The sequence below is a fragment of the Saccopteryx leptura genome, chromosome 1 (assembly GCF_036850995.1).
Source record: "Saccopteryx leptura isolate mSacLep1 chromosome 1, mSacLep1_pri_phased_curated, whole genome shotgun sequence".
Classification (NCBI taxonomy): domain Eukaryota; kingdom Metazoa; phylum Chordata; class Mammalia; order Chiroptera; family Emballonuridae; genus Saccopteryx; species Saccopteryx leptura.
The window spans coordinates 391,958,277-392,075,496 of NC_089503.1; the positions used below are offsets into that span (position 1 = coordinate 391,958,277).

The 117,220-nt window shown below is 53.7% G+C and overlaps 4 protein-coding genes across 6 annotated transcripts; 3 read left to right on the top strand and 1 right to left on the bottom strand.

Moving 5' to 3' along the window:
* Positions 1-13,150: 13,150 nt before the first annotated feature.
* On the top strand, positions 13,151-22,522 carry ZFP57 (ZFP57 zinc finger protein). Its single transcript, XM_066359946.1, has 5 exons — positions 13,151-13,196; positions 16,545-16,748; positions 17,893-18,028; positions 18,443-18,511; positions 21,274-22,522. The coding sequence occupies exons 2-5, from the start codon at positions 16,623-16,625 to the stop codon at positions 22,488-22,490; spliced, it is 1,548 nt and encodes a 515-aa protein (XP_066216043.1). The 5' UTR covers positions 13,151-13,196; positions 16,545-16,622; the 3' UTR covers positions 22,491-22,522.
* A 79-nt stretch (positions 22,523-22,601) lies between these two features.
* Positions 22,602-38,763, bottom strand: MOG (myelin oligodendrocyte glycoprotein). 2 transcript variants are annotated; one of them, XM_066359966.1, is made up of 8 exons: positions 38,639-38,763; positions 36,312-36,659; positions 29,052-29,165; positions 25,995-26,015; positions 25,000-25,020; positions 24,114-24,230; positions 23,842-23,862; positions 22,602-23,312 (listed from the first exon to the last, which is right to left on the bottom strand). In XM_066359966.1, exons 1-8 carry the CDS (start codon positions 38,724-38,726, stop codon positions 23,299-23,301), a joined length of 744 nt encoding a protein of 247 aa, XP_066216063.1. In that variant the 5' UTR covers positions 38,727-38,763; the 3' UTR covers positions 22,602-23,298. The 2 variants fall into 2 exon arrangements, with proteins under 2 accessions (XP_066216063.1, XP_066216062.1); XM_066359965.1 differs by having other exon boundaries at positions 22,602-23,329.
* A 21,941-nt stretch (positions 38,764-60,704) lies between these two features.
* On the top strand, positions 60,705-96,367 carry GABBR1 (gamma-aminobutyric acid type B receptor subunit 1). Of its 2 annotated transcripts, XM_066359979.1 has the most exons (23): positions 60,705-60,817; positions 61,229-61,322; positions 61,991-62,194; positions 62,934-63,119; positions 64,415-64,435; positions 65,845-66,005; positions 69,367-69,501; positions 70,299-70,469; positions 71,885-71,986; positions 72,387-72,452; positions 72,947-73,138; positions 82,128-82,370; positions 82,968-83,031; positions 85,164-85,241; positions 87,097-87,247; positions 88,089-88,221; positions 91,504-91,620; positions 91,705-91,812; positions 92,233-92,326; positions 93,699-93,826; positions 94,653-94,781; positions 94,955-95,098; positions 95,629-96,367. In XM_066359979.1, the coding sequence occupies exons 2-23, from the start codon at positions 61,229-61,231 to the stop codon at positions 95,800-95,802; spliced, it is 2,895 nt and encodes a 964-aa protein (XP_066216076.1). In that variant the 5' UTR covers positions 60,705-60,817; the 3' UTR covers positions 95,803-96,367. The 2 variants fall into 2 exon arrangements, with proteins under 2 accessions (XP_066216076.1, XP_066216077.1); XM_066359980.1 differs by lacking the exon at positions 62,934-63,119.
* Positions 96,368-109,015: 12,648 nt separating this feature from the next.
* UBD (ubiquitin D) lies at positions 109,016-112,131 on the top strand. The gene is made up of 2 exons (XM_066361482.1): positions 109,016-109,362; positions 111,382-112,131. The coding sequence occupies exons 1-2, from the start codon at positions 109,180-109,182 to the stop codon at positions 111,850-111,852; spliced, it is 654 nt and encodes a 217-aa protein (XP_066217579.1). The 5' UTR covers positions 109,016-109,179; the 3' UTR covers positions 111,853-112,131.
* The last annotated feature ends 5,089 nt before the right edge of the window (positions 112,132-117,220 follow it).

Here is a 117,220-nt window from a genome sequence, read left to right on the forward strand (position 1 = left end):
GGGGCAGAAGTGGTGAGGGTGGCGAGGGTGAAGGTGGAGGAGGGATGCTTAGTGCCAGGGAATGGAAGGAAGCCGGGATGAGGCTCAGGACTTGGTAGGTGATGGGACAGAAGAGGTTAGCGCACCTCTCGAGAAGGTCGGTCCTGGGTAGGATTCCACTAAGACTTAGTCCATTTGGCGTTCATTTGCACTCCTTACCTCCATTGTCCTCGTCCCGCACCTCCCGCCCAACCAGCATTAAGTCATCATCCATTAGGTCGGACAAGTGACACTTCCCAAGTCTTCTAAAACACGAGGACAAATCTCTAGAAATCATGGTCCTTTCAGTCATCCGTAAGTACAGTCTAAAGTAGAAATTTGTCCTGAAGGGAGAACTTCTAGATGAGTTTTCCTAGTTTCCACCCAGCTGGATGGCTGTGCTATAAAACTCTCGAGCCGTCCCTCTTTTCTCCCCTGGAAGAGACAAGATTGTGGTCTCTCCTTGAAAAAGGGCTCTAGCCTGCCTGACCAGGCGGTGGTGCAGTGGATAGAGCGTCAGACTGGGATGTGGAAGACCCAGGTTCGAGACCCCGAGGTTGCCAGTTTGAGCTTGGGCTCATCTGGCTTGAGCAAAAAAAAAAAAAGCTCGCCAGCTTGGACCCAAGGTCACTGGCTCGAGCAAGGGGTTATTCGGTCTGCTGAAGGCCCGCGGTCAAGGCACATATGAGAAAGCAATCAATGAACAACTAAAGTGTCGCAATGCACAAAGAAAAACTAATGATTGATGCTTCTCATCTCTCCATTCCTGTCTGTCTATCCCTCACTCTGACTCTCTGTCTCTGTAAAAAAAAAAAAAAAAAAAAAAAAAAAAAGAAAAAGGGCTCTAGCCTTTCTTTCTCTGCAATAATGGAAAGACACACAATAGTGGCATGGCTAAAACTCTGAGCAAGTCCCATAATTTCACTTACCTGGGTGTCACGTTGTCTGTCTGACAAAGGAAGGTCTGTCTGTTGCTGAGCCCACAACAATAGGCGGGTTTTTTTGTTTGTTTGTTTGTTGTATCTTTCTGAAGCTGGAAACAGGGAGGCAGTCAGACAGACTACCGCATGCGCCCAACCGGGATCCACCCGGCACGCCCACCAGAGGACGATGCTCTGCCCATCTGGGGCTTCGCTCTGCCACAATCAGAGCCATTCTAGCGCCTGAGGCAGAGGCCATGGAGCCATCCCCAGTGCCCGGGCCAACTTTGCTCCAATGGAGCCTTGGCTGCGGGAGGGGAAGAGAGAGACAGAGAGGAAGGAGGGGGGGAGGGGTGGAGAAGCAGATGGGCGCTTCTCCTGTGTGCCCTGGCCGGGAATCAAACCCGGGACTCCTGCACGCCAGGCCAACGCTCTACCACTGAGCCAACCGGCCAGGGCAGTAGGTGGTTTTTATTCTCACATCTCTGGGGGTCTGTCTCCTTTAAAATGGAAATTGAAATCAGTGCTCTTCCCTTACCAACTTTTCCTTTTTATTGAAGGACCACCATCAATGGAACACTGTCCTAGTGCAGTAAAGGAACACAAGCATTATATAAGATGTGCCCCCTTTTTAGTGAAAGCTTACAATCTGTTCAGTTAGTATTTATTGAGCGCCTGTGCCACTCTGTACTGAGGCTGGGACAGCAAAGTTGAAAACTCTGTTCTCTGACCTTAAAAATGTACAAAATAATAATTAGAATACAGTAAAATGTATACTAGTAGGACGAAATGTGAGGACCCAGGACAGGCATATAAAACAAATATGCCTGGATACTTTGAGGAAGACTGGTAAATGTTTTAATAAAAATAGGCACCATGCACCTGACCTGTGGTGGCGCAGTGGATAAAGCATCGACCTGGAAATGCTGAGGTCGCCGGTTCGAAACCCTGGGCTTACCTGGTCAAGGCACATATGGGAGTTGATGCTTCCTGCTCCTCCCTACCTTCTCTACCTGTCTCTCTCTCCTCTCTCTCTCCCTCTCTGTCTCTCTCTCCCCATTTCTCTCTCCTCTCTAAAATGAATAAATTTTAAAAAAAAATTAAAAAACAAACAAACAAAAAATAGGCACCATGTTATGGGGAACCTGAGAGAGAGGTTCAGAGAGGATGTGATAAGGATAATCACCAGCCCACAGATAATTAGTTATGAGAATGTGAAGGTCACAGACTCTGATATTAAAGTACTGTGATAGATGCTGTGTACTGAGAAATGAAAGTAAAATGGTCATTTTTAAAATCTCAAAATAGATGTACGTAGGAAGGGAAATAAGAGCATACCTAAGAGGTCAGTGCGATCCAACGTTTGGTTTCAGATCCTTTCTGATAATACAGACACATCAGTGCAGTTATAGATATAAATTATCTGTATTCCCACCCTTTATGCGTCTAATAGTATCCGAATTTTAAAAAGTGATATATGAATACAGATATCACAACATAAACCATGACTGACTTTGGAATGAGCTGTAGAAGTAAAACTGTTAAGTGTTCAGAAGAAAGCAAATCACTGTTGCATTGGGAAACGAGAAGACTTGATAGCGAGTTAGAGGCTTGACCTGTGGAGGATAGACAACTGGCATGAACTGAGAACTTACCGTACGTCCAGCATTATGCCGAGCTCTTTAATCTTGTTTGCATCTGTCTTTTCTTATCCCAAGAGGAAGACTTTTGTCCTGTATCTCCATTTTATAGATGTGGAAACGGATGTAAAGACAAACTAAGCTGCTTGCCCTGGGTCACACACCGAGGAGGTGGTGGCCTTAGGATCCAAATGTAGCCCTGTCAGGCTTCAAACCACATGCTCTTAACCATAAAGAGAATTAAAAAAACAACAACATACAAATGAAAAGCCAGGCATCTAGGGTGGCTTAAATGTGCCTCACAGTAAGCTCAGAGTAGACCAGAGGTGACGTAAAAGAGTTGGTGGCCTTCACTTGGGCTGCCGTTCGCCTGTCCTTCAGACCAACCCAGAGTGAGCACAGGTTCCCCTCACAGGGGGTTCAACAGGGAATGGTGTCATAATGGACGTCAGGTGCAGGGTGGAGGGCCCCATGAGGAAGAGCAGGACTTCAGGACAAAAGACTCGCGGGCAGAGATGCTCTATGTGCTGATCGAGGCAGAGAGGGCCCGGCTCGAGAAACTGAACAACGAGAAGGAACTCGGAACAATCCAGTCTAGAACGTTCTCAGAGGGCAGAGGAGGCTGGGGCACCGGGCAGTCGGGCACAGGTGTGCTTGGGCAGCACTTCACCAAGGAACCCGTTTCTCCTCTCTCCCGACAAGATCCAGAATGGTTCGCGTTAAGTCCCCAAGAAAAGTATGCTTTTAATTTATATGAAGGGATGCTAGGCTCTTTTTTTTTTTTTTTTTTTTTAATCTTTCTGAAGCTGGAAACGGGGAGAGACAGTCAGACAGACTCCCGCATGCGCCTGACCGGGATCCACCTGGCACGCCCACCAGGGGCGACGCTCTGCCCCTCCGTCACTCGCTCTGCCGAGACCAGAGCCACTCTAGCGCCTGGGGCAGAGGCCAAGGAGCCATCCCCAGGGCCCGGGCCATCTTTGCTCCAATGGAGCCTTGGCTGCCTTGGCTGTGGGAGGGGAAGAGAGAGACAGAGAGGAAGGAGGGGGGGGTGGTGGAGAAGCAGATGGGTGCTTCTCCTATGTGCCCTGGCCGGGAATCGAACCCAGGTCCCCCGCACGCCAGGCCGACGCTCTACTGCTGAGCCAACCGGCCAGGGCCACTAGGCTCTTATTGAAAGAGCATTCATGTCTGACCTGTGGTGGCACAGTGGATAAAGCGTCGACCTGGAAACACTGAGGTCGCTGGTTTGAAACCCTGAGCTCACCTGGTCAAGGCACATATGGGAGTTGATGCTCCCTGCTCCTCCCTTCCTTCTCTTTCTCTCTCTCTCTCTCTCTCTCTCTCTCTCTCTCTCTCTCTCTCCTCTCTAAAATGAATGAATAAAATAAAATAATAAAAGAGCATTCGTTTTATTATTGGCCGCCATGGAAATGCAGTGATTTCCATGGGGTAATCTTGCCTAATTAACAGGTTTTCTCTTTCTAAGTGAAAATATCCTTCGCAGTGGCCAACACAACTGGGTTGTAGTTTCTCGTTTGTTTTTGGTTCAGTCAGTATATGAGACACGTTCTGACATCTCCCGGGGTCTGACCTACCTTTGCTTTCCTCTTTCAGACTGGCCTGGGCGAACACATCTAGAGACCCTAGGATTGCTTCCGGTCAGCAGTCCCCACTGGAGAAGAAAATATTGGTAAAGAAATCATACAGTTTGGAACTACTAAGAGAAAGAACCTTAGGTTTGAACATCTTTCTGCCAGAGTGACACCCTCGGGCAGTGTGTCCACACGGGCATGTTTTCTAGCTGTTATCTGTATTTGTAAGACAGAGGAATATTCTGAAAAGTCCCAACACTGTATATTTTTAAAAACTAGTTATTGATTTGGGTGGTAGATACTCACAGGAATGATGGGAGCACCAAAGTAAAACCACTCATCTTTTCTTAGTGTCCGTAGTCAGAGTAAGCTCCTGTTTAAATGTGTTCCGCGTAAAAAAAAAAAAAAAAAAAAAAAAAAAAAAGATGATCACACTAAAATTCTGTCCCTGCCTCTGATAGCATCTAGGTGGTGTCCATTCAAAAGCAGCCAGGCAGCTGATAACTAAAAAAAATCAAGAAGAGTATGAGACGCTGTGCAGGGAGCAAGACCTGTCCCTGGACTACTGGCTGGCCCAGGCGGAGTCGTATTATAACAGAAGATGGGTGCGTGTGCTGCAGGCACAGACGACCGGCAGCGACATCCAGACGCAGCCAGAGGGGAAACCAGCCCCACGCAGCCAGAGAGCAGCCCAGTGCCTGGTGCCTGAGCGGGAGATGAGGCAGATCGAGAGGCACGTACGTGCTCGTCGAGCAGGACGGGCCCAAGGACGGGAGAAGAGCGCGGTCAGCCCCCCCGTCCCCTCCCCCGGCCAGACCGCAGTCCCCAAAACTGCGCCGGACGAGCGTGGCGCCCGGGACGCGCAGACGAGGAGACGGGTCCGCGAGCGGGAGGAGACTCGCCGCAGGGCGCACCGGGACCGCATGGTTCGAGCGAGAGAACTGACCGAGCGCGAAGAGCTCCAGGAGAGGTTCTTGCGAACCAGCCGGGACCGGCCGCCCGCCGCGGAGCGGGGCCAGAGGACCGGGAAGGCGGCCGAAGCCTTCGAGAGCGTGGCTGCCTACCCGCTGCTCCAGCCCGGCGGGCGGCCGATTCTAGTGGCCGTCCGCGTGGAGAAGTCTCGGGAGAGAGACGAGGAGAACGCGCCTTTGGAACCTCACGGGAGAACATTTTTAGCTATCCCACCCTTTCTGAGAAGTCAAATAAGAAAAGGAAGAGATTGACCAAGTCTCAGTGCGTTTCTGATAAAAACCGTGTTTTAGGTAAAACAACTCTTTTTTCTTTTTCTTTTTTTTTTTTTTTTTTTTTCTTTTCCGAAGCTGGAAACAGAGAGAGACAGTCAGACAGACTCCCGCATGCGCCCGACCGGGATCCACCCGGCACGCCCACCAGGGAGCGATGCTCTGTCGCGACCAGAGCCACTCGAGCGCCTGGGGCAGAGGCCAAGGAGCCATCCCCAGCGCCCGGGCCATCGTTTTGCTCCAATGGAGCCTCGGCTGCGGGAGGGGAAGAGAGAGACAGAGAGGAAGGAGGGAGGGGTGGAGAAGCAAATGGGCGCTTCTCCTGTGTGCCCTGGCCGGGAATCGAACCCGGGTTCCCCGCACGCCAGGCCAACGCTCTACAGCTGAGCCAACCGGCCAGGGCTCTTTCTTTTTTTAAAAAAATATTTTATTTATTGATTTTTAGAGAGAAGGGAGAGAGAGAGAGAGAGAGAAGAGGGAGGAGCAAGAAGCATCAACTCCCATATGTGCCTTGACCAGGAAAGCCCAAGGTTTCAAACGGGCAACTTCAGTGTTCCAGGTCGACACTTTATCCCACTGCACCACCACAGGTCAGGCCAACTCTTTTTTCTTTAATGTTCTCATCCCTCTCCAGAGTTCAGTGAATAATCCCGTTTGTATCAGACATAGAAATACCTGGCCTGACCTGTGGTAGCACACTAGATAAAGCGTTGACCTGCAACGCTGAGGTCCCCGGTTCAAAACCCTGGGTTTGCTGGGTCAAGGCACATATGGCAGTTGATGCGCCCTGCTCCTCCCCCTTCTCTCTTTTTCTCTGTCTCTCTCATCTCTAAAATGAATAAATAGCCTGACCTGTGGTGGCGCAGTGGATAAAGCGTCAACCTGGAAATGCTGAGGTCGCCGGTTTGAAACCCTGGGCTTGCCTGGTCAAGGCACATATGGGAGTTGATGCTTCCAGCTCCTCCCCCCTTCTCTCTCTGTCTCTCTCTCTCTCTCCCTTTCTCTCTCCTCTCTAAAATGAATAAATAAAATTAAAAATGAATAAATAAAATCTTTAAAAAATATTTTGATAACTTTAGCTCAAGCAGCAAACTTGGTGGCTGTACACACGCACGCACGCACGCGCACACACACACAATGTAGCTGTAGCCCTAGCTGGATAGCTTCCTTGGTTAGAGCACTGTCCTGAAGCAGAGATTGCTGGTTCGATCCCCGGTCAGAGCACATACAGGAACAGATCTATGTTCCTGTCTCTCTCTTTTTCTCCTTTCCTCACTTAAATCAACAAAATAAATATATATTTTTTAGCCTGAACAAGCGGTGGTGCAGTGGATAGAGCCTCGGACTGGGATGCGGAGGACCCAGGTTCGAGACCCCGAGGTCACCAGCTTGAGCGTGGGCTCATCTGGTTTGAGCAAAGCTCACCAGTTTGCACCCAAGGTCGCTGGCTTGAGCAAGGGGTTACTCGGTCTGCTGTAGCCCCATGGTCAAGGCACATATGAGAAAGCAATCAATGAACAACTAAGGTGTCGCAACGAGAAACTACCGATTGATGCTTCTCATCTTTCTCCATTCCTGTCTGTCCCTATCTGTCCCTCTCTGACTCTCTCTCTGTCTCTGTAAAAATAAATAAATAAATAAATAATAAAATAAAAATATTTTTTTTATATGTAGTTGCAAACTACTGAGATTTTCCTTTTTTCTTTCCTTTTTTGACAGAGACAGAGAGAGTCAGAGAGAGGGACAGATACAGACAGACAGACAGGAAGGGAGAGAGATGAGAAGCATCAATTCTTTGGTTTGGCACCTTAGTTGTTTGTTGATTGCTTGTTCATTGATTGCTTTATCATATGTGCCTTGAGGGGGGGCTGTAGCAGAGCAAGTGACCCCTTGCTCAAGCCAGTGACCTTGGGCTCAAGCCAGAGACCTTGGGCTTCAAGCCAGTGACCTTGGGCTCAAGCCAGAGACCTTGGGCTTCAAGCCAGTGACCTTTGGGCTCAAGCCAGCGACCATGGGGTCATGTCTGTGACCCCACGCTCAAGCTGGCTACCTCAGAGTTTCGAACGTGGGTCCTCCGTGTCCCAGTCCGACGCTCTATCCACTGCGCCACCGCCTGGTTACGTGGGACTTTCAATTTGAATGTTTTGACAGTAATGACCCCTATCCAAAATGAACAGTGCCTTACAAACTCTGAAGTGGATTGCTAGGTTATAACTTCAGAAGATTTAGAAAACCAGGAAATACGTTTTTCGAGGAGCACACCCAGCTGATAGTGCCTCAGCTCTTCCACGTGAATGTACCGGAAATCCCCAGGAGGTAAGGTACCAGGTGGGGGGAGGGTAGATATATATTTTTACCTTTTTTTTTTTATTCTTTTTTTTTTTTAGAGAGAGGACAGAGAGAGACAGAGAGGAGAGAGAGACAGGGGGGAGGAGCTGGAAGCATCAACTCCCATATGTGCCTTGATCAGGCAAGCCGAGGGTTTTGAACCGGCGACCTCAGCATTTCCAGGTCAATGCTTTATCCACTGCGCCACCACAGGTCAGGCGGGTAGATATATATTTTGAAGGAAGGAGTTTCCTTCATGTGGCTTCTTTTTGTCTCTGTAAAGCAGGAGGCGGGGCCATCAGTTTCGAGATAAACAGTCTTGAGTAGTCAGTTCCAAATATACCAGAGATGCTGGAACCTCCTATACTCGAGCCTGCCTTTTACAAACACTGCTCACAAAAACGAGGGGATCAGGGACCGTGCAGATGCTCCAGTACTTCCATGCACTTTTGTGGAGTGCATTTTCACCCATGAAATAAAAGTTGGTTTTGCATCTCATTTGCATATAACCCAACTTTCTTTGACTTGTCCTCTGCTTTTCTGATGTTCCTGTTTAATAATAATTTTTTTTTTAAATCCAATGCTTCTTTTTTTTATTGCTTCATATTCATTTTGAAATCTCCCCTAATTATTTTGTGAGCAGTATAAAAGTTTGATGAGTTGAAATTTACAGTAGCATCATGGTTAAGATTTCTTGTCTGCAAGCCTTAGAAACTTGCTCGGGCTAGTGTAAAGAAAAGGGGAAATTGGCAGGCGCTATCTTAGGATGTTTCATGTGACTGAGCCTCACAGGAAGTTGGAACCCAGGCAGTAAGCACTCCTGCCGGCTCTTGTCTCTGCATCTCTGTCGTCTGTCCTTCCATCTGCTCACTCTCCTTTTCTGCTCACCCCTTTCACTCTCTGTCCTCATCAGGAAGGTGTCTTAGAACTTATGCTGTTGACTCTTCTTTCTCTCCTTCTATCCAACTGCTCCCTCTCAGTGGATCATTCGTATTGACCTATAAATATGCTCAAGTGTTTCCCATTTAAATAAGCCACACTGTGCCTGGCCGGTGGTGGCTCAGTGGATCGAGCGCTGTTGACCTGGGACACTGAGGTCACCAGTTGGAAACCCTGGGCTTGCCCGGTCAAGGCACAAGTAATCAATGAACAGCTAAAGTGAGCTGATACTTCTCATTCCCCTCTGTCTCCTCTCTGCAGAATCAGTAAATACAATCTGTAACTAAGCTACACTGCTATTTCTTTTTGTGTGTGTGTGACAGAGTCAGACAGAGGGACAGATAGGCGCAGAAAGACAGGAAGGGAGATGAGAAACATCAATTTTTCATTGCGGTTCCTTAGTTGTTCATTGATTGATTTCTCATGTGTGCCTTGACCAGGGGGCTATAGCAGAGTGAGTGACTCCTTGCTCAAGCCAGTGACCTTGAGCTCAAGCTGGCGACCTCGGAGTTTCGAACCTGGGTCCTCTGCATCCCAGTCCGATGCTCTATCCACTGCGCCACCGCCTGGTCAGGCTACTACATTGCTATTTCTTTGCCTTCCTTAAAAGTCAAGTATCTTAGTCTGTACCAGCCGCCCACATTCTGGCTTCAGGGCCCATCAACCCACCAGTCCCCTTTCACGGAGTCCTCAGAAAACTCCCTGTAGCTAAAGCCTAAGGACAGTGAGGGTGGCTGGGAAAGAAGGACAGGCGGAAAACCTGACAACCTGACAGGCGTTCGGCAGCACAGGAGACAGATGAACAATTCAAGTAGGAAGCCAGGACTTAAGAAAGAGGAGAGCGCCGGCCAGTGGTGGCAGAGTGGATAGGGCGCCAAGGTTGCCAGTTCAAACTCCAAGGCAGCTTGCTCAAGCCCAGGGTCCCTGGTTCAATTCCCCCATCAAGGCAGACAGAAGAAGCAATCAATCAGTGCACAGCTGAAGTGGAGCAAGGAGTTCCTGCTTCTCTCTTAACTCTCTCCATCTCTCTAAAAAAAAAAGGAAACAAAACAAAAAGGCAAGGAAATCAATGACCCTGAGGAGCTGGAGATCAGGCAGGGGACCATGGGACCCATTTTAGGAACTAGAATAGGAACCCAGGGAACAAGGGAAGCAGCCAGTCGTAGGACCCAGGATGACAGACCGCAGAGCAGGAACAGAAATGCTAACAAGTCCGGCCATGGACCATGGAATTGGCTTCCACCAGGGTTGGGAACAAGTCATCTTAAGCCCATGATGGCAAACCTTATTATAAAAACCGTCCACTTTTGCAGTGTTGGTCAACCTGGTCCCTCCTGCCCACTAGTGGGCGGTCCAACTTTCATGGTGGGCGGTAGAGGAGCAACCAAACGGCGCCGTGATTGGCCCACCGCGAAAGCTGGAACGCCCACTAGTGGGCGGGAGGGACCAGGTTGACCAGCCCTGCAAAAGTGGGCGGTTTTTATAAAAAGGTTTGCCATCACGGTTTTAGGCTGAGCTGAACCTACAGTTGAGAACTAAGAAGGCCGAAGATAGGAACATTATCAGGTTCCAGGGACAGGAGGCAAAAGATAATAAGGATATAACCCTTATACTGAACCAGGTACGGGAGATAAGAGTGAACTCATTAAAACGTGTCTGATACTATCTTTAACCACAAAGGTCAAAGTACTTGAAAACTGAGCCTTAAGATGTCAGGGGTATAAGATCAGTGTTTCGTTTTAAATAGATCTAATCATAAAGTATTTTATTGGATTAGCATCACCAATTAGAATAAGGCTGAACAAGAATACATTTTATCCCCAAAGTGAGGTGGTAAGCACGTCTGCAACGCCAGGATAGCATTCCTATAATGTCCCTGTTACCGACCGTCAATTTAAATAGTGAATAAACCGGCCTGGCCTGTGGGGGCGCAGTGGATAAATCATCGACCTGGAACGCTGAGGTCGCTGGTTTAAAACCCCAGGCTTGCAGGGTCGAGGCACATATAGGAGTTGATGCTTCCTGCTCCTCCCCCCATTCTCTCTCTCTCTCTTCTCCCTAATAATAAACTCGTAAAAAAAAATTTTTAAATAGTGAATAAACTGTACCTCATCTGTCATGACTCATATTTTTGTTGATAACCCAGTAGCAGCAAGGAGAGTCGTATTGAGGAAGAAAATAAAAGGTAACCGTCTGTCCTGTGTCAGAACACCATTATCTTCTCGTTTAACCATCAACACGGGGAACTGATAAACCCTGACTCGGTTGAGAATGAGAAGCCAGGCGTGGCACGTAGCCACGTCCTAGGTCGGGGTCTTGCCGGACAAAGGTCACTCTTTACCTTCCCTGAGCCGGTCCGTTGGCTTTTTTGCATCTAGATCACATTCCTTTTGCACGTCAGGATCATTTCCTGTTTCCCAGACCCCTTGCTGCCCAGAACAGAGACCACAAACCCGACATTGTTAGTGTTATCCTGTTCATTGTTAACTGCTAACTATCCCATACCCACCGAAGTGCAAAGAAAAAAAAGTTTGTTTCTTTTACTTTCTATCCAATCCGAGATTTCCCCGCCTCGCTTTCTCCCGCCCCCCTAATTGTTACCAGTGCATTCCGTGTAAAACCCCCTCACACCTCCACATAAGATGCAAAACTGCCACTTTCCGACCATTTTCTCAATCCGTTGAGATTTTTGCTCCCTGGCCATGGTCGTCCATTAGGCTCAAATCCACTCCTAAAAATTCTCTACAGGTTTAGACGTTTCTCACCGCGACAGGGTAAACAAATGAAGGGATCGGGGCAGGCTGGTTTAGCTTCCTCACGGTTCACGGTAAGCGTGTCTGGCCTCCCCTCCGCCAGCGGTGTTCACGGTCTGAAGGGGGTGGTCACACACAGGACCGCTTCAACCGCATGTTTTTCCTGCCATGTTCCCCGCCAGCCAACTATCTGGGAGACCCCTGGGTCCACAAACATAAATGGCCCATGAAGCAGGGCACTGTCACAGGCCCTGGGGACACTGAGAGATCCACAACCAGCGCCTGCCAGCCAGCCAGCCGGTACCAACCATGGAACCCGGACACCAGAGTGGTGACCTGAAGGCACAGGGTCTGGCTCAGGCCCTGGAGCATCAGGAGGCGGGCTTTGGCGAGGTTCAATGCGGGTGGGCCTGTTTCCTCACCCCTAAAGATGGGATAACAACTCCTACCTCCCAGGGTGTTGGTGCGGATTTAACGGAGGCTCTGTTTACAGAAGCGTTTTTAGAATTGTAAAACCCGTGCCAATGTGAAATATCTCCATTGGGCTGATTAAAAAATAGAAAGATAACGTCCTACCCTGGCCAGATGGCTCGGGCGGTTGGAGCATCCGTCCTGAAGTGCAGAGGATACCGGTTCGATCCCCGGTCAGGGCACGTAGAGGGGTAGATGGATGTTCCTGTCTCTCTAACTAAAATCAATCAATAAATTACCCCCAAAAAATGAAAGAAAAATGTCCTGAGAGAGGTTGGATTCGGTTCGGCCACGGGGCGGAGGGAAGTAGAACCCTACCCCACGGGCCTGGTCCTCCCTGCCCCCCCCCCCTCCCGCCTGCCTGTCCGCTGTCCGCAGGTGGCTGGAGGCAGGCTCCGCTGCCTGCCCAAGGAAGCCGAACGCGGGGAGACAAGGGTCGGTGCGAAAGGAAAGAGATTTATACAGCTGCCTGGCCTTGGCTCTTACAGGGACAGGGAGGTGAGGGCCTCGGCCCCCCCCCCCTCCATCTAATTTTCTTGCTAGCTTTTGGGGAGGTCGGACCCAAAATTCATCTTTCTAACCTTTGGCTGCTCAGTGTCAGAACCAACCCCTGCGCCATCTTGGCCACCGCGGGACACCCCGTGGCGCTCCCGGACTGCCCTCTTGGTATCAGAATCAGTGTGTGTGGGGGGGGACAGGGGGCACAGGAGGACGCACGGTCAGGACGCCTGCGGACGCCACAGCGCTCAACCCCGCTCGGGACGCTGGGCACCGAGCGCGCAAACCCAGGGGAGCTGGCCGGACCCACCCCCCCCGGGGGCCCGCCACCCGTCTACGTAACAGTCATGGAAGTCACCGTAGTGTGCTAGCCTTTGCCTTTGATCTTTCTAGGATGCTGTGTTCCTGTGCGTCTCTTCTGAGGGCCTGGGAGGGTCTCGTTTTTGTCTTTGGGGCTCTAGGTGATGGTGGTTGGTGGGTTGCTTTCATCAGAGGTTTCCATTTAAAATTTAAGCCTTTTTCCCCCCCAAGAGTAAACTAAGGCTGGGGCTAAGGAAAGATCTCAGCGCTAGGTGGCACCCGCGGTCACACCTGGTGGATGGGCGGGCTCCTGGGGCGGGGCGGGGCGCGGCGCTTCATTTCGAACTTCTTAGACTTCTGACCTGGACACGCCGAGGGGCGCACGGCCCCAGCCGGGTCGCGGGGCAGGGGACGCGGTGGACCCGGAGAGATCGTGGGGGGGCCTGTCGCCGTTCTCCCGGGACAGAGGGCCCGGCTGAATTCTTGGCGTCGGGTGAGTAGGCAGAGCTGCGCTGGGCTCCCATGGGTCGGGCCAGCGGAGGGTGCCTGTCCCGCGCGTCTCTGCCCCGGGAGCTGGGCTAGGGGTTAGCGGAGCGCTGCCGCAGACGAGCACGGCTCCTAATTCTGGGTCTTGAGTGAGAACCGTGCGGAATTAAGAAAACAGACTCATTAAGAAAAAAGGATGGGATCAGGAGGCCTCTTGAATGCTGATGGCAATATCCGAGCGCCCCATAGCCCCAGTTTGCTTTATTATATAGCCATATGCAAATCAAGGAAGTCCTTGATACAAAGTTACACATCTGAGGCAAAAAACAGGAACTCTCCCAAGGCATAAAGAGCAATCCCCCCACCATGCATAAGTGAAATCAACCAACATCTGAACAAACAGAGAGTAAGAGGAAGGGCATGTAAATCGCTTCCAGCAACTTAAGGAAGCAAGTGAACTGAGTGCAAATACTCAGCATCATAGCCAATATGGAGGTGGAGAGGGGAGGACTCAGCCTTTTGCTAAACCTGGAATCTACAAAGGCTCTTTGCAAGCACTTGCAGTCTACCACAGTGCGCCTCTCTTCCTGGAGGAGCTCCCGACCCTTGGGCGACTTGAGGGCGACCCGGGGAGTCAGGGGCGTAACCAGTGCGCTCCCACTCCCGGCGCGTAGGACCGGTCCTGGCACGTGCTGGGGAAGGGGAGGTCCCAGAAAGGAGGTTTTTTTTTTTAGGGGGGGTTGCGGGCCCGGGCGCACTGGGAGAACGGGTTGGGGGCGCGCCGCAGCCTTCAGGAGCCAAGAATTAGCCGGCGGGGCTGGGCTGTGGCTGGAAAGGGCCCTCGAGGCGACTGAGCAGAGGTCCGAGGGCCATTTTTTTTTTTTTCGGCCGAGGGACAGGAAAAACTCAAAGTAGCTGGAACATCGCGTGGGAGGCAGGACGGCGAGTCCCACGGCTGTGGTCAGATGTGCCGTGCGAAACTGTTGACCAGTTTTCGCGTTCGAGTCTTGGGTGGGCTCAGAACTGGAGACTAGCGACACATTCCCGCGGGGACTTTCTGGAACGGCGGGACAGGCAGGGAACGGTCTCCGGGGCTGGCGCATCCTCCCTTGCCCCGGGAGCCGTGGGTGCGGTGGGTGCACACGCGCCGCGGGAGGCGGAAGCGCGGGCGGGCAGCCAGCTCCACAGCCGCTGCCCCCAGCCAGTGCGGTTTGGGGACCAGCGACAGGAGTGGGTTTTTCTGCAGGAGAACAGAAAGCCAGGGCCTTGCCGATCATGTTACTGAAACTGTTTCCAAATGTTACCTTCACTGCGTTCCGCGAGAGAGGAAGAGAGATTTTCAACCTTTCCCACGGCACACATACACGAATTACTTACATTCTGTGGCACACCAAAAAAAAAATTTTTTTTTTTTGCCAATATGACCCCCCCCCAAAAATAGATATAATTTTAGTTCATTCACATCGGCCAGCTATATGTGGGTTTTTTTTTCTTGAAATCTAAAGGAAAAGAGGTCTCCCTAAGTAGTCAAATAGTGCCTGTTTTAAGAATTCTTGCGGCACGCGGTGGAAAACCGCTGGAGTAGGAGATTAACCCACACCTGCACTCCTGATAGAACGACTGTGGAGTCTGGAAGGGAAGGAAGGGTGCAGGGAGGGACTCCACTTCACATCCCAGAAACGCACCTTTGCTGTCAGACTTCTTCTCACCGATCCACTGCGCTCCGTTGTCCAATGCCCTTCTCTCTGCTGGGATTTTCATTCCAAAAGAAAAAGGAGGGGGAAAAAAACAGTCATCCGGTTGCGGTGTCTTGATTCTTCCTGTCCCCTCTTCAAGCGGGAGAGGAACATGGAGTGAGTGGCGGACCACAGGCGCCGGGCTCTCTCTGCCAAGAGCAGCTCCATCCAGGGCGCAGCTGGGCGCTGCTTGAGCCCCGAAGAAATGCTTTACAGAGATCTGTATGTATTAGAAATCCAAAGAATCGTGTTGTTGTTGTTCCCAGATGGGACCTTAGAGAGTTGCTCCTTTAATCTTATTTTGCCATGAAACCAGAGCAGAGTTTTGTTTTCTGTGTGTGGGGAGAGACAGTCAGAGAGAGAGACAGATAGGGATGGACAGACAGGAAGGGAGAGATCTCTGATGAGAAACATCAATTCTTTGTTGCAACCCCTTAGTTGTTCATTGATTGCTTTCTCATATGTGCCTTGACCAGGGGCTCCAGCAGACCGAGTGACTGACCCCTTGCTCAGCCAACGACCTTGGGTTCAAGCTGGCGACCTTGGGGTCTCAAACCTGGGTCCTCCGCATCCCAGTCCGATGCTCTATCCACTGCGCCACCGCTTGGTCAGGCCAGAGCAGAGTCTTGAAGAGACTTGTCCCCGGTGTGGATGTGACCACGGCCCAGGTCTGGTTACCTGAGGGGTGTGCTGCTCTTGCTTTGGGACAGCAGAAATCGTGTCCTTCGTGGTGGAGTCTAGGCTTGGCACACTGGTTCTGCTGAGGACCAGGAGCATCCTTGAGCAGCTTAGCATCTCTGCACTTCGGGTTAAAGGGTTCACGGGTACCCCACAGGACAGTGACATTCCATGGCACAGAGCGGGAGCTGGGTCACTTGTGGAGTTCCCTGACCAAAAAAGGAAGCTGTTTCCCATCCCCACCCTCTTGCTGGTGTGTTTTATTTCTCTCTGCTGACCTCAGGCTTCTAGAGCTGAGCACCAGCTGGTGGGTTAGAAGCAGGGTGAAACTCACAGGGGGGTCACTGTCCAAGTTACAGATAAGGAAATTCCTCACCTCTTATTCCCTCCATTTTCCCTTCACTCATTCAGCAGCAGCCACACCAGCCTCTTTGCTACTTTTCAAACATACCAAGCAGGCTCCCACCTCAGGGCCTTTGCACTTGCTATGCTCTCCATTTGGCTGCTCTGCCTCCCTAGCCCTAATCTGGCATTCTGGACAATGGCAGCTGAGTCAGGAGTGACCAGGTCCCTGAACTCTGTCGCTTAGGCTTTTTATATATATATATATTATAATCCTTTTATAATTTATTTATTTTTTACATTTTATTTATTCATTTTTTTAGAGAGAGGCCACACAGAGAGAGAAAGAGACAGAGAAAACAGAGGGAGGAGCAGGAAGCATCAACTCCCATATGTGCCTTGACCAGGCAAGCCTGGTGTTTCGAACCAACGCGACCTCAGCGTTCCAGGTCGAGGCTTTTACCCACTGCGCCACCTTAGGCTTTGAGGAAACCCAAAGGAAGACGACCCTTAGAGCAGATAGATACCTTTGTCACAGGAAACCACATCAAAGCCTGGGGTCTTTGTAAAGCCTCTCTCTCTGCTCCCTGTGACCTCAGGGCCGTATGTAGCCCAGGAAGGTGTCCGGTCAGCCCTGGGAGCAAGGCAGGAGTGGATAAAGCCGGGGAGAGATAACGATGGAAGAGGAGGCAGTTGGCCAGCTGAAGCGGATGGAACCGGTGCAGAAGCTGCTCCCCGGCCCCGGCAAGGGGGCCCTGCAGGCAGCCGTGAAGAGGAAATCCTGGTGGAAGTCCTGGGCAAAGGTGAGGACACCACGCTGGAGAGAGGGCCCGGGTCCTGCACGCCGGCGGCTCTTTTATCCGTTCTGTTCCCCCCACTCCGCTCCACCCCACCCTGAGTGTGCAAGTCAAATGAAGTCTCCAGTTGTTGCAAGCCGAACAACCCCCAGGAAAGGGGGCTCCTACAAGGCCTTTCTCGGCCCCCTGGGCCAGCCTGGCATGCTTCATGGAGTGCTTCCTGAAACTGGTCAGAGTGGTAGCCCTTTTCCTCCGCTTCCCTTGTTTATTTCCAGTATATCTCCTTCCTTTTCATTCATATATATATATATATATATTTCTTTTTAAATCAGCGAGAGAAAGCAAGGCAAACTCCTGTATGCATTCCAACTGGGATCCACCTAGCACGCCCACGAGGGGGTGATGCTCTGCTTATCGAGGTGTTGCTTCCAACCAAGCTGAGGTGGAGGCCATGGAGCCGTTCTCAGCGCCCGGGCCATCTTTGCTCCAATGGAGCCTTGGCTGCGGGAGGGGAAGAGAGAGACAGAGAGGAAGGAGAGGGGGAGGGGTGGAGAAGCAGATGGGCGCTTCTCCTATGTGCCCTGGCCGGGAATCAAACCCGGGTCCCCTGCATGCCAGGCCGACGCTCTACCGCTGAGCCAACCGGCCAGGGCTCCTTTTCTTTTCTATACATCACAGTTATGATGGCTTTGTGCCTGTTTTTTCATGTCTCCCTTACTTCTATGGTTTTGTTTTTCTCTTAGGGTTTTTTTTTTGTTTTTGTTTTTTTGTATTTTTCTGAAGTGAAAAGCAGGGAGGCAGACTCCCGCATGCGCCCGACTGGGATCCACCTGGCATGCCCACCAGGGGGCAATGCTCTGCTACAACCCGAGCCATTCTAGCACCTGAGGCGGAGGCCATGGAGCCATCCTCAGCGCCCGGGCCAACTTTGCTCCAATGGAGCCTTGGCTGCAAGAGGGAAAGAGAGAGACAGAGAGGAAGGAGAGGGGGAGGGGTGGAGAAGCAGATGGGCGCTTCTCCTGTGTGCCCTGGCTGGGAATCGAACCTGGGACTTCCACATGCCAGGCCCATGCTCTACCACTGAGCCAACCAGCCAGGGCCTCTTAGTTTTCTGAACCTTGACACCAGATGTCTGTCTCCACGTGTACAGACTCTTCCAGAAGCGGTTACCTTTGAGGACGTGGCGGTGAACTTCACCCAGGAAGAGTGGGAATGTCTAGATGCCGGTCAGAGGGCCCTCTACCAACAGGTTATGTCGGAGACCTTCAAAAACCTGGTGTCTGTGGGTAAGAAACCATGTTCTCTCAGCAAGTCCCCTGTCCCGGGACCACGTGACATTGTTTCCCCTGGGCGGGCCGACCAGCGCACAAGGCCCTTCCCTGACCCTTGGTTCTCGGTGTGAGAGGAATGAAGGCAGAGCTGACACTTGCAGCGTAAGAACAGTGTTCTCAAACTAGACACCCTGACCTGTTCACCCAGCCGGCACTCCCGGAGCCACTGTTGTGATGACCAGCCGCCAAGTCAGGAGCTGGCCTTCTGAGTGGCTTCCGCCTGCCTCGGTGTATCCCAGAGGACGGCTCTTAAACCAGGGACGCAAAACGAAGTAGCCAGCCATCCCCATGTCACGTGCAGGGGCCAGGCCTGGGACCTCCGTCCTCCTCTCCTCCCCACTCCAGCCAGAATTTTTCTGTCCGATCCAGATCTGATCACCAAGCTCGAACAAGAAGAGAACCAGTGGCGAACAGAGCTCCGCCCCTCAGCTGGAGGAGGTAAGAATCGCAAAGGACAGAGGAGGAGTGGACGCCGGCCTGAGGGGTCTGGGGCTCTGGGTGCTGTCTCCCAGCCTGCAGCCTCCCAGCACGGTCAGGCCTGAGGTCATCTGCTCGAGTCCCTGGCCTGAGGTCACCTGCTCGAGTCCCTGGCCGCGAGAAGGTGAAGCCATAAGCATTCAGGGCAAATGAATGTCTCCAGTTTCTAGGGACTGAGAGACAACATGGAGGTTGCTTACATCAGTGATAATCCTTTGGTGAAAGTTCTTTCCAAGAGAAGGGAAGGAAGGTGGGGGGGCGCACGTGATGTTAAGATGGAGTTGGGGAGACGTGTTCTGCAGAGTCCAGTGAGGACTGGAGAGAAACCAAAAGCCAGGCTGACCACACCCCCTGGTTGCCCAGACGTCCTGGTTTAGACGTCTCATCTTTAAGATTGTATTTATTGATTTTATTTTATTTTTTATCTTTATTTGTAATAAGCCTAGAATAATATACAATACTAATGCAGTAAAATTCATCTCAAAATTATACGAAAGCTAGCCACTTCTGGCCGTTATGCTGAACAACCAAGCCCTGTTTAAATTTCTAAGCATATTGGTAATAAAAGAAAAAATCAGTTAAAATGAAGGGAGAAAAAAAAAGAGAGAGAGAGGAAAAAAAAATGAAGGGAGAGGGATGAGCAAAAACTGAAGAAAATCACAACTTTGGGGTCAGAATCAGCTTCTAGACTCCAGAGCAATAAAATAATCCACATATTGAAATTTGAGAACTTCATTGCCCCAACTAGTCCAACCTGGCTGTAAATTTCAAGCAAACAATTCCAAACATTCTCCATCTGGCTTGATACAGTGTATTAAAACCTCAGCAAGAGGCGGCTCATGTGAGTGAAGAGTACAGGGCACACTGACAAGTAGCTTGTGATCTGGAATGGGAACCACATTCCGTAATGGTAAAGCAGTTTTTTCTTGAACTCTCCCCAATGTAAGACCTTCCTAAGGCTTTTTGTGTGGAGAATCTAATGGGAACACAAACTCTCCTGACTTGGTGATCTTTAACCAGTGCCGTTCAGCAACTATCTCCACAGAGGGATAAAGTTCTTCCTTTACAAAACGTAGATGCTTCTGTCTATTAGTCACCCAAGTAATAACAAGACAGTTTGTCTTCCAGTCTTTTTTTTTGTTGTTGTTCATTTTTTAGAGAGGAGAGGGAGAGACAGAGAGAGACAGAGACAGAGAGAAGAGACAGAGAGAGAGAAGGGGGGAGGAGCTGGAAGCATCAACTCCCTTATGTGCCTTGACCAGGCAAGCCCAGGGTTTCGAACTGGCAACCTCAGCATTTCCAGGTCAACGCTTTATCCACTGCGCCACCACAGGTCAGTAACAAGACAGTTTGGAGCAGCCAGTTTAGGGATAGGTATTTGCTTTATTTGCAGTGGTGATAAATAACTGTACCTGTTACTTCTTTTAACTGATTTGTTCTGCCAGGGTGGATCTATCACAATTACATCATATGTTTTCCCATAATTTAGTGGTGGGTACATACAAGAAATGTCAGACAAAAGAAAACTGCTTTTCGGTGGCACCAGGTATTTCTGTCCCATTAAGGTAGTCACTTTTGTAAATCTAGAGTTGTTTTAAACAATCCTTGAAAATAAATCTTGCTAGTGGCAGACAAGCAATCCATCATCCAGAATCTCGCATCTCACTCTATTTACTGATTTTATCTTTTTTTAATTTTTTTATCTATTTATTTATTGATTTTAGAGAGGAAAGGGAGAGACAGAGAGAGAGAGAGAGGAGAGACAGAGAGAGAGAAGGGGGGGAGGAGCTGAAAGCATCAACTCCCATATGTGCCTTGACCAGGCAAGCCCAGGGTTTCGAACCGGTGACCTCAGCATTTCCAGGTCAAAGCTTTATCCACTGTGCCACCACAGGTCAGGCTTATTTACTGATTTTAGAGAGAGGAGAAGGAGGGAGAGGAGCAGGAAGCATCAACTCGTAGTAGTTGCTTCTATGTGCCTGGATCAGGCAAGCCCAGAGTCTCCAACCAGTGACCTCAGCATTTCAGGTCGATGCTTTATCCACTGCGCCACCACAGGCCAGGCATTAGCTTGATTTTTAAATAGCCTCTCCTTTCATTTGTGTTCAAATATGCATGATGTGTTAGGAATATGTGAGGAAATGTCCTGGCCTGTGTGGCGCGCTGGATAGAACATCGACCTGGATCACTGAGGTCCCTGGTTGGAAACCCTGGGCCTGCCCGGTCAGGACACACAGGACAAGCAACAGGCAAGCAGTGAGCAGCCCAAGTGAAGCAACTATGGCTGATACTTCTCACTCTCCGCCCCTCTGTAAAATCAGGAAATAAAGTCTTAAAAAAGAGGACAGAGCATCGCCCCCTGGTGGGCATGCTGGGTGGATCCCAGTCGGGGCGCATGCGGGAGTCTGACCGCCTCCCCATTTCCAACTTCAGAAAAATACAAATAATAATAATAATAATAATAATAATAAAAGAGGAAAATGGACTTCAAAAAATGTGGTTGTGGGTTAGTTTTAATTTAGTGCTGTTGAAAGATTCCAGTTAAGTTTTTTGCTTTTAATCTGAAAAACTCTAAAGGTTGTTGTAAACTCGAGCCCATGAAGTCCAAGAGGGAGGGTGGGTGTGTGGGCCCCGGGGTGAGGGCAGAGACGGGGGCTTGGGCTGGACGGCGTGTTGGGGCTCTCGGGGTGAAGCCTGTGTTGTTCTTCCTCATTCGTTCGCAGGAAGCAAGAAGGAGGAGCCTGAAGAACGCCCTCAGCCTCTGAGAGCCGAGGGAGCTGGACGCAGAGGGTCAGGCCCGTCCTCTGCCCCAGCGGGGTCCACGGGCAGGACCCACGCGGCCTGGGCTGGGCCTCCCTTCCCCTGCCACGTCTGCGGCAAGTCATTCAGCAAGCGCTCCAACCTGCACAACCACCAGTTCGTCCACAACTTCAAGGGGGAGCATGTCTGCAGCCAGTGCGGGAAGTCGTTCCGCAACCCCAAGGCGCTGGGCTACCACCGGCGCATCCACCTCGGGGAGAGGCCCTTCCGCTGCTCGCTCTGCGACAAGACCTACTGCGACGCGTCCGGCCTGAGCCGGCACCGCCGCGTCCACCTCGGCTACCGGCCTCACTCCTGCGCCTTCTGTGGGAAGAGCTTCCGGGACCGCTCTGAGCTCAAACGCCACCAGAAGATCCACCGGAACCAGGAGCCGGTGGCCAGAAACCAGAAGCGTCCTGTGACACGTCTGGACCCCGCGGGGGGACTCCAGCAGCCCGTGGTCAGGGGTCGGCGGCTCGTGGCCAGGACCCAGGAGCCCCGGTTCAGAACCAAGGGTCCTGTCGCGCACACCCAGCTCTCTCCAGGCAGGAGCCAGGACCCTGCCGCCGAGACCCAGCTGACCGCTGGGAGGACTCAGACACCGGTTCCCACAGCCCCAGGGCCTGTGACCAGGACTCAGGCCGCCACCCGCCGCGTCCACTGCCTGAACGCCAGGTCCGGGTCTCGCCTACCAAAGCCCTCGAGACTCAAGGCCCACTCCTGCCCGTACTGTCCCCTGACTTTCAGTAAGAAGACGTCTCTGACCAGGCACCAGAGGGCGCACCCCAGGGAGCAGCCCCACCGCTGCTTCTGCTGCGGCGAGTCCTTCGGCTCCGCGTCCGGGCTGGTCAGGCACCAGCGGACGCACTGGAAGCAGAGCGTCTACCGCTGCCCCGTCTGCGACGTCTGCTTTGGGGAGAGGGAGGACCTTGTGGGCCACTGGGGGGGCGACCAAGGCAAGGGGCCGCGTCTGGGCAGCCCCCCGACGTGCTGGGCTGTGCTGGCCCAGCGGCTCGGCCTCCTGCACGACGCCACCCCCGCGGCAGGGAGGAAAAGGGGTCTCCCGGGGTCCGCACCCCCGGGGGCGGGGGCAGGGAAGAGAGGGAGACGGGATTCCGAGGAAAAACGGACGAGGCCCTGAGGGTTTTCAATCGCAAATAAATGGCCTTTCTGACGGAGGCCTTTCTTCGTGTGCGCGTCTTCCTGAGGATGGGAATGCAGGCAGGAAAAGGGACGCCGCGCGGCACACGGAAACCGGTATTAATATTTATTCATGAGCACCTAGCTTGTTCCCTGGTGTCGCCCAACCACCGGGCGTCCTTGCTGGATAGAAGGGTGGAGACTGATAGGCGAGACAACGGGGGAGGAAGAGGGAAGAGTCCGAGGGACCCGTCGTCTGTACACGCGGACGGGAATGGGAAGCCGCCTAAAGCAGGTTGAGCGCCCGGTTTTCATCCCCGTTCCCGAGCCCCCGGGGCGGTTTTGTGTGGATTTCTCCCCACGCGCTCCTTCCGGTCCATGCTCCACTTGGCCCATCGGGGCTGAGGTCTTGCGCAAGGTGACCGCCGTTTGCCAAGCTGGCGTGCTGGCGCTGGCACTGAGGAGGCCCCTGGTCTCCGGTTTGTGGCAGGGACCCTCCTCCTGGACAGGAGTCCCCAGCGCAGGCGGGCCCTGATGGGGGGGGGGGGGGGCGCCCGGCTTCCAGACGGAAGACAGGAGCCGGAGCGGGGCAGGCAGGGAGCATGCGGAGAGGGAGCAGCTGGGCAGAGGGAGACGACCGGGGGTGGGGGTGGGGTGAGTAATCAATCCTATGTGAAATTCAGAGCATTCCTGGAAGTGCGTCTGGTTGGAACGTCCCCACAGCGCAGAGGCCGGCGAGGGTGTAACTTGATCGATGCAGCTCCCCAAGGACCGATCAATCCCCCGCTCCTGCCAGGAGGCAACGCCCCTCAGAAGGGGTTTCCTAGAAGGAGAAGATAACTTGGAAAAAAAAAAAGGCTGTGCGTAATTTGTGTCATGAAGCCAGGGAGAGGAAAAGCCCTTTCTGGGGTCCTGTCTCCTTGCCCGCCTCCGTGGGCGGGTCCTGCGCCCTCGCCCGCCCCCGTGGGGGGGGTCCTGTCTCCTTGCCCGGCCTCCGTGGGCGGGTCCTGCGCCCTTGTCCGCCCCCGCGGGCGGGTCCTGCGCCCTTGTCCGTCCCCGTGGGCGGTCTGGGAGCTGAGGAGGGGCCCCTGGCCGCCCTAGGGAATCGGGGAGGAGGGGTGTTGCCCAGGGGCACGGAAGGTGAAACAAGTCCGGCGGCAGGTGGCCGTGCCCTGGCTTCCTTCCCGCCCCCTGTAGAGCGGCCACGGGTGGGCCCTGCCTCCGCGGACCCCTCCTCCACCCAGGCAGCCCGGCCCCTCCCTGTAATCTGGATTTCCATCCCTCGGTGGCCCCCTCTTCCTTGCTTTTCCTGTTCTTGGGTTTTTTCAGCGTATAAGAAAAAGGAAACTTACTTAGCTCTTCAAGAAATTGCCCTGAAAACAGAAAGAAAGCGGTGAATTAGTGGAAGTGGCTGGCTGTTGCCCCACAACCTCCCTGTGTGGGTCGCAGGGACCCCCGTCCCTTTTCCCTAAGGGGCCCCGGGTTCTCCCAGAGCCTGCAGTTGGCCCTGAGGACAGAGGAAGGAAGCCGGGTATTGGGAGCCCCGGTGCATCTTTCTGTCTCCCCCTGAGGCGCCCCCGTTCCCCGCTGCTCGGCGGCCCTGCCGGCTGCCCCGTGGCGGCACCTGCTAGTCTTCGGTGTAGCCAGTTGTAGCAGATGATCAAGGCGACCAGAGGACCGAGCACTGGCACGAGGACGAACAGGGTTACCTTCCAGCAGGGCACCCTCAGGAAGTGGGGGTCTGGGCCGTCGGGGCGGAGACAAACAATGAACCGCGCTCTTCCCTGTTTGTATGTCCGCGCCCCTCCCCCGCCCGCCCCCGCAGCCGGTATCGGGTTTCTTAACGCGTTGGCAGGAGTCTCAGAACACTGCTCATGTTTATCAATAGTTTGAAAATGACAAGTTATTAGCCCTGAACAACATCCTGGTGGGGTTTGGGGCCTTCATTCTTCCTCCGAGAAGCATTCCCTGATTGGTCATGTACGGTTTACCCCTGTATTCATCTGAAAATGTCACCACCTGAGGTCGGTTGCTGACGAGTGTGTATTTTTCCTCTCCAATTAATTCATGGGTGTGTACCTATCACCTCCCCAGCTGGACATCAGGTGGATTTCTGCAGAGGACCTGTGCACCTCCTCTTGTGTTTCCTACCATCCCTACACCGCGCGTGCACAGGTGAAGCGGTTAGTTCCGTGCCTGGAACGCCTGGAAGGGTAGGCACAGGGTTGGGCCAAAGCGGGCTTGCCATTGTCCATATGGAGGAAGACACGCAGGTTGTGACGATCACAAGAGCTGCATCAACTCAGAAGAACGACACGGTGGCACAGCAAACCTGCCTGCCCGCCCCTGTGTCTGCTGTTACCCCAGCCCTCCTAGACGCAGGTGTCTGCTTCAAAGAAGAAGGAAGAGGGAGAGACCAACCAGGAGCCCGGGGCCCTCATTTCCCCAGGTGACTGGCGCCGGCGGAGTGACGCGGCTGACCCAGGAGGGCCAGGGGCCCCAACACTTACCAAAAGTCCTGTGAAGATTCTCTGAAAAGGAAAAAAAAAAATGAGGGGGACTTAGAAGGCACTCGAAAGCCATATACTCTTCCTTCTCTGAGCCTTTTTTAATTTTTTAAAAATATTGTTTAAAGGTTTTATTTATGCATTTAGGAGAGAGAGAAAAAGGGGGGAGGAGCAGGAAGCATCAACTCCCCTATGTGCCTTGACCAGACAAGCCCAGGGTATCGAACCGGTGACCTCAGCGTCGATGCCCTATCCGCTGTGCCACCACAGGTCAGGCCCTTTCTTTTTAAATCACTTAAAATTGTTTATAGCTGAGGGTTGGGGGGAGAAGGAGGGACACAAAGTGAAACTAATATAAGGTGCCGGAGGGTGATCTGACTCTGGGTGATGGGTCTACAGCATGGCCTCCTGTCCAAATGATGTGGAGGTGTGTTCTCTAAATCTATGTGCTCTACTGGGCCAATGCCACCCTGCTAAATTTAATTGTCTGGATAAAAATAAATTTTAGCCTGGCCTGTGGTGGTGCAGTGGATAAACCTTCGGCCCGGAATGCCAAGGTTGCTGGTTCGAAGCCCAGGGCTTCCCTGGTCAAAGCACATACAGCAAGCAAGCAATGAACAACTAACATGAAGCAGCTGTGAGTTGATACTTCCCATTCCACGCTCCCTTCTCTCTCCTGTCTCTGTAAAATCAATAAATAAAGTATTTTTTAAAAATAAATAAACTTTAACGACTGTTTGTAGCTGACACAGGGACACAGGACAGGCAGTGAGGGGAGCAGTGGGGTCCTGCGTCTATCCTGGGTGACTGCAGGGGAGAGGAAGGGTATTTTTCTATCATTTCTTGGCTGCTTTGGGAGTTTTAAATAGTGAACTTCCTGCCTGAAGGGAACGCAGGGTATTGGGACAGAGGCAGGGATGGCCTGAGAAAAACGACCATTTCAGTTAATGCCCCAAACCAGAAGGGAGCAACGGAGAAAGGACGGTGCCCGGACTCACCTATCTCTGCGCGAAGTTTTCCTAAAATAGAAAGAGGCAACGTTTTTAGTTCCTGCTCCAGCGGGAGATGCGCCCTTCCACACCCAGCACCCGGGGCCTTGGTGCCAGCTTCCTGCCCAGCCCGGGAGCACTGGGCTCGGAGCTGAGAGTTCAGGCTCTTTTCCTGGCTAATGACTGGATTAAATATTGGGATCAAGAAGGTGGAGAGGAGGCCCTGGCCGGTTGGCTCAGTGGTAGAGTGTTGGTCTGGCGTGCAGGAGTCCCGGGTTTGATTCCCGGCCAGGGCACAAAGGAGAAGCGCCCATCTGCTTCTCCACCCCTCCCCCTCTCCTTCCTCTCTGTCTCTCTCTTCCCCTCCCACAGCCGAGGCTCCATTGGAGCAAAGTTGGCCCGGACGCTGGGGATGGCTCCTTGGCCTCTGCCCCAGGCACTAGAGTGGCTCTGGTCACGACAGAGCGGCGCCTCAGATGGGCAGAGCATCGCCCCCTGGTGGGCATGCCGGGTGGATCCCGGTCGGGCGCATGTGGGAGTCTGTCTGACTGCCTCCCTGTTTCTGGCTTTGGGAAATAATAAATAAATAAATAAATAAATAAATAAATAAATAAATAAATAAATAAAAAAGAAGGTGGAGAGGCTGGGGGGGGGGGCACAGCAAAGCCCCAGAACCACGGAGGGTTTTATCACCTTCCCACGGCTTCCGCTCCTTTTCCTGGTCTTAGTCCACTTTGCAGCTCCACCCCGCTGGGCAGGCACTTTGTAAAGGTGAAGCCACTTCCATCTGAACGAGGAAGGGAGGGACTAGACACTTAGTGAGCAGCTGCTTTGTGACTGGCTCTGTCCTGTCCAGTACCGGGCACTTTACATAACAGGATCCCCTTTTTAACCCTCCCTTGTGATTGAGGAGGGAGGCTTGACAGATGGTTCTGCTCCACAGATGGGGTGACTGAGACTGGGAGAGTCAAGAAACTGGAGCTGGGACTCAAACCCAGGCCGCTCAGCTCATTGATCCGGTCCCTTCTGCTCATTCTGCCAACCGAGGGCCTTTTCCGTGGGGGATGAATTCAAGGGGAGGAAAAAGACCCCCACCTTTTTTTAGGTGAAAAGAGGGGACCTAGTGAGGCAGACTCCCACATGCACCCCAAATGGGATTCATCCAGCAACCCTGTCTGGGGCCAATGCTGGAGAACCAAACTATTTTTAGTGCCTGAGGCTGAGGTGCTCAGACCAACTGAGCTATCGATCCTCAGTGCCAGAAAAAAGTCCCCATTTTTTATGTCACCGACACCCCACCTAATCCAAGCCCCTTCCTGCTGCTTCATCCTCTTAGGATGGGAGGGGAAAGAGGAGAATTCAAGGTCCCGCGTGCTTTGGCTTTGAGAACGCTTGGGAGGCAGGGCTTGACAACTGAACACAGAAGAGTCCTTAGTTTTGAAAGGAAAACGGGGAACCTGTTTTTGAATATTTTGTAGTAGGAACTTCTACTCACAGTATTTTTATTTAATCCCCTAATAGTCTAGACCAGTGGTTCTCCAAGTGTGTGCCAGGGCACACTGGTGCACCCTAGAAGATTTCCAGGTGCACCCTATGGTATTCCAGAGAAATATGTGCCTGTTGGGACCAAAAAACCAACAGGGTTTTTGGAGTTTAGATTTTTGGGGGCCAGAGGTGTGCGGAATTGTCTGTAAGCTGATAGTCTGCCCAACCCCCCACCTCACTTGCCTGATTAGGTTGCAAAAGGCTGTTAAGCTGTGGTGCTGGATTGTTTACACTACCCCCCATGTTCCCCAGAAAGACTGGAGGCAAGTTTCTTCTATCCTTTGTTTGATGTAAAGTTATGATGATATGTATGGTGGGCATTTTGGATTGATGATTAAACATAAGGAATTGTCTCTTGAAGCCTTTTGGATTTCTATAAAAGAAGAATATGTGGCAATATCTAAAAAAGCTTTAAACATTTTACTACAATTTTCAACATCCTATTTATGTGAATTAGGATTTTCTACCCTCAACACAATGATGAGTAAAAAAAGAGGAATTCTTCAACATACTGACGAGGAAATGTGAGTTTGCCTTTCAAATATCTGCCCAGACATTGAAGAAATTGCTAGGACACATCAGGCTCATGTTTCTCATAAACACAAGAATGAAAAAACTTAACACATTCGTGTCAGGACCTGTCGAATTTACTAAATCTTACTAAGAATGTATCTATATATATAAATAGATAACTTTTGTCATTTTTTTTATTTTTAACACCCCCCCCCCCTCCATTTTTTTTGTATTTTTTTCTGAAGCTGGAAACAGGGAGCCAGTCAGACAGACTCCCACATGCCCACCAGGGGGCGATGCTTTGCCCATCTGGGGGGGTCGCTCTGTCCCAACCAGAGCCATTCTAGCGCCTGAGGCAGAGGCCATGGAGCCATCCTCAGTGCCCGGGCCATCTTTGCTCCAATGGAGCCTCGGCTGCGGGAGGGGAAGAGAGAGACAGAGAGGAAGGAGAGGGGGAGGGGTGGAGAAGCAGATGGGCGCTTCTCCTATGTGCCCTGGCCGGGAATCGAACCCGGGACTCCTGCACGCCAGGCCGATGCTCTACCACTGAGCCAACCGGCCAGGGCCATATTTGACATAATTTTTATAACATATTTCTCAGAAACTTGTATATAGGGCGCCTACAATTATTTGTAGGATTTTAAATGCGCCCCAACTTCAAAAAGGTTGAGAACCACTGGGCTAGACCCACCCGACCCTTCACCTCAGTCTCCCCTGATGAGCGAAAGTGCCCCATGGGGCGCGGGGGCCGGGAGATGGGGCTCAGGCCTGAGCTCTGCGACTCAACAAGCGGTCAGGCTGAGGGTGAATCACGGAGCCACTCCAGCCCTCAGGGTGACGTGTCACCCTACCTCCCGCGGAGAGGCACGTGTCTATTATCCACAGCAGAGCGCTCCGTGCCTTGTCAATCCTGCATGATGGAATTCTGGACCCAGAAGTCATTAAAAAGGAATGTCCACCAGGTTCTCAGGGGGCTGGATCCCAAGCCGCCCACCGGCCAGCCAGTACCTCTCAGTCTGCGCTGCAGGTAGAGGAAGGCCAGGCCGACGGCCAGCTGCAGGAGGAGCACGGGCAGGACCGCGATGACCACCAGCACCGCAGGGCTGATCCAGTAGAAGGGATCTGAAAGGCAGAACCGGCAGCGCGCACGGCTGTACCGGACACGCCCGGCGGAGCGCGCGCCCGGGGCTCCGCGGACAGAGCAGGTGCCCAAGGGAACGCGTGTCACCAAGACTCAGAGAGGGCGCAGAATGGGGACCCGAGGTTGGTCTTGAAGGAAAGTGGGCTTCTGAGAGGGTCTGGAGGTTGGAACTGCAGCACTAGAGGTTACATTGTGGCTAAATTGGAAGAGGTTTTGAGAACCGGCTAAAGGGACTTGGACCGATCTCATCGTCAAGGGGACAGGGTATGCTGACAGGTTCCAAGCTGAGGAGCCACAGGACTTGATTACTGACTGCAGGAGTAGGGGAGACCCCGGGGAGGCCAGTTTAGAGGCCAGGGGCGTGATGACAGTAAAAACAGGAGAGTGGACAAGGCCAGGGGCAGAGCTGGAGGAAGTCAAGGGGTCTGTGAACTTAAATAGGAAAAAATAATAATAATACATATATTCAGTAATGTTCAAACGGAAATTTAGGTTTTCCCCCCAATTATGTTTGTAACCAACACACTACAACAATATAAACAGAACCTGGGACTTTGTCATTAATAAAAAAACCACAGATGTTTTTATATCACATTGAATTGTTGCACAAATCTCAAAACATCATCTAACGTTCATCATTATTTTGAAATTACAATAATTATTAGAGTTAGCTCATCTTGTTATTTTAATATTTTGTTAACTATTTCAGTACAAACGTATATATATACATATATACTTTAAAATTTTTTTAATTCATTTTAGAGAAGAGAAAGAGAGTGAGAGAGAGAAAGAGAGAGAGAGAGAAAGTGGGGGAGGAGCAGGAAGCATCAACTCCCATATGTGCCTTAGACCAGACAAGTGCAGGGTTTTGAACCAGTGACCTCAGAGTTCCAGGGTGACGCTTTATCCACTGTGCCACCACAGGTCAGGCATATATATACTTTTTTTTTAAAGTGAGAGGAGGGGAGACAGAGAGACAGACTTCCACATGCAAACCTACTGAGATCCAAGGGGCAAGTCCCCTACCCAACAATGATCTGCACGTCATAGACTAATGCTTGGTGACCAAGCTATTTTTAGCACCTGAGTCAGAGGCTCCAAGGAGCTATCCTCAGCTCAGGAGGGCCAACTTCCTGGAATCAGTTGAGCCATGGCTGCAAGAGGGGAGGAGAAAAGAGGAGAGGAAAGGTGGAGAAGCAGATGGTCACTTCTTCTGTATGCCCTGACCGGGAATCAAACCTGGGACATCCATACGCCAGATGGATGCTCTACCACTGAGCAAACTGGCCAGGGCCAAATGTGTCATATTTTCTGTATTTAAAACACTCTTTTGAGAAAGGGTCCATCACCTCCACGATCTGCCAAAGAGGAGCAATGCACACACACAAGGGTTCTGGAGCTTTTGAGAAGGGAGGATCCGTGGAGCCGGGTAACCCAGCAAATGAGGAGTGGGGCGGGTGATGAGGGGGAGTCAGCTTCCGCTTCCACCTCATTCAGATTCTATAGTCTGCTTGGGGGTGCCCAGAGCTCGGCCTGTCCAGTCTCACCGTGCCGTGTTGCAGCCCAAACCTTCTCACCTTGTTCTCTGTCTTGGGGGGGTGGGGGGAGCTGGATGGAGACACTGCCCTCGGAGTTAGGAATGAAGTCACAGCGAGTGACACCAAATGGGTCTGGAAGGTCCCTGAGGTATAACTGCAATCATAGAAAATGCAGTGCCCTGGCCGGTTGGCTCAGCGGTAGAGCATCGGCCTAGCGTGTGGAGGACCCGGGTTCGATTCCCGGCCAGGGCACACAGGAGAAGCGCCCATCTGCTTCTCCACCCCTCCGCCACGCTTTCCTCTCTGTCTCTCTCTTCCCCTCCCGCAGCCAAGGCTCCATTGGAGCAAGGATGGCCCGGGCGCTGGGGATGGCTCCTTGGCCTCTGCCCCAGGCACTAGAGTGGCTCTGGTCGCAACATGGCGACGCCCAGGATGGGCAGAGCATCGCCCCCTGGTGGGCAGAGCGTCGCCTCTGGTGGGCGTGCCGGGTGGATCCCGGTCGGGCGCATGCGGGAGTCTGTCTGACTGTCTCTCCCTGTTTCTAGCTTCAGAAAAATGAAAAGAAAAAAAAAAAAAAAGAAAGAAAGAAAAGAAAATGCAGCAAAGTCTCCTTTCAAGTTCTCATCAGGAGTTAAGTGTGGCAACGTGACCCGGCAAGCACATACTTGAGCTCTTTGGGGGCACACCTTCTGCACGTATTCAAAAGGTTAGAATCACAAAACAAGACAACAAAAGACATTGTGAACCTTCTGATGTAAAGCGGTTGGTATGCAGTATCCCCTAGGAAGTGTGCTTGACGGAGTAAATCAAACCTGCATGTGGAGGTGCACGCCTCTATCCACTCCAGCTGACAGGAAGGACGGGGTAGGGCGCACCGAGTTAAACAGCCGAGAATGAAATCAGCAGAATCTAGAGCGTGGGAAACACTGCAGGCCACACACCAGCGTGTGGATCTTGTCTGCACGTCATTCAAACACACCAACAGTAAAAATGTACTCACGAAACGATCAGGAAAACTTCAACTCTGACTGGGTGTTGATGACACGAAGGAATTTTTGTTAATTTTAAAAAAATGTGATGATAGGATTGTGGTAATAATATTTTTAAATACTTTTCCATTTTACTCTGTTATTATTATATTATTATTATTAAATGTACTGTGGTGACAGCCCTGTATCGTCCTGAATACAGAGGTGACCAGTTCAGTACCCGGTCAGGGCACATACAGGAGCAGATTGATGTTCCTGTCTCTCTCTCTCTCTTTCTTATCCTCTCACTAAAATCAATAAATAAACTTTTTTTAAAAAAGACTTTATTGGGGTGATATCATTTAATAAAATTATACAGGTTTCAAGCATACATTTTTAAAAAGATTTTACTTATTCATTTTAGAGAAGAGAGAGAGAGAAGAGGGAGGAGCGGGAAGCATCAACTCCCATATGTGCCTCAACCAGGGAAGCCCAGGGTTTTGAACCTGTGAAGTCAGCATTCCAGGTCTACGCTTTATCCACTGCGCCACCACAGGTCAGGCAAATTTTATTTTAAGAGAGAAAACGAGAGATGAGAAGCATCAAGTCATGTATTTTACTTACAAAGGAAAACTTTCTTCCCTGAGGCAAAGTTTTAAGATTACTTTTTTTTAATCGGTATGCTGTGGGTGGGGCATACTGTGTGTGCTGTGGGTGGGGCATACTGTGTGTGTAGTCATTGAACTAGGAAGTTAATACATAAGAAGGAGGAAATCCTGCAAATTGGAGAGGTCTCCAGTAGCATAATTCTAGCAGGTAAAAATCACCCTCCCCCCCAAAAAAACCCCCAAAACTGCTGTAAGAAGAACATTCTGTGACACACAAAGCTATTTTCACACCCTGCCATCCTAGAAATGGCTCTTTGTTACGCTGCGTACAATGCCAGCCTCTGGCTCCAGCCTGTAGCCGCGCCTGAGACACAACAGTGATCTATTGTCTGTTGCAGCCTGGGGTGTTTTGCTACAGGTGGGGAGGAGGGGAGGGGAGAAGGGGACAAGGCCCTGAGGCTCTGGCCCTCAGAGCACATTTGTCCTTCAATTAAACAGCAGTTAACTTTCACCCTGACTGCATAGCTCAGTTGATTAGAGCACCTTCCTGAAGCATAAAGGTTGCAGATTTGATTCCAGGTCAGGGCGCAGATAAGAGTCAACCAAAGAATGTATAAACAAGGGAAACAACAAATTGATCTCTCTCTCTCTCTCTCTCTCTCTCTCAGTCAATAAATAAAAATTTTAAAAATAGCAATTGCCCTGGCCAGTTGGCTCAGTGGTAGAGCGACAGCCCGGCATTGGAAAGTCCCGGGTTTGATTCCCGGCCAGGGCACACAGGAGAGGCGCCCATCTGCTTCTCCACCCCTCCCCCTCTCCTTCCTCTCTGTCTCTCTCTTCCCCTCCCACAGCCAAGGATCCACTGGAGCAAAGATGGCCCGGGTGCTGGGGATGGCTCTGTGGCCTCTGCCTCAGGTGCTAGAATGGCTCTGGTCATGGCAGAGCCACGCCCCCTGGTGGGCAGAGCATCGCCCCCTGGTGGGCATGCCGGGTGGATCCCAGTCGGGCACATGCGGGAGTCTCTCTGACTGCCTCCCTGTTTCTAGCTTCGGGGAAAAAAAAATAGCAATTAACTTTTTTAAGTGAGAGAGGGGAGATAGTGAGACAAACTCCTGCATGCGCCCTGACTGGGATGCACCCAGCAACCCCTGTCTGGGGCCAATGTTCGACTCAACCGAGCCACTGGCTGCAGGAGGAGATGAGAGAGAGAAGTGGGAGAGGGAGGAGGAGAGAAGCAGATGGTCGCTTCTCATGTGTGCTCCAACCGGGGATTGAACCCGGGATATTTATACGCCAGGCTGATGCCCTCTCCACTGAACAAACCGGCAATGAACTTTCAAAGCTCCCTCTTCATCCACTTCTCTTTGTCTACATTATAACCATAAACAAAACAAAACAACAACAACAAAATAATAATAAATTGCAAAGTCCCCATCACACGAAACATTACTGAATATGAAATGTAGGAGAAACAGAGGGGTGGCAGTAAAGTCTACAGGTGAGGGCCTGACCTGTGGTGGCGCAGTGGATAAAGCGTCGACCTGGAACACTGAGGTCGCTGGTTCAAAACCCTGGGTTGTCTGACCTGTGGTGGCGCAGTGGATAAAGCGTCGACCTGGAACACTGAGGTCGCTGGTTCAAAACCCTGGGCTTGTCTGACCTGTGGTGGCGCAGTGGATAAAGCGTCGACCTGGAACACTGAGGTCGCTGGTTCAAAACCCCGGGCTTGCCTGGTCAAGGCACATATGGGAGTTGATGCTTCCTGCTCCTCCCCCCTTCTTTCTCTCTGTCTCTCTTCTCTAAAATGAATAAATAAATACAGGTGACACCTCTCTCTCTCTCGCTCTCTCTCTCTGATTACACTCACGCGTTTCTCTTACTTGTTTACTCACTTCAACTATGTTTACCAGGAACACGTCTCTCAAAAACATTTCTCATCTAGTAAACTACCACAAACACCTCAGCGTTGGAATTTTGCAGTAGGAGTTGGTCAATTTGACCCTTTATTTTTGGTATTTATAACAAACAAACAAGGAGAGAGTCCAAAGAGAACACGAAGGGAAAGGTCTGCTTGTCACCTTGGTTAACCGTGAGGTCATCCATATTCCTCTTCTAGTAGCACAAGCCAATCAGACGTGCATTGTTCTGAATTTTGCTGCCTCCATTTATATTTTTATATATTTTGGTTTTTGTTTCTTTAATTTTTGTTTCTTTATTTCTTCTTTATACGTGCCCACAAATGTACATGGTATCTATGTTATATGCGTGGTTAGTTATAATCTTTTTAAAATGTTTTATTTATTCATTTTCGAGAGATGAGCAGGAGAGAGAGAGAGAGAGAGATAAAAGGGAGGAGGAGCAGGAAGCATCAACTCCCATATGTGCCTTGACCAGGCAAGCCCAAGTTTTTTTGTTTTGTTTTTTTAATTTTTTTTCAATTTTTATTTATTCATTTTAGAGAGGAGAGAGACAGAGAGAGAGAGAGAGAGAGAGAGAGAGAGAGGAGAGACAGAGAGAGAGAAAGGAGGGAGGAGCTGGAAGCATCAACTCCCATATGTGCCCTGACTAGACAAGCCTGGGGTTTCGAACCGGCAACCTCAGCATTCCAGGTCTACACTCCATCCACTGAACCACCACAGGTCAGGCTAGTTATGACCTTTTATGCTCTTTGGTTGTGGATCCTACACCACCCTCCTCCCCCCTCTTCTGCAGAGTGAACCACATTAACTTCCTTACGGATCTCCTTTCATATTTTTTTCTTCAGAAATACACATAACATAGTCACAAACATAGAGCTTTTTGTTGTTGCTGTTCCCTGCATTGTGTAGCTTGCTTTTTTTTCACTCAACAGTAATTTATGGAATGTCTCCAAAGCCATCTCCTGTAAGCCCTAAAACACTCTTTTTAATGGCTGTATAATATTCCTAGCACGGATAACTACCTTTATGCCGTCACTTCCCTACCTGACTTTGAACCCGGATCCTCTCTCCTTCTGAGTAACGAGGCCGCAGACGCTGTGAGCACACACAATGCTCCTGCGCTGATGTACATATTTATAGAATCGGTTCCCGGGAGAGAGATGCTTGGCTGGAGGCTTTCACCTCAAGTAAGAAAATGACTGAAGTCTCAGAGGGAGTTCTTTTTTTTTTTTTTTTTTTTTTTGTATTTTTCTGAAGCTGGAAACGGGGAGAGACAGTCAGACAGACTCCTGCATGCGCCCGACCGGGATGCACCTGGCACGCCCACCAGGGGGCGACGCTCTGCCCACCAGGGGACGATGCTCTGCCCCTCCGGGGCGTCGCTCTGCCTCAACCAGAGCCACTCTAGCGCCTGGGGCAGAGGCCAAGGAGCCATCCCCAGCGCCCGGGCCATCTTTGCTCCATTGGAGCCTTGGCTGCGGGAGGGGAAGAGAGAGACAGAGAGGAAGGGGGGAGTGGAGAAGCAAATGGGCGCTTCTCCTATGTGCCCTGGCCGGGAATCGAACCAGGGTCCCCTGCACGCCAGGCCGACGCTCTACCGCTGAGCCAACCGGCCAGGGCCTCAGAGGGAGTTCTTAACCACCCAACAGGTGATACCTGGTCTTTGTGTGTGTGTGTGTGTGTGTGTGTGTGTGTGTGTGTGTGTGTGATAGAGACAGAGAGACAGAGAGAGGGACAGATAGGGACAGACACACAGGAAGGGAGAGAGGTGAGAAGCATCAATTCTTTTGTTGAGGCTCCTTAGTTTCCTTAATTGTTCATTGATTGCTTTCTCATATGTGCCTTGATGGGGGTGGGGGTTGGGGGGTGGCTACAGCAGAACTAGTGACCCCTTGCTCAAGCCAGCGACCTTGGGCTCAAGCCAGCGACCATGAGGTCATGTCTATGATCCCACGCTCAAGCCAGCGACCCCACACTGAAGCCGGCAATCTCGGGGTCTCAAACGTGGGTCCTCCGCATCCCAGTCTGGCGCTCTCTCCACTGCGCCACCGCCTGGTCAGGCTGTGACACCCGGTCTGACGCGGCCCGACTCACCTTCCACTTTCAACTCCACGGCGGCCTCCTCTTGGTAAGAGTGGTCTCGGAAGAAGCAAGTGAAGCCGCCTTCGTCGGAGAACCGTACGCTCCTGATGCGCAGCGTCACCCTGCCCTCGCCCAGGGCGTCTTTCAGCAGCTCCGTCCGGCCCCGGTACTCCAGCGCCTGCTCCCCGTCCTGGTCCCTGCCGTTCCGGTAGAGGTGGACCACCCGGGAGAAGGGCGGCCGGTACCACCCCACCTCCATGCCGGTCGCGTTCCTTCCGGGAGACAAGCGGCAGGGCAGCTCCACTTCGCGCCCCACCAGAGCCCAGATGGGGCGCCCTGGGCCCACGACTCGGAACTGGCCTGTCGCAGACACCGAGGAAAAGAGACTGAGCGTCAGAGGGAACCCTGAACCACGGCCCCGAAGCAGGAGAGGCAGAGGTGCTCAGGCTTTTACATGGAGTTTCGAGTAAACCTTTGAAGTGGCATTCTAGAACCAGGAAAGAGCTGTTTTTCTTCTTGAATATTTATATAATACTATATATTATTGATAGATACCTGAATTCCAAACTGCCCTCTTGATGTTCCGCTTATCTGTCAGACCTCACCCTTACTGGACTAATGACCCTGAGACAGAGGAATTCCAAAAAAGCTGAGAAGCCGCCCCAAGGAGGGGCTCCGGACACACCAGCACTATTGATTCAACACCCACATGCTCCAAGCCCCCCAAGGAGAAGCATTCTGGACATACCGGGACTTTTGCCTCAGTATCCCCTCAGGCTCTCCCAAACACTACATAACTCGCCCCTAGTCTGTAACTGGTGCTCTTCTCCCCCAGGAGAAGTGCCCGGCAGGGTTCCTTTCTTCCTTTCAATAAAGCCTGTGACTCTGGTCTTTCGGACTCCCATGGATTCCAACAATTATATATAATGTGTACACACACACACACACACACACACACACAAAGCATCTCCGGTTACTGAGATAGGAGTGCCCTGGACAGAACATTCTGGCATGTGGTCATCCTGACAGACAGATGCTGCTCGCCTCTCTGCCGACTGTGGCCGCCTGGGATTCTCCAGCCTGGCTTTTCCGTCCCACCTTTGGAACGTGGTCTAGCTCCTGGCAGTTGGATTCTGGGCGTGCCTCCCCGTTCGGACTTGGCCACACTGACCCCTGCTCTCCTCTGCTGCTGCCTCTCTGCCGCTTCGCTGCCCTCTGCTGGTTCCCCCGCCCTGTTCCCAAACTCTTCTCCGCTGCGACCTTGCGCCTTAGCCCTGGCTACAGCCCCTGGACACACACACACACACGCACACACACCACGCCGCTCCGGTCTTTTCTGACCAGGACCAGGACCGGGACTGTTGTCTCCTCAAACTAGAAGCAACTAGAAGAGAAAGCCGGCTCCCCTGCTCACCTGCAAAGGTTTCCCAGGGAGCGCAGGCCCTGGGCCTCCCCTGGCCAGGCCTACCTAATGCTGGGAATCTGTCTTCTGTTTCTTGTATCTCTCCCCAGCGCCTGAGCACAGGGCACCTCGACAAAACGCGGTGCCTGGTCACGCAGAACAGAGCTCTCAACTAGGACAAGGCGCCACCACCCAGCAAACGTGGACTGCAGGGGGCTACGGGCACTCCCACACGTGTTATGTATGTATCTCCTCTCCCTGGGTCCTGACAGCAACCCCCAGAGGCTGGGATTTATTCTATCCCTCATTTGTGACAAACCAAAGCTAAAGAAAGGCCAGGTAAGAATGAGTTCAAGGCCTGACCAGGTGGTGGCGCAGTGGATAGAGCGTCGGACTGGGATGCAGAGGACTCAGGTTCGAGACCCCGAGGTCGCCAGCTTGAGCGCGGGCTCATCTGGTTTGAGCAAAGCTCACCAGCTTGGACCCAAGGCCCCCCTGGCTTAAGCAAGGAGTTACTCGGTCTACTGAAGGTCCACAGTCAAGGCACATATGAGAAGGCAATCAATGAACTAAGGTGTTGCAATGCGCAACAAGAAACTAATGATTGATGCTTCTCATCTCTCCGTTCCTGTCTGTCTGTCCCTGTCTATCCCTCTCTCTGACTCTCTCTCTCTCTCTCTGTCTCTGCAAAAATAAATAAACAAATAAATAAATAAAAAGAATGAGTTCAAGGAGAGCCTGGAGTTAAGGTCACGTTGAGGAGTTCGGGCTCCATTCTGAGAGCTGCAGGGAGCCACGAGGGTTTCTGAGGGGAACAAGGTCTGCACGTCTGTCTGTCTGCGCTTCTTCCTGGAGGACCAGCCGAGGGCGGTGTACCTCGGGGAACGGGGCTGTCTGCTCTCAGGGCCCCTGGGGCAGCACTAAAGACCAGTCTTACCTGCATGGCCAGGGGACATCTGCAGGAGGAGGAGGAGGAGCAGGCCCGGGAGGCCGCTGGGCAGGCAGGAGCTCAGCACACGGGCCATCTCCGCTCTCACTGGGGACAGAGCCCCCGCGGCAGGCGCAGGCCCAGCAGAGGCCCTGGGGCGTGTGCTCCCACCCCCGCCGGCGGGGAAGCCTGCGGTCGATCTGGGCGGGCAGGGCTGCGGCCTCGCCTCCCCCGCCACCCACGCCGCAGCTGTGCTCCGCGGACCAGCCGGTGTCACCCGCCCCGCGCTGACACAAAAGGGCCACAGACCTAGGCGGCCACCGGGGTCTGCCCTCCCACCCCCTCCGAGCTTCGGAGCAGAGGCTGCCTGGTACTGGGCCTTCCTCCCCCACGCCTCCCCGGCGACCAGCCTCTGAAGAAGGGGCTCCTCGGGTCTAACTAACCGGCTGGGGTCGGGGCCCCTCACTCACTGAGCCGCACGAAGAGGCTCGTCCACTCATCTGCAAGGTTCCTCAACCCCTGTCCTCCCAGCGTCCGTCTAGAGGGAGAGGGGTCATTTCTTTGTTCACAGGCATTAAAGAAGAACCTTTAGGTGAGGATTCCTCTTTCTATGGCCACATACTGCCAGGCCGTTCTTCTTCATGGCTGACTTCCCTTTTCTCCTGCAAATCCAAACCCCCTTCCTCTGCTCCGATGTACGCAGGCCCCGCGAGCTGAGTTAGCTTCTTGCTCCCAAGGATACATTTAGGAAAGTCCTGAGCTTCTCTGAGCTGCTCGAAGGTGTGAGCAGGTTAGTTAGAGAACATGGCCAGATTTAACTACACACATACCTAGGGGGCCCTGCACACATGAGTGTCAGAGACCCCACGAGCACGAGAGGTTCGGGGCCAGACAGTTAAGACGAGATAGATCAGGCGTCCTGAGCTAGGGATGAGGTCCGGTGCCCTGGGGGTTACGGCAGGATGACAAGACGTTTGCCCAACCCTGTGATAGGTGGAAAAGGTTGTCTTTGATCCTCTGTGATGACGACACCCCCCTGATTTAAATTCTTCTAGGTACTTAAGGGGAGGACAGAGTTTTTCTTGAGTCCACAGGGTCGTGGTTGCCTTCGGGGCGAAACATCCCACACACCGCAGAGGCCTCCTTCTGACCCCTCGCAAGTTGCACACGCCAGGCGTTGGTGGCCACCTGTGCTTCGAGAGGCCAGCATGGACGCTGAGCAAGGTCAGCAGCTGTCCCGTCCGTCAACATAGCCAGTGAGGGCAAAGCCAGCAACCAGACACCTCCCTCTGCCGTGACATCACTGATTTCCTCGCTGTTGTAGGGGACAGTGAGGTCTGGAGTGGATACACGATTCCTCCCCCGCCCCCACCCCACCTCCTGGGTTCAGCTGATCGGGGCAGGATGAGGTTAGCATCAGCACCGAGTTCGAGAAATATTCCCCGCCTGACCTGTGGGGGCGCAGCGGATAGAGCATCGACCTGGGACGCTGGGGTCACCGGCTGGAAACCCTGGGCTTGCCTGGTCAAGGCACATATGGGAGTTGACGTTTTCTGCTCCTCCTTCCCTCTCTCTAAAATAAATAAATAAAATCTTAAAAGAAAATTTCCCAATCCTAAAGCAAGGATGTCTCATTTAATAATAATAATAGGAAGAAGAAGAAGGATGGGTCAGACAGACTACTTAAACCATGCTGTCTAATACTGTCATTCCTAACCATAGTGTCCATTTAATTAAAATTACATAAAATTTAAAATTCACTTCCTCGATTGAACTTGCTGTGTTTCAAGTGCTCAGTAGCCCCTAGGGCTAATGGTTATCACACAGGAGAGCACAAATACAGACCATTTCCGTCATCACAGAAGAGTTACTGTATATCGGACAGTACCATTCGAGTGCTGGGAACATCGCTGGAACATCACACTCTCTGCTTCTGTCTGAAATGAGCACCAGGGGCTCGGAGGACAGACTCCGTTTGCTGAGTCTGGGAGCTGTTTATTCCTTCTGCCGGCAAGCAGCTGGAGCTTGGGCACGAGCATGTGGGACCCTCTGGAGCTGTGAGGGTGAAAGTGGAGGCCGGAGGCTGGAGGAGCCCCTGTGCACCCCTGAGTTCCTCTGAAGCAGGATTCTCTCTTTCCAGAGCATGAAACGCCCTATGGCGCCCTCCCTCCACGATGCCCCTCAGGTCCAGGTCGGGGGTTACGCCCAAGATGCTTTCCTGGGCAACGTTTGGGGGTCCTAGGGTGCTTGAAATTATTCATCACCAGTTCAGCTATCAAAAGCAAGGAGTGCCTTGCCTGACTTGTGGTGGCGCAGTGGATAAAGCGTCAACCTGGAAACGCTGAGATTGCCGGTTCAAAACCCTGGGCTTGCCTGGTCAAGGCACATATGGGAGTTGTGTCTCCCTTCTCTCTCTCAAATGAATAAATAAAATATTTAAAAAAAAAGCAAGGAGAGAAATCAGAGTGGGGTGGAGGGTTGGGGGAGCAGAGAGGGTCAGAACTTAGACAATCAAAGCCAATTTGGAGAAATCACAGCATCTCTGGGGGAAAAAATACCAAAAAAAAATCTCAGTGAATGCTTCCATGTGCCACTGCTCTGAGCTGTTTACACGTGTTGTTTTTAAAATTTTATTTATTTAAGGAAGGGGGGCAGGGCAGGAAGGAAGAGAGGCAGGGAGGAGAAAGAGTGAGAAGCATGAACTCGTAATTAAACTTTCAACAAGACAAAAGTCTTTTATTTTTTTAATTTTTATTGATTGATTTTAGCGAGAGAGGAAGGGAGAAAGAGAGGAACATCGAACTGGCAACCTCTGCACTTGGTGACAAGGCTCTACACAGCTGAGCTATCCGGCCAGGGCTCATCGAGGGAAAACACCTGCCTCCATGAAGTTACATGCCAGCTTCCCTGCAGCTTTATTCTGTGTGTGTTACCCAAGCGCATACGTCAGTGAGTGTCAGGACACCATTTTCGACCTTTCTGCTTTTACACACAGTTTGGCCATGAACCCTGGTTTACTAAGCAGGGCCAGCTACCTAAGTCTGGGGTCCCAGCACAGAATGAAACGATCGAGGCCCTTATGCAGAATGTAAGGAGCAAAAAGCCTTTTCCTTTCTTCCGCAGTCTCGCCCTCTAAATGTCGTGGTGACTTTATTTTGATCGTTTTTGCTGTTCAATGTCGCACTTCTTCAGGCACAGCTACACTTAGGGGGCGAATGCACTTCTCCACCGAGCAGGCCAGGTGTGTGTGCCTGTCTGCCCCTTCCTTCCCACCCCGTGGCCAGGTCCCTGCTGTGAGTGGGCAGCACAGAGGGCGGCAGTGATTCCTGTGGGGGGTGGGGAAGGGCGGGCAAAGCCCAGTTCTGGGCAGGCTGCAGGGTGCCAGCAGCAAAACAAAGCTCGAGCCCAGGTGCCAAGCCCCCAGCCCACGTCCTGTCGTCTCATCGGACTCACAAAGCACACCCTGGAAGACAAAAGTATTTCCCTGACCGGTGGCACAGTGGACAGAGTGTCATCAGGGAGCACCGAGGTCCCTGGCTCAATCATGAGGTCACCAGTCAGGGCATGGATGAGAAGCAGTAAATGGGTGCACAACAAGGAGTTGATGCTTCTCTCTCTCTCTCTCTCTCTCTCAAGTCAATGAGGGGGAATAAAGAAAGATTTCAAAACTATGACAAAGATCATTAAAACACCACATACAGCCTGACCAGGCGGTGGCACAGTGGATAGAGCATTGGACTGGGATGAGAAAGACCCAGGTTCGAGACCCTGAGGTCGCCAGCTTGAGCATGGACTCATCTGCTTTGAGCAAAAGCTCACCAGCTTGGACCCAAGGTCGCTGGCTCGAGCAAGGGGTTACTTGGTCTGCTGTAGCCCCACGGTCAAGGCACATATGAGAAAGCAATCAATGAACAACTGCGCAGCGAAAAACGGATGATTGATGCTTCTCATCTCTCTCCCTTCCAGTCTGTCCCTATCTATCCCTCTCTCTGACTCTCTCTCTCTGTCTCTGTTAAAAAAAAACAATGGGCCCTGGCCGGTTGGCTCAGCGGTAGAGCGTCGGCCTAGCGTGCGGAGGACCCAGGTTCGATTCCCGGCCAGGGCACACAGGAGAAGCGCCCATTTGCTTCTCCACACCTCCGCCGTGCTTTCCTCTCTGTCTCTCTCTTCCCCTCCCGCAGCCAAGGCTCCACTGGAGCAAAGATGGCCCGGGCGCTGGGGATGGCTCTGTGGCCTCTGCCTCAGGCGCTAGAGTGGCTCTGGTCGCAACATGGCGACGCCCAGGATGGGCAGAGCATCGCCCCCTGGTGGGCAGAGCGTCGCCCCCTGGTGGGCGTGCCGGGTGGATCCCGGTCGGGCGCATGCGGGAGTCTGTCTGACTGTCTCTCCCTGTTTCCAGCTTCAGAAAAAAAAAAAAAAAATGAAAAAAAAACAAAAAAACAACAACAACAACAAAAAACCCCACATACAGTGTCCCTGTCTTCTTCTAAGCATGGATCCTGTGTGACTGCCCTGGCCACATGTCCCTGAAGTTCACTCTGCCTTTGACACAGGTGGAATTATTGGCACAAAGAGCATGCGTATTTGTCATTTTAACCAATATGGATACACTGGCCTGCACAAAGTGGGACGTGTTGCACAAGGCCACTTGCTCACGGTCACACCCCTAGGGAGCCCGGCTTTCTAGCCTCAAAACTGGCACCTGTAGTGATTACACCGCTCACCTTTACACAGTGGACTTCAGCTTTCTCTACTGGAAATGGGGGAATATCAGAGGCATCTCGTTAGGCTTGTGATGAGAATGACATGACATGAGTCCGTGGGAGGTGCCAGGTTTCACAGCCCCTCCTCCAAACATGCTGTCATGAGCCCTCACGCGCAAGTGACTCGTCTTCTGCTACTCCCTCTACCCACACAAGTACCAAGAAGAATGTGGACATTTTCTTTTCCACTTTTGTGGCGTGATTCTCATCGTTTAAATTTGCCTGGATATTCCATGAAGGCTCAATGACTGACAGACTGAAAATGTGCTAAATCTATATCCAGTTATCCAGATGTTGCACAGCTAAGCTGGAGACGCGGCACCCCAGCAAGCGCGTGCTCCGGTGGGTGCGCCCGTGCTCAGGGCGGTGCACGCGTTCTCCGGATGGTGTGCGCGTGCTCGGGGCTATGAGCGCGTGCTCTGGGCGGTGCGCGCGTGCTCGGGGCTATGAACGCGTGCTCGGGGCGGTGAGCGCGTGCTCGGGGCGGTGCGCGCGTGCTCGGGGCTATGAGCGCGTGCTCCGGATGGTGTGCGCGTGCTCGGGGCTTTGAGCGCGTGCTCCGGATGGTGTGCGCGTGCTCGGGGCTATGAACGCGTGCTTGGGGCGGTGAGCGCGTGCTCGGGGCGGTGCGCGCGTGCTCGGGGCTATGAGCGCGTGCTCGGGGCGGTGCGCGCGTGCTCGGGGCTATGAGCGCGTGCAGGGGCGGCGCGCGCGTGCACGGGGCTATGAGCGCGTGCTGGGGCGATGCGCGCGTGCTCGGGGCTTTGAGCGCGTACTTGGGGCGATTCGCGCGTGCTCGGGGCTATGAGCGCGTGCAGGGGCGGCGCGCGCGTGCACGGGGCTATGAGCGCGTGCTGGGGCGATGCGCGCGTGCTCGGGGCGGCACGCTCGGGCGGGGAGCGCGTGCCTCTCTCCCTGCCGCTGCGTTCATGATCAGTAACGCAGTGTAGGAAATTGAGAAACAGAGACCACATAAAACCCATGATGCTTTGCTAAAGGTTTAACTTTTATTTTTATCATTTCCCCCTCCCCCCACTTTTGCGTCTTCTTAGTTACTATCCTAAAATTTTACCGATGTATTTACCTTTCATAAAGAAAAGCATTCAGCTTGTTAGGAACCAGGCGAATAGGGCACTTGGCTTTTCTTTTTTCTTCTTCTAGAAAAGGAAATGAACTCGCCCTGATTGTGACGCACATACTAGCTACTCTGTAGATATCCTCGTGGGGTTAACAGGTGGGCCCAGGCCTTCCGAGACCGGTTCCAGTTCAACACAAGGAAGACTCTTCCCTCCGTCAGAACGGCCCAGTGTGAGCTCCGCAGCCCTGGACGTGGTTGTCCCCGCGTGGCTGGGTGGTACAAGAAAAGGCTATGTCTTTCCCGTTTTCCCCGCTGCCTCTCGCCAACACCCGGCAAGACCTTGCAGCTAAAAGCCCAGGATGCGCCCCTAGTCCCCAGGAGAACTTCCCACCCAGGGTTTTGAGGGCAGTAGGAGACTAAATCATGCAAAAGTGAGGTAGGTGCCTGCGGAGGCGCTGCCCAACCCTTTCCTCCAGACAGGCCTGACCTGTGGTGGCGCAGTGGCAGACTCACTGCCTCAGGTCACCTGCTTTCCTCCGCTGTCCACCTCGTTTCTCTGGGCCAGTCCAGCCTAGACGACTGTAAGGCCAGTAGCCACGGCCACCATCACAGCCGCCTGACCCGTGAAGGTTCGCATTAGATTCAGACAGACGGTAATGAAACAACGGAGCCAAGCACTGGTGGGCCATTAATCCTAGCTCGCACCTGGCGGGCAAGAAATACACACAGTGGGAAAACACTTCCCTTTCCATTCAGGCTCCCAAAGCCACTGACTCATCCGAGTTTCCTAGAATCAAAGTGTTGGGCAGATAAAATGTATTATGCTCACTTTGTTAAAGATGACGTTACCCACGTGGAGGCCATTGCCCAGGTGATATTAATGTGTGTTGGGGGCAGGCAGGATTGTTGTAGCCTGAGCCTTGGTTTTGGGATTAAGCCTTTCCCACCCTTTTTGATGTGGGGCGGTACAATCCAATCATGCCTCAGAGAAGTGACTTTGTATTAGAGACTTCCCTATTTTGTATATTGGATTAAGAGTTTGGATTTCTACACTATAAAATGGGGACGGAGCGAGAGCTTGCTCTCTTGGTTCCTGGGATGATTAGCATGAGAGAGCAGAGGGAACAGAGCAGAGAGCAGAAAGAGGACATGTGGCCAGGAGAAGCAGCCAAGATGGCGGAGTGCTGAGTGAGATGCCAGTTTGTGTAGTATTTGTATCTGGGATAAGGAAGGAGATGGGGAACTGAGGAGAATAAGGCTGGTGAGCTAGAAACCTTTGATTCTAGGAAACTCGGATCAGTCAGTGGCTTTGTGAGCACTGAATGTGAGTGGGTTTTGGAGCCCAGTGTGTATTTTTACTTGCCCGCCGGGTGCAAGCTAGAATTAAAGACTATGGCCCACCAGTTTGTGGCTCCGTTGTTTCTTTACCGACTGTCCGAATCCAATGCGAACCTGCATGGGCCAGGCTGCTGTGATAGTGGTAGTGGCAGCCGTGGCTGCTGGCTTTACACAAAGGTTATTCGCGTCTGTTCCACATCTCCTTCTCTCTGCACAAACTGGCTTCTCCTTCAGCACTTTGCATCTTGGCTGCTTCTCCTCTGCAATGCTAATTTCAGGAACTGAGAGAGAGAGAGAGAGCCTCTGGACTCTCTTATTTTATAGTGTAGAAAATTAAAGCCTAAAGCATTTAAGCCAGTATACAAACAAGGAAATCTCTGATACAAAGCCACTTTTCTGAGGCATAAATGGAATTCCTCGTGAGAGTGCACCATCCCACATCATGCAACAGTCAAGGGTGTGGGGAAAAGCTTAGTGTTGAGAAGATCTTAGTATTAAAAGGGTGGGAAAGGCTTAGTCTTAAAACTAAGCCTTAGGCTATAAGGACCCTGACTGCTTACAGCCTGTCCCCCACACCCAATGCAAACTACAATATAAGCAAGCAAACATATACATCATATTTGCAAACTTATTTGACCCACAACGACCAGTCGAGAGAAGGAAGACCCAGACCCTGGAGCACCCACCCAGGCAGGTATTTTCTAACAAAGTTCAATGCTTACCTTAATCTAGCCTGTCTGTTGTCTTTTGCATCTAATTTTTGTTTGAAGATTTTTATTTATTCATTTTAGAGAGAGAGAAGGGAGGGAAGAGCAAGAAGCATCAACTCCCATATGTGGCTTGACCAGGCGACCTCAGCGTTCCAGGTCGATGCTTTCTCCACTGTGCCACCACAGGCCAGGCCCTTCTGCATCTGCAGTAACGTACCTGATAACACGCAGGTAATCTTTTCCTGCCCCGCCCCCAGGGCAAGTGTCCACCAGGGGAGGAACCCACGTGTTATCATGTTAGCTACGAGCTATCTTATTCCTATTTATGTAAAAGCACTTTCAGTTTCAGTACTTTTTACCCAATCCCAGAGATTTCCCCACCTTCCTAATCTATCATCAGGCCAATCAATCTCATGTACCCCCCTCCCCCCACATCTGTATAAAATAAGTGGTGAAACCACCGTTTTCTGGAGCAGTTTCTCAATCCCTTGAGACTTTGCTTCCTGGCAATTGTCAACAGTTGCGTTCAAATAAACTTAAAAAATTCTTACAGATTTGGATAATTCTTTTTTTTTTTTTCAATTTTATTTATTTATTTATTTATTTATTTATTTTTTACAGAGACAGACTGAGTCAGATAGAGGGATAGACAGGGACAGACAGACAGGAATGGAGAGAGATGAGAAGCATCAATCATTAGTTTTTCATTGCACGTTACAACACCTTAGTTGTTCATTGATTGCTTTCTCATATGTGCCTTGACCGTGGGCCTTCAGCAGACTGAGTGAGCCCTTGCTCGAGCCAGCGACCTTGAGTCCAAGCTGGTGAGCTTTTTGCTCAAACCAGATGAGCCTGCGCTCAAGCTGGAGACCTCGGGATCTCAAACCTGAGTCCTCCGCATCCCAGTCTGATGCTCTATCCACTGCACCACCACCTGGTCAGGCTGTTTGTTTTTTTCATAGCAGAGAAAACTAAATGGAGGGCTCACTGTGCAGTCCAAAATCTCCGGGGCTCTTTTAAGTACCCATAATATCCTTTTCCAAAAAATGGAGGACCCTGAATCTTCACATATACTAAGAAGCATGGGCCTGACCTGTGGTGGCGCAGTGGATAAAGTGTTGACCTGGAATGCTGAGGTCGCCAGTTCGAAACCCTGGGCTTGCCTGGTCAAGGCACATATGGGGGTTGATGCTTCCTGCTCCTCCCCTCTTCTCTCTCTCTCTCTCCAATAAAAATAAATAAATAAAATCTAAAAAAAAAAAAATAGGAAAAAAAAAAGAAGCTCAGGCGCATATTCTAGCTCCACCCCATTGATTGATGCACGTGTTTTGGAGACCTGAGACTTAGGACAGCTAACTTAAAGAAACCTCAGTTTCTTCATCTTTAAAATGGGGAATTGTTGGGCAGATGAAATATATTATGCTCACTTTGTTAAAGATGGTGCTGCCCACATGGAGGCCCATTGCCCAGGTGATGATATTGGTTGACATTCTTGCTTGGGATGGGCGTGATTATATTAATGTATGTTGGGGGCGGGCTGTGGGCAGGCAGGATCCTTGTAGCCTGGGGCTTGGTTTTAGGACGAAGCCTTTCCCACCTTTTTTTGCTATAGGATGGTGCACTCTCATGAGGAATCCCATTATGCCTCAGATAAATGACTTTGTATCAGAGACTTCCTTGTTTGTATATTGGATTAAAGGTGTGGATTTCTACACTATAAGGTGGGGCAGACCGGGAGCTTGCTCTCTCTCAGTTCCTGAGATTAGCATTAGAGAGGAGAGCAGAGAAAGGCCACGTGGAGGAGAGGAGAAGCAGCCAAGATAGCGGAGTGCTGAAGGAGAAGCCAGTTTATGCAGAGTTTGTGCAGAGAGAAGGAGATGGGGAAAAGAGGTGAATAAGGCTAGTGAGCTAGAAACCTTTGATTCTAGGAAACTCGGATAAATCAGTAGCTTTGTGAGCACTGAATGAGTGGGTTTTGGAGCCCAGTGTGTGTTTTTACTTGCCTGCTGGGTGCAAGCTAGGATTAAAGATGATGACCCACCAGTTCTTGGCTCCATTGTTTCATTACTGTCTGTCCAAATCCAATGTGAACCTGCATGTGAATGGCCACGATGGCGGCTCCTGGCTTCACAGGAATGACACCACCCACGTCATGGGGGTTGACGTGAGAATGAAATGAAACAAGGTAAAGTGCTTAGACCTGTGTCTGGCTCTCTCTCCAAAGCCTTCATCACTCCTGCAGGGCCCGTGCCTGGGAAAGTAGGGTGGGACTTCGTGCTGTTTTCCCAGAACCCTCCTTAGTGTGCAAGAGTGAGGGGTACATGAGAGAACAGTTTTGTTAAAAGAATGGCTGACAAAGTAGAACCGCACCTTCAGATCCTCAGCCTTGATATTCCCTCTTGGGCTCGGAGGCCCCCTCAGGCACTTTCTTGCATTGTAATCCCTCTTCTAGGTCAATATTTACACGTTCACTTGATCAACCAAGTTGTTAACTCTGAAGTTAAAAGTTTTTGTGAGTTGTTTTTTGGTTGTTTTTTTTGCCCGATGTAAAGCCAGTAGCCAGGGCCAGGGCCAGAATCACAGCAGCCCGGCTCATGCAGGTTCGCATTGGATTCGGACAGTCGGTAAAGAAACAGCGGAGCCAAAAACTGGTGGGCCATAGTCTTTAATTCTAGCTTGCACCTGGCGGGCAAGTAAAAATACACACTGGGCTCCAAAACCCACTCACATTCAGTGCTCACAAAGCCACTGACTTATCCGAGTTTCCTAGAATCAAAGGTTTCTAGCTCACCAGACTTATTCTCCTCAGTTCCCCATCTCCTTCCTTATCCCAGATACAAACTCTACACAAACTGGCATCTCACTCAGCACTCCGCCATCTTGGCTGCTTCTCCTGGCCTCCTCCACGTGGCCTTTCTCTGCTCTCCTCTGCTCTCTCTTCTAACGATAATCTCAGGAACCAAGAGCGCAAGTTCCCGCTTCGTCCCCATTTTATAGTGTAGAAATCCAAACTCTTAATCCAATCCAATATACAAAATAGGGAAGTCTCTAATACAAAGTCACTTTCTCTGAGGTATGATTGGATTGTACCACCCCACATCAAAAAGGGTGGGAAAGGCTTAATCCCAAAACCAAGCCCCAGGCTACAAGGATTCTCAACACACATTAATATCACCGGGGCGATGGCCTCCATCTTTAACAAAGTGAGCATAATACATTTTATCTGCCCAACACCCGACCAGGCGGTGGCACAATGAATAGAGCATCACGAGGACCCGGGTTCAAACCCCGAGGTCGCCAGGGCTTGAGTGAGGACTCATCTGGCTTGAATGCGGCCCGCTGGAGCGTGGGATCATAGACGTGACCCCGTGGTTGCTGGCTTGAGCCCAAAGGTCGCTGGGCTTTGAGCAAGGGGTCACTGGCTCAGCTGGAGCTTGGGGTCCAGGCACATATGAGAAAGCAGTCAATGAACAACTACTGCTGCAACTATGAGTTGATGCTTCTCATCTCCCTCCTTGCCTGTCTGTCTGTCTGTCTGTCTCTCACTAAAAGAAAAAAAAAGTTAACTAAACAAGCAAACCTGGAAAAGCCCCTAGTTTGGGGATAAGTGCCCAGTTTCTGAAGAAACCAAACACGCCTTGTGACTAGTGCCACCTAATGGTCAAACTAAGTTATTGCTACGCCGTTGGACGCAAAGCAAGCTCAAGAAAGATCCTGGGTGAAGTTCAGCAGAGATGGGGAGAGAGAGAGAGAGAGAGAGATAGGGAGAGAGAGGGAGAGGGAGAGAGGGGGAGAGGGAGAGGGAGAGAGGGAGAGAACTTAGTAGACAACATACTACAGTCATTTGCCAAAGTTGCAAAGAGTTTTTTGCACTTGACTTGGTGGCGTGCAACATACCAACATGAAATGTCAATCAGTGGAGAAAATACAAATTGGGATGCATGGTGGAGTTTCTAACCTCAAAATGTCTCCCATACTTGTATTTGCTCCTCGCAATAACATGTGACATGAGAATATCAAATAGTTTCAGTCTTTTCTACGGATAATAATAAAATTGAGGCCAGAGGGGTTGTGAGTGTCCCAAGGTTAGATGACCGTTGTCCGGGCAAGAATCAGAACCCGGGACCCAGGTTTCCGGGCTGGTATCCTCTTCCGGGTGTTTCTGCTGTAGTTGGGGGTGGGGTGGGGAGGAGATGCAAACATTTTATGTTCGGATGACTTTTTAGGAACAATGACCTAGAGTTCTCCAAGTTTTCTCTACCATTTCAGTAGCTTTGTTTTGTTTTCTATCCCTTTTTATTATTTGCCCCAAATGGAACTCCGCAGAGGTGGTTTTTAGCAAAGGAGATAAATTTATGCATCATTTCTTTCCTTTATTATTTATCAGATATATTTTCAACTTCTTCCTGTCTTCTTGTCACCATCATATTCATGTGTTTATGTGTTGAATAATTCTACCCCAGAGCAAGGAAACTTGTTATTTTTTTTTTTTAATTTTTTTACAGAGAGAGAGTCAGAGAGAGGGATAGATAGGGACAGGACCGGAGAGGTGAGAAGCATCAATCATTAGTTTTTCATTGTGCATTGCGACACCTTAGTTGTTCATTGATTGCTTTCTCATATGTGCCTTGACCGCGGTCTTCAGCAGACCCAGTGACCCCTTGCTTGAGCCAGAAACCTTGGGTCCAAGCTGGTGAGCTTAGCTCAAACCAAATGAGCCCACGCTCAAGCTGGCGACCTTGGGGTCTTGAACCTGAGTCTTCCACATCCCAGTCCGAAGCTCTATCCACTGTGCCACCTCCTGGTCAGGCCCTATTATTTTTTTTTTAATTTTTAAAAGACCATACTAAGTTGCTGACCGTCGGTCCCTCCACTGATCAGCCTCAGTTTGATCCTGGTTATTAATACGCTCCATTAACTGTCCTAGTTGAGTAGTGGTCATTTCCTCTGACTCCCAGAACCTTTCATAAGTGGTCATCAGTTCACAATTGATGGAAAAATGCAATACCAGAAACAGTCATGGAACGTTTGCCGTAAGGAAAGGGTTTTGGGGATGCCAGCGTCCCGGGCAGCAAAATAACAGCACCTGCAAAGCAGGTGAGTGAGTGTAGATATTGCTAAAACGGAGCACCCTGATAAACACAGGAGAAGCACGCATTCCCAGAATCCTCTTCTCTAGGCCAGGGCGAAGCTCCTAACAGGAACCTCACTCAGGTGGTGATTACCCCTGTGGCTTCATTTGCATCAGCAATGTTGCTAGGCAGAGGACTGGGAGACGACCCATAGGTCCCTAGGGAGGCTTCTTGCAGCTGGTCATCAAGCTGAGCAGGGGCTTTGGGGTCAGATCAACAAATGTTCTCATCTTGACTGATACAACATGTGAGACGTTGGGTGAATTATTAAATTCATTTGAGTTTCAGTTTCCCATGGAAAAAAAGGAACTAAAAAGAGCTATGTCAGAAAACATTAAAAGAAAGAAAACACACTGTCTCAGACTGGATATAGTAAAAAAAAAAAAAAAAAAAAAGCTATTATTATGATCCTGTCGTTCTAGGATGAAAGGACTTATGTGTGTAGAGTGTGTCATAGCTATGGCCCATGGAAGAAAGTCTCCCATTTCACCAATATCTACAAGGTCTTTGGCAAACGACAGAAACCACCAAGAAGTGAATGGCTTGGGAGGTGCTGTGACCATTCTGGGTGTGAAATGACAACTGATCTTCAACTTGGAAGATGTTTTTGATTTCTTCTCAATTTAGGATTCTACTTAATGTTTTCATTAAACTTTTATTCTTTTTTTTTTTTTTTTTTTTTTTTTTTTTTTTTTTTTTTTTTTTTTTTTTTACAGAGGCAGAGATAGACAGGGACAGACAGACAGGAATGGAGAGAGATGAGAAGCATCAATCATCAGTTTCTCGTTGTGCGTTGCGACTTCTTAGTTGTTCATTGATTGCTTTCTCATATGTGCCTTGACCGTGGGCCTTCAGCAGACCGAGTAACCCCCTGCTGGAGCCAGATGTTACTCGGCCTGCTGAAGTACCGAGTACTGGTGCTTTTTGCTCAAGCCAGATGAGCCTGCGCTCAAGCTGGCGACCTCGGGGTCTCGAACCTGGGTCCTTCCACATCCCAGTCCGATGCTCTATCCACTGCGCCACCACCTGGTCAGGCAAACTTTTATTCTTTATGACATCCCCCCTTTTAAATTTTATTTAGAAAATTAAAGGTAATGGGGTGACATTGATCAACAAGAGTACATAGGTTTCAGGTCAACCTTTTCACAGCATTTGAATTGTTGATTACATTATGTACCCATCACCCAAAGTCAAATCATTTTTTTTTATCAGGGACAGAGAGAGAGTCAGAGAGAGGGATAGATAGGGAAAGACAGACGGGAACGGAGAGATGAGAAGCATCAATCATTAGTTTTTCATCACGCGTTGTGACACCTTAGTTGTTCATTGATTGCTTTCTCATACGTGCCTTGACCGGGGGCCTTCAGCAGACCGAGTAACCCCTTGCTCAAGCCAGCGACCTTGGGTCCAAACTGGTGAGCTTTGTTCAAGCCAGATGAGCCCGCGCTCAAGCTGGCGACCTCAGGGTCTCGAACCTGGGTCCTCTGCATCCCAGTCCGATGCTCTATCATTGTACCACCACCTGGTCAGGCCAAAGTCAAATCATTTTCTATCACCCCCTTTTTACTCTCTCCCCTCCCACATCACCCACTCTCCCTAGCAACCACTTCACCATTATCTATCTCTGCGAGACTCAGTTTTGTAGCCTACCTATGTGTGAAGTCATATAGTGCTACCAGGCAGTGGCACAGTGGACAGAGCATCGGCCTGGGACACTGAGGACCCAGGTTCAAAATCCCAAGGTCGCCAGCTTGAGCGCAGACTCAACCAGCTTGAGCGTGGGTCCTCAGCTTGAGCATGGGGTCATAGACTGTTATAAAGTAATGTTCCGGCCTGACCAGGTGGTGGCGTAGTGGATAGAGCATTGGACTGGGATGTGGAAGGACCCAGGTTTGAGACCCTGAGGTCTCCAGCTTGAGTGCGGGCTCATCTGGCTTGAGCAAAAAGCTCACCAGCTTGGACCCAGGGTCGCTGGCTCCAGCAAGGGGTTACTCAGTCTGCTGAAGGCACGCGGTCAAGGCACATATGAGAAAGCAATCAATGAACAACTAAGGTGTTGCAACGAAAAACTAATGATGCTTCTCGTCTCTCTCCATTCCTGTCTGTCTATCCCTCTTTCTGACTCTGTCTCTGTAAAAAAAAATAAAAAAAATAAAAAATAAAATGCCGGTCTAAAGTAACGTTCTGCCGGGTTTACACAGAGATACCAAGTCCAAATGAATTTTAAGGAGTTTTATTAAAAGGAGATTTATTAATATGTCGGCTGCATATGACTAACACAGGGCATAGCTGACCCAAATCATGCGCGCTGTGCACAGCCCTGAGGCAGGTTATATACCTTTGATCACACGGGTTGGTGGGAAAAGGGGGAGGGGAGACATGACATAATTCATTAGCAAGCTTATAATATTGTTCTATACGATTTATAAAAATAATCCTGTGAGGTCGGTGGGCAATGGGGAAAGGTCACGTGAGGAACCAGACCTGGGAACTCTGGCTGGAACTGCCCACACCCATGTGCGCCAAAAGAAACTTCCCAGGAGTCCTTTGGAAAAGAGCGACTCTCTGCCAGCCAATGAAATTTCACCTTGTCATATTAACTCGACCACCCTAGGGACCCTTTAAACTTCCCCCACGTGGGTCACCCATGCAACTTCCCTGGCCCGTGTCCCCCGAACCAGAGGACATCCTCCGGGACGCGCTGTACTCAATAAAGCTTTTGCTATTCCAAACTTCGTGGCTACGCCCTTCCTTCTTCCTCGGCGGGGAAAATACCTTACAATTCCTATATATGAAAACTTACAAGGTAACAGAATGGCAAAAAAATGTTGTTCTACATATTAAAAGCTATTCCCAAATTTTCCAGTGTCCATTTGCCATTCCTTTGTTTAGGGGAACATACCTCCATCGCACATTTTTCAGGAGGGGAGGGGTGGTTTCCCTGGTGCCAGGGGATCAATGCCCGAGAATGGCTCGTCAAATAGAAAAAGGTTTTCTCAATCTCGCTCTTCCTGCACCTGGCTGGCTATTTACCTGCTTCCTCACAGGTGTGGGGGAGGGAGGGAATCCAATCTCCTTCTCTCTTCATTTACAACACAATGCTGTCGGCCATCCTGAGTTGGTGCAAATCACACAAGTATAAAAATTATTTTTACAAAAGCTCTCTGTATGCTTAGCCTAAATTATAAAATGTCCTTTAAGCTTCCTGGTAAAAAGGGGTTTCCTACACAGTATGTCTCTGCAAGCTAGGAAACTTTCACATTTCTTTCTCTTTATTCTCTACAGCAGTGATCCCCAACCTTTTTTGGGCCACGGACCGGTTTAATGTCAGAAAATATTTTTACGGACTGGCCTTTAGGGTGGGACGGATAAATGTATCATGTGACCGAGACAAGCGTCAAGAGTGAGTCTTAGACGGATGTAACAAAGGGAATCTGGTCATTTCTTTTTCTTTTTTTAAAAAATATTTTATTTATTGATTTTTAGAGAGAGGAGAGAGAGAGAGAGAGAAGGGGGAGGAGCAGGAAGCATCAACTCCCATATGAGCCTTAACCGGGCAAGCCTGGGGTTTCGAACCGGCAACCTCAGCGTTTCCAGGTTGACGCTTTATTCACTGTGCCACCACAGGTCAGGCTGGTCATTTCTTAAAAATAAAACATCGTTCGCCTGACCTGTGGTGGCACAGTGAATAAAGCGTCAACCTGGAAACGCTGAGGTTGCCGGTTCAAAACCTTAGGCTTGCCTGGTTGAGGCACATATGGGAGTTGATGCTTCCTGCTCCTCTCCCCTTCTTTCTTTCTCTCTCTCTCCCTCTCTCCCCTCTCTATAATGAATAAATAAAATCTAAAGGAAAAAAAAAGAAAAGAAAAAAAGAAAAAAATAAATAAAACATCGTTCAGACTTAAATATAAATAAAACGGAAATAATGTAAGTTATTTATTCTTTCTCTGCGGACCGGTACAAAATGGCCCACGGACTGGTACTGGTCTGCGGCCTGGGGGTTGGGGACCACTGCTCTACAGGAAGGAGAGGACAAGAAACCTGACTTTTTCTCCTAAAACATTAATATTAATTTTTCAATTCTTCGGTACCTTACCACAAGACATGATCAAATAACTGAGTTCATTGGCATCAAACCAGTATTATATGAAAAAACAAGTTTTTTTTGAGTGAGGGTGTGAGAGAGGAAGGAAAGGAGAGACAGGATGCGAAGCATCAACTTGTAGTTGCTTTCACTTTAGTGGTGCGTTGATTGATTGCTTCTCATATGTGCCTTGACCAGGGCCAAGCCAGTGTCCCCTTTCTCAAGCCAACTAGCTTAGGCTTTTCATGCCAGTGACCTTTGGGTTCAGGCTGGTGAGCTTTGGGGCCATGTGGACAATTCCCTGCTCAAGGCACTGACCCCATGCCGACCAGCCTGCGCTCAGAGCCAGTGACCTCAGAGCAGAGCTTCAAACCAATGACCTCACATTCTGGGTTGATGCTTTATCCACTGCACCATCACCGGGAAGGCATATGAAATCTTAAAGAATCTCCTTTTAAAAAGAAGAAAGGACAAAAATATGAATAATAAAATGGTAATAAATACACATCTATCTGAGGAACCACTGCGCCACCTCACCCGCAGGTGTTGTCAAGTACCAAAAGCTACAGAATCGATATTAATATTTTAGGAGGCTTAAAGAACATTTTATTAATTTGGGTTAAGGTGTGCAGAGAAATTGTGAGAATAGTCTCTGTACTGTGTGATTGGCATAACCAGGATGGCCCCTTGGCATTGTATTGTAAATGCAAAGGGGAGGAAAACATGGATCCCCTGACATTCCACCACACCTGTGGGGAAAGGGGTGAATGGCTAGCTAGGTGCAGGGAGAGAAAAGCCAAAATAAACCTTTTCTTATAGCAATGAGCCATTTGCGGGCCTTTGTCCCCACGGAAACTACCTCTCCCATATGAATGCATATAGTTGATGTGTGTGACTCTGGACAGAGATGGCGGATAAACATTAGAAAATATAGAAATGTCTTTTAATATGTAAAGAGACATCTTTCTATCATTGTGTTGACTTGTAAATTTTGTTTTCTCCAAAATGATGTATGGCTTGCAAATTGAACATGGTCCTATCATGTTAAAGGGCATATGACTATAACCAATAGTGGTAAAGGGCACCTAATTGCAATTTTTGCTTCTGTACTTCCTGATTGCAAAACTATAAAAACTAAGTAGAACAAAGGGCCGGCGCGCCCTCTCCCTCAGATTTCTGTCGGAGTTGCCACTGCTTGGCCAAGCTAGACAATAAAGCTCTGGTGTAGAATCGAGGGATTTTGTTCGTATCTTCAATGTTTTGAGTCCCTCCGGATTAAGCTTAACAATCAACAATTGAGTCTAAGAAAGAAAATAACTAAACAAGCAGAACAGAAAGGGACTCATAGATACAGAGAACACGTTGACAGTTGACAGCTGGGAGGAGGTTGGGGGGTGAATGAGAAAGGTGAAGCGAGCCTGACCAGGTGGTGGCGCAGTGGATAGAGCGTCGGACTGGGATGCGGAAGACCCAGGTTCTAGACCCTGAGATCACCAGCTTGAGCGCAGGTTCATCTAGTTTGAGCAAAGCTCATCATCAGCTTGGACCCAAGGTCGCTGGCTCGAGCAAGGGGTCACTCGGTCTGCTGAAGGCCCGTGGTCAAGGCACATAGAAAGCAATCAATGCACAACTAAGGTGTCACAACGAAACACTGATGATTGATGCTTCTCATCTCTCCATTCCTGTCTGTCTGTCCCTGTCTATCCCTCTCTGACTCTCTGTCCCTGTATTAAGAAAAAAAAAAGCCCTGGCCGGTTGGCTCAGCGGTAGAGCGTCGGCCTAGCATGCGGAGGACCCGGGTTTGATTCCCGGCCAGGGCACACAGGAGAAGCGCCCATCTGCTTCTCCACCCCTCCACCGCGCTTTCCTCTCTGTCTCTCTCTTCTCCTCCCGCAGCCAAGGCTCCATTGGAGCAAAGATGGCCCAGGCGCTGGGGATGGCTCCTTGGCCTCTGCCCCAGGCGCTAGAGTGGCTCTGGTCGCGACATGGCGACACCCAGGATGGGCAGAGCATCGCCCCCTGGTGGGCAGAGCGTCGCCCCATGGTGGACGTGCCAGGTGGATCCGGTCGGGCGCATGCGGGAGTCTGTCTGACTGTCTCTACCTGTTTCCAGCTTCAGAAAAATGAAAAAAAAAAAAAAAGTGAAGGGATTAAGAAGTACAAATTGATTGTTAAAGAATAGTCACAAGAATGTACAGTATAGCACAGGGAACACCGTCAACAATAGTCTAATATTCTAATAACTATGTATGGTGTCAGATGTACTGGAATGGTTTTTTAGTAAGTTATGTAATGTCTACACGCTGGGGTGTACATCTGAAACTAATGAAGTATGTAAACTGTAATTGAAAAATTAAAAAGTGATTAAAAAGAAATCTGAGCCGTTTGTATTATAAATATGATTGGAGCCTCTATCCACACCCTCAGATGCCTCTGTCCACATGAGCAGATGTTTTTACATGCCTAGAAAGGTTTAAGGAAACCCAAAACTTAAAAGGTATATATTGTAGCTTGACCAGGCGGTGGCGAGGTGGATAGAGCATCAGACTGGGATGCAGAGGACCCAGGTTTGAAACCCCCGAGGTTGCCGGCTTGAGCGCGGGGTCACTGGCTTGAGCCCAAGGTCACTGGCTTGAGCAAGGGGTCACTAGCTCTGCTGTAGTCCTGCCGCCCTGGGTCAAGGCACATATGAGAAAGCAATCAATAAACAACTAAGGAGCTGCAATGAAGAATTGATGATTCTCAGCTCTCTCCCTTCCTGTCTGTCCCTCTCTCTGTCTCTGTTACAAAATATATACATACATTGTAAAGGTAACATTTGTAAAACATTGGAATAAAAATTGAACAAATTTGACGAAAAAAGTTGCCCAATAATTCAGGACTGCAGAGAGACTCTTGCCAACATTTAGTTGTTCACTGATTGCTTTCTCATATGTGCCTTGACCACGGGCCATCAGCAGTCAACCCCTTGCTCGAGCCAGCAACCTTGGGTCCAAGCTGGTGAGCCTTGCTCAAACCAGATGAGCCCGCACTCAACCTGGCGACCTCGGGGTCTCGAACCTCAGTCCTCTGCATCCCAGTCCGACGCTCTATCCACTGCGCCACCGCCTGGTCAGGCTCTCGTCTATTTTCTAGCTGAGTGAGTCTCACCCCGTCCCCAGGGAACATGTACAGATGTGTGGGCTTTCTTTTAGTAATTCCAACACTGGAGGGGGGCGTAATCAGCATTCCTGGGTCGGGCAGGGATATAAGATATTCTTCAAAGCAAAGCTTTGCACAATGAAGAACTGTCCCTCACCCAGATTCTCAAATGTCCCCAAGGACATTCATGTAGGTGAAACCTGTGTTTAATTATCTGAGTCTGAAATTTAATTCAGTAAAAAAAAAAAAAAAAAAAAGGTTTTAATACACAATGAACTTTCTAGGAATGCAATTACAGTCCTGTGTAAATTTAGGGAAGATGGCTTTGCTTGGAGAGTTGCTCAACACTTCGCTACATTGTTTCATTGGTGGCAACATGCTGGAGGTAGTGGAGTCACCCACTGAGCACCTGCACCGGCTCGTGGGCAGCGTCTCCACCCGCCTGGCTCTCATCACAGCTTCTCCTGCAGTCAGGCCTCAACACGTCATAATATTGTATATGCTCTTTTACTACAAATTACTCTTTTTTCCCCCTCATTTCTCTTTATGTTACAGACAAGGAAGCACACTGGTTTTTTTAAAATCATATGTATGTAGGTAGGTCCTATTATCTATGAATTTCAAATCAGCATAGTAAGGGAGTCATTACAAAATATTTGTTATAAAAAAGGTTGAAGGCGAGAACCTCATTTCTAATCAGTCTCACAGCATTAGGCTTCTCCCCACCTCTTCCCCAGGGCTAGAAAGAAGTGGTTCCCCCCCACCCCCCAAGAAGCCCTAGGACTTCTCGCCAAAAGTCACTCCCAGGAGCTACAGAGACACCGGCACGCGCGCGCGCGCACACACACACATACACACACACCCTCCACCACTGGACCGCATTCGGCAGTAGTCTCCAGGACTGCCAAAAGGCCTGTCTCTGACACTTGCAGTTCTCACTCAGTCAAGAAATACGGACTGCCAGGCCCTGCAGGACTACAGAAGATAACGCAGGCTCCTGTCCACTTCTTGGGGGCTCTATTGTCTTTGCACAACCCTCTTCCCTTTTTTTTCTTAAACCTCCTATCTCAATTTCTCCCCTTGCCAGTGTGCCCTCGCCAGTCTTTCGCTTCCAGACCTCTCTCCAGATTCCCTTCCTGGAGCAGGCAGGTGGCAGCGCCGCTGGACCCGCGCAGCCGCTCCCGGGTCCCCCGGCTCTGCCGTCTCCACCCATCTCCAGTGGCGCTTAGGTGGCTCGGGCCTTCAGCGCGTCTCCGACCCTCCGCTCCGCTGTCTGACCCCGGCTGCTCCTTTGTCTCCTGCGCGTCCCTTCCTCCTCCTGTGGCCCTTGGACCTACGCCTCTCTCCTCTCACCCGGACCCAGAGCCGCCTCCCCTCGGAGCGACCGTCTTTTTCCACCTGCATCCCAGGCTCCCCGTCTCGGCGTCGCTCGCCCCCACCCCCGGCGTCCAGCGGCCTGGCCGTGGGTCTCCGTGGCGCGCGCGCGCGTGCGCGCACCAGCATCCCCGCTGCGCTCCCCGCGCCGTGGGCGGCGCAGGGCGGGGCCGGGGTCTGGGGCGGCTCCCGGCTCCCCGCGGTGGGAGGGAAGGGGGGAGGGGCCCTCCCCCGTCACCCCCGCTCTTCCCCCCGCCCTGTCTTCTCCCTCCCTCCCTCCCTCCTCCTTCCCTCCGCCCGGGAGCTTCCCCGGGTCCCCGGCGCCGCCTTCCTCGCTCCCGGCTCCCCGCTCCTACGGCCGCTGCCGCCCCGGGGAAGGAGAGACGGGGGTGGGGTCGGGGGGACGGAGAGAAGGCCGAGACCCTGGCTGGGCCGGAGCCCGGACTGGAGGGCCGGCGGGTCGGCAGGAGGGGAAAGGTGGAGGAGAGAGGCGGGGGAGCGGGGCGCAGCGGCCGGGCCTGGGGCCTGGAGGCCGGGGACAGCCGGGGAGCCGGGCCGGGGCGCCGAGGTAAGAGCCGGGGCCTGGAGAGCAGGGCTGGGGGCGCGGGGCGCCGGGAGGGCCGGGCTGGGGGCGCGGGGCGCCGGGAGGGCAGGGGCGGCGGGGAGGCAGGCGGGGAGCTGGGTTAGCGCGGCCGGCCGGAGAGCCGCGGGGGCCGGGGCCGAGGAGGAGGAGGAGGTGCGGAGTGCGGTCCCGGGAGGGTGGGGGGCCGGGGAGGCAGGAGGAGGGTGGGGACAGGCCCTCCCTCCCCTCCTCTCCGCCACCCGCGCGGGCTCCGCCCCCGCCTCCCTCGCGGGGCGCTCTGGTCCCCGGGCTGAGCCCGGGTCGGAGCCTCGGAGGCTAGCCGGGAGAAAGGCCGGGCCTCCGGGGCCGGGCAGTGCCGGGGGGCTCGGCGGGTCCTCACGGCCGCCCCTCCCTCAGATGCTGCTGCTGCTGCTCCTGCTGCTGCTGGCGCCGCTGGTCCTCAGCCCCCCGGGCGCGGGCGGGGCGCAGACCCCCAACGCCACCTCGGAAGGTGCCTCCTCCTGCGGCGACCTCTTCCGGCACCCCTGCGCCCTGCTCCCCCCTCCCCGGCCCTCTCTGCGACCCCGGCCGCCCCGCCCGCCTGCCCGCCTGCCCACCTGCCCACCCCTGGCTGCCTTCCTGGCACCCCGCAGCGCCGCACCAGGCCGCCTTCCTGTGTGTGGCCCGGGTCGCCGCCTCGCCCCAGCCGTCCCGGCTCCACGTCGCTGACCCAGTTCTGCCCTTGCCAGGGTTCTGTGTGGCTCCCCGGTGGCCTCGGAAGGCCCGTCTCATCTCATCCTGACTCAAAACTCAAACGCCCTCCTTTCCAGCCGTTTCTCCCCCAGCTCCCTCGCCCACCACACCCCTCCCGTCCCCCAAGTACTCTTCTCCTTTCCCGCCCCCCGACCACCTCTCGTCCTGTGCGCTCCCGTTAGCTTTCACTCCGGCCCGTGACTCTGTCCAGAGTGCTGGGAGCGGCACACGACTCTCTGAGCGGAGTCCTGTTCGGTACCCACCCCATCCCCGCCCTCCAGCACCCCTCTCCCCGCCCCGCGGTCCCCCACCTGCCCACTGACCACGCCCTGGCCTCTCCGTCTCCGCTGCTGACTCTGCCTTTTCTCTCCCCCCGCCCCACCCCACCATTTCCTCTCTTTACTCCTTCCTGGCTCGCCCCCTCAGGTTGCCAGATCATACACCCGCCCTGGGAAGGGGGCATCCGGTACCGCGGCCTGACCCGGGACCAGGTGAAGGCCATCAGCTTCCTGCCTGTGGACTATGAGATTGAGTATGTCTGCCGGGGGGAGCGCGAGGTGGTGGGGCCCAAGGTGCGCAAGTGTCTGGCAAACGGCTCCTGGACAGACATGGACACGCCCAGCCGATGTGGTGAGTAGCCTTCCGAGGGCCTCTCCCTTCCTCGAGCCCCTTCCTCTTCCTGCCTCGAGCTTAGCATCGTTTGCAAACCAGCCGCTTCCAACCCAGGGCCGCTGCATCACAAATGCGTTTGTTGTGAGTGACCGTGTGCAGGGGGAGGCCGTCAAAGGGGGCAGCCTGCCCATTCCATTTCATCCTTCCTTCATTAAAGCCACTGGCCATGGATAAAATAGCCTGATTATTCATTTTGTGAGTCGTTCCCTTCAAGGGTGATCTGTGCCCCATGATGCCAAAAAAAATATTCTGAAATGATTTCATCGCCTTTCCGAACACCTCTGTCCGAGAAACAGAAGCCGGTGTCACCTTAGAGGAAGTCAGCTAGAATAAGAAAGGCAAATCTGACTGTGCATCTGAAAGTCACTTCCATCCACCCATCTCAGAGCCAGAGAGCCGCCCACTGACTGGATGTGCGAGAGCTCCATCTTGGGTCTCTGCATGGCAATGCCGCTTCCTCTCCTCTCCTCTCCTCTCCTCTCTGTGGGAATGTGTGTGGAGGCTTCCAGGGCCAAGGGGGGCCTGGCAGCTGAGAGGCCAGCCCTGTTTACACGGACTTCCTACACTGTAGGGTGCTGTGGGCCCAAACCCAAGGCTGAGCCTTCTGCTAAGCTGAGGGCAAGGAGCTTTCTCCAACCTGCCTCTCTCTCTCTCTCTCTCTCTCTCTCTCTCTCTCTCTCTCCTCCTCTCTCCACAGTCCGAATCTGCTCCAAGTCTTATTTGATGCTGGAAAATGGGAAGGTGTTCTTGACGGGTGGGGACCTCCCAGCCCTGGACGGAGCTCGGGTGGACTTTCGGTGTGACCCTGACTTCCATCTGGTGGGCGGCTCCCGGAGTGTCTGTAGTCAGGGCCAGTGGAGCAGCCCCAAGCCCCACTGCCAGGGTGAGGGGAACAGCTGTCTGGATGCAGCCGCTGAGCACAGGCTGGGCTGGGAACGGACGGAGGGACAGGAGGGCTGCTATACAAAATGGGGGTGTGGGGGAGACGGAGGTGAAAGCCCAACTCCTTCCTCCATCCATTTGCCTCAAACTTGTTCCTGTCGTCTCCCCCCCCCCCAGTGTCCACGTCACCCATGCTGGGTGGGGGGGGGCTTTCTTTCTCTTTCTATAGCTTCTCCCCGGCTCCTGGTTCTTGAGTCTCACACGTTCCCTTTTCCATGACGAATCTCGCCGTCTCTCACCCTTCTTGAGGTCTATATATACTCCGACTTTCCCCGGCCTCAGTTCCTTCCTTTACACATAGACTTCTTCTAGAATACAGCCTTCTTCATTCATTGCATAACCAAGTCGTCGGACAGATTCAGAAATAACTCATGTCATCATACTTAGGAAAGTGGATGAGATTGGAAAGAGTATCTGGGGTGGAAAATGCCCCAGGTAAAATTTTAAAGGCTTGAAACGGGGCGGAACAGTCCGGTCATGAAGGACAGCCCAGGTGGGCAGAGGCAGCCTTTCTCTATACCTCCCGGACGACCTCCGTCATTCCCCGAGGGAGTCGGTCTTGTGTCCATCACCTTTTCTGACATCCAGTCCTGCAGATGTCCCCTCTCCTTGGGCATCCGGGGCAGCCTCCTGTCCTGGGATGATGCTTCTTTCCTTGTAGACTCTTCCAAGGACTCTCACTTTATCATTCTGCTTGTTAGGTTGTATCACTCCCTTCTGGAGATTGGTCCACCAAGGGGTGGGTTAACGGAAAGTCAGCCTTCAGCCTTCAGGGGTTCAGTTCCCCATTTACACAGCCCTTTTGTGTTCTAATCATGTGGAGGGTTCCCATAATGTCTTCACGTGGTCGTAGGTTTTTGTCAAGATCACATAAAGTGTTGTGTTTTTTTAACAGCAGTTAAAAACCAGTTGTATCTGTCAAGGTGTCCTCTCACATTTTCTCATACTGAGGCCCCAGGAAACCAGGGTCCGCGCCCCTGGTCTTTAGGCGTAGGTATTTGTTTCAAGTTCTGTTGCTGCCCTGTAAAAAATAAAAGAAGACAGAAACCCAACACATCCTGACCCCCAGTCCGCCTTGCTCCCCCCTCAGGGACCCTCCCCTCCGCAAGGCAGGGTCATTCTTCAGCTCCGCCCGGGGCTGCGCAGGGACAGGTGTGGGAGGGGGCCGGGGAGGGGGCCAGGGGAGCCCGGTCGCCCGTAGTAACTCTTCTCTGATCCCGTCTTTCCTGCTGCCAGTGACTCGAACGCCACACTCAGGTGAGACGAGAAAGCCCTGACCCCTCACTCTTCACCCGCACCCCCAGGGACGCTGCCCTCGGGCGCTGGGCTCGGGGGTCCTTCTCCCGCCTCCCCCACCCCCACCCCCACCCCCGTGTGCGCCCGGCCCTCCCCTCCTCTCCCCACCTGTCTCCGCCTCCAGTCCCGGTTTTCCGCGAGGCCGCGGCCCTCCCCACCCCCCTGCTTGACTGCACTCGGCCTGCTCCCACCTGACTCCGTGCTGGGGTGGCGGGGGCAGGTTCTTTCCCTGTGGGGTTCCTTCCGACCCTCCCGGGCACCTCTCCCTGCTCGTCCCTCCCCAGGACTCCCCCGAGGGCTCGGCCAGCCCTTCCCACCCTCGCATCCCCTGACCCGGGCCTTCCTTCCATCCTCTCCCTGCTCCTGGGACAACGGCGCCCTTTCTCAGCCTTTCGTCTCCCCAGCCCTGTCCCCTGCTTCTGTCCCCATCTCTCCCCTGGGACCCCGCTGTCCCCAGAGCCGTCCGGGTCGCCCCCACCCGCACCCCGCACCCCGCACCACCCGTCGACCCCCTATGGAGGCGCTCTGGCCGGGCCCTCCCCACCCCCACCCCTCCCCCTCCGCCCACCCTGTCCTCCGGGCACGTCCCTCCCCCCCTCTGTCCTCCCCCCCCCAGTACCCCCACCCCCCTCCCTCCCTCTGCCCTCCCCCCCCAGTACCCCTTCCTCGTCCATTTCCTTCCCGGGGGGGGGGGGGCGCAGTCCCCTTCCTCCCCTCCCCACCCCCCCCCTCCGCCCACCCTGTCCTCCGGGCACGTCCCTCCCCCCCTCTGCCCCCCCCAGTACCCCTTCCTCGTCCATTTCCTTCCCGGGGGGGGGGCGCAGTCCCTCCCCTCCCCCCCTCCCCACGCGCGGCGCCGTTCCCACAGCTGCGCTCGCCTCCGTCCCCGCCCCCTCCCGGCCTCGCTCCTCGGCTCCGTCCCCCACCCGCCGCGCGCCTCCCGTGACGTCAGAGCCCCCTCCCAGCCCCTGCATCTCCCTCCTCCTCCTCCTCCCCTCGGTCGGTCGGTCGGTCAGTCCGCGAGGAGAGGAGAGTCCGCGGCGGTGGCGGTGGCGGCGGCGGTGGCGGGAGCCGCGGGCCCTTAGGGAGCCAGTCGCCCCTGCTTCCCCTCTGCCCTAGTCCCCTGCGCCCCGCAAAACCCGGGATGGAGGCGCCTCCCCGGCACCTTCTCAGCAGCCCTCCCCGGGACAAGTGTCCCCCCTGAGCCGCCTCCCTCCCTGCCATGGGTCCGGGGGCCGCCTCTCCCCGGGCGGGGTGGCCGCTGCCGCTCCTGGTGGCGATGGCGGCGGGGGTGGCTCCGGTGCTGTGGGCCTCCCACTCCCCGCATCTCCCGCGGCCTCACCCGCGGGTCCCCCCGCACCCCTCCTCAGAGCGGCGCGCGGTGTACATCGGGGCGCTGTTCCCCATGAGCGGGGGCTGGCCCGGGGGCCAGGCCTGCCAGCCCGCGGTGGAGATGGCGCTGGAAGACGTGAACAGCCGCAGGGACATCCTGCCGGACTATGAGCTCAAGCTCATCCACCACGACAGCAAGGTAGCCCCGGACATGGGGGTGGGGGGCCCGGGGGGTGGGGGTGGGGGGCCAGGGGCCGGTGGTCTCAGCCTGAGTCACTGCTGGGGTTCCAAGGGGACCCTCCCTTAGGTGACTAGCCCAAGGGCTGGAGTGCCGGAGCTTGGGGGGGAGTCTCAGGGGCTGGAGGTTCGAGATCAGGGTTGAGGGGTTCGGGGTGGTTCAGCACGTTGTTGCCAGGCAGACCCTTCTGCTCGGAGGCCCCCAGGAGCGCTCGGGTTTGGGGAAGCTGGTGATGGACTTAGGGTACAGGCTCATCTTGACCCTCTGGGAAGTAAACTAACCCTGGGGTGAGTGGGGGGACGGAGGGAATGTCAGAGGTGGCCAACCGGCTGGGATGTAAGTTCACCATGGCAACAAGGTAAATCTGGGCATCAGGTTGGAGCTGGAAGGAAGAGGGTCAGAAGGAGGAACGTTTTCAGGGACTTGAGCGCTCTAGTTTATTGATCACAAAAAAAATACACAAACCAGCAGGGTCGCCGCCGCCGTGAGCACCATCTAACTTCTCATCCTTCCACCCCCAGTTCCTGGACCGTGGGGCTAGACAGCATATTGGGGTCAGGGAGGGCTAATGATCAGGAGATGCGCAGACACTGGGAAGATGAACTGGGTTACAGGCCCACATGGGAGCCCCCTGCCCCCCACAACAGCATGAGGATGTAGAGCAGCCAGGATCCCGCAGCAGCAGAAAGGCACTGGGAGGGGTGGGGGGGGGCAAAGAGAGGGGCTGGGGCAGCAGAGACCCTCAGGGCCCCTGGAGCTCGGCCCCTGGAGCCGGCCTCTGAGTTTATCTTCTTGATCACCTCAGCCTCTGGGGCCTCTGGAGAGGCGAGAAGGGAAATGGGGGTGTAGGTTAGAGAGGTGAGGGAGAGGGCAAGGTAAGAAAATATTTGGGTCCAGGGTCCTCTAAGACTCCTTCCCCTCTCCGAAGCCCTACTTAAATAACAGGGTGTGTGGGGAAGGAAGTGTGGGGTCTCCATTTGTCTTCTCTGACAGGTGGCCCAGTGACTTAAGGGAATGGCAGAGACCAGGGGGCGGACTAAGGATTTATATTTATGCTTGAGAGCAATAATCCACACCTGGAAGCAGGTGTCGCAGGGCGGGGTTGGGGCAGCAGAGAGCACGGGACTGTTGGGAGCTTGGAGAGGGGACTTCAGGGTCCCCCCTGACACTTTCACAGGGATTCTCAAACCTCAGGGTGCATTAAGGACCCCCACGGGACTTTGTTAACTGTGCAGATTCTAACTCCTTGGTTAGGGATGAGTCCCAAGGACCCATCTGCATTTCCACCAGTAAGAACCCTGCCCTGTGGTTAACCCGCTGTGAGTGGACAGGACAGCAGGCCACAGGAAGAGTTAGGTGTTAGGGTCGGAGAGGCAGGTGGGGGAGATGGTCAGCTCACGGAAGGGTCCAGGTTAGGGGGGCAAGAAAAGTCGTTGGCTGTGAGTGGGGGGCTGGGGGGGGTGGGAGCGTGGGGAGAGACAGGAGGGATGGGTGCAGGCTTTATGGTAGGGGGTCACAGGGAGCTCAGACTCATCCCCTGTGATCGGTGAGTCCCTGGAGGTCGGTGTTGGGGAGACCTGGGGGGAGGGAGATGGAAAGGCAGGCAGGCACCCTGGAATGGGACCCCCCCTTTCCCACCTGCATCCTTGCAAGAGCAGAAGAGAGGGAGAGAGAACAGAGGAAGTGGCCTGGGGCAGGGTGGGAAGGAATTACGGGGTGGTGGAGGGGCCCTCAGGAACCCAGGGGGTGTGGAAGAGGAGACGCAGGGAGGTACAGGCGGGCACCCAGGGAGAGACCTTGGGAAGTGGGGTTCCCCTGTTTGTAGGATCTTACATGTCCTCCCAGGTCCTCCTTGTTCCTAGCCGCCTTGTTCTCCAGACAGGAAAGGGAGGGGCACCCAGGGGGCCTGTGGGGGGGCTGTGGGGGGCAGGTGGGGGGCAGGTGAGGGGTCCCAGAGGCTGGGGTAGTGCAGCCAGTTCGGACCTGAGAACCTAAAGATTCACAAAGAGGCCCAAGTGGGAGGGATGGAGAAGCTTCAAAAACCCACAGCCACTGAGCACTTGCTCCCCTTGGTGGGGGTGCGGCGTGGGGGGTGGGCGGAGGGGTCCTGGGTCTGGTGGGCCGTTGCCTCTTCAGACGCAGGCCATTCTCCCTGACTCCCCCCCCCCCCAGCTTCCCACAGTGTTCCCAAATGTCAGGCCTCAGTGGGCAGGGAGCAGGCTCTAGGGGGCCCTTCTGGATTTTCTTGAACTTGCCCCCCCACTTCGCCCTCCCCAGCCCCCTGGGCCTCCTGTCTGTGTCCCCTCTGCCCCGGCCTCCCCGCTGGCTCCATTTCTTCTCCACGGCCTGTGGGGCTCCAGCAGCCTCCGAAATGTCATCTTGCAGCAGGAGGCCGGCAGCAGGCCCTGGGGTGGGGAGCCAGTCCCTTCCTCCCCCCACGTCCCCTCCTCCCCGCCTTCCCTGACCCCTCCCGCCTGCTGCCCTGGCTTGCTTCTTTCCCATTCCCATGCCTCTCCTGCAGGCACCCCAAAAGTACCTAGTTTCCTGAGAGTCCTCCTTCTCCTCCCCAGTTCAGCCCCCCTCTTTGTTTTTCTTCAGCTCCCCCCCCCCAGTGTCTTTTTCTAATGGACCCATCAAATGTCAGGCCCAGCAGGTGGGGGGATGCTGAGCTGGACCCCCTGGTGGGCTTGTTCCTGTTCTCTCTTGTTTATCACCAGCCCGGTCTGAGGGGAGGGGTGGGAAGAGGGGAGGTGGGCAGAGGGTGTGTGCAGAGCTGAGGGAGGACTTTTCATCCAGTGGCTCCTGAGGAGGCTGTCTGGGGACTTGGGGAGAGTTTATTCATAATTCCCGCAGCCTCTTCTACACACGGATGTTTGGGGTTAGAGAAACGTGGTTAGGGATGTGTGCAATGAGTCGGAAGGAAGGAAGGAAGGAAGGGAAAGAGGGAGGGAGGGAGGGAAGGAAGGAAGGAAGGAAGAGAGGGAGGGAAGGAAGGAAGGAAGGAAGGAAGGAAGGAAGGAAGGAAGGAAGGAAGGAAGGGAGGGAGGGGTGCTGGTGTTGATACTGACTGAGGGTGTGGAGGAGCGAGTAGGGGTAAGCACGAGCTGGAAGACAGAGAGGGTGTTGGAAGGGATGAGGAGAACCTAGGAGACGGAAGATTCCAGAAAGCAGAAGACCGTGGCAGTCATGGCCAAAGGGTTTCGAGAGAGACGGGCCGTTGGGGGAAGTGACTCGGTTTCTGAGGAAAAAGAAAGGAGCAGGGGAGGCAAGGACGACAGGGATGTGGGGAGAGCCCCCCTCACCCCCCTGCACCCCCCCCCAGTGTGACCCAGGCCAAGCCACCAAGTATCTGTACGAGCTGCTCTACAACGACCCCATCAAGATCATCCTCATGCCCGGCTGCAGCTCCGTCTCCACACTCGTGGCCGAGGCCGCCAGGATGTGGAACCTCATTGTGGTGAGAGGGGCTGGGGGGGGGGTGTCAGAGGCAGGGGTATTTAAGAGGACGGCTTCCAAGGTTCAGAGCCCTTTGCAAACCTGAACTAATCGGCCTCCTAGCAACCCTGGCCTGAGCGCTGGGCACCGCAGGGAGGAACTGGCGTGGGGTCAGGGAAGGAGCATCTGAGTGTGACTCACTCTCCCAGGCGGCTGAAGTGGGACCCCCCTGGCGAGGGCGGGCAGGGTTGGAGGCAGTCTTGGGGGCTCCTGGTGGAGTCCACACGGATGATGTCCCCTTGTCGAGTGACATCGCCTGCTGCCCTATTCCTGTCCCCAGAGGCGGATGTCACAGTGGGTGCATCGGGCCCCCACTTCTGAAGGGCTCCGTAAAACCCCGACTTGACACTTTTTGTTACAGAGACAGAGAGAGGGACAGATAGGGACAGACAGACAGGAAGGGAGAGAGATGAGAAGCATCAGTTCTTTGTTGCGACACCTTAGTTGTTCTGTTCATTGATTGCTTTCTCATATGTGCCTTGACCGCGGGCCTTCAGCAGTCCTAGTAACCCCTTGCTCGAGCCAGCGACCTTGGGTCCAAGCTGGTGGGCTTTGCTCAAACCAGATGAGCCCGTGCTCAAGCTGGCGACCTCGGGGTTTCAAACCTGGGTCCTCCGTGTCCCAGTCCGACGCTGTACCCACTGCGCCACCGTCTGGTCAGGCCGACACTTTTTTCTGATGTAAGGGGCCCAATATTTTCTTCTGCCTGCGCCCCTGGGGCCTCAACCGGCCCCTGCCCGCCTCTCCGCGTGTCCACAGCTCTCCTACGGCTCCAGCTCGCCGGCCCTGTCCAACCGCCAGCGTTTCCCCACGTTCTTCCGGACCCACCCGTCAGCCACACTGCACAACCCCACCCGCGTGAAGCTTTTTGAAAAGTGGGGCTGGAAGAAGATCGCCACCATCCAGCAGACCACGGAAGTCTTCACCTCGGTGAGGAGGCGGGGCGGGCACTCGCTCCGCTCCCGTGTCCGGAGGTGGGGCGTGGAGTTCATGGGGGGGGGGGGGAGATCTCGAATCTTTGTATCAGGAGAGAACACATTCCAAGTGGGTTCAGTGCGTGATCTTTCTTTGTAGCCTTTTTGGTTTTAGAGCTTTTTGTCTGCCCCTCTTTGATGCTTTGTTCCTCAGATAGATGGATAGATACTCCCCAAATGACCCAGTTCTATTAAAGTAGGTTCGCTCCAAAGTCACAAAGTCGGGACACAGGAGGAAGAGAGAAGAGAGAGTGTGTGCGATAGGAACCCAGGGGAGGTAGCGGAGTCCAGAGGCACGGGAGGGGGAGTGGGTGGGTGTGAGTGGGAACGGAGGGGTGGGCTATGGAAATGGGCACAGGCACAGAGAGGGGGGGAAAGATGGAGACGGGGGGGGGGGGGAGAGGTGGAGAGAGAAGGGAAGGGAAGGGAGAAAGGCAGAAAGACAAGCCTGTGAACGCTCGTCTGTCTGGGACCCGAAGCGGAGGGTCGGCTTCCTCTCTTACTCTCTTCTTTGGACCCTCTGTTCACTCTTAGTGACCCGTTTTTTATTTTTTATTTTTTCATTTTTCCGAAGTTGGAAACAGGGAGGCAGTCAGACAGAGTCCCGCATGCGCCCGACCGGGATCCACCCGGCATGCCCACCAGGGGCGATGTTCTGCCCATCTGGGGCGTCACTCTGTTGCAACCAGAGCCACTCTAGCGCCTGAGGCAGAGGCCATGGAGCCATCCCCAGCGCCTGGGCCATCTTTGCTCCAATGGAGCCTCGGCTGTGGGAGGGGAAGAGAGAGACAGAGAGGAAGGAGAGGGGGAGGGGTGGAGAAGCAGATGGGCGCCTCTCCTGTGTGCCCTGGTCGGGAATCAAACCCTGGACTCCTGCACGCCAGGCCGATGCTCTACCACTGAGCCAACTGGCCAGGGCTCTTAGTGACCCTTTTATTCTCCCTCATTTCCTCTCCATGATTCTCAAGACTTTCCCCCTGGTCCGTCTGTCCGTCTGCCCACCGGCCTCGTGAGGTTGGCCTCGTTCTGTCCACCCCAGACCCTGCCTTGCTTTTCCTGGTTCCTCCGTTTTCCTCTCCCACATGGTTTTGCTGTCAGTGGTCAGAGGAGGCGAGTGGGGTGCCTTGTGTGGACACAGACGCTCAGCCGGGGGCGGGGGGCTCCTGTGTACCCCCTCCCGTAGAAGCCACGTCCCGAGACCCCAGGCGCTCTGCTGTGGACACACTGCCCGCCCGGGGGACGGAGGTGTGGAAGGAAGAGAAAGGTTCACGCCGCTGTTCTTTGGTTGGGGACGCAGCCCCCAGGTAGGACCTCCGTCCCGTGTCCCCGTCGTGCATCCCACGTCCTCTCTGTGTCTCGTTCCCACTCCAGACGCTGGACGACCTGGAGGAGCGCGTGAAGGAGGCTGGCATTGAGATTACGTTCCGCCAGAGCTTCTTCTCGGACCCGGCCGTGCCCGTCAAGAACCTCAAGGTGGGTTGCAGAGCAGAGCGGGGTGTGTGTGTGTGTGTGTGTGTGTGTGTGTGTGTGTGTGTTTTAATTGGGATGTCACTGACCTCTGACACGGCAGCAGCATAAGGTGCACACTGTGGACTTGGTACGTTGATAGATGGCGGTGTGGTGGACACCCTAGCCTCAGCTCACGCCTCCATCACGGTCACATACGTGTTTTGCTGGGAGACAGTCACATCAGTCACATCTCCCGAGGAAACTTCTCTTCATCCTCCAGCTGACGTTGGTCCGCTGCCTGTGGAGCAGACTGGGCACCGAGCTCTTTTCGGGACAGGAAGTCACACTGGGAGGGAGCCTGACGTAGCCCCTCTGGGGGCCCCAGACGTCACTCGGGGGCTCTGTTTCTCTCCCCATCCCCTAGCGCCAGGACGCCCGCATCATCGTGGGACTCTTCTACGAGACTGAAGCCCGCAAAGTGTTTTGTGAGGTGTGTGCGGCTGGGACCCTTCGAGGGAGGGGGCACGGGGTGGGGTGGGCTCTTGGCATTGGGCACCTCGTGGGGTCTCCTCTCCGCCGCTCTGCTCCAGTTGATAGCAAGTGACCCGAGGTCACGACTAAGACGATGTCCCCGTCCCTGGGCTCTGACTCCATCTCTTGGCGTCTCACACACACACGGCGCTTTCTCTGGGTCTCACTTTGCTGCCACTTTGTGGTGCTGGGGGGACTACGGCTCCCAGCTTTCCTTACTGGCTGGAAAAGGCCAGTTGGAAGAGAGGCTGGGGAGGAGTTCAGGGGGAGTCAGGAGCCTTTCCTACCCCCCCCAGCCACCCCCCCCCCCAAGACTTGTAGATTTCTCTTTTCCAGTCCTCTGCTCTGTTCTTCTCCGCCAGAGACTGGATAGTGTCAAGTGAGATGACATGAGACAGAGAAAATGAAACAAAGACCCAGGCCTCCCCCCTCCCCCCCTCCCCTCACATTCAGGTGTACAAGGAGCGGCTCTTCGGGAAGAAGTATGTCTGGTTCCTCATCGGCTGGTACGCCGACAACTGGTTCAAGACCTACGACCCGTCCATCAACTGCACCGTGGACGAGATGACCGAAGCGGTGGAGGGTCACATCACCACCGAGATCGTCATGCTGAACCCTGCCAACACCCTCAGCATCTCCAACATGGTGAGGGGTCCCCTGGGCAGCGAGGAGGGGGGCTCCAGGGAGCCTCGAGGGGGAAGGACCACCCTCAGCATCTCCAACATGGTGAGGGGCCGCCTGGGCAGCGGGGAGGGGGGGGCCCAGGGAGCCTCGAGGGGGAAGGACCCTCAGCATCTCCAACATGGTGAGGGGTCCCCTGGGCAGCGAGGAGGGGGGCCCCAGGGAGCCTCGAGGGGGAAGGACCCTCAGCATCTCCAACATGGTGAGGGGTCCCCTGGGCAGCGGGGAGGGGGGGACCCAGGGAACCTCGAAGGGGGGAAGGACCACCCTCAGCATCTCCAACATGGTGAGGGGCCGCCTGGGCAGTGGGGAGGGGGGCCCCAGGGAGCCTCGAGGGGGAAGGACCCTCAGCATCTCCAACATGGTGAGGGGTCCCCTGGGCAGCGAGGAGGGGGGCCCCAGGGAGCCTCGAGGGGGAAGGACCCTCAGCATCTCCAACATGGTGAGGGGTCCCCTGGGCAGCGGGGAGGGGGGGACCCAGGGAACCTCGAAGGGGGGAAGGACCACCCTCAGCATCTCCAACATGGTGAGGGGCCGCCTGGGCAGTGGGGAGGGGGGCCCCAGGGAGCCTCGAGGGGGAAGGACCACCCTCAGCATCTCCAACATGGTGAGGGGCCGCCTGGGCAGCGGGGAGGGGGGACCCAGGGAGCCTCGAGGGGGGAGGACCCTCAGCATCTGCAACATGGTGAGGGGTCCCCTGGGCAGCGAGGAGGGGGGCTCCAGGGAGCCTCGAGGGGGAAGGACCACCCTCAGCATCTCCAACATGGTGAGGGGTCCCCTGGGCAGCGAGGAGGGGGGCCCCAGGGAGCCTCGAGGGGGAAGGACCCTCAGCATCTCCAACATGGTGAGGGGTCCCCTGGGCAGCGGGGAGGGGGGGACCCAGGGAACCTCGAAGGGGGGAAGGACCACCCTCAGCATCTCCAACATGGTGAGGGGCCGCCTGGGCAGCGGGGAGGGGGGACCCAGGGAGCCTCGAGGGGGGAGGACCCTCAGCATCTGCAACATGGTGAGGGGTCCCCTGGGCAGCGAGGAGGGGGGCTCCAGGGAGCCTCGAGGGGGAAGGACCACCCTCAGCATCTCCAACATGGTGAGGGGTCCCCTGGGCAGCGAGGAGGGGGGCTCCAGGGAGCCTCGAGGGGGAAGGACCACCCTCAGCATCTCCAACATGGTGAGGGGCCGCCTGGGCAGCGGGGAGGGGGGACCCAGGGAGCCTCGAGGGGGGGAGGACCCTCAGCATCTGCAACATGGTGAGGGGTCCCCTGGGCAGCGAGGAGGGGGGCTCCAGGGAGCCTCGAGGGGGAAGGACCACCCTCAGCATCTCCAACATGGTGAGGGGTCCCCTGGGCAGCGAGGAGGGGGGCTCCAGGGAGCCTCGAGGGGGAAGGACCACCCTCAGCATCTCCAACATGGTGAGGGGTCCCCTGGGCAGCGGGGAGGGGGGACCCAGGGAGCCTCGAGGGGGAAGGACCCTCAGCATCTGCAACATGGTGAGGGGTCCCCTGGGCAGCGGGGAGGGGGGACCCAGGGAGCCTCGAGGGGGAAGGACCCTCAGCATCTGCAACATGGTGAGAGGCCGCCTGGGCAGCGGGGAGGGGGTGCCCAGGGAGCCTCGAGGGGGAAGGCAGCAGCTGAGGAGTGTTGAGGTTCGGGGACAAGGAGCCTCCGCCCACCTGGGACTTGTCTGCGCCACATTTCCTGTGGATTCCAGTTCTGCTCTGACTGCTTCCTTGGGCAGGAGAGAGAGAGCAGGAGAGAGAGAGGGGTGGGGGGAGAGGGAGAGAGAGAGGGAGAGAGAGAGGTGATGAGAGTGGCCTGAGGAGGGGAAGGGCTGTTCCCGTGGAAACGGGGCGAGGTGCTGGGGGTGGCAGAGACACTGTCTGGGTGAGAACGCACCTTGACCGGGAGAGCTGTTCCCGGGCAGGAGTGCGTATTTAGATTCTCGGAGACTGACTGCAGAGAGCTTTCTAGACTGCTTTCATTTCTGGTTGACGCTCAATTAGCTGGGCTCCTGATGCCTTTTTAATGATCCTCTTAGAATTTTAGAGGCGAAGGGGACGTTTGGAATTATTTAGCTGCCGGATATAGCTGGTTAGTGACAGCCAGGGCAATGAGGGGTGGGGGTGGGGAGGCACGACATCTTAAGGAATACAGAATCGCGGGTGGTGAGCTGGGTAGGGCTCCTTGTGTGCGTGCTCAGGATACCGAGGGCTGCCCAGCCCTGGAATACCCGCTTCGGACGGCACGCGAGGGGCGCGTTCATGGTGATAAAGCCCTTCCTCCCGAACAAGCATCTCATGAAGGCAAAGTTAGTTGTATGGTCCTTGCCTGCGTCGTCGTAAACCAGCGCTTGTGGGTAACACAGCGTGAGCGACCCCCTGAGCAGTACTCTGGTGTGGGCTCATCATTCCCGTTTTATAGGCCAGGAGACTGAGACGCAGGGAAGGTAAGCGACTGACTTGTCCCGGGTCAGGGGACGACCGAGTGGTCAGGCTGGAATGGAGCCCTGGTTGGATCTAACTCCGTACCACTCTGCCCCCATGACCATCCGTGGGAAACCCCGGGGTCTGAATAACACGGGGCAGCTCACGGAGGCTCTTGAGCAGGAGAGGAAGACCCAGGAGGCTCATTCTCGCAGTGGATCCTGATGGAAGGGTCAGTGGCCATGTGGGCTCTTTCTTGTTAGGGACGTTGTCCTGGGACATCCCAAGTTGAGAGATACAATGGGAAGATCCTAGAAGGTCACTAGCCAGAGGCGTCGTCTCCGAGAACCTGGGGAAAGGCCTTGTTGGTGTCCTGAGCCCAGGACCTTCCTGGTGGCTTCTGCCTCCTAACGGGCAGCTGGAGGAGCCCCCGACGGGAAGCCGGGATTTGACTGGGGGGAATAAAGGAATATCCGGGATTGGGAGCAGAATGAATGGGTTGGATGGAGGCCTCTTTCCACCTCTTGGTTTCTAGAGAAAGATGGTGTCCACCTGCCTTTGGGGCCACAGGGCTTCTGGTGACAGCAGGCCTGCTCAGTAGCCTAAAGCGCCAGGGAAGGAAGCCAGGGTTTCCTAGAGGGCAGAAGCAGCAACTCACGAGGGAAGAGATCATGGACGGATTAGACGGGACCCAGAGAAGTGGGCCAGACGCAGGGGCTGGTCTGAGGGGCCCAGGGCTGTGTCGATTAGAAAAGAGGCAGACGACCCCACGTCTAGATGGAAAATAGTCCTGAACCTTTCGCTTCGGTCAGAGCCGTCTGGAAGGTTAGTTAGTGTACAGACCTCGGAAGTTCTGATTCAGGTCTGGTGTGGGCCTAGGAGTTTACACTTCTGGAATGTTCCCTGAGAAGAGGGATGCTTCCGGTTTGGGGAACACATTTTGAGGACTATTGAGCAGGGCAGTGCTGCTTGTCAACCAGAGGTTGGATATCTAGGGGCGGACGAAGATTCTACAGGGTACCAGACAGGGATGCTTTCCAGAAGATACTGCAAGGCACCAGACAGGGATGCTTCCAGAAGATTCTACAAGGCACCAGACAGGGATGCTTCCAGAAGATTCTACAAGGCACCAGACAGGGATGCTTCCAGAAGATTCTACAAGGCACCAGACAGGGATGCTTCCAGAAGATTCTACAAGGCACCAGACAGGGATGCTTCCAGAAGATTCTACAAGGCACCAGACAGGGATGCTTCCAGAAGATTCTACAAGGTACCAGACAGGGATGCTTCCAGAAGATACTGCAAGGCACCAGACAGGGATGCTTCCAGAAGATACTACAAGGTACCAGACAGGGATGCTTCCAGAAGATACTGCAAGGCACCAGACAGGGATGCTTCCAGAAGATTCTACAAGGCACCAGACAGGGATGCTTCCAGAAGATTCTACAAGGCACCAGACAGGGATGCTTCCAGAAGATACTGCAAGGCACCAGACAGGGATGCTTCCAGAAGATACTGCAAGGCACCAGACAGGGATGCTTCCAGAAGATTCTACAAGGTACCAGACAGGGATGCTTCCAGAAGAGACCACAAAGTACCAGACAGGGATGCTTCCAGAAGATTCTACAAGGTACCAGACAGGGATGCTTCCAGAAGATTCTACAAGGTACCAGACAGGGATGCTTCCAGAAGAGACCACAAGGTACCAGACAGGGATGCTTCCAGAAGAGACCACAAAGTACCAGACAGGGATGCTTCCAGAAGAGACCACAAGGTACCAGACAGGGATGCTTCCAGAAGATTCTACAAGGTACCAGACGGGGATGCTTCCAGAAGATACTACAAGGTACCGGACAGGGATGCTTTTAGAAGATTCTACAAGGTACCAGACAGGGATGCTTCCAGAAGAGACCACAAGGTACCAGACAGTCCCCCCCCAAACAGAATGACCCTGTTCCAAACGTCAGTGGTGCAAAGATGGAGAAGTCGTGGTTTAGAGAAAGTCTTTAGGGACCAGGGACGGGAGACCAGGTTAGGGTGGTTCTGGAGAGATGAGAGCTCTGGCTGGAGCGGCAGGTGGTGCTGGGGGGTAAGATTGTGAGTAAAACGAGTGCATTCTGATTGGGACAGAGGGCCGTCAGCTCTGGGCCAGTTCAGAATAGAAACCGACTTCCGTGTGCACGTTTCAGACGACGGCCAAACATCCGTCCTCACACTGGGCACAGCCAGACAGGGCTGGTAAACAGTTAGTACCGTAAACCTGCCCTTGTTCCCTTCGCCAATCTCTGTGGGTCGTGAAATTTCTGTTGTTCCTCTTTTCTCTGAGCTGCTTAATAACGTTTCCACTTGAAAATGGACAGCCATCTATCTCTGCTGACCCACGGAGTAGAGATGTCTTTGGTAGCTAGTTCTGTGGGGGTCAGTGGTGCTACCAGTGACCGTGTGTGTTAGTGGTGGTGACCTGGAGCCCACAGAGTGTGAGGGTTTGGGCAGGGCTGGCCTCAGGCAGAGCAGTTGAGTCCCTGCCCACGTGGGTGATTTTCTGATGTAGCGTTGACGTTGAACTGCAGATTGCATAGACCTGGAGGCAGAAGAAGCCCCAGCCTAACGCTGTCTGCTCAACAGGTGCCCTGGGAGAGGTGTTTCAGCTCACTGAGGCAGTGCAGGGCGGTCAGGCAGGCTAGGGGCTTGCAGGGCGGTCAGGCGGGCTAGGGGCTTGCAGGGCGGTCAGGCAGGCTAGGGGCTTGCAGGGCGGTCAGGCGGGCTAGGGGCTTGCAGGGCGGTCAGGCAGGCTAGGGGCTTGCAGGGCGGTCAGGCGGGCTAGGGGCTTGCAGGGCGGTCAGGCAGGCTAGGGGCTTGCAGGGCGGTCAGGCAGGCTAGGGGCTTGCAGGGCGGTCAGGCAGGCTAGGGGCTTGCAGGGCGGTCAGGCAGGCTAGGGGCTTGCAGGGCGGTCAGGCGGGCTAGGGGCTTGCAGGGCGGTCAGGCGGGCTAGGGGCTTGCAGGGCGGTCAGGCAGGCTAGGGGCTTGCAGGGCGGTCAGGCGGGCTAGGGGCTTGCAGGGCGGTCAGGCAGGCTAGGGACTTTGATGCCAGGCTGCCTGGGTTTGAATCCTGCCGTGCACAAGCAGTCCAACTTCAGGCAACACGGGCTTCTCTGTGCCTCAGTTTCCTAATATCTAAAATGGGCTACTGTCTGACCAGGCGGTGGCGCAGTGGATAGAGTGTCAGACTGGGATGCAGAGGACCCAGGTTCGAGACCCCGAGGTCGCCAGCTTGAGCACGAGCTCATCTGGTTTGAGCAAAAGCTCACCAGCTTGGACCCAAGGTCGCTGGCTCGAGCAAGGGGTCACTCGGTCTGCTGAAGGCCCGCGGTCAAGGCATATGTGAGAAAGCAATCAATGAACAACTAAGGTGTCACAATGCACCACGAAAAACTGATTGATGCTTCTCATCTCTTTCCGTTCCTGTCTGTCTGTCCCTGTCTATCCCTCTCTCTGACTCTCTCTCTGTCTCTGTAAAATAAATAAATAAATAAATAAAAATAAAAAGAACTTGACTTAAAAAAAATGGGCCACAAACATCACTGAATTATTTATTTAAGGATTCAATAAGGTGATCTATACGCCTTTAGAAAAAGTGCCTGGTCCACTGTATGAACGACATCAATGTCCGCTACTGTTATTACTGTGAATGTTATTCTGCGTAGGGAGGAATATTCATGAAACATTTCAACCCGAGAATTAAGAGAAAGCTTGGTGATTTGAAAGAGACTAAGTTGATTCTAAGGATTCAGTCTTGTGTACTGGGACGTGTTAGGGAGTGACAAAAGTTGAGCTTAGTCTTAAGCACTTTTAATTGAGGCCATTGATCATATCGTTACAGATGCTTCAGAGACGGTTGGGGACATAGGACTTGAAAAACGGAGCTGGATTGTAGGTCTGAGTAATAGTGACAAAGATGAAGTTGGGACACAGGGAAATTCACAAAGATGTGACTTCACAAGAATGTAACTTGCTTTATACCCAGCATTTTATATAGGTGTTATTTCATCCTTATAATAACCTTTCAAGGTGGTATTATTCCCATTTTACTTATTTATTTGTTATTTTTTCCAGTTTGTTTATTTTGTGTATGTTGAATTGGAGTCAGATAAATTATATATTATTTTATTATTTTTAATGTATTATGGTATTATTCCTATTTTAAAGCTGAATAACAAACCACTGAAGTTTAATAACTTGTTTAAGATTACATAATAGGTTAAGTGGATTAGTTAGAATTGGAATCCATCCATCTATATTTATTCATTCAATGGACATTTAAAAATTACTTCTTTTTTTGTTTTTACTTTTTTTTTAAAGCAGCGTAAGTCCCAGCAGAGTTGAGAGAAAGGTGCACACATTTCCAGTGCCTCCTGCCTCTCTGCACATGTATTGATTCCTCCGTCATTAACATTCCCCAGAGTGGTTACAATTGATGAACTTACATTGGCACATTATCACCCCAAGTCCATAGTTTACAAGAGGGCTCACTCTTGGAGTTATGCATTCTGTGGATTTAGAAATGTATAATGACATTATACCGTTATACATATCATCTGTATGATACTATAATGGCATTACATAGTATCACACAAAGTATTTTCACTGTCCTGATCCAATGGACATCCATCATGGGCCGGGCACAGTGCTGGCTTCTGAGGAGAACGAGAGGAATGGAATCTGACCGTGTCCTCAAGGGGAGCACAGGCCAGGCCAGTCTGTCTTCAGAGCCCAGGCTGTGTCTACTCTCCCTTCGTGTCTCCACAAGAACAAGACATCTGTCCTCTGTGTCTCCGGAAAGTAGAACAGAAAGAAACACAAGCATGGCATGGGCAGTGAAGATTTTTTATAGTCTCTTCATTTGTTTCTTCCTTCCTTTTTTTTTTTTTACAGGGACAGAGAGGGGGTTAGAAAGGGACAGACAGACAGGAAGGGAGAGAGATGAGAAGCATCAATCATTAGTTTTTCGTAGCGACACATTAGTTGTTCATTGATTGCTTTCTCATATGTGCCTTGACCGCGGGCCTTCAGCAGACCGAGTAACCCCTTGCTCGAGCCAGCGACCTTGAGCTCAAGCTGGTGAGCTTTGCTCAAACCAGATGAGCCTGCGCTGAAGCTGGTGACCTCGGGGACTCGAACCTGGGTCCTCTGCATCCCAGTCCGACGCTCTATCCACTGTGCCACCACCTGGTCAGGCTCTTCCTTTCTTTATGAGATGTGTGTCTGTTAATATTTGATACATTTCAAATCTAAACAGTGTGTCTCACGAGCCTTGCCGAGAGGTAGCCGCTGAGCCTTCCTGGGTGTGGTTTCTGGGAGGTAAGGGACGGCAGGTCTGATTTTCTCCGTTAGACGGGAGACATTTCACACATTTAAAGCAGTCTGCCTTAACGGTTGTTTAGCTGAGCAAGGTTACTGCCAGGCATAGAAATTCAGGTCTCTTGACCCATTTCACGACAGGTTGTTTTGTTTTTTAAGCTTTCTTGGAAAAGAGAAGATTGAGGGTAGGAAGGAGCGTGAGTCGGGATTGAATGATAACTTTATAACGGGTAGGGTTATTTCTGCAATACCCAGTCTTCTGGAAACTGCCGGAGAGCCAGCCAGTGAACTTAAAGCACTCGAGGATGGTAGGAAGTCAGCACCCTGGAGAAGAAGCGTCCCGGTTGGCGAGTAGAGAGAGGAAGGCCGGGGCCACCTCTCCTCGGGTCGTTCAGGGTTAGGGGGCTGTTGGGTCCTAGGTCGGCTCCTTCGGGAAAGTCTAGAGATGAGAGTTGTGACTCCTCATGGGGTCATCCATTCTCTCGCTTTTCTATTTTGTGTCCGTCGTCATTTATTGTATTTATTTTTATTTTTATTAAGTGAGAGGCAGGGAGGCAGAGAGACAGACTCCCACATGCACCCCAAAGGGGATCCACCCGGCATGCCCACTATGAGGCGATGCTCTGCCCATCGGGGGCCATTGCTCCTTTGCTCAGAACAGGAGCCATTTCAGCGCCTGAGGCGAGGCCATGGAGCTGTCCTCAGCACCTGGGGCCAAAGTGCTTGAACCATTAGAGCCATGGCTGCGGGAAGGGAGGGGAGAGAGAGAGATAGGAGAGAGGAGGGGAGGAGTAAAAAGGCAGATGGCAGATGGTCACTTGTGCCCTGACCGTGAATCAAACCTGGGACTTGCCCATGCCAGGCTGATGCTCTATCGCTGAGCCAGCCATGCAGGGTTTTGCCATTTATTATGCAGAGTGTCTATTCATTAAAGTTCTCTGTTTGTGGTTCTGAGCTCACAGCTGTGCACACTCAGACCACTGGACCCAGCTGACCACAGCTCTCCTCTAGTCGCTTCTGATGTAAGACAGACACTTGGGGATAGTTGAAGATTTTAAATAGACAGGTGCTCTGCCTGACAACACGAACGTACGCTGTCTATTCAAGTTGAAACATCCCACCAGGGTCAGATGCCACCCACCTTCCCACCCACACCCCAACTCTTTCCTCCCCAGACGTCCCAGGAGTTTGTGGAGAAACTGACCAAGCGACTCAAAAGGCATCCCGAGGAGACGGGCGGCTTCCAGGAGGCACCACTGGCTTACGACGCCATCTGGGCCCTGGCGCTGGCCCTGAACAAGACCTCTGGCGGGGGCGGCCGCTCCGGTGTGCGCCTGGAGGACTTCAACTACAACAACCAGACCATCACCGACCAGATCTACCGGGCCATGAACTCCTCGTCCTTTGAGGGTGTCTCTGTGAGTCCCAGTGACCTGCCACCCTGTGCCGTCTCCCCCTGAGAGAGGGAAGGGGACCCTGACCCTGGAAACGTGTGTTCTCTTGGTCTCCCGGTTTCCTCCCTGCAATCATTCTCGGACCGAGGAAGTAGGGATGAACCAGAAAAACACACGGGGGACGAGAAGGGAAAATTTCTTTCAACCCCTCACCTCATTGAAGTCCAGATATTTATAAATCAGATAAGAATCATGGGCTTTTGAAAGGGACAACAGAAAGATCAATCATCTCCTGGGTCCTTTTCAAGCGGAGAAATGAGCATCCAGGGGGATTTGGTGGCTTTCTCCGGTCACACAGTCAGAAGCCAGTTGTCCTGGTGCCCTCCCTGGGGATTTTTTTCCCCTGTTCAAACCTCAGGGGTAACGCTTCTCAAAAGAAGGCCGTTTCTGAAATCTAGGCTGTGGGCATCTTGGGAATGTCCTATATGCAGGCAAATGCCATAAATAGCATCCATTCAGAAGCTCAATTACCATCAGAAACATAAGGTTTCAAAGAGCCCGGGTTCTCGCTTTCACTGTTGCTTTTATCCCCCTGGCCGTCTCGGCTGTTCCTCCCCTCAGGGCCACGTGGTGTTTGATGCCAGCGGCTCCAGGATGGCCTGGACACTCATTGAGCAGCTGCAGGGTGAGCACGGAGGGGGCGGGGCAGCGGGAGGTCAGGGGCCGGGCGGGGGTGGGGCAGCGGGAGGTCAGGGGGCCGGAGGGGGCGGGGCAGCGGGAGGTCAGGGGGCCGGAGGGGGCGGGGCAGCGGGAGGTCAGGGGCCGGGCGGGGGTGGGGCAGCGGGAGGTCAGGGGGCCGGCGGGGGCGGGGCAGCGGGAGGTCAGGGGCCGGGAGGGGGCGGGGGCAGGGGCGGGGCCGGACACCAGGGGGCATCACAAGCTGGCCTTGGTGCCTCCCACCTCCTGCCCCCAGCCCTCTCTTTTTGGCTGAAACAGCCCAGTTTTATTTCTCACCGTTCTGCAGGCTGAAAGCTCAGAATGTGCTTTTCTCTGGTAACTGTGTCCATCAAGCTAATAAGTGCAGATACCCCTGACCACAGCAATGATAGGGAAACAGCCCCCGTCCGGCTGGGTTCCCTTTGAGTCGGAGGGGTTGTGTTCTTGAAAAGCGGCACACGCTTCGGAAACAGCCACTCTTTCCCTGTCAGTTCCCTTTAAAAAAAATTTTTTTTTTTTAGTGAGACAGACAGGCAGACAGGAAGACAGAGAGATGAGAAGCATCAACTCTTCGTTGCGGCACCTTAGTTGTTCATTGATTGCTTCTCACACATGTGCCTTGACTGGGGGGGCTCCAGCCGAGCCAGTGACCCCTTGCTCAAGCCAGCGACCTTTGGGCTCAAGCCGGTGACCCTGCGCTCAAGCTGGGCGAGCCTGTGTTCAAAGCCGGTGACCTCGGGGCTTTGAACCTGGGTCCTCAGCATCCCAGGCCAACGCTCTATCCACTGTGTCGCTACCCGGTCAGGTGGCTTCCATTTTAATTTCAGAAATTTCCCTTTGGTGTCCTGGGTGGAGGGGTAATGACTTGCACACCCGTGGACTCCAGGAAACCTGCTCTTTGTAAAGGGAACGTACAGACTTTTCTTGCTGTGCAAGTACGCATCCTTACTTTTTCTGTCGTCTGTATGGTTTGGCTTTCCTAGGTTGCGTTTCCTTATCACTTCGCGTCCTTGTGATTCTGCCAAACCTCCGGGTTAATCTTCCAAGGCCGCTGCGCGCTCAGCCTCTTGTAGCGCCGCCAAGACGGCCGGCGCGGTTTTGGCTTCCTGTGAAAAGCGTCTTTCTTTCCTTGTCCCGCCTCCCACGCTCCCTCCGCGCCTCAGCTCCTCGCTGTATTCAGGCGACAGGAAATGGACTCCAGCCATGGTGAGGGGGGTGTGAGTCCGCTTTCCATAGAAAAGTTAGGGGACCTGGACCAGTCCCAGGATTTCTCCGGAGCGATTGAATTCCTCTTGGCAGCTCTTGCAGGTGTGACCTGGATCTAAGGAGCTAGAGCCCAAGCCAACCAGCCTAAGAGCCATTTATGAAATTAAAATGAAAGCCCCCGGGGATGCCTGACCAGGCAGTGGCGCAGTGGATAGAGCGTCGGACTGGGATGCGGAAGGACCCAGGTTCGAGACCCCGAGGTCACCAGCTTGAGCGCAGGCTCATCTGGTTTGAGCAAGGCTCTTGAGCCCAAGGTTGCTGGCTTGAGCAAGGGGTCACTCGGTCTGCTGTAGCCCCCCACCCCCCCACCCCCGTCCAGGCACATATGAGAAAACAATCAATGAACAACTAACGGGCCACAAAGAAGAATTGATGCTTCTCATCTCTCTCCCTTCCTGCTGCCTGTCTGTCTCTTTTCCTCTCTCTGACCCTGTCTGTCTTTGTCACAAAATAAATAAACAAACAAATAATAATAAAATAAAATAAAATGAAAGCCACTGGGGAAATAGATTCTGTCACAAGAGGGAGGATACACACGGTGGGAGACTTCTTGCTCAGAGAGGTCAGGCTGTGGCATGAGCGGCCGGCTCTGTGGAGCCTTCTTTACTGAAGGGCTTTATACAGAGAGGACGTTATTGGATTGGTGGGAGTGACCTGACACTGCCTGTTCACGCGACCCCTCGTCCTCCTGAGCATCTCCCGGGGGCTCGGGTGAAGAGAGACCCAGGGACAGCCCTGGAGAGCTACTCTAGGGAAGTAGAGAACTGAGGACGCCCAGGCTTGGCTCTTCTCCTGCCTGTGGTCACGCCGACTGTCCTCTGCCCGTCTCCCCAGGTGGCAGCTACAAGAAGATCGGCTACTATGACAGCACCAAGGACGATCTCTCCTGGTCCAGAACAGACAAGTGGATTGGTACGTAAGTGGACCCTTTCCTGTTCCTCTTCGGCCCCTGGAGCAGTCCTGGGAGAGAGCCGTGCTCTGCAACGAAGAGGGAGGAGCAGGCGGCAGCAGGCTGAGGTGCACCGGGGCGGTGGGCCAGGGCCGAGCAGTCCTGGGAGAGAGCCGTGCTCTGGAACGAAGAGGGAGGAGCAGGTGGCAGCAGGCTGAGGTGCACCGGGGCGGTGGGCCAGGGCCGAGCAGTCCTGGGAGAGAGCCGTGCTCTGGAACGAAGAGGGAGGAGCAGGCGGCAGCAGGCTGAGGTGCACCGGGGCGGTGGGCCAGGGCCCAGGGTCAGAGACAGAGCAGAATCTCCTGGGTGGGGGTAAGGGAGACTGGCGTGTTTGCAGAGGGAACGGGCAGTTGGCAGCACGCACTATTAACGAGTCCCTGGGGGCTGGGGGGGGGGGGTAGGCAGGGCTGGAAACTGAAGCTCCATTAGGATCTCCCAGATATCCTGGTGCCTTTGACGCATCTGGCCTAGAGTTTGCCTCTCTGTCTCTGTCAGTGAAACATTCGCTTTACGCTGGCTGTAGGAGAGGATGCAAATTGTCTTCTGCTAAGACGGGCATTTCAAAGGGAGCAATATAGTCTTTGTGCGCAGGGTGGGCTAAAATAATAGGAAATGGCAAGATACTAAAAAGGTGGACAAAGGGAAGACGGCCTCGGCTGATGAAATGAAGGCTTGGCCTCCTAACGGTCTTCAGGGCGGAGGGAGGCGCAGCCACAGGACACCCTGCCCTCTGCCCGCCAGCTGGAGTCCTCCGGCCGCTCCTGTGGCGGCTGGGGCTCCAAACTGCTTTATCATTTGAATTTAGGGCAGTGTTCTCTACCGCTATAAATGTTTCATGGCCTAAATTACACTTTCTCCCAAGCTGAGCAAATTGAAATTAGCCCCCCCCCCAACTCTGACAAATTGAAGCTTCCTTTTAGTATATGTGCTGCCCAAGCGAACACTGAGCTTCCTTTTAATGATAGCTTGGAAAGCACCTTTGGGAATATCACCCTGGGGATATTACTTTGTTTCTTCTTTTCCTAAAGTTAGAGGAGGTCAGACCAGATACCTGGAGGCACCTTTTTTTTTTTTTCAGGTTTTTTTTTTATTTTTATTTTTTTATTTTTTTATGAGAGAGTCAGAGAGGGATAGACAGGGACAGACAGACAGGAACGGAGAGAGATGGGAAGCATTAATCATCAGTTTTTTGTTGTGGCACTTTAGTTGTTCATCGATTGCTTTCTCATATGTGCCTTGACCGTGGGGCTACAGCAGACCGAATGACCCTTTGCTCGAGCCAGTGACCTTGGGCGCAAGCTGGTGAGCCTTGCTCAAACCAAGTGAACCCACGCTCAAGCTGGTGACCTCGGGGTCTTGAACCGAACCTGGGTCTTCCGCGTCTCAGTCCGGCGCTCTATCCACTGCGCCACCACCTGATCAGGCTTTGTTGCCATTTTTGATTTGGGTTCTAAGGAGCCTCCTCTGCTTCTCAGCTACGCCCCTTCTTCCCCTTCCCGTTATTTTTTTTTTTTTCCCTGCAAGACAAAAACAGAACAATAACGACAACAGAAACTAGAACTAGGGTGATGGCCCTCAGCCCTCGCCGGCCTCTAGACAGGACGTGGCTCTGTTTTCTGATTGCGTTTCTTCCTGCCCCCTGAGGGCCGTGCTCGGGCAGCCGTGCGGCTCCGGGTGGACACGGCCCTCCTGTCCTCACCCCCAGAGACGCGAACGAGCGCCCACCAGCAGCTCTGCCCACCGCCTTCCCCATCCCACCTTCACTCCTCTGTCCTCCTTCCTCTCTCTTCCCCCTCTGCCCCTCCCCCTGTGCCACAGGAGGGTCCCCCCCTGCCGACCAGACCCTGGTCATCAAGACGTTCCGCTTCCTGTCGCAGAAACTCTTCATCTCTGTCTCGGTTCTCTCCAGCCTGGGCATTGTCCTAGCTGTTGTCTGTCTGTCCTTTAACATCTACAACTCCCATGTCCGGTAAGGGTTTCTTCCTACATTTTTTTAAAAAAATTTATTTTATTAAATGAGAGGAGGGGAGGCAGAGAGACAGACACTCCCGCATGTGCCCCAACCGGCATTCACCTGGCACGCCCACTGAACGGCGATGTTCTGCCCATCTAGGGCCGTTGCTACCTTGTTGGACAACTGAGCTATTTTTAGCACCTGAGGCAGAGGCCATGGAGCCATCCTCAGCACCCAGGGCTGAAACCAATTGAGTTATGGCTGCGGGAGAAGAAGAGAGAAAGAGAGAGAAGGGGAGGGGTGGAAAAGCAGATGGTCACTTCTCCTGTGTGCCCTGACCAGGAATCGAACCCAGGACATCCACACACCGGGCTGATGCTCTACCACAGAGCCAACCGGCCAGGGCCTGACTTATTATTATTTTTTTTTCTGTCCTGTCTGTCTCTCTGAGATAATGACCGTTGAAGGGAGTGGGAATCAAACCTTAGCAACTCCGAGGCCCGGGGCCATGGGGGTTTTCACTCTGCCTTCCTGCTTTCTCAGTGATCACTGAGAACACGGGGGAAACCAGGTGGAATGCCTGTCCCTGCTCCAAAGCAGCTGAGAAATATAAAAAATCCTTTGGGAGCGGGCAACACAGCGCAGGGCTCTGAGTAGAGAGCGTCCTGTGTGTGTGTGTGGGGGGGGGGTCTGAGCCGGGAAGCCCCGGGCAGTCGGCTTTCTCTCAGGGCCCTGCTGCCCACTGCGGGGGGCCTGGCCTCCTCTGTCCTGTGGCGTTGGGACGGCCCAGCCTCCCTGCGGGAGAGGGTGACTCTGCTCTCTTCCCTCTCCTTCCCCTCCCGCCCCTCTGCCCTAGTTACATCCAGAACTCACAGCCCAACCTCAACAACCTGACAGCTGTGGGCTGCTCGCTGGCGTTGGCGGCGGTCTTCCCCCTGGGGCTGGACGGTTACCACATCGGGAGAGGCCAGTTCCCCTTCGTCTGCCAGGTGAGGACCGGGTGGGCAGGGCCCGGGCCGAATGTGGCCGTCACGCCCCCTCGGGGGCCCCCCTCCGAGACGGCACCGCCGCCCTGGTCTGTGGCTCTGTCCCCTCCTGTCTGTGTCTCCAGATGTTCTCTTTCTGTATGTAATTCACTGGCTCCCATTCTGTAATTCACTGGCTGCCATTCTGTAATTCACTGGCGGGCCCCGAGGTTGCCCAGGGCACGCCTTGCGGAGAAGGGGAGGGGGCTTTCGAGAGGAAGAAAGGTTTCTGCACAGAGGACCCGTGACAAGGGTGGCTTGTCTCTGGTGCGGGAGCTGAGAACGGGAACCGGGTTTACTGTGGACGCCTTCGTAGTTGGGGTTGGGAGGGCGGAGGCAGAAATCTGAACCGACAGCCGGCATCGCGGTGGGAAGACACTGCTGTTGCACAGGGAAGAGGTCCTACGGGGCTCTCGGCACGGGGAAGATTCTGGGGCCGTGGTTCCAACAGTGGTATTTGTGTGGTTCTCTGTTATGCTGGTGGGAAATGCCCATCGTTTCCCCTGCCCACCCTCTGCCTCCCCTTTCCTTTGTCTGCCCAGTGCTGGTCTCCATCATGCATTTCTGCACAGGGCACCTGTGCACAGACACACACCCCCGGGTCGTCAGGGGTGGTGTGCGTCCAGTGGGCCTAGAATGCGGAGGGGGAGGCAGATGGTTAGCGTGGTGCGGCGTGACCCGTGTCAGGGGAGGCAGGTGGTTAGCGTGGTGCGGCATGACCCGTGTCAGGGGAGGCAGGTGGTTAGCGTGGTGTGACCCGTGTCAGGAGAGGCAGGTGGTCAGCGTGGTGCGGTGTGACCCATGTCAGGAGAGGCAGATGGTTAGCGTGGTGCAGTGTGACCCGTGTCAGGGGAGGCAGGTGGTTAGCGTGGTGCAGTGTGACCCGTGTCAGGGGAGGCGGGTGTCAGCGTGGTGCGGCGTGACTCGTGTCAGGAGAGGCGGGTGGTTAGCGTGGTGCTGTGTGACCCGTGTCAGGGGAGGCAGGTGGTCAGCGTGGTGCGGCGTGACCCGTGTCAGGGGAGGCAGGTGGTTAGCGTGGTGCAGTGTGACCCGTGTCAGGGGAGGCGGGTGTCAGCGTGGTGCGGCGTGACTCGTGTCAGGAGAGGCGGGTGGTTAGCGTGGTGCTGTGTGACCCGTGTCAGGGGAGGCAGGTGGTCAGCGTGGTGCGGCGTGACCCGTGTCAGGGGAGGCAGGTGGTCAGCGTGGTGCGGCGTGACCCGTGTCAGGGGAGGCAGGTGGTCAGCGTGGTGCTGTGTGACCCATGTCAGGGGAGGCAGGTGGTCAGCGTGGTGCGGCGTGACCCATGTCAGAGGAGGCAGGTGGTCAGCGTGGTGCTGTGTGACCCATGTCAGGGGAGGCAGGTGGTCAGCGTGGTGCGATGTGACCAGTGTCAGGAGAGGCAGGTGGTCAGCGTGGTGCGATGTGACCCGTGTCAGGAGAGGCAGGTGGTCAGCGTGGTGCGGTGTGACCCGTGTCAGGGGAGGCAGGTGGTCAACGTGTTGCGGTGTGACCCGTGTCAGGGGAGGCAGGTGGTTAGTGTGGTGCGGTGTGACCGGTGTCAGGAGAGGCAGGTGGTTAGTGTGGTGCGGTGTGACCGGTGTCAGGAGAGGCAGGTGGTCAGCGTGGTGCGGTGTGACCCGTGTCAGGAGAGGCAGGTGGTCAGCGTAGTGCGGTGTGACCCGTGTCAGGAGAGGCAGGTGGTCAGCGTAGTGCGGTGTGACCCGTGTCAGGAGAGGCGGGTGGTCAGCGTGGTGCGGCGTGACCCGTGTCAGGAGAGGCGGGTGGTCAGCGTGGTGCGGCGTGACCCGTGTCAGGAGAGGCGGGTGGTCAGCGTGGTGCGGCGTGACCCGTGTCAGGAGAGGCGGGTGGTCAGCGTGGTGCGGCGTGACCCGTGTCAGGAGAGGCGGGTGGTCAGCGTGGTGCGGTGTGACCGGTGTCAGGAGAGGCGGGTGGTTAGCGTGGTGCGGTGTGACCGGTGTCAGGAGAGGCGGGTGGTCAGCGTGGTGCGGCGTGACCCGTGTCAGGAGAGGCAGGTGGTCAGCCGTGGTGTGGCGTGACCCGTGTCAGGAGAGGCAGGTGGTTAGCGTGGTGCGGTGTGACCCGTGTCAGGAGAGGCGGGTGGTTAGCGTGGTGTGGCGTGACCCGTGTCAGGAGAGGCGGGTGGTTAGCGTGGTGCGGTGTGACCCGTGTCAGGAGAGGGGTCTGCGCACGTGCAAGGCGCTCTGGGGCCAATGAGAGCAGCTCAGAGGGTCTGGGCGGACTTCAGAAAAGGAGGTGGCGTTGGGATACTGAAAGCTGCGTGGGACTTTTGTCCACTGGAGAATCGAGGATAAAGGGAACATTGTGTGGCTGACAAAGACAGAGAAGACAGTAGCGGACCAGGAGGGAGCGGTGCGCACAGGTGGCTGGAGGGTGGGCAGGTGGCAGGTGAGGACCAGGGAGCCGGGCCCGGAAGGCAGTGAGACCGCGTGGTGAGGGGTCCCCTGCTGCATCCTGAGTGAGGTGTCCAGGTGCGACCTGTGGGCATGGCCACGTGCAGGCACTGGGGGCAGTGGGAAGTGAGTGGCCATGACAGTCAGGAGGTTTAGGCAAGGTCACCGGGTAGCCAAGTGTAAGATGGAGGGGAGAAGCCCGGCCGCCCCCTGCGGGCCGCGTGCTCCCCGCAGGTCCCGCCCCCCCCACCCCCTGCGGGCCGTGTGCTCCCCGCAGGTCCCGCCCCCTCCCCCCCCCCGCCGCGTGCTCCCTGCAGGTCCCGCCCCCTCCCCCCCCCCACCCCCTGCGGACCGCGTGCTCCCTGCAGGTCCCGCCCCCCCCACCCCCTGCGGGCCGTGTGCTCCCCGCAGGTCCCGCCCCCTCCCCCCCCCCGCCGCGTGCTCCCTGCAGGTCCCCCCCCCCCCCCCCCCCCCCCCCCCCCGCGGACCGCGTGCTCCCTGCAGGTCCCGCCCCCCCCCCCCCTGCGGGCCGCGTGCTCCCTGCAGGTCCCGCCCCCACCCCCTGCAGGCCGCGTGCTCCCTGCAGGTCCCGCCCCCACCCCCTGCGGGCCGCGTGCTCCCTGCAGGTCCCGCCCCCCCCCCCCCCCGGGCCGCGTGCTCCCTGCAGGTCCCGCCCCCCACCCCCACCCCCCCCGCCACGTGCTCCCTGCAGGTCCCGTCCCCGCCCCCTGTGGGCTGCGTGCTCCCTGCACGGTCCTCTGCTCCCTGCGGCTCCGCCCTGCCCTGCACACTCTGCTGTTCTCTCCTTCCCTAGGCTCGCCTCTGGCTCTTGGGCCTGGGCTTCAGTCTAGGCTACGGCTCCATGTTCACCAAGATCTGGTGGGTCCACACGGTCTTCACAAAGAAGGAGGAGAAGAAAGAGTGGAGGAAGGTGAGCTGCTTGCCCCCCACCCCCCCGCCCTGGCTCTCGGGCTTCGGCGACTTCCCGACACGCCTCCCCTCCGTGCCGACCCAGACTCTGGAGCCCTGGAAGCTGTACGCCACGGTGGGCCTGCTGGTGGGCATCGACATCGTCTTTTTCTCCATCTGGCAGATTGTAGACCCCTTGCACCGGACCATTGAGGTACGGCTCGGGGTCGGGAGGCTGAGCGGTCACACACGGCCTTCCCTCGAGGCCGCGTGTGGCCTGGAGGAGGACGCCGCCCGCCCGCAGGAGATGGCTTCCCTACCTTCCATATTGGAGCTCCTCCTCCCTCCCGGGGGAGCCCCCACCCCACAAGGGGCCCCTGGGTTCAGCCGAGGGACGGAAGTGGCGGGGTCTGTCTGGGAAGGCGTAGACTTCGCAGGCATCCTGGGAAGAGGGAGACGCCATTCATTCCCAAGGTGTTCAGGGCCAACCGTTCCAGGCCTGGCGTGGGATTTGGCCTCTGTCCTTGGAGTCTCAGGAAAGAGGGGAGCACAGTCAGGGGGTCAGGGACTGAGCAGAGGGAGGGGCCCAGGCGTGATGGACGACCACCATGCGGTGGCCTCATTTCTCCCTCAGACCTTTGCCAAGGAGGAACCGAAGGAAGATATCGACGTGTCCATACTGCCCCAGCTGGAGCACTGCAGCTCCGTGAAGATGAACACGTGGCTCGGTGGGTTGGGGACACGGGTTGGTGGGATGAGAGTTTGGAAATAGAGGTGGAGGTCTCAGGTCACCCCCGTTCCAATGTTCTTCTCTGTCGTGACACTCATCTTCCCTGGGCGTGGGGGACGGTGGCAGGGGTGACACTCGTCTTCCCTGGGCGTGGGGGACGGTGGCGGGACAAGGCACAGCTCCTGTTCAGCAGAGACAGGGGCCAGTGGGAGTGTCCCGTCCTCAGACCTGGCACCGTTTGTGTCTGGACAGCCCCGTAGAGTAAGGGCAGGCTGCGAGGGCGTGAGTTCAGGCCCCTCTTATTTATTTATTATTTGTTTTTACAGGGACAGAGAGAGTCAGAGAGAGGGATAGATAGGGACAGACAGACAGGAATGGAGAGTTGAGAAGCATCAATCACCAGTTTTTCGTTGCACATTGCTACACCTTAGTTGTTCATTGATTGTTTTCTCATATGTGCCTTGACCGTGGGCCTTCAGCAGACCAAGTAACCCCTTGCTCAAGCCAGCGACCTTGGGTTCAAGCTGGTGAGCTTTTGCTCAAACCAGATGAGTCCGCGCTCAAGCTGGTGACCTTGGGGTCTCGAACCTGGGTCCTTCCACATCCCAGTCCGATGCTCTATCCACTGCACCACTGCCTGGTCAGGCCCTCTGGCCTTTTTTTTTTTTTTTTTTACAGAGACAGAGAGTCAGAGAGGGATAGACAGGGACAGACAGGAATGGAGAGAGATGAGAAGCATCAATCATTAGTTTTTCATTGCGCATTGCATCAGCTTAGTTGTTCATTGATTGCTTTCTCATATGTGCCTTGACCGAGTAACCCCTTGCTGGAGCCAGCGACCTTGGGTTCAAGCTGGTGGGCTCTTGCTCAAACCAGATGAGCCCGCGCTCAAGCTGGCAACCTCGGGGTCTCGAACCTGCGTCCTTGGCATCCCAGTCCGACGATCTATCCACTGCGCCACCACCTGGTCAGGCAGGCCCTCTGGCCTTTTTAACATCACTCTGATCTATGGCCACACATGGCAGACCTAACCCTTTGTCTGGAAGCTGGCTTCCCGCCTGGAGGGTGAGGGGTGAGGGGTGAGGCGATGTGGACGGCCCTGGCCCTTGCCTGCCTCACAGCGCGCTGTTCACGACTTTCATCTTCCTGGGGGACGTGACTCCCAGTCTCAGGAGGGAGGGGTGAGGTGGGGAGCACTGGAGGCAGTGGACAGGGAGGGGCCCTCAGTCACAGGGTTTGGTTGGAAGGGGAGGCTCCCACCTCATCGTGGAGCTCTGAGAAAGAGCAGTGGTGGGTGACTGGCCCAGGGAAGAGGCGTGAAGGGGGACATGGAGGTCCTGGTGCCCGGTGACCCTTCCCTGCTGTCCCAGGCGTTTTCTACGGCTTCAAGGGGTTGCTGCTGCTGCTGGGCATCTTCCTTGCCTATGAGACCAAGAGCGTGTCCACCGAGAAGATCAACGACCACCGGGCCGTGGGCATGGCCATCTACAATGTGGCGGTGAGCTCCGGGACCCTGGCACGGACCCCGGGGGCTGGCTGCAGCAGCCCTGACGTGGGGGTGCTGGGCATGGCCATCTACAATGTGGCGGTGAGCTCCGGGACCCTGGCACGGACCCCGGGGGCCCGGGGGCTGGCTGCAGCAGCCCTGACGTGGGGGTGCTGGGCAGGGCCATCTACAATGTGGCGGTGAGCTCCGGGACCCTGGCACGGACCCCGGGGGCTCGGGGGCTGGCTGCAGCAGCCCTGACGTGGGGGTGCTGGGCAGGGCCATCTACAATGTGGCGGTGAGCTCCAGGACCCTGGCACGGACCCCGGGGGCTGGCTGCAGCAGCCCTGACGTGGGGGTGCTGGGCAGGGCCAGGGGCAGAGCTGGCTCTCGGGTCAGCTGGGTGGAAGTCTTAGAGAGTTTTTCATGCCTTGGGTTTGTAAAGTACTGTCCAGTCTATGAACACACGTAAACACTGTCTTATTACCCTTCACACAACCACCCAGCGAGATGGGCACTGGAGTCCCCGCCATGTAGATGAGGAAGCCGGTCTGGGTCACAGGCTGGAATCTGCGTCCAGATTTCCCGCCAGACGCGCCCAGGGGTCGCCTCTCCGGGGCTCTGGATGGCGCGTCCAGAGATCCTGGGAGCTCCCGCCTGGCGGGACGGTAGGACCTGGAGCTGGGATGGTTTTTTTCGTTTGTTTGTTGTTGTTTTTTACAATTCTTCACAAGCTAGCGTTGAGGATGACCCCAAGCTCGGATCCTTTCCGAGTGGCAAGCTCACCCCAGGGCTCTGAGCCTGCAGATCCCGGACTCCCTAACCCCTGTGGCCCTAGGTCCTGTGCCTCATCACAGCCCCGGTCACCATGATCCTGTCCAGCCAGCAGGACGCGGCCTTCGCCTTCGCCTCTCTCGCCGTCGTCTTCTCCTCCTACATCACGCTGGTGGTGCTCTTCCTGCCCAAGGTGAGCCTCCGGGGGAGTTCTCCCCCCCTCCACCCCGTCTTCCCGGAGTCTGCGCCCTCCCCTGCCCCTCCCCCTTTCCCTAAGTTGGGGCTCAGCTTTGCTCCTTTTATTTTCATGCCTTCCCATTCCCACCCACCCTCGGCCGGTCACTGACGCGTGGCGCCCTCCCGCAGATGCGCCGGCTGATCACCCGAGGGGAATGGCAGTCCGAGGCTCAGGACACCATGAAGACGGGGTCCTCCACCAACAACCACGAGGAGGAGAAGTCCCGGCTGTTGGAGAAGGAGAACCGGGAGCTGGAGAAAATCATTGCGGAGGTGTGCTGGCGCGGGGAGCGGGGCGGGGTCCCAGGCCAGGACAGGCCAGGCCAGGCCAGGCCAGGCCAGGGGGTGAATGAGTGCAGAAGGCTAGGGAGGGTAAGGGCCGAGCCAGGTGAGAGCTAGCGTGGGCCTCACTCGCCGGGAGGGGGCCTCACTCGCTGGGAGGGGCTCTGCGGAGCAGCGCTGAGCCCTTGGCCTCCTGCGAAGGGGACGCGCGCAGGTGCCCACAGCGCCCACCGGCCCGGGCTGCGCGGGGACGCAGCGGGGCGCGCTCAGGCTGGGCTGGCACCGGTCCCTATGAGTTCTTGGAGGCCGCGCGCGCTGGCCTTCTCTCCCCTTTATTTCTCCGATCGTTTCCTCCAACCGCCGCCCCTTCCACGCACTGTTGGCTTTCCATGTTCTTTCTGGATTCCTCACGGTCTTTTCTTTGTCCGCCCGCCCCCGTGTTTCCTGCCCTGGCCCCTCCCTCCCTCCCTCCCTCCACGACTTCCCTTCTCCTGCGCTCCCCACCATCTTTCTTCCTCCAGAAAGAGGAGCGCGTCTCCGAACTGCGCCACCAGCTCCAGTCTCGCCAGCAGCTCCGCTCCCGGCGGCCCCCTCCGACACCCCCAGACCCCTCGGGGAGCCTGCCCAGGGTCCCCCCGGAGCTCCCCGACCGGCTCAGCTGTGACGGCAGTCGGGTCCATTTGCTGTACAAGTGAAGGGCGTGTGTGTGTGGGGGGGGGGGGGGCGGCCATAGGGAGGGGGCAGGGAGAAGCGGGGCTCCCTGCCCCCCTTCCCCCCCGACGGAGGAACAAACGCGCCGGCCCCTCCTGTCCCTTGTAAATACAGCTCCTCCGCGTGACCCTGGGGTTCTCTGAGCCGCCCGCGCTCAGGAACCAGGCCGGTTCCTCTCTTCTTCGTCGGGACGAGTTGATGTCACTACTTCACACTGTCGTTGGTGCCTCCCTGGCGCTGCCCCCCGGCTCCCGGGCGGCCTCACCGCACACACCCCTCCCTTCCCTGCGCCGGCGCCCAAGGCTGCCCGCCCCCTCGGGTTTTGGTTTTCATGGGGTGATTGAAGGAGAGGAAGTGGGGGGCAGGTTTGAGAGCTGCATTCAGTGGGTGGTTGGTGAGAATCTTGACCAAAGGAAGTCACTCCTGACTGTCGAGATGGACGGACAGATGGACCCCCGGGGCGGGAGGTGGTGTCCCTGTCACACCGTGGTGTCCTTTCGGGAAGGCCTCCCTGCTGAATCTCAATAAACCAGTGAACAGCGTGTCTTAGCACCTGTCCCTCACTGTGAACAGGGCGGGCTCAGTGTAAGCGCAGACTCGGAGGGCTTCACGGGACTGTACTGGCCAGACACGGAGGGGAGGGAGGGTGGGGGAGAGGGGTTTAATTAACCCTGCCAGGGCTTAGCTGGGCAAAGCAGGACACAAGGCTGAAGTTAGTGAGTGATGACATTGGAGGTTTGACGCGTGGAGTCCGAGGGCCACAGTGTCAGATTCCACCACGTGCGAAAACCTTGTGTGACCTGTTTCTAAGTTCCTACTGGTGGCGATCATAGAGGTCATCTCCCACGACCCTCGGGCCGCCTTACTCCCTAGGGCAGACGCAGGGACGGTGCGGAGGGTGGTTCTGGGCCCGTGGAGTGTGCTGGGTAGATGCTAGCCACGGTCGCCACTGTTCCGTGACTTCTCTCACGGTGACGCACACGTGTCGGGGCCCCGGAGCACGTGGTTGAGTAGATGCGAGGACTCTCCTTCCCAGGAGCTGAGAACCACACTGGAAAGATGGTGACTGCTAATAGACAGTGAGGGAGAGGGCCCCTAAGGAAGTGCTCCCCATGGGGAAGTCCTCCTCTAACAACTCGGGGCGTCTCGGGAGGACTTGCTAGCCAGATGAGAGAAAGTATTAAAATGGCCAATGGGAAAAAAATAAACAAGGAGACTCGTCTGGGACTCTCATAATTCTTTGTGTTCTCTTGGAGAAGTGCTTGTTTTGAAGCTCGACTTTCCTTTTTCCCTTTGGCACTCATTTTTTTCTTTTCTTTTTTTATGAGAGGAGGGGAGATAGTGAGTCAGACTCCCACATGCGCCCTGACTGGGATCCACCCAGCAGCCCCCATCTGGGGCCGATGCTCAAATCAGCTGAGCTATTCTCGGCACCTGAGGCTGATGCTCTGTCTACCAGGCCACCTCCTGGTCAGGCGGTGCAGGAGAGCTAACAACTCCCATTTCCAGCGCGTAGAGACGGTATTTGGGGAGCAAGGTGACAATGAGGGTCCTGTGGTCTGCTCTGGAGTCGTGGGTTTGCCTTGAGGGGTCTGGAAAAGGGGGATTACTCTGTCACTCCCAGGGTATGTCATCTAGATGCAGAAAGACAAATCACAGGCTCAGGAGCTGTCCTCAGCATCCAGGGTGACGCTCAAACCCATCGGGCTACTGCGGAAATAGGGTGAGAAGGGGGAGAGGGAGGGGAAGAGAAGTAGACGGTTGCTTCTCATGTGTGCCCTGACTGGGAATTGAACCCGGGAATGTCCATACGCCAGGCTGATGCTCTATCCACTGAGCCACCAGCCAGGGCCTCGTTTACTTTATGGGCTGAAAATCCTTAACGCTGTGTGTCAGTCGGTTATCTTGGTATGCAGGGGTGGAGGCTGTACATCTGTGACTCTTACGGTATGCTATTCTTATTTCTGCGGTCTTTGTTACTTATTTTTCTTGTAGTCTGACAGGCCCTAGGCTAAGCAATCTCTCTCTCTCTCTCTCTTTTTTTTTTTTTTGTGACAGGTACAGATAGGGATGGACACAGACAGGAAGGGAGAGAGATGAAAAGCATCAGTTCTTTGTTGCGGCTCCTTTGTCCATTTTGTTGTTCATTGATTGCTTTCTCATATGCGCCTTGACTGGGGGGGCTCCAGCAGAGCGAGTGACCCCTTGCTCAAGCCAACAACCTTGGGCATCAAGCCAGTGACCATGGGGTCATGTGTATGACCCCACACTCAAGCCGGTGACCCTGCACTCAAGCTGGTGAGCCTGCACTTGAGCCGGATGAACCTGCACTCAAGCTGGTGACCTCAGAGTTTCAAACCTGGGTCCTTTGCGTCCCAGTCCAATGCTCTATCCACTGTGCCACCTCCTGGTCAGGCTAAGCAATTTCTATGTTGGCTAACAGGCTAAATGACTTCCACTTGTGGCTGTTCATCCAGACTAGCTCACAAACCTGTTTTGTATCAAATGTATTTTTCTTGGGATGTTATTTCTCCAGCTTCACTGGTATATCTCCTTCCCCACATCTTCCCATTCTTATGCTCAACTGCTTTAACACTTTCTACACAGTTAATAAGTAAATATCTCATTAATTTTGTTCCTTCAGCCATAGTTTGAACCTCTAGCAAGAGCCCTGTTATCTCTACACCAGCCAATCATAAACTGTATTCTTTTTTTCTGAAGTGAGAAGTGGGGAGACAGACAGACTCCTGCATGCGCCCAACTGGGATCCACCCAGCATGCCCACCCGGGGGCGATGCTCTGCCCATCTGGAGCATTGCTCTGCTGCAACTGGAGCCATTCGAGCACCTGAGGCTATGGCCATGGAGCCATCCTCAGCGCCTGGGCCAACTTTGCTCCAATGGAGCCTTGGCTGTGGGAGGGGAAGAGAGAGAGAGAGAGAAAGGAGAAGAGGAAGGGTGGAGAAGCAGATGGGCGCTTCTCCTGTGTGCCCTGACTGGGAATCAAACCCAGGACTTAAACATGCCAGGCCAACGCTCTACCACTGAGCCAACTGACCAGGGCCCACACACTGTATTCTTTTATCCTGTGAGCCTCTGGTCTCTTATTTGCTCCCAAAGCAGCTACGTAACTGTTACTTGTGCTGGAAATACGCACATCTCTGAACATCTGTATCTTCCTCAAGCACACTGAGGATTGAGGTTAAGTAACCTGATGTTGGATTTGTTCCTAGAGCATCCAGTAAATAACTGTCCACATGGAATTAGTTTGAAATGACATTTTAGATCTAAAGCTGGTGTTAAGTCATTTATTCCACAGATCTGGTCTCTGCTTGGCCTGTGATGACTCAGTGAATAAAGCGTCAGCCTGTAACAGCGAGGTCGCCCATTCAAAACCCTGGGCTTCCCTGGTTAAGGTATGATGAGCAGCCAATGAGAAAGTAAAGTGAAACAACTCTGACTTGATACTCTTACTCCCCGGCCCCATATCTCTTTGTGAAATCAATAAACAAAATCCTTTATTTTTTAAATCAGGTTTTACTGTGACACAGTCTATGATATCCTTTCATTAGGTGTCATATTTCCCGTAGAGCCTGTGCAGAAAGGACTTGATAGGGACCCAGGGCCTCGGGGCTCAGGCAGCCGATAAACAGGCGACACGATAGAGGTTTTGAGGTCAGTGGGAGCACGGAGACAGAGGCGGTCGTGGGAGAAAAGGGATTACAGAAGTGATCTGAGAAGTGGGATTAAGGTCAGCATTATTTATAGGGTGCGATTAGGATGATTACATATGAAATGGAGGTCTCCATTGAGATCAGGACACAGTCACATAATGAGGCTGAAGAGATAATAAGATTAGTCCATGGATGGCTGGAAGGGAGATTAGGATTAAGACAGAGCTGAGCTGATGCTCTGTGCTGACGGCAGGGTGAAGGCTGAGCCAAAACCACTCCGTGTTGAGCCTGACCTGTGGTGGCACCGTGGATAAAACATTGATTTGGGAACGCGGAGGTTGCCGGTTCAAAACCCAGGGCTTTCCTGGTCAGGCATATATGAGAGTTGATGATTCCTGCTCCTCCTTCCATCTGTCTCTCTCTCCTGTCTAAAAACAAATCAAAAAAAGAAAAAAAAGCTACTTTGTGTTGAGATGGGAATAAAGCTAGGATTTTTTCCTTTTTCTTAGCGTGTCCCTAAAGAGAGTTTGAATTGGTGCCATTGCCATGGAAACGCTGGGAACAGCGCCGGTGGGGTTAGGACACAGATCCTTTTCCACGTTCCTGAGAAATAGTCACTCGTGCATTAGTTTACAGGATTAACTGGATGCCGGTTGTCTGCCATGTGCTGGCTCGTACCTTGGGGGAGTGGGAAGTCTGCTGGGAGGCGGAGCTAGGGGTGCGCGCACCGTGGGGGGAGTGGGAAGTCCTCTGGGAGGCGGAGCTAGGGGCGCGCGCACCGTGGGGGGGAGTGGGAAGTCCGCTGGGAGGCGGAGCTAGGGGCGCGCGCACCGTGGGGGGGAGTGGGAAGTCCGCTGGGAGGACGGAGCTAGGGGCGCGCGCACCGTGGGGGGAGTGGGAAGTCCGCTGGGAGGCGGAGCTAAGGGCGCGCGCACCGTGAGCCGTAACAACTTCTCTCAAGCGGCTGTTCTTTCTCGTGTCTGAGCGATGCTCTGAGTCATTCAATAAACTTATTCCAGGGAAGCAAACCTCCTTCCCGGGGAGCGAATTAGACGTGTTTCCAGATTGGGATGAATTTCTCCAGTTTATCGAGAGGTTGAGATTTCCTTACTTGGGCTGGGAAGACACCCCTTGTGCCAAAAAGTAGGGTTCACAGCACGGAGACGTGAGGGTCTCCTGCGTCCAAACTGCTGACAGTTTAAAGCTGCTACTGAAGCAGTTTCTGTATCTGAGAAAAGATCATGCTACACGCTTCCTACTGTTGTTAAAGGGATTAAATGAGGCCCTGGACGGTTGGCTCAGCGGTACAGCGTAGGCCTGGCGTGCGGGGGGACCCGGGTTCGATTCCCGGCCAGGGCACACAGGAGAAGCGCCCATTTGCTTCTCCACCCCTCCCCCTCTCCTTCCTCTCTGTCTCTCTCTTCCCCTCCCGCAGCCAAGGCTCCATTGGAGCAAAGATGGCCCGGGCGCTGGGGATGGCTCCTTGGCCTCTGCCCCAGGCGCTAGAGTGGCTCTGGTCGCGGCAGAGCATCGCCCCCTGGTGGGCAGAGCGTCCCCCCTGGTGGGCGTGCCGGGTGGATCCCGGTCGGGCGCATGCGGGAGTCTGACTGTCTCTCCCGTTTCCAGCTTCAGAAAAATACAAAAAAAAAAAAAAAAAAAGGGATTAAATGAGTCCATGTGTGTAACTTAAGTGGCACCTGTAATATCATAATCATTATATAAATACTTAGTAACAATAAAGTAATTATCTTTTTAAAAATAATTATTATTTCTCTTTGAGAACAGAGTGCAGGACTGATGGATGACCTCAGGTCTTACATCAGGGATGCTATGCGCGATACCACAGTTTTGCCAGTAGATGGCGCCAAGGCCCCCATTGTCAAAACTGGCAGCCTGGGCAGTAAGAGGTTTTCTGGTCTCTGAGGTGTTTGTTTGCCTGTGATTTGTGGCAGCTGTAAAAGAAATACCAGGACTGACGAAGCTACATTTTCTCCCTAAGGTGCTGATTATACTGGGAAATACAACAGGGTGTATTTGAGAGGTTGCCTGAGGCGCCAAGGGACCTAGAGTTTTAGTTCTAACTCCATATTCTTGTGTGACTTTCTGCACTTACCTGGGTTTCAGCTCTCCCCCTCCTTGCTGTTATTTTTGGAAATAAAATAGAACAAAAGTGCCAAACAGACACAGAAGGAAGTAGAGAAGGCTTGAAAGAAAACTGAAAATACCATTTATTTGGCCGGTGTTGGGGACAGAGGTGAGGAAATAGCACTGGCACAGCAAGGGAGACGAGAGAGAAGTAGAAACGAGTAGATTAGGCGCGCTCTCACGGAGGTGAAGACGGTCAAATGAAACAGAAGAAAGAAAATAATCAATCTGATCCATATGTTTTTTCCCCAAAAGTTGGTTTAATTCCGAGGGGTACAGAGTTCGGGACAGAACAAAGGGCTGGATTTACTCTGACCTCACAGCTCAAGTTGAAACAGCTGAGTGAGAAGAACTGAAAAGATGAGCCCCTGAGTGACTATCATCATCATCATCATCATTATTTATTTAGAGAGAGACACGGGAAGGGAGAGAGATAAGAAGCATCAACTCAGAGTTGCAGCACCTTAGTTGTTCATTGATTGCTTTCTCATATGTGCCCTGACCTGGGGAAGGGGGGGCTCCAGCTGAGCCAGTGACCCCTTGCTCAAGCCAGCGACCTTGGCATTTTGAGCCTGGGCCCTCAGCGTCCCAGGTCGACACTATCCACTGAGCCACCGCCTGCCTGATCAGGCTAATTAAATGAATTTAAGTATCAAATATAAGGCGCTGCAGAATTAAAGCTTGGTCCTCTTTCTCACTGATCAGAGAACGAAGTTTTCCTATACTATTGGTCCGCTCCTGCAAGATATGAAGTTTTTGGCCTAGAAAACAAAAACTTTTATCAAAATTTTTTGTATTTTATGTTGTCTTGATCACATAAGAAAACGAAATGTTCCCTAACAATTATGTAACCTTCTGTGTTTGTATTTGAATTATTGTCACATTGTTTAAGTGAATAATTAAGTATTAATTCATAATGATCTGTGATCTTTTTAGTAAAATTTCCAAACTTTTTGATATGTTTGACAAATGTTCCAAGAGACTATTTAGAGTTTTTTCTTGACCTGGAATACCTCAAAATATTTGTACTCTCTCCTTATAAAAGAGAAACATTAAACTTATTTGGCTTATTTGGCATAATATATAAAAAGCATTGTAAAGTAGGTGGTGATAAGCTTCTAGGGTATATTGTATGGGTAAATACTATTAATATGAGCATGTGAAAATTGTGTAAAGTTTCTAAAATTTTGATGTGTCCTAGTATAATGTTATCACTTGTAATGATGATTATTTTTTTAAGATGTTGCATGTTATAAAGAAAAACAATTTTTGTCAATTATATTGTAATCAGATCTTTAACCATGTCATTTTAAGTTTTTAAAAATTAATTTGTCCCTGCCTGGTGGCTCAGTGGATAGAACGTCAGCCCAGTATATGGGCATTGTGGATTTGATTCCTGGTCAGGGCACACAGGAGAAGCGACCATCTGCTTCTCTCCCCCTTTCTCTCCCCCTTCTCTCCGTCTTCCCCTCCTGCAGACAGTGGCTTGAGTGGTTTGAGCTCTGGACACTGAGGACAACTTTTCTTGGTTTTAAGCTGTCAGCCTCAGGTGCTAAAAATAGCTTGGTACTCAAACATCAGCCTCAGGTGGGGTTGCCAGGGGGACTCTGGTTGGGGCACATGCGGGTATCTGTTTCACTATCTCCCATCTCTCACTTAAAAACAACAACAACAGGCCCTGGCCAGTTGGCTCAGTGGTAGAGCATCGGCCTGGTGTGCGGAAGTCCTGGGTTTGATTCCTGGCCAGGGCACACAGGAGAGGCGCTCATCTGCTTCTCCACCCCTCCTCCTCTCCTTCCTCTCTGTCTCTCTCTTCCCCTCCCGCAGCCAAGGCTCCATTGGAGCAAAAGATGGCCCGGGCGCTGGGGATGGCTCCTTGGCCTCTGCCCCAGGTGCTAGAGTGGCTCTGGTCACGACAGAGTGACGCCCCGATGGGCAGAGCATCGTCCCCTGGTGGGCGTGCCGGGTGGATACCGGTGGGGCTCATGCGGGAGTCTGTCTGACTGCCTCCCGGTTTCCAGCTTCAGAAAAATGCAAACAACAACAACAAAAAACTATTTATTTTCCAGAGTGGTTCAGTGACATGTCAGTGTGAGAAGTTTTCCAGGTGTCTGTGAAGTTACAAATAGGACAGTTATAGTCAACAAAGAATTCCCTGGTCAACCCACAAACACATCTAAGACATTCTCGCATCAAAACATGTAAAGCTAGGCTTATCCAAGGAACAAGGAAAGAGGGAATGTGGGAGGACAGGGACAGACACCAAGGATTCCACCTGCAGCTCGGGGCAGGGGGCGGGTCTCAGCGCACACCCGCATCTGCAGCGGGAGGAGCGGGGCAGGGGGCAGGGGGCGGGTTCCAGCACACCCGCATCTGCAGCCGGAGGAGCAGCGAGCAGAACGCTGGGAGGCCAGCACCTTCTGCGGCTGAACCCACGGACCGAGGCAGGGAAGACACAGGTGCGACAGCTCTGGTCTCAGCCGCCGGCACCAGGCAGGAAACCGAGCCACAGCCGCCTCGCCGCCCCCAGGCGCACACCCCCAGAGCCAGTCAGGGGCCCCCGCAGAAGCCGCGGCGGTGGAGGTGTTGGGGTACCGGGTACACTATCTGAAGTTCTGAGAACTGGAGAGACAAACACCGCCTGAGCAGCAAGCGCACGTGCAGCTAAGCCCGGGGGCGGGGCGGCCGCCGGAGGCCGTGGGGGCCGAAGCCGTGGGAGCCGCCAGAGAACAAAGCCGAGAACGCACGGTCCACCCTCACTCCGTGCACCCACCACACCCATCGCAGCAGATCCGGCAGGGGCGCCTGGGAGACCTCGGAGAGCGCCTCCTGCGTGGATCGCGGGGTGCAGTGCTGGACGTGGATCGGGGGGTGCAGCGCTGGACGTGGATCGCGGGGTGCAGTGCTGGACGTGGATCGCGGGGTGCAGCGCTGGACGTGGATTGCGGGGTGCAGTGCTGGACGTGGATCGCGGGGTGCAGTGCTGGACGTGGATCGCGGGGTGCAGTGCTGGACGTGGATCACGGGGTGCAGCGCTGGACGTGGATCGCGGGGTGCAGTCAGCGCTGGAGTATTGCAGACCTGCAGCCACACCCGCCACCACATCCTCCCGTGGGCGTGGTGTTCTTAGACTGAGGTGACCTGCGCACAGAGGGGACGCCCACAGCCCCGGGGCATTATCCATGGCCACCGTGACGTTGCTTCACAGAGAGCCCTGAACCCCAGTGTTAGGTTAGTGTCCGGGGCCCCTACAAAAAGCCTCACCTAGCCAGGTTGGACGTTAGGTGACCCGGGGCGGGGCAGTTCCCGTAACTCTCCACCTGAGCAACCCTGATCGACAGCTGAGCCTCTTCCGGACCCTCCGACATTCTGCCAGTTCGTCACCTTCCCGTCAGTTCTCGGAACATCCTGTCACTTAGCGCCCTCCCGCTCCCCTTGTTGAACAGCTGCGGTAACAGACGTTTTCCCCGATAGCGGGAACCACCGCCCGACTCAGCCCTGTGTAGGCTGTGGCTTCTCATCCTCTCCTGCTGAGCCCACTAGGGTCTCAGCTCGTCTGCACACAGATGCATAAAGAAACTTCTTATCAAACCCATCGGGCCTCGTGCATCCCTCCTTTGGGGACCCAACGCCCAGCAGTACAAGCAAAAAGAAAGTAAAACTGTGTGCATGAGTGCCAACTACTGAAAAACAAAAGGTAGCTCTCTTATCAACCTACTAAATAGAGAGTCTCACTTAAAAAAGAAAAGCAGATTTCATTTCCATAATGTTTATTTTCCAATTACAGGTCACATAAAAAATGTATCTTAGTTTTAGGTTGTAAAGCCAGGAGCCGTCATCATGGCCATTCACATTCAGGTTTGCATTGGATTCGGACAATCGGTAAAGAAACAACAGAGCCAAAAACTGGTGGGCCATCTTCTTTAATTCTAGCTTGCACCCGGCAAGCAAGTAAAAACACACACTGGGCTCCAAAACCCACTCATTCAGTGCTCACAAAGCCACTGACTTGACCAGGGGGCTCCAGCTGAGCCAGTGACCCTTTGCTCAAGCCAGCAACTTGAGCTTCAAGCCCGTGACCTGTGGGCTCAAGCTAGTGACCTTGGGATCAGGTCAATGATCTTACACTAAGCCTTTCCCTGCACTCTGATGGGCAACCTTGGGATTTCGTACTAGGGCCCTCAGAGCCCTGAGTCGATGTTCTATCCATTGAGCCACCCACCCCAGGTCAGGCTCCATTTTTAATTTTGATAGCTATTTCAAAATCGTCCTTCTTTGACAGTGGTCAATTCCCCCTCCCCCGCCATCAACAACAATACATGAGAATTCACAGTAGCATTTTGATGGAAGTTGGTTGGCATTTCTGAAGCAATATTCTAGATCTCAGAGCCGTTTTATAAACTCTTTCATGGGCATTATTAAAGAGGTGGAAAAGGGAACTCTGGTCCAAGGAGGACTCCGGGGGGACAGTGACTAGTCCAATATCACCTTATAAACTAGGGCCAGTGGAGAGGTTTGCCGGTACCTGAGACACTAGTTTTATAACCTGGGAAGACAGCCATAGTACAACATTTGACCAGGGCTGGTTTTCTGAACTTGTCGGAGGGGCAGATGAAAAGAAGTCATTCTGCCTTTGAAACAATCTATTGTGACACCCAGGGGAAGAGCTGCACTGTGGTAAGAAACAGGGAGGAGGTCGGGTCCCAGGAGGAAGCCCTGTACGTGTGGTGAGCCAAGGGGCAGCGGGGGGTCCGGAACAGCCCTCAGCAGCTTTTCTTGAGAGGGAGTTTCACTAAGGACAGAGGGGAGAAGAGACAGAGACCAGAGTCCAGACTGGTGGGTTTCGTTACTAGAAAGGACACTGTTTCTCAGAATCCAGATCCTCTCTCGGTGGGGAATCCCCCCAATCAGGGGATCCCAGGGGTGACCTTGAGGGCACTCCATGCTGGAAATCCCCAGCTTCCGTGGGCGGGCCCTGCATTGCCACGTGGAGTGGTATCGCAGAGACACCCTGAGCACTCCCAGTCCAGGAGAGCAGTTCTTATCTACTTTTGCTGAACGCTGAGATCTTCTTCCTGGCTCTGACCTCTGCACGCACAGCCTCTTGGCTCACCTCTGCCCGAGTAGGGAAGTGTGGCGTGTTTCTAGCAGAGTGTGTCACGCAGGGATACCCCGTCTTCATATAGACCCCCAAACGCTTCTTGCTCTCACTTGTTCCAAGGCTCCCTGCATCCTTTGCCTTTTTTTTTTTTTTGTATTATTCCAAAGGTAGAGGCAGGGACGCAGTCAGACAGACTCCCGCATGCACCCAACAGGGATCCACTCGGCATGCTCACCAGGGGGCGATGCTCTGCCCATCTGGGGCGTCGCTCTATTGCATCCAGAGCCATTCTAGCGCCTGAGGCAGAGGCCATAAAGCCATCCCCAGCGCCAGGCCAACTTTCTTCAAATGGAGCCTCGGCTGCGGGAGGGGAAGAGAGAGACAGAGAGGAAGGAGAGGGGAAGGGGTGGAGAAGCAGATGGGTGCTTCTCCTGTGTGTCCTGGCCGGGAATCAAACCTGGGACTTCCACATGCGGGCTGACATTCTACCACTGAGCCAACCAGCCAGGGCCTCCTTTGCTGTTCTTGGTCTACCTGTATTCCTTTCCCTAATCTGTACCTGTCCTGTAAACAGAGGCATTCACCTGCAGGCACGCCCCTTTATCCTTCCCACTGAAGCACAAGCTGGTAGTAAGAAGCCAAGGACTCTACAGAAGTAGAGACTGGTATGTGACCCTTGCTTACCGGCTAGTATATATGACACAGCTATGGCTGAGTGGTCCTCCTGTCAGTAAGGATACTAATACTTACCTCATCTGAGGTATGGTTTCGTAAAATCTTGTGCAGTTCCTGAAATATCATTGTTGGGCAGATAAAATGTATTATGCTCACTTTGTTAAAGTGGTGCTGCCCACGTGGGTGCGGGTCTGGGGGGCTCGGGCCTGTCTGGGCCGTGGGTGCGGGTCTGGGGGGCTCGGGCCTGTCTGGGCCGTGGGTGCGGGTCTGGGGGGCTCGGGTCTGGGCCGTGGGTGCGGGTCTGAGGGGCTCGGGCCTGTCTGGGCCGTGGGTACGGATCTGAGGAGCTTCTGGCTGGGGTTCTGTGCTGCCCCTGAGAGGTAAGACACTGGCACCAGGATGGTGTAGGGTAGGCTACCAGAGCAAGAATGGCAAAGAAGAAGGTCTGAGAAGAGAGTGATTTAATTTTTTTGTCTGTTTGGTTTTTTAAAGATTTCATTGATTGATTTTAGAGAGAGGAGAGAAGAGAGAGAGACAGGGGGAGCAGGAAGCATTAATTTGTGGTAGCTGCTTGTTGTATGAGCCTTGACCGGGCAAGTCCAGAGTTCAAACCGGCGACCTCAGCGTGCCAGATCAATGCTTTATCCACTGCGCCACCACAGGTCAGGGAGAGTGGCTTGATTTAACACAGCTTTAAGAATTGACTCTCTTCCTTTTCTAGAAATCACGTGAAGCTCTAAGAAGGTGATGGGATGTGAAACGCGAAAGCAGTTTACTTAAGTCCGGGCTTCCACGGCCGTGACGTGACCTTCTCTTTTTCCGGGTTCCCCGCCCCCCCCGCCCCGCCCCCTCCCCTGCCCCCCCCTGGCCCCGCCCTATCCCGCGGCCGCCCTCTTCGGCTGCACAGAAGCCCAAGGTCACAGTCTTGGTCTCTAAACTCAGGGGAGCATAGGGACCCGGAGACCCAGCTGACGGGAGACTAGCAGGAGCCAAGGTGTCCCACCTGTCCATCAGGCCTCCTTCCCTTTGCACACGCACCCTCCCACGTGTCTAAAGAAATATTCCTGACCCCGCACAGTACATTTAAATCGTAATTTGTTCCGGTGATATTAACTATCTAATGAGAGCTTCACGTAGGGAGACGTGGTTCTTGTTCAGCTTTGGGAAATAGCTGGGATGAGCTCCTGGATCCTGTTACTCGAGGTGAGCAGGCACTTCCACGCATCCCAGCTCTCCTGGGGAAAAGCCCCGAAGTACCTTGAGATCACTTGGGATTGACCGGTGGGTGAGGCACAGCCAGTGGCCGCCGAAAATGCAGCAAACAAAGGTGATCACTTGGTATCTTTGCAGATTTCTTACTTTGAAAAAAATTTTGGAGCACTTTAAAAATTTTTTTTTCTTCTTTTCCAAGTAAGAGGAGGGGAGATAGAGAAACAGCTCCCACACCTGCTCTGACTCTCCTCACCCGGGTGGGTGCCCTTCCTCTCAGAAAGGCCCCTGACTAATGGGGGCTCTAAAAGCAGCAGGAGAGGACCACCAAGTATTCAAGGTGTTTTGCCATTGAGGGCCCCAAGGGTACTGACTGAACAGTCATACATTAGTCAGTCCTGGGACTGGTGGGCTGTTCATCATGGGAAAACTTCTCAACGGAGAAGGACCGTCCCAGGTTTGGAACAAGACGGGCAAGTGGATTGGCAGAGGGCATTCGTGCTGAATCAGGAGGTACTACTCCCGCAAGCAAAAGTGAAAGCAGATTCGTGAGAACATATGCAGCCCAAAGGGCACCGCACAGCCAGGCAAACACAGGCAGGGGGTTTCCAGTGCAGCCGGCTGCTTGTATATAAGCTGGACCTGGACGCGAGGTCCGTGCTCAGCCTCCCGATTTCTCAGTCTCTGGCTTCTGCAGCACCCTTGACTGGAGAGATGGCTCCCAACGCCTCTGGCCTCAGTGTAAGTCGGGACTTGAAAATAGGAGGGGGTGCCTGACCTGTGGTGGAGAAGTGGATAAAGCTTTGACCTGGAACACTGAGGTTGCGAGTTCAAAACCCTGGGTTTGCCTGGTCAAGGCACATATGGGAGTTGGTGCTTCCTGCTCCTCCCCCCTTCTCTCTCTCTTTATCTCTCTCCTGTCTCTCTAAAAATGAATAAAGAAAATTTAAAGAAAATGGAAATGTAAAGAAAATGGGAGGGGGAAGAAAAGGCCCCTCCAAGGCATGTGGGGATCTCAGGAAGGGATGAGGGACAGTGCTCAGGGTGGAGAGGGGGCCGGGAAGGCTTCATGAAGGGGGTGAGGTGGGCACTGATGTCTTCAGGATGTGAAGCAAAGTCCTGCGAAGAGAAGCTGGTTGTGTGGCTCTCAAGTCTCTTCTCTGTCAGTCCCCGGACTGGCCACTGTTGGTGGCAGATGGTAAGACACGGGATCGGGCTTTGCACACAGCAGGGCTGGCAGTGTCTGAAACTGGGGGAATACTGCCGGGAGCCCTTCTCCCCTTATCCTGTTTAGGGGTCCAGGAGTCTTAAACTTAAGCTTCCTTCTCCTCCCAAAAGAAAGGTTCACAGAACCCATGTATCCTAAGTCGGTACTGAGATGATACATCGCCTTATATAAATATGGTTCTAGACTCTATGAAGAGATCCGGAAAGGAAGACAATGCCTAGGACTGGAGGGAAGGTGTGTTCTGAACAGAGCACGAGGAGAGGTCCTCCTAGGCTGTCAGCGACAGCACACTCCCCCTTTTCAGAGACAGACAGACAGACCGGGACAGACAGGAAGGGAGAGAGATGAGAAGCATCAGCTCATAGCTGCAGCACCTTAGTTGTTCATTGACTGCTTTCTCATATGCGCCTTGACCGGGGGGCTTCAGCCGAGCCAGGCAGCAACCTTGGGCTCAGCCCAGTGACCTCGGGGTCATGTCTATGATTTCACACTCAAGCCGACTACCTTAGGGTCTCAAACCTGGGTCCTCAGCATCCCAGGTCGACACTGTAGCCACTGCGCCACCTCCTGGTCAGGTCCATTTCCATATTATTGAAGTAAGGCTTAGATACAGCCCCTACCTTCTGTGAGTGAGGCCCTGCTTTAATCAAAGGACTAGATCAGTGGTCCCCAACCCCTGGGCCGCGGACAGGTACCAGTCCATGGGCCATTTGGTACTGGTCCGCAGAGAGAGAATAAATAACTTACATTATTTCCGTTTCATTTATATTTAAGTCTGAACGATGTTTTATTTTTAAAGAATGACCAGATTCCCTCTGTTACATCCGTCTAAGACTCACTCCTGATGCTTGTCTCTGTCGTGTGATACATTTATCTGTCCCACCCTAAAGGCCGGTCCGTGAAAATATTTTCTGACATTAAACCGGTCCATGGCCCAAAAAAGGTTGGGGACCACTGGGCTAGATGATATTCCACAATAGGTATATATAGCAGCACAGGAAACACAGATGAACAAACATGGAACGTAGTGTTGCTGTACTATGTGTTCCTGTTATAAAACAATGAGACGTGAAAGGAGAAACTAACACTACAGAGAATGTGTCCTCACTGGGGTTTCCTTCTCAAGCAGTCTTAAAGGGCAGCCTCCTGATACCCCGTCAGGCTGCCCAGTCTCGGCAATCCTCTTTGGGAGCTGTTTTTAGAGCCTGGTGTACACCTTTGGATGCTTTGTAATTGTATTTTGACACTTGATAAACATGATCTGACTAGGAAACAGGGAACTAAGGTAGGAAATTATTGTGACAGCTCTGGAATGGATAACAGATGTGGTTAGAAGGAGTAAGACCTATTCTCTTGTTTGTGTTATAATCTGGGAATTCTGAAAGAGAGGTTCCAAGCCAGGGGAGACACCGCCTGTTAGGGAGGCGCTGGAGGACCAGACAGGCAATGAGGGCAAAGACATGAAGGAGGGGATGTGGGGAGGGACACGTGGCAGGTCCTCTGACCACTTGTCTCTGGTTTTCCCTGTCCAGGTGAACGTCCATTCCGAGGAGTGGAAGCTAATGACCTTCGCGGCCAGCTCGGATGACAGAGTGAAGAAGATCAACGAACATATCCGATCTAAGACCAAGGTTTCCGTGCAGGACCAGGTTCTTCTGCTGGGCTCGACGACCCTAAAGCCTCAGAGGAAGCTGTCATCGTACGGCGTAGACAAGGAGACGACCATACACCTCACCCTGAAGGTGGTGAGCCCCAGTGACGAGGAGCTGCCCTTGTGTCTGGTGGAGTCCGGTGACCAGGGGCAGAGGCATCCCCTCCAGGTGCGAAGATCCAGCCCAGTGGCCCAGGTGAGAGAGATGGTCGAAGCCAAGACTGCCGTCCCCCCCGAGAAACAGACTGTGACTTGCAACGGAAAGAGGCTGGAAGATGGGAAGACCATGGCGGATTACAACATCAAGAAGGGCAATTTACTCTTTTTGACACCCTACTGCATTGGGGGGTGACCATCCTGGGGGGTGGCTGCTATCCAGGCGAAGCAGCTTCCTTCCTGTTAGCTCTCACTCACCAGCCACATCCTCTGAGGTTCTCAGAGTGAATGAGGGAAAGATAACAAGAGTGGATTTACAGTGGGAGGTGAGCTGGCAGAATAATGTTTCACTCTCTGATTCTTTGATTCTCACGCAATTAAGCAGCAGGATTGTGTGTATTACTGAAAACACAAAATAAAATGTTAGGGCATGTTAGAGATAGCCTTTAAAGCAGGGGTCTCAAGCTCAACTCAGCATGTGGGCCGTAGAGCAAGCTCACAGCCGTTAGGCGGGCCGCACTAGGTCTACAAAAGGCAACTGTTACGCAACACTTTTCTCACTGCAGTTGAAAACAAACAAAAAAAAAATCAGTACAACAAGCACAATCGTACATGCAGTTTACTCAGTGTCACAAAATGACCAGAAACTGTAGTTCGCATCACAACTGCTGTTAACTAAGCTAATATCTAGCTAGGATGCTAGAGAAATGAAAAATACAAGTAGGCCCCTAGGCTTACTTAATTTTATCCGAAATATTTTGAACTTCGTGGATTAGTCTGCGGGCCGCACAAAATTGTTCGGCGGGCCCGCGGGCCGCGAGTTTGAGACCCCTGCTTTAAAGCCAGCGTGCAGCTTACTATTTTCGTGGTTCTCTCTGATTTATGCAAACTCTCCCGTTTCCTTTCCTAACCAACAACATAGTAGGATCAATGTTCTAATTTCTACGTTTCCGTCGTGTGTAACCCAGTGCTTCCTCTAGCCTAATCACTAGATAATTGTTGAACCAAACTGAATTTCTGCTCGTAGAGAACAGTGAAGTGATGTATTACGAGGTGAACTAGTTACTCTGACGTGATCACATTTAATTAATAAAGAATTTAGAAATTCAGTCGAACGACTCCTCTCCTTATTCAAAGCGGTTTGGTATCAGATGACACTTGGCACCGTGCCTCCTCTGTGCTCTCTGTTTTATACACAATTAAAGTGGTTCTTACGTCTGGGGACTAGGGGGGCAAGGACATACATTTTTCCTGGGGAAAATCTAGAGTTTGTGGCTCGGGGTGGGGGGACTTCCTGAGAGCAGATGTGCTTCAGGAGGGAGCGGTGGGGACTGTGGACCAGTGTCGGCCCTGCCTGCCTGCCTGAGGGTCTTTTCTGGGCTGGGGGCATTGGTTTAGGAGGCAATGAGCCTGGGGCTCAGCTCTGGGTTGACCCCAACACTCTGCCCAGGGTCTGGCTGACAGAGCTTTTTCCTTTCTGCTTCCTTCACCACCAGGTTCTCTCTCTCGGTAACACTCGCATTTCTTCCTCCATCTTATTTCCTTCACTCTCTCCTCTGTCCTGCTGTCCTCACATTCCCGTACGGGTCACACTATGTTTTCCTCGCAACCTGAGATATGTTCGCCTTCCTCTTCACTGATCGAATCCCTGCTTATCTTTAACATGTGTGCAGGGCCTGACCTGTGGTGGCGCAGTGGGTAAAGCGTCCACCTGGAAACGCTGAGGTTGCCGGATCAAAACCCTGGGCTTGCCTGGTCAAGGCACATATGGGAGTTGATGCTTCCTGCTCTTCCCCCCTTCTCTCTCTCTCTCTCTCTCTCTCTCTCTCCCCGCCCCCCTCTATAATGAATAAATAAAATATTTTTAAAAAATGTGTGGCGTCGGCCTAGCGTGTAGAGGTCCCGGGTTCGATTCCCGGCCAGGGCACACAGGAGAAGCGCCCATTTGCTTCTCCACCCCTCCCCTTCTCCTTCCTCTCTCTCTCTCTTCCCCTCCCGCAGCCAAGGCTCCATTGGAGCAAAGATGGCCTGGGCGCTGGGGATGGCTCCTTGGCCTCTGCCTCAGGCACTGGAGTGGCTCTGGTCGCAACATGGCGACGCCCAGGATGGGCAGAGCATCGCCCCCTGGTGGGCAGAGCTTCGCCCCATGGTGGGCATGCCGGGTGGATCCCGGGCGGGCGCATGCGGGAGTCTGTCTGACTGTCTCTCCCTGTTTCCAGCTTAAGAAAAATGAAAAAAAAAAAAAAAAAATCTGTGCAGGATCCACCTCCTTGAAGAATCCTTCCCCAGTTTTAACCCCACCCAGCACGAACCACACTGAAGGGTGTTTCTCATGAAGCTCATGGGAAATGGGCTTGGTGCTGGACACTTGTCACCTGGTCAGGGGAGCCTGAGATTGGGCTGATTTCCCACTATGAGACCCAGGGCTTCCTTTTCTGGACGGGGTCTCCTGCAAGGTAGAGTCTCTGATTTCCTTGTCAATTCGGAAGGTTCCTGAGGCAGACACCAGGGTGTCTTAAAGAGCTGAGGTAAAGCATCACGTGACGCCTCATCTTCCCAGCCTACGGTTTCTTGAGGGTGGTTACAGTATCTCTTGAGCAGAAGGACCATTCTTCCCCAATTCAGGCTTTCTCTATCAGCCACGAGAAAGCCGGAGGGCCATTTCCCCGTCTCCATAGAGGATACCGGGGCTTTCCCTCAAGCACACGAACACTTCCAAGTGGGGAGAAAGAGACCTCCCCCCATTAACTTTGGATTTCCTGAGGACTCGTGTTTCCATTCTCATACGGGAACGGATAGCCTGATGTTTCCAATGGTCATTTCCACCTACTCACTCCCCAACCTGCACTCTCCACGCAGTCCGACTCCCGGGTCGCCTTCTCGCTGCTCCCTCCACGCCCCTATTTCTGAGCGTGTGGTGGGTGGGTTGAGGGCAAGTGTGACTATGCCGTAGAAAAAGAAAAGCGGAAAGAGCTCGCCCCGCCCCTGCTCGTAGCTGTGTGCGGGTTGCAGGTAGGCGTGGATGGTGGCGCTGCAGGAAAGGCAGGTGGCTGTCCAGTGGGAACCCATGCGTGTCCACTGCTTCCTCTGATCCCCGCTGGACCACATGCCCCCATCGAGGACCGGCCGCGGCGCCAAAGGAGGCCAGGAGGTCCGCGGACGCACCAGCGGGATGTCCACGTGGGCGGTGGACATCCGGTGTCTCAGGCCAGCTCGGGCAGCGCGGGCAGCTCGCAGGTGAAGTCGTGCACCTGGCAGGGTGCGCACTGCGGCTGCGACCCCCGGGGGGAGCGCGCTTGGAGCCGAGAACCTGCTTTGGCCGCGGAGCCAGGAGGCGGCCCAGCGCCTTCGCAGCCAGGACGGTGCGCATGGGAACCCAGCGCCCGCGGGGTAGCGGGTCAGCGTGGGGGAGGGAGGGCTGGTCGGGAAGGCCAGCAGGAGGCGGTGCTCCTCTGCGCTGTGGTTGGCCTCAAGGAGGAAAACCTTGAGCATGCGGCTTAACCTTTCACCTCGCTGTGCCCCCAGTTCCCTGCTATTAAAATAGAATTGGTTAAGAGGGTGAAACACATCGAGTTCTTGGAACAGTGCCTGACACTTGAATAATAAATGTTAACTATTATTCCTATTTCACAAACCAGGACACAGGTTTTAAGAGGGGCCCTACACCAGGTGGTGACAGAAATGGTATGTGAACTTATGTCTCTTTGCATAGATTAAGGCCAGTCTTTACTCATGTGAAAATTAGGCAATGTTCCTGATTTATAGAGGAAGATAGAAGGGTAATTGAGGTTAAATGGCACGCCTCGATGTCACACTCTTTGTAATTGCTTATCTGAATTTCAACCCAAATGTGACTAATTCCGAGATCTTTGCTTAAAAAAAAATATTTAGAAAATAAACCAGACTCTCTTTTTCTATTATGCGAGGGACTGTAAGGGATAAAACTACAGGCAAAGCCTGACTTTTATGTTTAGGTAATTTTACAGCATCAGGGTCAGAGTGGAGATGAATAAAGTATTGTAGGTTACATGCAAGATTATGGCTCCATGGTGCTAGAGACCTTGAGTTGTAAGAGTTAAATATTCTAATTCTGTGATTACATATGCACGTACCAACAGTTCTGCCAGGCAAGCCTTAAACCATTTCCCTCCCAACATGACAAACCCTGAAAACAGGCAGACAATGATGAATCGCACAGATTAGTATCTCTACTACATCTGTGCACAAATTCCCACACACACAGCTCAGCCCAAGTGTGTATGTACATTCCCCATAATGCCCCTCAAGCAGCCAGAAGGCAAATCTGTTGTAAAAACTGTTCTATGCCTGACCAGGCGTTGGCGCAGTGGATAGAGCATTGGACTGGGATGCGGAGGACCCAGGTTCGAGACCCCGAGGTCGCCAGCTTGAGTGCGGGCTCATCTGGTTTGAGCAAGGCTCACCAGCTTGGACCCAAGGTCCCTGGCTCCAGCAAAGGGGTCACTCAGTCTGCTGTAGTCCCCCCCCCCCCGGCACATATGAGAAATTAATCAATGAACAATTAAGGAACCGCAATGAAGAATTGATGTTTCTCATCTGTCTCCCTTCTGTCTGTCTGTCCCTATCTGTCTGACTCTCTCTCTGCCTCTGCTCCCCCCACACACAAACACCAAAGAAAACCACACTGTTCTATAATGTGTCCTCACACCTCAGTTGGTATCCTTCAATGAATGTGCCCTTCATTTGTAAGAGCATTTTTTCCTGGGGCAATGAATGCCCTACCTGTATGTCTTATCCTCTGGCACTAACATTTAGTCCTTTTGTTGCCAGATGGTAAGACGAAGGTGCCACAACGAAGAAATGATGCTTCTCATCTCTCTCCCTTTCTGTCTGTCTCTCTGTTTCTCTCTCTTTCTGTCATTGTCACATACACACACACACACACACACACACACACACACACACACACACACACACGACAGGCAGAGTTGGTGATATCTGTCCTGAGGATCCCTGTACTGGGGTATATGGACAAAGCAAGGACTTGAGTCTTGTGATGCTAGCCTATTAGCATCAGCTGCTGCTGGGGGCAGACATGTGCTTCCTTCTCAACGTCTTAGTCACAGAGGAGGAGGAGGGATGGTGAAGAGTACTCTCGCTAGAGAGAAAACCAGGAAAGCAACTTTCCCTGTTCTGTGGAAGAAAGGATGGAGCTCTGGGGGACCCACGTCCCACTCCCATAATGAACACTTTGTAGGGAGGTTTCCAGAGAGAAACTCCCCAGGGGGAGGAAGCGTGCTATGTCCCTGGCGTGCGTGGAGGCCACGAGCAGCAGCATCCCCTCTCACTGTCGTGTCTACTCCTGTTTCTTAACTGGTTTAAGGTTTCATTTCCTGAGCGAGTGACTTTAAGCTAATTAATCTCAGTGATTCTCAGTGTCATCCCGGGTCAGACATGGAAAGCAGCCCTATCTGTGCAAGGTGTGGGCTTGATGAAGTCATCCTCAGTTTCGAATGCTGCTTTGATTCCTATGTCAGCTTTAGCCGCTTTCTCTCCTTGTTCCTCTCACCCAGGGGTCCCCAAAC

Bases quoted from the DNA above. Each gene is read 5' to 3' on its own strand.
- ZFP57 (XM_066359946.1), top strand. From the start codon at position 16,623: ATGGAAGAGGAGGCAGTTGGCCAGCTGAAGCGGATGGAACCGGTGCAG. The intron at 16,749-17,892 runs GTGAGGACACCA...CCACGTGTACAG, and splicing joins GGTGGAAGTCCTGGGCAAAG to ACTCTTCCAGAAGCGGTTAC. The intron at 18,029-18,442 runs GTAAGAAACCAT...TGTCCGATCCAG, and splicing joins CAAAAACCTGGTGTCTGTGG to ATCTGATCACCAAGCTCGAA.
- MOG (XM_066359965.1), bottom strand. From the start codon at position 38,726: ATGGCCCGTGTGCTGAGCTCCTGCCTGCCCAGCGGCCTCCCGGGCCTG. The intron at 36,660-38,638 runs GTAAGACTGGTC...TGTCTGCGACAG, and splicing joins GATGTCCCCTGGCCATGCAG to GCCAGTTCCGAGTCGTGGGC. The intron at 29,166-36,311 runs GTGAGTCGGGCC...TCTGCCTTTCAG, and splicing joins CGTGGAGTTGAAAGTGGAAG to ATCCCTTCTACTGGATCAGC.
- GABBR1 (XM_066359979.1), top strand. From the start codon at position 61,229: ATGCTGCTGCTGCTGCTCCTGCTGCTGCTGGCGCCGCTGGTCCTCAGC. The intron at 64,436-65,844 runs GTGAGACGAGAA...ACCCCTCCTCAG, and splicing joins GACTCGAACGCCACACTCAG to AGCGGCGCGCGGTGTACATC. The intron at 91,813-92,232 runs GTACGGCTCGGG...TTTCTCCCTCAG, and splicing joins CCTTGCACCGGACCATTGAG to ACCTTTGCCAAGGAGGAACC.
- UBD (XM_066361482.1), top strand. From the start codon at position 109,180: ATGCAGCCCAAAGGGCACCGCACAGCCAGGCAAACACAGGCAGGGGGT. The intron at 109,363-111,381 runs GTAAGTCGGGAC...TTCCCTGTCCAG, and splicing joins CCAACGCCTCTGGCCTCAGT to GTGAACGTCCATTCCGAGGA.